The sequence below is a fragment of the Pongo abelii genome, chromosome 14 (assembly GCF_028885655.2).
Source record: "Pongo abelii isolate AG06213 chromosome 14, NHGRI_mPonAbe1-v2.0_pri, whole genome shotgun sequence".
NCBI lineage: Eukaryota > Metazoa > Chordata > Mammalia > Primates > Hominidae > Pongo > Pongo abelii.
The window spans coordinates 62,818,268-62,962,446 of NC_071999.2; the positions used below are offsets into that span (position 1 = coordinate 62,818,268).

The 144,179-nt window shown below is 33.9% G+C and overlaps 1 protein-coding gene across 5 annotated transcripts; it reads left to right on the forward strand.

The window, feature by feature from the left end:
- Positions 1-12,184: 12,184 nt before the first annotated feature.
- Positions 12,185-111,846, forward strand: PCDH17 (protocadherin 17). Of its 5 annotated transcripts, none has more exons than XR_008512702.1 (5): positions 12,185-17,556; positions 48,571-48,629; positions 48,764-48,936; positions 106,920-107,928; positions 111,422-111,846. XR_008512702.1 is itself a non-coding variant. In XM_054529079.1 (5 exons), exons 2-5 carry the CDS (start codon positions 14,992-14,994, stop codon positions 107,600-107,602), a joined length of 3,480 nt encoding a protein of 1,159 aa, XP_054385054.1. In that variant the 5' UTR covers positions 12,185-13,089; positions 13,196-14,991; the 3' UTR covers positions 107,603-110,859. The 5 variants fall into 5 exon arrangements, 4 of the variants coding, with proteins under 4 accessions (XP_054385054.1, XP_054385055.1, XP_054385056.1 ...); XM_054529079.1 differs by lacking the exon at positions 111,422-111,846 and having other exon boundaries at positions 12,185-13,089; positions 13,196-17,556; positions 106,920-110,859; XM_054529080.1 differs by lacking the exon at positions 111,422-111,846 and having other exon boundaries at positions 48,767-48,936; positions 106,920-110,859.
- Positions 111,847-144,179: the final 32,333 nt, after the last annotated feature.

A 144,179-nucleotide genomic window follows, 5' to 3' on the forward strand; every position in this document is an offset into this window, starting at 1 on the left:
AATGCCATGTAACATTTTGAAAGCTTATCTGTGCTCTTTACAGTTGTGTTTATGCTGCCGCACATTCAGGAGCAAACAAATGAAAAAGTAAACATGAGTAAAAATATGACTGCGTTAGCTATTTACAGATAAACATACAAATCAAAAGCAAGTTAATCTCAAATATATAAAAATATAACTAATTAATCAAATAAAATATCAACCTAGAAAGCATATTTCAAAACATTTGGAATATTTGAGAACAAACAGCATATAGTATGGTCAAGAAATTCATAATTTTAAATAGATATGAAAACTATATCTCTTATGAACACAAATTTCTAATTCTCAAATGCTCATTATATTCCTTTCTGTCATAATTTAGCTACAAATGACTACTAATGCAATAATTATAGTGACAACTGTTTTTTAGAGTTAGTAAAAATTTTTTCAAATATAATCTGGTTCCCACAAATGTGGGTAGAAGGAATATCAGATACTTTATAAGCATTTTTGAGATTAAAAAATTTAGTCTCTGTGAAGTTAGCTAACTTGCTTACTGGACTAGATTAAAACCAAGGTATTCTGATAATATTTTCAACCTCATTGATGAAGAGTCCACCCTCTCCCCACATCAACAGTTATTAGAAACATTTAGGTACAATTAAGACTGCCAATAATTCCATGTGCTTTATTATGTGTTATTATTATTATGACTGCATTGCTAAATGCATTTATTAATGTTTCTATTGAAAATGTTTACCAAGTCCACACAAATCAATGAGCTTTGCTTGTTCCTGTGTCTTAGACATCTTTTGTTAATTGTTTATTTACTTATTTTTTTTAACAGAGATGAGGTCTTGCTAAGTTGCCCAGGCTGATCTAGATCTCTTGAGCTCAAGTGATCCTCCTGCTTCCGCCTCCGAAAGTGCTGAGATTACAGGCATGAGCCACTGCTCCTGTAAATACATTTGATTGAAAAGATACACAGAGTGGCTGGGCGCGGTGGCTCACGCCTGTAATCCCAGCACTTTGGGAGGCCAAGGTGAGTGGATCACGAGGTCAGGAGATCGAGACCATCCTGGCTAACACGGTGAAACCCCGTCTCTACTAAAACCTACAAAAAATTAGCTGGGCATGGTGGCGGGCGCCTGTAGTCCCAGCTACTTGGGAGGCTGAGATAGCAGAATGGCATGAACCCGGGAGGCAGAGCTTGCAGTGAGCCGAGATTGCGCCACTGCACTCCAGCCTGGGCGACAGAGCAAGACTCCATCTCAAAAAAAAAAAAAAAGATACACAGAGAATTGCGAGTTATAATAAATTAATTCATACTTTCATAAATAATAGTTTATCAATGTAGCACTAATGTAATTGATCCAATAAAGAAATTCATCAGATATTGGACCTTATATACAAGACGGTATTAAAATATAACAATTTAGTATACCCAATCTATGGAGTTAAGTAACAGAAATAAAAGCAGGAAGTAGTAACAAGTATTTTTTCCTTTGAAATGTTAAGTTACAGCATACCATATCAATAGGTTCTTATTTCATTTACCTATAAATTAATTTCTCTTTTTCATTAACTGGTCTCTCAGCAATGCATTAAAATAAAAAATGATTCTTAGTCATGCACCTACACCCAGGTTGCTGTTATTCTACATTGGGGATAAATTATTTACTACAACTGTTATAATGGAAAGCAAGACAAAGTAGTATAAGCAATCAGTTGGAACTCTCGGGTTTTGGAAAACAGATTTCTGTGAAATAAAAGATTTGCCTGGTGAAAAGAACAAAAGCAAACATGGAAATTGATATCACTTATATGAGAGGTAGTGAAGTAATAAGAGACTAAATGTATTGGTGAGGGATAATTGTACTACTTGTCTATTTATACATTTTCTTTAACATAAATTAATGTGTTCATAATACAAAATTTATAAAATATAAGGTGTTAAGAAGTCACCCACCATTCTACCACACAGACATAAATACTTACAGTATGTCTTTATAAATGCTTGATGTTTATCTCACCACTTATTTTTCTACATACAAATGTGTATATACAAGTTTTAAGAATGTTTTAATAGTATATACTCTGTTTCTATCCTGTTTTAATATAAATTTTAACTGTTTCCATTTTATTAACTTTTATGTTAACATTTCAATCGAATGCTATCATATAAATTGTAGAATTTATTTATCCAATTATTTTGTGGTTAGTCAGAATACTACATTATATGGGGAAAAAAAAGTACTTTGCAGATTTAACTAAGATTGTAGACTGATTTAGGGAGATTGTCCTGAGTTGTCTGACTGGACCCAATCTAATAACATACGCCCTTAAAAGCAGAGAATTTTCTTCTACTGGAGGCCAAAGAAATAGCACCAAAGGGGAATTCAGACAGATTTAAAGCTTGAGAAGGAACAGGCTTTGCTGGTTTGAATATGGAAGGGCAATGGTGCCTATTGTGGGATGGGGTGAGGGGGGAGGGATAGCATTAGGAGATATACCTAATGTTAAATGACGAGTAGCGGGTGCAGCACACCAACATGGCACATGTATACTTATGTAACTAACCTGCACGTTGTGCATATGTACCCTAAAACTTAAAGTATAATAATTTTTTAAAAAAGAATGCAAACTGCTGAGGAAGTCTCTTGTCTGCGAACTAGCAAGGAAATGTGGACCTCCACTCCTACAGTAACACTGAATTTATACAACCTTGGACCTTGGATGAAGCACCTTCCTTGTCTGCCTCCTTCACTATTATAATTTCATGCCCTAAAACCCTAAAATTTACATCTCATTTGCTAGGTCAATAAATAAATAAATTATATTCCTTTTTTTTTTGGAGCTTGTTCTTTGCTATCACTTGCTGAAGTTTTGTTTTTTTTCTTTTCCTTGAGGAATAATTCCACATTTCTTATTGATTTGTGGGAGCTCAAAGTTCTATACGGGTATTAAATACATAGAGGATGAGAAATTCAGAAAACAAATCTCTCTTATAGAAGAAGAAAAATACATGAAAGTGAGTTTATGAAAATTAAAAGAAATTAGGAGACCACCCAGAGCAGTTCTGGGAAGCATAAATTGGGGTTACCCCTTAACAGTGATTTTTTCATCATCTTTGAATTTCACATGCCGGGGGAATATGTCTATGTTTGTTTTTACATTTTGCTGGTATTCAATCAGGTGATCTAATTTATAAACCTAGGCCTTTTCAAACTTTTTTCCTCATATTTTTATGGTTACAGATTTTCCTCAATTTCCCCATTTTATTTTGTTTTCTTCTTTTAAAATTTCTGTCATTTATTACTATATTCTGGTAATAGCCTGTTCTTGTCATTATATTTATTTTTCTCTGATTTTATTTATCTCTTCATCCACCCCATTGCTCTGAGTTATAGAAAAATATCTGAACTTTCTCTTGTATTTCTCCAAGTTTTCTGCAATATTCTTTCTGCTATTGACTGCACTTACTGTAGTTTTTCACTTTACAGTCATGATATTTTATTTTATTTTATTTATTTTGACGTGGAGTCTAACTCTTGCTGTCCAGGCTGGAGTGCAATGGCATGATCTCAGCTCATTGCAACCTTCGCCTCCCAGGTTCAAGTGATTCTCCTGCCTCAGCTTCCCAAGTAGCTGGGATTATAGGCGCCCGCTACCATGCCCACCTAATTTTTGTATTTTTAGTAGAGACGGGGTTTCGCCATGTTGGCCAGGCTGGTCTCGAACTCCTGACCTCAGGTGATCCACCCGCCTCGGCCTCCCAAAGTGCTGGGATTACAGGCGTGAGCCACCGCACCCGGCCTCAGTCATGATATTTTAAATATTGTCACTTTTTCTTCATGATTACCTATTCAAGTTTCGTGGATTCACTGTTTCCAAAAATCTTTTTGAGACCTTGATGTACAATTTTTATGAAGACTTTCTTCTGTTTCTCCATTAATTCCACTTTGTAAGAGAATGTATACTTTGATTCCTTAATGTGGTCCTGAAACTCTAACTTACAGTACTATTTTTCATAATGATACACTTACCTTGTTCGTCTTCACAGAGAGAGATCCTTGAGGGGGTTAAGACAGATTCCCTGAGAGACCGCAGATTTTTATCAAATCCAGACAAAAGTGAGGGCTGAAACTTCTGATTCACTTCCTATAGTTACTGATAAAATAAAATTTGCATCCGCTACTTTCCACAGCCTACTATTTGTGCTTCTTCTCTTCATGGACATGATATTTACATTATTCCAGGGTCTCCTTCCTCTTACTCCCAGGGAAATGACTCTGGGGAGTTAAGACTTGAGACACGTCCTTCAATCTAGTCTCATCTCACCTGTGTCTATAAATCACTCTTAGTTATTCAAATATGTCACTGTTGCTCTTTCTATTATCATGCACAATTTTCTTTGTATTCGTTTATTTTCTAGTGATATTTTTAATGACAGTTTAGCAAGATTTGAGGCAAAGGAGTAATACGTGACAACTGCACATGTCACTAACTCAATTTAAAACTAGGACAAGGTTTTAAACTGTGTTTAATCTTAGGTAGTTTTAGGTGCTTAAATTTCTTCTTAGAAGAATCCCTGAATAGACCATAACAGGCTCTGAAATTGAGGCAATAATTAATAGCTTACCAACCAAAAAAAGTCCAGGACCAGATGGATTCACAGCCAAATTCTACCAGAGGTACAAGGAGGAGCTGGTACCATTCCTTCTGAAACTATTCCAATCAATAGAAAATGAGGGAATCCTCCCTAACTCATTTTATGAGGCCAGCATCATCCTGATACCAAAGCCTGGCAGAGACACAACAAAAAAAGAGAATTTTAGACCAATATCCCTGATGAACATCGATGTGAAAATCCTCAATAAAATACTGGCAAACTGAATACAGCAGCACATCAAAAAGCTTATCCACCATGATCAGGTGGGCTTCATCCCTGGGATGCAAGGCTGGTTCAACATATGCAAATCAATAAACGTAATCCATCACATAAACAGAACCAATGACCAAAACCACATGATTATCTCAATAGACGCAGAAAAGGCCTTTGACAAAATTCAACAGCCCTTCATGCTAAAAACTCTCAATAAATTAGGTATTGATGGGATGTATCTCAAAATAATAAGAGCTATTTATGACAAACCCACAGCCAATATCGTACTGAATGGGCAAAAACTGGAAGCATTCCCTTTGAAAACTGGCACAAGAGAGGGATGCCTTCTCTCACCACTCCTATTCAACATAATGTTAGAAGTTCTGGCCAGGGCAATCAGGCAAGAGAAAGAAATAAAGGAAAAGAGGAAGTCAAATTGTCCCTGTTTGCGGATGACATGATTGTATATTTAGAAAACCCCATCGTCTCAGCCCATTTTTATGCCCTTCTCTTACTGCTCTTGCCCATTCACATCAGTAGTGCCCTTTACCTCTAACTAGACAGATTTATACCATCCATCTTTCACCAGTCAGAGTGAGAAAGATCTCTACATCTCAATGGATTTTTTGCTGCTAATCCTGAATAGTAAAGTGAAAAGACTGCACCCTGGACAATCTTTTTATTCTCTCCTGCTTGTGAGATGCACTTGAACCACAATAGTTACAAGCTTCCAATTGTAAATGAAGTTTCTGGTCATAAGCACAGGAAGCTATTTTTATAAACAGATTTTTCAATTATTAAAATATGATCATATTGTGCAATGTATTACACAAACCCGTCTCACTTTTCTTAAAATTTTAATATCAACAGATTAAAGCTAATTCCTGAAAATTTTTGAAACTGAGCTGCTCATTGTAAACAATGAGTATGCTAGTCAACTATATACAATTCCTACAAGTGTTCAGGAAAATATTTGTGTAAATTGAATTTATAGATTACCATCAAATTTATTGAAAAGAGGTTTTGTAGCGTTCAGCATATTCTTGAATGGATCCTTGTAACAAAGGAATTTAATTAGCAGTATTCCTTATTGATATACTTTCAGAATATTGTTGATTTATATTTGTGTAAATGACTGAGCAGTACAATAAATTTTAAATTAATCAGTTTTTATGCCTTTCTTTGAGTCTTATTCCCTGAGTATATGATTCGGAGGGGAAAATGGATCACCCTGACTCATATAAGTATTATAACCAATATGTTTCTGAATTTTATCTGTATTTTTCTGAGAAAAATTGGCCAATATTTAAATAAGCGCTTGAGAATCTAAATTCCCTTTTTCTAATACTACATTTATGGTTGTCACATATCAAACATATATTGCAAAAACCATTTTCGGTAAGAAATTAAGATATCTCACTTATTTACTACCAAAGTTCTACTTACGTCTTTCAATGTTTAATTAAAATATTATATAAAGCATTCTATTTCTGTTTTAGTATTGTCCATTTGTAAATGATTATGGCCTTTTTCCTATATATTCTTCTTATCTTTTCTCTTATCACTGGGAACAAGTGACACTGACTCAGAAAGCTACAGATACTCTTTAAAAATCTGAGTATAGAGATAGATTAGATTTCAGTAGCTCCAAAAATCAATTCAGCCATGGTAATTTTCAAGAAGTTTCATTCCAGTGGTTCCTTTTATTTAATATCTAACATCATTTCAAAAACATCACTCAAGTAAGAACAGAAATTATTTTATTGGATGTGTATTTGTTTATGAATATTTTGGGGGAAAAAAATAAACAAAGGTGCTTTACCTAAAACAAGAGTGTGCTATTTTGAGGGTGACAGACAATAGCTGTTTAACAGCGCTTGGTTTTCAATTGAAATGCTCCGAATTTTAAAAGATAAGAGAAAATAATATGCTTGGCTCACTGAAAAGAGGAATTTACATAAGCAGAACGTAATTATCCAAGTAAGACCTTGTCGCTGAAACTTGGGAGGGTTAATGATTATGATGATAATTCAAATGCAGGGATTTGTAGAGTACTTATTTGCTTTCTGAAGAGCTCAGTGTACTTCTATATTCTTCTCATTGATCTCTGTGAGAGCTATACAACAGGCTGTTTAAATACCTCAGAATTATGGAAAGAAACATATGGCTTATTATATCCATAAGTTATTATAAGCTTTTGGTTTTTGCCTCACCTGAAAGGCAGGACCTCCGGTGACACAGCTTTTTGAAACATCATTTTAGGTCATTGTTGTTAAACTGACTCTGAGGAAAGAGTGCCACCTACTGAATCAAATTTCCCGGGTTCCCTCCAAGGGCTGGTCTCCAGCTTTAGAATTGTCCTAGCATGCTTAACTATAAGAAACAATGGGATTGCTGCACCATGCATGAAATCATCATCTTTGTTTCCGGCTTTAGCCAACTTAACAATCCAGCAGTCACATCTGTAAATTAACTATTTAATTCATAAGCTTTTCATTTGTTTTTAAAAAGTAGTATACAAAGATTAAACAAACTTAATTTTCCTAAGAAGTGAATTTCCCTAATGCCTGAATGTCTCTCTCTATTGTCAAAGTGACCACAAGGGGGAGTTAGCATGTAACTTCTTGTGGGGCAGGAGCATTGAGGTTGTGTAATGAATTGATCTTATTTCTGGCTGACAAATTAGGAAAGAATGGAAATATGCCACTTGAAACTCATGAAGCTCAAGACAGTTTTTCTCTGAATTACATTTTGCACAACTTAATCTAACTCCTCTTCTTAATATGTACTAGCTAATACATCAGATAGACTGTAACATGTTATTTGGTTGGACAATTATTTTTTATCCATGGTCAAGTCTATCTATATATACACAATTTATTTTGACCACACTAAATGACATTCAATTTTAAAACTTAAATATAAAAGTCTTAAAATAATTTTAAATATGTCTCAGTACTTCAGAATGTATGCCCTGAAATATGTGTCACTTTTCAAGAGTCATTGGTTACTAATTTACATTTACTTCTGACTTACAAACTTAAAATTGTACATAAAGTACAAAAATACGAGTTGTAAATTTAGCTTATTTATTGCATGAATTACAAATTAATCTCTTGAAGATGTAACTTGCCTGTCTTTGTAGGGTTAATCCTACAAAGTGACTTGGAGTGTTCATTGGCAACACACTTCTTATACTAGCAAGGAGAACACATGTTAATAGATATGTGTATGTCATCATATATTACATATTATAACATAGACATAATATTGAAGAAAATTAAAATACATTTCCTGATCTAAATATTTTTTTCTAATAGCAACATTTCACAATTGTAATAAAAACGAAAAAAGTTCTATATTAAATTTAAAATGCTGTCTGTTTATAGAAATATTTTATACTTTTTCTTATTGTGTTGTTCTGTAGGCAAGATTGAGTTTTCAAAAAATTTAAAAATAAACAATGATTATAATTTTTAAAAATTATAAACAAATTATTAAATTTTTTTCCAGAATTTTAAAAATTCTTGTTAAATTACATTGCTTTTATACAGTCCACGTTTATCATCAAGGAGAAAGAAATGTTTTAGCAATTGTCCTGTTAGTAGTGTGGATTTCTCATTTGTTAAAAGGTAAAGCTTTTATTAAAAAGTCAGAAAATGGGCCAGGCGCGGTGGCTCACGCCTATAATCCCAGCACTTTGGGAGGCCGAGGCAGGCGGATCACCTGAGGTCGGGAGTTCGAGACCAGCCTGACCAACATGGAGAAACCCCATCTCCACTAAAAATACAAAATTAGCCGGGCATGGTGGTACATGCCTGTAATCCCAGACTACTCGGGAGGCTGAGACAGAAGAATCGCTTGAACCCGGGAGGCAGAGGTTGCAGTGAGCTGAGGTTGCACCACTGCTCTCCAGCCTGGGTGACAGAGTAAGACTCCATCTCAAAAAAAAAAGTTATAAAATGGTTGATGGCTGTGTATTAGAGGTGAACCATACATATCTCTAAAAGAGAAGAGCAGCTAGGAGGACTAGCTATGAAGGAACTTCTATCATTAATTTGATAATTTAAATGTGACATGGAAATCTTTGATACATATTATATCTAAAACAGTTTAGCTATTAAATTTACTTTTGAAAATTTTCTGTTAATGAATAAAAATATATGAAACCAGGCAGTGAAATGATGGTAAAAATGATACAGAAGGATAGAATATTTGTGGAGAGAATGACTTTTTATTCATATAAACAATGACTGCATTGAAAACATCAGCATCAAAAATGTCTCTTAAGAACTGTATTTTATTGAACTCAAGAACACAGCAAGTAGGACAAGTGGCTGAAGAATGTTAAAACTGATGCTATTATGACTGCATGCATAAACTCTCAGAACTACAACTACAACTAATAAATATGTATTTTAAGGAGTCTTTCTGAGGCAAAATTAAATAAGTTATGTTACATAAAATTCCATAAATTGCATTTTAACATTATTCTTTAATAATAGTGCTATTCAATTATTGGAATACTATAGCAGCACTAATCATTTTTATCAGTCTATAAAAATAGATTTTAATTGTTGTCTTTTTGAAGCTATTCCAACATAACAATCAATTTACCTTTAAAACTCACCTAGACTAGCATATTTTATTTATTAGACATGCTATAATTATATGTCTTTCCAAATACTTTTCTCAATGAGTATGCATACATACATAGTTTGAATAACTCACAAATCTTTAGATGTTTAATGTGTGTGTATTAAAAGATATAATTTCTGTTTAAGGTTAAGAATATCATTTGTAATTATAAATAACAACTATCAATCAGTCTCTTCTTGAGAAGTGAGACTGCAAGTATCTTTAGCTATTTATACAAACATATATTCTTCTAGATTCTTCAGTTTGGGGTTCTATGTCTATAGCCTTCTATGGTATTAAAACATATTTCTGAACGATTTAGCTATATTTATACTATCTTTTTAACATTAAGTTTAATACTTTAAACACAGTGAAAAATACATTCCTCAATAACTATGTTGTAAACAAAAAAACTGTTTGGGGAAAAAATACAAGTCTTAAGAGATGGTTAAAAATTAAGAGTGATTATTGTGGTTAAAGGAAAGCCAAACCACTGGAAATGAGATATCAGTTAATTTCACTCCCTTTGAACATAAACTAGGTATGGGACGTAAGGAAGAAAATTAAGTACCTTGGGTATATGTCAGTATTCAGCAATAAAATTTAATATTACAGGTTAAATAAAATATAAATATGTGATACATTTCAGTCAGACACGCTGTGGTATTCACCTAAAGCATGGTAGTTCTTTTTATATACACTAGGGGGCGATGTGACATAATTACTCTGGAGGGGTCCTAAGCGAATTTATGAGGATGTAGTCTCGTATCACTGGGTCTCTTAGAAGCTGTATTTCTAACAACTCTCAGTTGCATGCCAGCACATCTCATTAAGTCTAATTGATAAATCATAATACCCTTTCCTTGGAATTTTTCCCATTCTCTTGTTTTTGCTTTATGGCAAACAAACCTCAAGGATATTTTATTACTTTCTTTGAATTAGCATGTAATGCAAAAAAGACATAGATTTGCTGTATTTAAAAAGTAATCATTAATAAATGAATGTGCAGTCACTATTCTTTATTTAAGTTAGCTGCTGCTTTTAAAGCCTTAAAGCCTCTGATCTTCAGCTTCCAAAATACGTGCCTTGGGACAGAGGTATCAACCCCAAAGAGACATAAAACTGGCATTTCCCAAGGCAGCATGGTTAAGTACTCACTCAGGAAAACAATCTAGATTTCTACAAAGCTCTGACTCTCCCGTTCAGCAATAGTATATGCGTGACAAACTACCTGTTTAGAAAATACAAAGACACTTTAGGATTTAAAAGTCTGGCTGTAAACAGCTTCTCTTTGAATTTTTAAACTGTTAGAGTCTCTTAAGGGAGTGGCGAATTTTGGATACAGATCAGACTGCAAATTCAGACTATAGGTTATCTCATTGAATACTCCAGGAAATAGCTCCTATACCTGAATCTTTAAGCAATTATCCCAATAAAAATCTTCAGAACTATCTTGTAATTGGTTTGGATTTGATTTTCTTTGAAGGCTGAATGATTCATGTTACACACTTGTATGTTAGTCATTCACAATTTATAAATGGCAACTTAACTTCAGTATTTATGAATTGCGATCAATACTCTAGCAATCAAACACTCACCTTTTCTATTTCAATACTTCAATTTTCTTTTTTGTTCTTAACTCTTTCTCAGAACGGCTGGATCACGAGCAAACCAGTCTCCAGTTGCAGATGTTTGTGATAATATTTAGGGAAAAAAAGTCTCTGAGATTAGTAAATGAAGTTGGAGAATAAATAGATGAATCAGAAGTCGGTGTGTGTATGTGTGCTTGTGTATGTGGTGTGTGGTGGTGGGTGTGTGTGTGTGTATATATGTGTGTATGTGTTATGGCTTACAAAACAGGAATCTTAGATCTCCTAATGATTGGCCTTCATGTTTTATACTTTTGTTTTCGTGGATCTTTGGCAAATGCGGTTATCAATGGCTATTTGATATTAAGGAGAAAAAATCAAATTGCAATGTGACACTTTAATGACAAGAATGGAGATGAACAAAACACCAAAACTATTGTGTGTGTGTGTGTGTGTGTGTGTGTGTGTGTCGGGGGTAGGGGGGTGGGTATCCACTTTACCTTGAACCTGGGCTGAGATGGTGAGGAAGGATGACCAAAAGGGGTAGAACCTTAAGTAGTATTTAGCCGGATTTGAGTTTACAAAGCTCGTATTGACAGTGAGCCTTTCTCCTTAAAGGAGAGGCTCTATTCCTCTTAAGAGACATAGCCTCTCTTTCAACGGGAGTCTGCTTTTCTTCTGAAACACTTTCATAATTAAGTGACTTTCCTTGCATGGGTGCCTGGGGACAGCTGATTTTTCTCAGAGGATGAAGAAAGTTACGTATTGATTGCTGTTGCTCGCAGCATGTTCGTACCAGCGCGGGCAGAAACGGGCTCACGAGCGCCCTCGAATTCACACACACTCACCGAAATACACATCTCAGCCCGTGGAAACGCATTCACACACACCCACATACACTCCTCTGCACCTCATTCAGATGGGTCCACGCGGAGTCAGGGCTGCGCTTCCCTTGGCATGGGCGTGTGTGCGGCGAGGGCGTGTGTGCGTGCGTGTGTGAGAGTGTGTGTAGAGAAACCCATTAGGCAGACCGCAGCTACGTTATTCTGCAAGCATACTGCGATTCCCGATCCCGTGTATGTAGGACCACAAAAAAATTAAATCGCTGATAAACTTTTTTTTGTAAATTCTCTTTTCCGAAGGAAGGCGCTGGAAGAGCTACTCCCGGTAGTTAAAGGCCCGGGAGACCAGATGGCGAATCCCGGGGCGCGTCCGCTTCGGCGGAGCGCTGGGTTCCGCTAGCCGGACTGGTTCCCCATCTGACTGATCTAATCAATGACTCCGAAGAGCCGGGGCTCCTGGCCCCGCCCCCGCCATCCTCTTCTCCGCCTCCCATTGGACGCGGGCCGAGAAGGCAGGGCCTTGCTCCTCGCTCGGATTGGCTGGCAGGGAATCAGTATCAATGTTTAAGCGGCGGCGTGAGGTGAATAGAGTCAGTCAGCAAGAGACGCTGGGGAGAGAGCAGGGATCGCGAGCCCGGCGGATGCGGCAGCGGCGGAAGGCGGCTGGGGAGACGCTACTCCAACTGTTGAATTGAATTTTCACCTTTCCTTTCATCCGCTGATTTGCTTGCGGAGATGGATTTATTTGCTTTGAAATCTGCGTATCTTTCTCAGACTGTGGGGTGATCCCGGCAGACACCAGACTGAAAGAGACCACCCGTGACAGAAAAGGAGGAATTAAAAAACAAAAAAAAACAAAAAAAACAACAAAAAAAACCTCCACAACAGACTGCACAATTAACTGTACACACCGATGTTGGACTTTGCGAATAGAAAAAATTGAGAGGAAAATCTTGAACTATGATGCGAGGCTAAGCTGGGAACAATTACTGGAAACCTGATTTTGTTTTTCCTTTTCCAAGACTCTGAAAAATTTCGGGGTACCTCTCGCCTAACCAAGAGGAAAGGTTTAAAAAAAAACAAACTAAATAAACCAATACACCTAGCAAAGCAGACGCCTTGTTTTCCAGAACCTCGGACTCGGCAGAAAGAGGTAGAGTAAAAGTGCTGCTAGATTCAGCTTCACCTTCCTCCCTCCATCCCTTTCTCTTGCATTTTCTTTTTCCCCAAAAACATGAATCTGGTTTTTCTTTCTATAGACTGAGTCAGAGAAAGCGTTAGGAAGAAGCCGCAACTAATGTCTGTGAAGGGAGGACCATCAGGCGAGAGTGAATACGATTCGTTCCGCTGCCTCTGACTCATCCGGCAGATCGGAACACCTGCATTTCTGGATGTGTCATTCCCGTATGTCGAGGCGCCTCCAGAACCCGAAATAATGTGTAGACAGACCTGTGTCTAACATCCCCTCGGAGGGAGCTCCCCGGAGTAGGCGCCCCTGGCTGGACCGCCGCGGCCGCAGCTCTGCACCCCCTGCCCTCCCTGAGTCGCCCAGAAAGACTGAAAGAGAGACTGCAGAATGCATCACGCCAAACCTTGATGTGTTGCTTTCATCCAGCCCACTCCTCCTACTATAAGAGAAAATTGAAGGAAAAAAAAAAAAAACCACGTACTTTATTTGCTTCAAATATTCTTCACTTTTATTCCTCGCCAAGGTTTTCTTTTCTAGATGAAGAGGACTGGGAGGCAGGGCTATTGGAAGGAGATGCTGAATAGAAAGAAAAGAGAGGCACTTGACAGCCCAGCCCTGTGAATGCAGAGACTGTTTCCCTTCTAGCCAGAGACAGGGAGAGTGTGTGTGCAAGGACTGGGAGGGAGGCTCCCCTTCCTTTTTATTCGGCCTCCCCACTCCCCCTTTAAATCTGCACGTCCAACCATGAGTTGCCTGTTGATTTCCCTTCGCCTGGGAAGAAAGGCAAACTGGAATTAAACTGCTTGGAGAGAAGTCCTTGCTCGCGGGGAGAGGATGGGATGGTAGCGGAGGCTACTGATTGGCGTAGAGAAATCGGAGAGTGTGTTCTACGAACAGAGGCGAAGATTTATCCCTCTATTTCCCCCCTCCCAATAGACTCACACAGCAAATGCTGATCAGGCTGTGGCTTTCTTGATTTCGGGGGAGAGCCTTTTCCGAGGAAGAGAGGGAGGAGCCTGGTGGGGAGAGGAAACTACAAATCGGGACACTAGTTCTTTACGCTGCATTTCCTCCCCTCCCTTTGGCTGCTCGGAAAGGAGAGAGAGGAAAAAAAAAATACGCTTGGCTGGGAGATGCAGTCCGCCGCCGCCGCTGCCTCAGCCAGCAACGCAAGATTAGATCTCTAAATGCAGCAAAACACTGCCTGAAAACAGACCGGCCCGCGCAGCAAGCAGACATTTCACGGTGCGCTGGGGAAGCTTCAAAATATATCTGTGACTCTGTCTTCGTTGCTCTTCATCCCCATCAATTTCATCACGGGAGGCGAGCAGCAAGTAAGAATTTCACTTTCGGATCTGCCTAGAGACACACCTCCCTGCTCCCTCCCCCACTCGATGTAAAGAGTATTCCGGAGTCTCTGGGCGGGAGTAGATTTGCAGCACCCTAGCGGGAGCGAGGAAAACCTACGGATTCTTTAGCTCATTATCATCTCTCCCAGACGAGATTTCCTTCTTATCGCCTGCCTCATCGCTCAAGTTTGAGCCTCCCGAAGTCCAGGCGGGAGAGACGAAACCCCTGGCTCACCCCCAGCTGCAGGAAGCCGCCGCCTTGCTCCAAGCCCCTGCAGCTCTGCTGCACCGCAGATTCTCACCCAGTGCGGATGCTGTAGATCAACAGGTTCAGGGAACTTGAGCAGAATAAGGAGAGACCACCGGGTGCCGCAGCTCGGGTGCAGAGGGAAAAAAGGACCCATAGACTTGTGGCTCGCGTCGCGCGCGCACGCTGCGCCAGGGCTCCAGGCTGGCGCGCACTCCCTCTCTGGCTCCTCCAGTCCGGCTGCTCCTGCCCCCACCTTACAGGTCTGGGATGTACCTTTCCATCTGTTGCTGCTTTCTTCTATGGGCCCCTGCCCTCACTCTCAAGAACCTCAACTACTCCGTGCCGGAGGAGCAAGGGGCTGGCACGGTGATCGGGAACATCGGCAGGGATGCTCGACTGCAGCCTGGGCTTCCGCCGGCAGAGCGCGGCGGCGGAGGGCGCAGCAAGTCGGGTAGCTACCGGGTGCTGGAGAACTCCGCACCGCACCTGCTGGACGTGGACGCAGACAGCGGGCTCCTCTACACCAAGCAGCGCATCGACCGCGAGTCCCTGTGCCGCCACAATGCCAAGTGCCAGCTGTCCCTCGAGGTGTTCGCCAACGACAAGGAGATCTGCATGATCAAGGTAGAGATCCAGGATATCAACGACAACGCGCCCTCCTTCTCCTCGGACCAGATCGAAATGGACATCTCGGAGAACGCTGCTCCGGGAACCCGCTTCCCCCTCACCAGCGCACATGACCCCGACGCCGGCGAGAATGGGCTCCGCACCTACCTGCTCACGCGCGACGATCACGGCCTCTTTGGACTGGACGTTAAGACCCGCGGCGACGGCACCAAGTTCCCAGAACTGGTCATCCAGAAGGCTCTGGACCGCGAGCAACAGAATCACCATACGCTCGTGCTGACTGCCCTGGACGGTGGCGAGCCTCCACGTTCCGCCACCGTACAGATCAACGTGAAGGTGATTGACTCCAACGACAACAGCCCGGTCTTCGAGGCGCCATCCTACTTGGTGGAACTGCCCGAGAACGCTCCGCTGGGTACAGTGGTCATCGATCTGAACGCCACCGACGCCGATGAGGGTCCCAATGGTGAAGTGCTCTACTCTTTCAGCAGCTACGTGCCTGACCGCGTGCGGGAGCTCTTCTCCATCGATCCCAAGACCGGCCTAATCCGTGTGAAGGGCAATCTGGACTATGAGGAAAACGGGATGCTGGAGATTGACGTGCAGGCCCGAGACCTGGGGCCTAACCCTATCCCAGCCCACTGCAAAGTCACGGTCAAGCTCATCGACCGCAACGACAATGCGCCGTCCATCGGTTTCGTCTCCGTGCGCCAGGGGGCGCTGAGCGAGGCCGCCCCTCCCGGCACCGTCATCGCCCTGGTGCGGGTCACTGACCGGGACTCTGGCAAGAACGGGCAGCTGCAGTGTCGGGTCCTGGGCGGAGGAGGGACGGGCGGCGGCGGGGGCCTGGGCGGGCCCGGGGGTTCCGTCCCCTTCAAGCTTGAGGAGAACTACGACAACTTCTACACGGTGGTAACTGACCGCCCGCTGGACCGCGAGACACAAGACGAGTACAACGTGACCATCGTGGCGCGGGACGGGGGCTCTCCTCCCCTCAACTCCACCAAGTCGTTCGCGGTCAAGATTCTAGACGAGAACGACAACCCGCCTCGGTTCACCAAAGGGCTCTACGTGCTTCAGGTGCACGAGAACAACATCCCGGGAGAGTACCTGGGCTCTGTGCTCGCCCAGGATCCCGACTTGGGCCAGAACGGCACCGTATCCTACTCTATCCTGCCCTCGCACATCGGCGACGTGTCTATCTACACCTATGTGTCTGTGAATCCCACGAACGGGGCCATCTACGCGCTGCGCTCCTTTAACTTCGAGCAGACCAAGGCTTTTGAGTTCAAGGTGCTTGCTAAGGACTCGGGGGCGCCCGCGCACTTGGAGAGCAACGCCACGGTGAGGGTGACAGTGCTAGACGTGAATGACAACGCGCCAGTGATCGTGCTCCCCACGCTGCAGAACGACACCGCGGAGCTGCAGGTGCCGCGCAACGCTGGCCTGGGCTATCTGGTGAGCACCGTGCGCGCCCTAGACAGCGACTTCGGCGAGAGCGGGCGCCTCACCTATGAGATCGTGGACGGCAACGACGACCACCTGTTTGAGATCGATCCGTCCAGCGGCGAGATCCGCACGCTGCACCCCTTCTGGGAGGACGTGACGCCCGTGGTGGAGCTGGTGGTGAAGGTGACCGACCACGGCAAGCCCACCCTGTCCGCTGTGGCCAAGCTCATCATCCGCTCGGTGAGCGGATCCCTTCCCGAGGGGGTACCACGGGTGAATGGCGAGCAGCACCACTGGGACATGTCGCTGCCGCTCATCGTGACTCTGAGCACTATCTCCATCATCCTCCTAGCGGCCATGATCACCATCGCCGTCAAGTGCAAGCGCGAGAACAAGGAGATCCGCACTTACAACTGCCGCATCGCCGAGTACAGCCACCCGCAGCTGGGCGGGGGCAAGGGCAAGAAGAAGAAGATCAACAAAAATGATATCATGCTGGTGCAGAGCGAAGTGGAGGAGAGGAACGCCATGAACGTCATGAACGTGGTGAGCAGCCCCTCCCTGGCCACCTCCCCCATGTACTTCGACTACCAGACCCGCCTGCCCCTCAGCTCGCCCCGGTCGGAGGTGATGTATCTCAAACCGGCCTCCAACAACCTGACTGTCCCTCAGGGGCACGCAGGCTGCCACACCAGCTTCACCGGACAAGGGACTAATGCAAGCGAGACCCCTACCACTCGGATGTCCATAATTCAGGTAGGAGACTTTTAGCATAACTGGGAGTTCACTTTATTGCTGGTTTTGGAGCTGTCCTGAAACCTTTGGAACAGGGCAAGCCACTCTGCCAGCAGCAGTGAGAAGGGGAAAAAAAATTAAATGAAAACGGTTTACACTTCTGACACTGTGTATACATCATATTCTACACATAATCCCTCCCATGTGAATAGTCTAAACTCTACCAAACGTAAATATCTTACTGTTTCATTTTAAAATTTATTTTTATAGGTTTAAAAATGTTAGCAGTGTTCAATAATAATAGCTTATTTTACTTACTTTTATTTGTTGGTTTACATTTCTTTTCATAAAAAGGAATTCCCAGAGCAGAAAAAAATGTTTTAGTTAATTGTCTTGAAAATACTTTAATTCTGTTTTTTTAAATGATGCCAAAAATTAAAGAAACTTATACCCAAGTATTAAGAAGTCAACTTCTTTAAGGACAGAATAACAACCAGTCAGAATTTCAGAGTTCATTCAATTTGAACTAACTTTTCACCCTTAAAAAGTCAGCTTTATATTTTAAAGGTGGTTTAAATAACATGAATCTCACTTATTCTTCATCATTCCATTATGCTAAAACTCCAGCATAATGCATTAATACAGCTTAAGCTTTTCAAATGTGAGTTATACTCTGAAGCACTTTGAAAAGTTTGAATACATGCAGGCTCTGCATAATGACTAATAACTATCTATGAAAAGTTTGTATTTGTTTTGTCCTGTGGTTATCGTGATCTGTTTCTTGGAGTCACTGAGGAATGAAAGGAATATAGCAGAGGACCAGAGGCTCATTTTGCGCTACTGAAAAAAGGAGGCAAAGTTACACTGAAGACACTTGATGTGCCAAAATGAATTCATGATGCATTTAGTTTGCAAAGTGTGTATTTTAAGTATATCTAAGTGATATTTAATATATATTAGATAGTATGACTCAAAGTTATTGATAATACCACAAAACTAAATGACCGACCCAGCTTGGACATAGATTCTAACAGCAGCAAGTGACTATACCATGTCTAGTCATTGTCTTGTTTCTTTTACCCACTATTGAGTTGTGTCACAGAAAAACTTAATTCTTGCTTATTATAATTGTATGTTGCAACAAATTACTCTGGATGAGCAGTATGTGGAATTCAAAATTGAGCTTAACTGAAAGTGACATCTCGAGATGAAGATTAGTTTGGGCCAAGTGTTCATAATTTTATGCTTTGAAAAGCAAATAACTTTTGATGACACTTGACTCAATAATGCTTTTATTGTTAAAATGGAGCAGTAATATTTCATAATCTTATTCTTTCTAACATAATAAGTATACCAAATACTAATAATTAGCAAAATATATTTTCCTATAATAGTATAATGTCCTTGTAAAATAATCTCACACTTGACACTACTAAATATTAAAATATCAATTATAGTATTAAATCTCACTTCTAATAGTGTTTACTGTACATCAGTAATCATAATTTTTTAAGGTCTATATAAAACTGAAAAAGAAATTCTCCACTTTAAAAAAATGTGGTTTCTATGAAAGTATTTCTGTGACTGTATAAAACTGGTATTTATGATAATCAATACGTATTTAGAAGGAAATATTAAAACACATATTTAAAGATTTGCTACAGTCATTTTATAAATACACATATGTTAAATGCCTTTCTTTATATTTTTATCATTGACAATTACAAAGATGTCACAGAGGGTTAATGCTTAGTCTTCCATTTAAAGTGCTGTGAGTTGAATTTTCATTTAGTTTCCAGTAAAAATGAAGGTGGTGCAGAATTTTCAACAAGCCTGATTCCTTGGTTAGACTAGTGGGGAACAATCTTGGATTGAAATATCCACAGGTTTTGAGAGATAGTGATACCTGTAGTATATTGCACCATGCTGTTCTTGAAGGTGGTCATTGCTTAAGGAGGAATAGGATAATGATTCCTCTCATTGACAGTAAAACTCAAGCTAAAGCAAATACACACGTGCACACACACACACAGAATGCAAAGGGAAAACTTTTTTAACATTCCGTTTCTTCTAGATTCTTAATTCATGCCATAAAGACACAAACTATGTTTTTGTTTTAAGTCCTTGAAATGTTTTGCACAGTGGCTAATTTTCCCATATTGTTTCTGCCCTAGAAATATCCTCAACATGCATTGTTTAAACGTTTTTTTAATTCAGTTTTTGTAATCCTCTAAAGGATGCTTTGTAAGTTCTTAATATGTTAATTCTCTTTCAAATATATCAGGTTTATCTCAATATTAATTATGGGGAGCAGAGTAAATTAACTACAGGGACAGTCTTTTTTTTTTTTTAACTAGTGTGTCGCAAACACACTGTGCTAAAGTGACATGCTTAAATTAAAGCATTTAGGTATCCCATAATCTTGTTTCAGGTGCTTTTATTAGTGTATATATGTAATACAGCATCCTAAGGAAACACACTATTAATCTCACGTGTATTTCTGAAGGTAGAATTTTAATCCACAGAGTGCACTTAGCCTAACTGCTACTAGGTCTGGTTCATCTTTATTTTATAGCATCTGTGTTCTGTTTGGAAGTACAATGTATTCTACTGATGGAATGAAAAGAATTTCATAATTGTGTTGAGATACACTGGTACAGTGTGGTGATATGAAATTTAGGAACTTTATGATTTATGAGGCTCACGTTATAGCTAAAGTTAAGATTTAAGTATCAAAGCATTTTGTGTGGGTCAAAGGGCCTAAAATGTTAAGGTTAACGCCTGTAGGTTCTCCTTGGGCATAGGAGTACTTTTACTGAGTATGGATGCTAAGCATTCATATAAGCTGATACAGAAAGAGTGGTGTTTGCGAGAAGAGATTTGATTTCAGGTGTTTTTCAAGTTCCTCAGAAAAATTAAAGTATAAAGTGTTTAAACAATAGATTAGCAACTACCCACAATAGTGTGAATCATAATAAAACACAGTTATAATTAAATATTTAAGTCTTTTTAAACATATAAAACTGATTTTGAAGAATAGGAGCACAGGTTTTGTAGTACATAAGGCAAATAGATTGTTATACAAATTTATAAGAGCACTTTTTATAGGAGCAATATTCATGTGAATTATTTTATGTGTTAATATGAAATCTAAAGTCAAGTAAAGAGGTTATTACTAGTTCTCAAGAATAACTGCTTATCGTGATTTATCAAGAATTAAGTGCTAAGTCTCAGGGTGACTTCTCAACAGGTGTTTTCAATGAAGGCCTTGTAGGAAAGAGAGGAGGAGGCTGGGGACTTCTCACTGATGGGAGACTTCCCAGTTTTGTTTGAACATCTGTGTTTTCACATTTTTTGTAGCACTACTACAAGTCATTTTAATATGCTCTCATAGAAGGAAATATATTGAGCCAGCAGAATAAGATCTACTAAAATAAATTTTGAAAAGGAATACATTCTTACTCAGTGTTTTACAAATCAATTTCAAACGATTCACATTTGAGTTGACTTTAGAGTCTTTATGCTAGGAAGATAAAATCCTTTTGATAGATGTACATGGCCTTTTCAATAACAGGGAATTAAGCATATGGTAAATACCTAGAGCCAATCCAAATATATAAAAATGATATTGAAGTGTAGAGGACTAATGTGTCATAGTGTAAACAATAAACTCAATATTGCAGAGTAAAAAGGTGAAAGGAGACTCCATCTTTAATAGCAACATTATCCGCTGTATGCCTTTATTCCCACTTTGCTCTAGTACAGGAAGATCTTCACTACGGGGACTTATTCAGATAAGTTCTCAAGATCATGATCTTCAAAATTTCATACTGTAGCCTATCAATGATTTCAGTAACAAATACAAAGTGCGTGAACAATTTATTTTGGTACTTATAATTTTGGAGATACTTTGCTATGATTTTTATTCTAAGACAGCTGTTTAATTAGTATATGCATTAGTTTCCATAAACTATATATACATCTCTACTTGTAGGCATTCTGGTATCTTGAGTAGGAAAGGAATGTCCCTTTCTTACTGTGTGCCTTCTGGATTGTTTAGTTCACTCATCCTTTTTCTTAAATATTTTGAAAAGGTAGAATGAGTAATTCCTACTTGAGAGTACACAATAATTACATATTTCTTTTTCTGTTTTATCAGGCATTAAAAGTAGTGTAAAGTAAATAAACTTAATCAAAATATAATCAGATATTCAATGTTTAGAGTTTTTTTTGGAGAAAAGTTTATAACCCCTAAAAGTCCAAAAATTGTTATCATCATTATTATATTGTTACTTTTATTTTTATATGCATCTATGAAAATTTTAGCTCCAATTTTAATGTGGCATTTTTGTATTTCCCAATAAATGAAAACACAGAAAGTATAAAGCTAGAAACCAGAGAATCTTGTTTTTAATATTAACTGATATAACTCTTTGTAATGTATTAACTTCTTGATTCCATTAGCTTTTGGTTTTTGATAAAATTTTCAAAATGCAAACTAGGTAATATTTCACCATTCTTGTATTGAGATTATAATCCTTCAGTCTTTTGAAAATGTCAGGAGTAAGATAATTTTTAATTTTACTTGAGTTGTGTGAGTTCTATAATTTCAATAAATATTACCATATGTAAGTATATGCCAAAAAATTTGGAATTTTAGTCTTGGCATCTTCATGTTATTTAAGGCTGTGTATGATCATGAAAAGATCGGCATAGAAAAGTATGCGCTAAAATTGTTATCTCAACTACTTGAATATACTATTTCAGTCATGAAAAAATTTAGATTACCACCTTTGACTATTTTGTTCAACATACTAAACACACAAAATCCCCCAATTTTCCAGAATGTTTTCTCCATAAAGCTGATGCTATAACATATATCATTCACTTTTTTCAAGTGCATAGATGCAGATTTTGTATATGAGGTTAAAATAATCCCAAATATCATCTCTCTTCAAAAAACTAAGAAATACACATATTTTAAAAGGAAAAAACCTTCAAAAATTTCAGGTAATATTTAATCCTGTTTAAAAATATAGCATTTATATTTTATCATGTTTCAGGACTATTCTTGGGTTTCAGGTTTCAAGTTTTTCACTGTTAGTGCTGCTTGCTGCTTATGTACTATAACACAATAGAAATGTATCTACAAATATAAAGGGCATACATTAAGAAAAAATATATTTAAGATTAATGAAAGTTCACATGCATTTATTGCAGTGAAATTTGGCTATGCCTATATTTATAAAAATATACAAATAATTTTTTGGTAAATTTAAGTATGTGTATAAATGTATATGTCTTTATATTTTCAATATGGTGTATGTAAGTACTTGCTCAATCACAAATACTAGTCCAATTTTATACATTTTAGTTCAAAAGTATTTCTTCTCTAAGGAACAGCTCAAGCTTTTATTTTTCTTTGAAAATATGTTGAAGCTTTATTTTACTGTTTTAAAGTTTCAAACAATTTGAAGTCCCATAAAATAGAGCTAGTGACCCTGGTGGGGGGTACTTAACACGTGGCCTTCAGTGGGCAATAGGTTGAAGCCTATGTAGACGAAGAGAAACAAAAATCTCACCCAAGTTCCTGATTCTTTTGAGAAGATGGCAGAAGAGCTAGAAGCATGTGAGAATGTATGCTGTGAGCCTGATGATGAAACAACAACAGGAGGAAGAAGAAGCCACTATAACTGGGCCCATGCCAGTTAGGAAGTAAAACTTAACTACCTAATGCTGAGAAGTCTTGCAATACACTCAATAGTGGGTAAATTCTTACAAATGCACCCGCTAATTACAATATTAGTCATTGCACTAGAATGTATTCCCCTCAGTGGTACTTCTGTTTAATAAATCCCATAGGGCATTATCTTAAGGTTGTATTTTAGTAAAGCCATTAGGGAAGGATTTTTTGTGTATTAAATTCCTTCAATCAATGACTGTATATTAGTTAGAGAATAGCATAAATTTCCTTTTGCCTATCATTTTGAAGATAATGTGACTTCTGCAACCCACCTACAAAGCACTTTTAAAGTTCATCAGACCTGCATTAACCTATTGTCAACCTACTTTAGTAAAGGAGGCTTTGACAAGAATTTTCTTCAATGACATACAGTATTTTACAGTTAGTCATAAGCTTTCACCACTAGCTTTGACAATGATATATTGCTATCTTTGGTCTTCTGGAATAAGTTATCTACAATAAAGAAGTCCTTAATGACATCAACATCCCTACTGTGACTAAGCAGAAGCATGCTTTTATTTCCTTGCTACTGCAGAAATACTAAGATCAATATATTTAAGGTAAAGCAAAAAAAACCAAACAAACAAACAAAAAAAACCACAAAAATCCCATAACAAAATATAGATGAAAAATTGTGGCTCTGTGGGTGGCATCCTTTGCTTGTATGTACCAAGTTCTTCCGGGGATAGACTATAAAATTGGTTTCAGACAGTGTCTGAGAGAAAAAAAAAAAAATATATATATATATATATATATATATGACATACTTCTATTTGTCTGTTTTGGTCCTAGTGACATTCTGATTACTGGTATTTGTAGGCCTTGCCCTGGATCTATTCCAAGCAGTTTTATTGTAGTGAAATGGTTCTTACAGTTCATTGAGCATCTAGCATAACTGTGCTGAATATGATTGGCGCGTTTGCATATATTTATTCAAAAAGATAAGGCAGTTAAACAGCATAATTACGGGAAAACGAATCATAACAATAAAAGACCATTTAAGTTAACAAGCTTTGTGATCAAAGGATAAATACAGGTTGGATAAATGACACTTTAGATGTAAGTAATCTACATAAATAGACTTTGGTCTGATTAGAGGAGTGGAATATATTAAAATAACAATGATATTAGAAATTCATTTTATTTCAGTTATCTTGAAATGTTTAATGATCTGCATTATCTTATTTTCTTTATGTTTCTATTTAATACAATAGTGATACACCATATTTAAGTTATATGAAAAATGCCAAGGTAAAGATAAATATAATTTTGTAAACTTCTGTTTGATTCTGAAATATATGCTGTCTGAACAATATTTAATACTTTTTAAACTTTTAATGTTTTTGATTGATTTTTAATTACTGGAACACATTAAAGGGACTATTTAAAGGACGATTTCTTGTTTACTCTCTCAGCTAAAAGCAGCCTTTGTAGGGCTTGAAAGCTAGAGCATGAAAATCAATTTGAAATCTCAAAGCTATACATTCATAATTGTTTTGTAGATATATACTCTTATAAAAAACATTGGTTACATGTTTGTAAATTATATTGATACATAATTTAGACAATGACTTGATATTCTGAAAGATTCTGATGCTATTTTCATAGCATCTATGCTTTACAATTACAGACTTACCTTACAACTTCTCTAAACAAGTAATTTCTTTGCAACAACTATGGTATTTTAGATATATTTCATTCAGCTGTTTTTGATAATAACTTTAAAAATATAATTTAGGCACTGAGTCATAAATTGTTACATCTCATTATCTAGGATTTCCGCCTAAATACTTAACAGTTATTGCTAAACAATGATTTGGTTTTTTGCGTGCCTAAAATTTTCATGGTCTCCAATTCAGAAAAAAACTCAAATTAAAATATATAAATGAAATAATTAGGTTATATTCGAAATTCCCATAATTTGCTTTGGTCAAATGAAAATACAACAGGTATTTATTGTAGGTAGAAATGGTTATGGGAGTCAAATAGCTTTCTTATTGTTTTAATACAATTTCAGACTATGCATGTCTTATATAAATTCTTAAATTCGAATTTGCTGTACAAACATTTGCATCAGTTTTGAACATCTAAAAGTAGTTTTCACCCTTAATCTACAACATTCTTTTAAAAATCATAGTCCCTAATACAAATGCCTTTGCTAAAAGTAGTTCATTTTATTTTTCACACAACATATTTTAACAGCATATACTGAGATTATTTTAACTGAATACTTGATACATTTTTGCTATTTTTTCTCGGCGACATAGAAATTGCATATGCATTACTGAATTTATAAAGCAATTCACCTTTGATTATCATAAAAAGAATTACCTAACCACATGTGTAAAGTGGCTGTGTGAAATTTTTACTGATGTCCTTATGTTATCTGTAGATAAAATGAAATTAAGACATTAGAATGTTTGATAAATAATATGCTTAAAATCTTAGCAAAATATAATAAGAAAAAAGTTATTTTAGTATTTTGGAAAAGGCAATTTGTTTAAAAGAAAATATCTTTCAGTTCAAACTTGAATAAGTGCTTAATGATACATTTTATATAAATTATTAGTCATAAAAACTTACTAAACAATGTTAAAAATAATTACTTCGATTTCCATAGTTCTGTCAGCCAAACAAAAACAAAACAGAATATCATCTAAATATTGGTGAATTCTATTATAATAGTGTCTTCTTGGGTCCCACCAGAATTCATGCCTTCTATTTTGCTCTTGCAGTTTTGCATCTATTTTAAAATAGTATATCCCAAGTCCTTTTATTGAATTAAGAATGTGAATAAGAGCAGTTATAAGTCATACTAAAAAGATAAATCACTAGTCCATCTTTATTGTCATTTTCATTGTGGTAATGTTAAGGATTCCATACAAACTTAACCTTCCCGTAGTTTCACGGCAAGACACTTGATTGTTTTAATTATTATTTGAAGCATTGTGTGACCTTGTGTTATATTAATGAATTTTTTTATTTTTGTGAGAGGCCAATGCCTTGCCTCATATTGCAATCTTGGTTGATTAAATCAGAAATTCCTGACTTAAAGAAGGAAGTTTATACATATGCATTGACTTATTTCGCACGGTGTGCACAGAATGCATTTATCATTTTAGAAAACAATACAAATATTTTGGTGCCGTGTCATGAACCAAAGTATACAGTAAGATACAGGATTATTAAAAGCAGATATATCAGAAAAACGTCACTATTTTAATATCAATGCATACCTTGAAAAAACATTCATAACCTTTCACTTTTTAGTGTTGGCAGATGCACGGGTAGTAATTATTAGCTAAGTTTCCAGGTTCCGACCTTCTTAGGAAAGCTGCTATTTATCCCTAGATGGTAATAAGGATGGAAATAAGAGAACCATCCTATTAAACAAATCCCACTCACAGGACATTTTAAGGATCCTTGGCAGAAGTCTATTCTATGGTGTGGCTCTGATATCAGATGTGCCAATACCAACAAATGAAGCACTATGCCTGAGTGGAGAGAAACTAGAAAAGACAAAGAATACATTTATAGAGACTTTTTTTTCCTTCTGATTTTGAGCAATAGACTTTCCATGATTTTTTATAATCAAGACAATTGCATAGTAATTTGGGTTAGAATGCGTGCCCAGTTCCCCATCTCAAAACCCAATTTGTTACCACCTGTGGCTATTTCTATTAAAAAAAAAAAAGAAACATAATTACTATGAGTCTCAGCAGTCTTAGAGTAAATTTTTGCAATTACAATACCTCCCTTGGGCAGATGTGTGAAAATGGCAGATTAATTCTTGCCAGGATCTTTCTGTTCCTCGTGCATTTTTAGGTTTGGTGTCGTCTGCTTATTAGAGTGCCTGTTTTGCTCTGGTTAAAGGTTATGTCAGTTTTTCCATAGTAAATCTCTAGAAATAAAGATCCACAAATTAGCCATTAAATTTTGCCTTAGGTGAAAAGTTGACATGTAATGTCTCAGGAAAGGAGTAGATAATATTTTCCATCACGCTCCTCGGTTGACTGGTTAAGTTTAAAGTAAAAGGAAATAAGACCATTTGGCAATGTTGAGAAAGCACGACTTAGCCTAGGAGGTAATAAGAAAAGTGTGGTAAAATAATATCTAATCCAGTAGCAGCCATGGAAGTGATCCCAAAGCTACATGTTGCCTAGGGATTTTAAAGTGCAATAAAAAATATATTAATACTGGGTGGATAACAAGAAATTTAACACCCAACTCATTTCCATTCATTTATTTTTGTAGTTGTTGTGTGTACTCTTTTCTTAATAAAGATCTAATTGATCTACACACAAAATAATGAATGATATTAAGTCTGTAAAGTGTTAAACCTCTCGATCAGTGTTTTAACTCTCTATGAGTAAGATTAAGTTATTTTTTCTCAAAGCAGTCTAGATAGTAGAATACTTGAAACTAGAAGCCGCATCCATCTTGATTGTCACTGTAGTTGAAATAATATAGCAGTTTCTGACATGTAGTATACCCTTAAAAAATATGAATTCTTTGTGAAGAAACTGAGACTTCTATAGTTAAGTCATTTTCGACAATCACCCATCAGATATATGCTGGAATTTGGATTCAAATCTAGATGTGCCTAAGGCTAAAGTCTAAGATATTAATATAAATATGCTAAAATATTGATCTGCTGGTAAATAATTTATTTGAATGTGGCATATTTTGATATTTTTTAAATTTATAGTTACTTTTGTAATTATTACTATGAAAATTTGTATACAATTTTATTAATAATGTTACAACTTCATGGAGAAAGACAGGTGATCAAGTTTCACAATTATGAGCATCAAGCACTCACAGTATTTGTTTATATTATATATAATTGTATATGGTATATACAATATATACACACACACTTATATAAATGGTACATCAAGAGGAAATTGTGTTGATTGTAGCATATCTTTCTATCTTTTGTCCCACTCCTTGGTCTGGTTTATATGGTATTAGAGTGATGCACTTCTGATGTTATGTTTGTCTGTTTTTTAAGGCTTTAAGGATTACCGAACCCCAGTAAGTTATTAAGAAACTAATATGATCATTTTGTCTATGCATTAATTAATTTTTAACCTGGTTTTATTTGTGGAAATGCTCCATAAAGTATAAATATTTATTTTCTATATGATAATTTCAATGAAATGAGATTATATCTAAACCATAAACAGTTATTTGGGATTACATTTATTTTTATTTTTTGATATATAATTTTACAATTTAATCGCTTGGGCACAGATCATCTACCATGTGATAATCAGAAAATAACATTATGGTTGGAAATTATCAAGTGTATGTAATAAGCCAACTTACAACATTTTTCTCAAAATTTCAGAATCTGTCACATATATATGGTAATGAAATTTTTATGCAAATGTTGAGGAAATGCAAGCTAAGCCTTCATATAAACAGTATGTTGTCCATTTCAGTATTGTTATTAAAAAGACATCCACAACCTTCAGAGGTGTTTAATCTATAATTATTAATTCAATGAATAAATAATGTAATAATTTTAAAAGCTATTAATTGAAATGGTATACTGATTTTTTATTTTTTTATTTGTGCAAATTTATGGGGTACATGTGAAGTTGTATTATTTAGTACTTTTAAGCTATACTGAGAGTTAGTTACATTTGTCTGAATTTTACATTTTAAAATCCATATCAAACCATAAGGAGGTTTTACAGAATAAAAGTTTTAGGCAGAACGAGTTTTCAAACATATTAAAAATTCAATTATCCCCATTAGTCAGAGTAGCTGAAATAAAAAGTGAAGGAAAAATAGAAAGAAGCATAGAAATGTAATTTAAAAATGTTTAGAATTCATTTTCAACCTTCATAGACAAGAGAATTTTTCTGAAAGATTAAGCTAACAGTATTAAATATCATATAAGATTATCTCACAAATAAGAAGTTCTCAATGCAGAATTTATATCCACATAACGTCTAGGCATTATATTAATAGTTCAAGTCCATCTGTTAATTCACCCTGAAATATTTGGCATTTTTGAAAATAAGGCACATCAGCAATCAGTGCTCCTCAATCTTGATCGAGGGGGATGTCAAAATAAGTCTTGGTTACATGTTACTACAAGAAGCCGTGTGTGCCAGGAACAGGTTTTCTCTTAGACGCCATCAACGAGAAACTGGGCCTGTAATATTCCATAATATGTTTGTATTTTACTCTTTCTGTGACTTTTTCTTAAACTATCATATATGCTTTCTTTTAAAAAATACAGCTTGGACATCTGCTGGCAATGCGACTTCCAAATAATGTTGGTAAAAATCTGAACGTTTCATAAATACACCAGTTGGCAAGCACTTTTTAGTCTTTATGTCAAACCTTATAATCTAAAAACATATGTCATTTGTTTAAAAGACTTTGAAAAGTCATTTAAATGTTTTAAAAGTATTGTCCAAAATACATGATTGTGAGTGAAAGAAAGGGAAATAAATTATTATTTATGTCTTATGCTGACCTGTTCTAATTCTTTTTATCCTTGCCTCTGGTCTCTTTTCTGTGACATCCCAGCAGACAATATGCTTTTCACAGGGTTACTTTAGTACCTTGTATATTTACATCTAGTGTACTTTTAACAAATATTCAAATAAATATGTTGATAAGGCATGGTGGTATTTATCACCAGATTAATGTTTAACCATATATATGCACATTTGGGCCTGGGCTCTGTATAGTTGACTTTACATAGTGCATATACACAGGGGTGGATTGGATTGAGTAGTATTATGTTTCTCATTTTAAAAATGCATTTAATAGACAAGAAACTTTTGTTTATTGGCTAAAATAAAAGGCTTCTTCAACTTCCTTTAATTTAGGCTTGAGTATATATTTTAAGATGTAAAATGTTGATTTTCTTTTATATAAAAGCAATAAAATAAACTTCTCCACATGATTTCCTCTTGTGGTTCTTCAGGCAAGAGTGTGCTCTAATAAGGTATAGTCGAGATAAAATTCTCCATCTGCTACTCCTGAAGAATAGAATGCTAATTTTTTTAACCTCTTAGTAAATCTTCTTTCTATACTTATGACTATGCAAGTCAGCATAAGCTAATGTATCAGTTCATCATATAAGGAAAGAAGCTTTATAGTTAATCTTAGTCAACAAATTTCTTAAAAATTACTTTTATTTGAAATTTTCCATTGAGTCTCAGTGAACTTAAACTTGACATTTATGTTAAATATCCATTATTTAACTAGAGAAATCAAATCACCAAGGAGACATCTGTTATTTAATGCTATTACAGTTTGGATTTTTTTGGTTGGAAGTGTGGGATGGTGATAGAAAGGCTCTAGGGGTTAGGGAAGGAAAGGATCTGTGGTTCAATATCCCCAGGTAATACAAATAATTGGAAAGTGGAGATACCTTTTCAGTTGGTTAATTGTAATAAACTTATTATCTTTTTAGAGCATTAAGGTAGAATCAACATGTTGGAAAACAGATAAATGGTGCATGAAAGCATTTAAAATTCAATCATTAGGTTTCATTGCACCCATCTGCTCCCAGGAAATATAATTGGAAATTTTATTCATTGACCTTTAGCTGCCGTTTTGGACAACAGTTTCAAAGTCTGTATTTTCAAGTTGGACATTTGAAGTTAATTAGATAAGAGCCATACTCAGTGCATTTTTAAAACCCGATTATTTGTTGGAACAAAATTTGAAAAAATAAAGGCTTAATGGGCAAGTGTATATTTGACAAAGAGTCAAAATAGTTATTTAATCTCGGATCTGCTTAAAAGCAACTAATGTTCCACTTCATTAACATTTCTGTTAACTAGAGGGACTGCTCAAGTTTTTATTGTTTTTTTATGTGCAAATTCCTGCCTCGCATTAATTATTTTCTGGATTCATATTACCTTAGAGTTATACTTACAACATTCAATTACACTAAAATCACATACCATGATATAAGGGAAAAAAATCAACGAAACTATTTAGTATTTCAGGTGGTTATCCTGAGTTTTAAAACATTGGGCACTCCCAATTCCTTTTGCCAGTATAAGTATAATACCACATAATCTTTCTAGAATATTTTTATGTCTTCACTCAGAAGGATGATGTATGATAAAACTGTGTGTCTAATATAGGAAGTACATTATGTAAATTGATCAAGATTTCTTGCCAACATTTGTGTATTGCTCTGCTTACTGAAGTTCATGTATCTTGGAAAAGAGTCATGATTAGACAGGTGTTTCTTCATCCTATGAGATCAAATTTCTGAAATATTTATATAGTGATGAGCCAGATGTACACAGCTTAACCTTGTAATCCCATTTCACAGCTTTCCCAAATACTTGGAAACTTGTTAAGTATGAAGCTGATTATTTTGGCAGCATATCTCCATTAATAGGATTCAGATATTCCTTATTTACAAGCCAGTGCTGTTAATATAATCTAGTATATTAAATCAACAAGGAAATGGAAAAAGGAGAATCCATCCAAGGGCAAATTGATAGGGAAGCTTTTCCTAAAGCTTTTTAATTTGTTTTTTATTGACTCCATAATATCAGAAAACACACAGCAAATGTGAATAATGTACATGTTTTGGATACCATGCTACAGCCATTTTGGTGTGAAGTAATTAGTGCTCAGATCCCTTGTACTTCTATCATAAGTTTGATGTAAGCCACATAAGACCATGCATCTCTGCTCTTTACAAATATCCCTTTCAGCATCATCTCAATAGCAAAGCTTACTGTCATTTCACATAAAATTATTTTAAATGCACTCATCTGTTTTTTAATGAACAGAAGCAATACAGAATAATGTAATAATGTGTCATGATTTTCATTATGGTTATTTATTGGTTCTGCAATAATAGAAGGAGAGCGTATTGTTATGCTTTCAGCTTGAGCTATTTATGCACTGTGCTACTGGATGCACTATTTTATATTTGTGATATTTTGTCCTCCCAAGAAAAGAGGTATCAAGATCCTTAAATCAAATTAGACTAGGGGAAGAGTTTCATACTTTGTCTTTTTTATATTAAGTATATAGCTTTTATAAATTACCTAACTCTACTTGAATAAACTTACACAACTTCAGAGAGAGGAATACCCTATTTTCCAAGCTGTATGTGACAACCTGATTTACGTGGTTTGAAAAGAAGGAAGAGGAAAGCAGGCTATCAGAAAAGAGAACAACTCTTCCTTTTTTATCTGTTGGAGAAAATTATGTACTTTGTGTTTTATATTTACACAAATTTGTCTAACACACCAATAAGAAGGTGACATAACTTTTTTAGTCATGTTACAAAACAAAACAAAACATAGAATTAAGTAACTTTTAAAAAAAAGAGTTTTTCAAGACCAGATGAGATGTAAACATTTGAGATTTCTGGACCCTTGATTGTGTGTGTGTGTGTGTGTGTGTAATAACAGATATTCCAGAGATGGAGCTACTCCACTGAGACCATGTGCCTGTAGGCCTGTGTAGTTGAGATTCAGGCACGGCTGGTCTAGTGCCTTTTGGATTTCAACTAGTCTATCATTGAACTGGAATCTGTAGTGACCCTCCATGGATGAATTGCTTACGTTTGACTGCAGGACCAGTTACTCCTCTTCTGCTTGATTTTTAGCAAGCCAATAGTTTCCCTACAAAAAGATAGTTTACTCCTGGGAAAAACAACAACTATTACAAACTCCTGATATTCAGATATCCATGTTTTTATATTAAAATAATTTCAAGTTGTTTTTGAATATGTGTCTTTGAGTTTAATTTTCACTCTTCTCAAAATTGTGACTATATTTTTTCCCAATTTTAATAAAAATTCTTATATATTGCAAATATTCTACTAAAATAAATATCTAAAACAGTGTCTAGTGTATAGTAAGAAGTCATTACATAATTGTGGACTGAAAATAGAGAAAGTTGAACTTATAGAGTTCAATTGCCTATAATTTACTACTCAGAGAGAACTATTGTTAATTTTTTGTTGAGTAAATCTGCAATTCTTCCTTTCCAATTCTAAAATTCAAAAGACTCAGGCCTGAATTGATTTAACATTACTTATAATCTTTACTTATTCTACCCAGTGTGAATATCAACATTTTTCACTGCAGAGATATCAATATGTTTAATATTGAGGTGTTCCGCTAGTCCCCACTGGAATGGATAATACATGACATATACATCAAAATATCATTCTAAAATATGAAAGAGGATGGGCTTACAAAATGAAAAAAAGGATTGTGAACCTATATCTCTTTCTACTTCTTCATGCCTGTGCACATGCACAGAAACACACAACTATATATTTTATAAAAAGTTGTATATACTAAACACAGCATAGTAAACTGCATTTTCCTTAAAATTATATAAATTTCATGAAAAATTATATACTATTTCATTTTTTCATGTCAATAATGTAGTTTCACACTATCTTAATAATGGAATTCTAGGCCAATCAATGGATATATTAAAGTTCAGTTACTCTCTGATAGATAGGTGGTTTAATTGAGAATTTTTTTTTTTTTGGGGGGGGACCGGGTCTCACTTTGTCACCCTGGCAGGAGTGCAGTGGCATGATCTCGGCTCATTGCAATCCTTTCACATCAGCCTCCCAAGTAGCTGTGACTACAGGCATATGCCACCAGGCCTCGCTAACTTTTGTATTTTTTTTAGAGCTGGGGTTCTGCCGGGTTGCCCAGGCTGGTCTCAAACTCCAGGGCTCAAGCCATCCACCCGCCTCAGCCTCTCAAAGTTCTGGGATTACAAGTGTGAACCACAATGCCTGGGATTCTATTTTGAAAATTCCTGACTTAAAAAAATATATATTAGCTATGCAGTCCAGGGGAAGTTGCTTAATCTTTTTAAATTTTGTTTCTGATTTCTTATAAGGCATAATATTTACTATCTATAGGGCCGTTGTAAGAATTAAAGATAGAATGTAATTATTTGTATAAAGAATATGATAAATACTAAATACATATTAACACATATTATTATTGTTGTTAAAAGCAAATTACATAAAACATTCTGGTGCAGTTAAACTTTAGGGTACTGATTTGCAAACATATTCTCTATAAAAACAATATTTCACTTGGCCTAAATATAAGCAGTTGCATAAGAATAGAGTTTTATTCAAGAACACTTACGACTATAAAAAGGTAATTTTACTGGAGTACTAATTAATTTTATTACAAATTTCATTTTGCACCCTCTAAACCAGGCTTGGTCACTTTTGGTTAATTTTTGTTAGATGATTTTAAAAGTGACTAAAGTATAATAATAATAATAATAAAAAAAAGTGACAAATTTTTGGTAGAAGATTTTCCAAAATCGGTTTCTAGATATTTTAAATTTCTTAAAATAACAAAGTAAACTCTAAAGTAGAAAGATGTTAAGTCTTCTGTATAAATTGTGATTTCTTTTTTATGGAGAGAGGCGTTGTAGGAAGGAAAGCTTGTACCAAGGAGAAAATGAAGAGAAGTTTCTACAAAAGAACTGTTGTAGGATAGTGAATATTAGAAATTTGGATGCGTACAATTGCTTCTGATTCCATTTATACTTCTTTTCTTACAAGAAAATTGAAATACAGAGATTTCATTCATGTATTTACAGCCAGCTAGGAATACAGAACTAATGTCATCTGGTTCAAAGTTTAGAGTTCTTGCTCTTATACCACTGGGATCTCATGATTGGCATGCATTTATCATATTGAGGTATCTATAGAGTTTGAGAAACTTATATAGTATAAATAACTGCTGCTATAAAGTACTGCAACTTGGTTCCTAGATTGCAGGTCACTTTGGAGGAGAATTCTTTAAGGCTTCTACATATTAAACATTAAAATCTATGCTGTGACCTATGTATAACACATTGCCACAGGGTCTTTCAAATAGGAACCTGGCAGTAGTTTCAAGAGGTTCTCTAGCTTTGTCCTGTGTAGTAAAAGTATTCACAAATTTTGGATACTATAGAGCAGCCCAGGATTCTCATAGATTTAATCTCAGATTTAATGTTAAATTTATTTAATTTTATTAAATTTATTTAGTTAAATCAATTCTCAGATTTAATCATAGAACTGGCTCTGATTATTATTTTATTCTAGTCAAAATAGTCCAGTAGATTTCATTGCTTTTATTTGTGTTTAATCTAATTCAGAGCTGAATAGTTAGGAAGAAAGCCATTCCAGGGGGTATGACCTCATATTAGAAACTGTGGGGAGTGTTAATTAGAATGAGAATAATAAATTTGTAAAATAGATGTGACAATGATAAATAGAGTAGAATAGAAAGCACAATACACAGAAAAGCTAGATGAATCATACAGTACTTGAAAGAGTGCAAAATTTGAGTCAAAAGAAACTTGTTCATATTACTTACTCATATTGAAACCTCCACTAGCCTTTCACAAATTTCATAGGACTTAGTTTCCCCACCCACAAAAAAGAAATAATTATAATGGACCTATAGAAGTGAGGTTAAAAGGAAAGAGATTTGAAGGTGTAATGTAGTGGTGAGATCATCCTATAAAATAGGTGAGGAAGTATGCGATACAAAGGAGTAAGTTCTGGGTATAAGGGTGAATTCTTTGAAGTAAACAAGAGCTGAAGAGCAATGTTGCTGGAAAGAACCGGTATTTACTCTTACACTAAGTACACTCTAGAGGAATTTATAATATGCTTTAGGAAGCTTCATGTGTCAAAGTGCATTTTGTTTTCAGGTGTTCCCATGGCGGTACTGTTTCCACAGTTTTAAGTAGTTTGGAATTGAATATAAACACACTGCAAATCACCTAACACTGCAGTCCACTTAAAAGAAATACGAGCAGTTTTTCAGTCAGGTGCTTTCCACATGTACATCCTGTGAGGGAGGTCTGTGTCTTACAGAGAAAGAAAATGATTTGTGTTTTTTCTAAACTATGACCTAATTAAGCATAGTGCATACATAAAAATTCATCTTTAATATTTTATCTACAGGAATGTGCAGGGTAAAAATGTTAATTATATGGTTAAGAACCTAGACCTAGATTTTCTAAGTAAGGAGTCAACAGCTTTTTCTGTTAAGGGCCAGATAGTAAACATTTCAAAGTTTGTGGTTCATGAAAATCTCTGTCACAAATACTGTACTCTGCCATTGAAGCAGGAAGGCAGCCATAGAAAACATGCAAATGAATGGGACATGGCTGAGTTCCAATAAAACTTTATTTTCAAAAACAGATAATGGGCCATGAGACAACCATTGTTGTAAAGCACGACTGTTATCGATATTTCTTAAGTTTTTTTTTTTCATTTGTGTGTGTGTGCCTGTAAAAATTGCACCATGTAGATTATAAAAAGTTTCTAACAAAATCAAAATGATTGTTATTTTAAAACTAGATATAAAAGAATGCAGACCTATTGTCTCATGAAATGATTGTCATTAAGTAAGATTGCTTGTTTCACTAGAGGAGAAAATTCTTGAAATTAAAATCTTTAAGCAAAGAAAAAATTGGAGATGCTTGAATTCGCTATGTGACAGTCTGATAAAGAGTACAGAGATTTCACTTCATCTTGTGCTAATGTTTAATTAAAAGTATATTAACACTAGTAAAGACACTTTATTTTAATTTGAGGTATAAATGTCTACCTAAAATAGACTATTTCCATTGAGTCGTACATTTTAAATGTGGTATATATTCTTATATTTCAGAGAGAAAATGATAAATATCATAGAAATCTAATACTCATTAATTTGATTAATAATTTTTTTTTCCTCAAATTTGGAAATATCTTTTCCTATGTAATGGTCATGTCAGAGGTTGTCTTTCATTACGTTTTTGGATGGAATTGGTAAATTATATTTGAAGCCTATGTAGAAGATTGGGGATTTCAAAATTTACCCAAACTATTTATTAATTATCATAAAATATGTTGGCTGATTAGCTAGTGGACTGACTTGTTGTTTATAGTCATAAAAAAGTAAAAATTCTTTATGCCTATCAAGAGTTAAAAGAAAAACAATAGGCATTGTGTCAGTCCATTTCATCTTGAACTTCGTTTTATTTTGTTTTTTCTATTAGGATTTAAAATGCACCTACAAAGGTGACAGCTTGAAAGAATAATGCAAAACAGAGAGAAAACTAAATTTGTTGATATTTTTAATTTCATTTGTCAAATGTAACATTATCTAAATAATAATTGATTTATATTCTAATTGATGATTTAATATTTTGAGATGTAAGAACGGTGAAATTTGTTTACCAAAATTATTGCATTCATAAAGTTTCTTATTTTAGTGTATTGTGAAAAAATAAATTGATGGAAATATATAACAGACTTGTAGTCTGTTATATGTTTGGATCACCTTTTAAATTAGTTATTTTGTTTGTGTGTGGGAATTTTACATAATGATGGGAAAAAAGTAACATTAAATTTCTTTTGCATTTAAAAAGGAAAGTATTCATAGGTGCCTAGTTTGACAATTTATATGAGTATAATCTTGGTAAGTAATCACATGATTAAACCTACTGCATGCATTAGAATATTTGATAATAAATGGCCATGATTGCCTTTTAATGTTATCAATCAAAGAAAAATCTAGTTATCAGAGTTATATATAAAGCTCAGCACATTAAAAGAATAACATGAAGGTATAGAAATGTAGAAGTACAGATTCTTTCAAAGAACCATCTTGGTATTAAGGGGGATAGTAGTTCTAGTTTTATTTATTATGTAACAGTAATTGTAAAAAAAATTTTCAAGGAAAGTTATATTAATTTCTCATCAACTTATTTCCAAAAATATTGGAATGGTTCATTATTTTTCTCCATCATCTCAGAGAGGCAGTACAGCAACCGACTGGTGCTGGCAGGCTCTGGCAATTGTCATTGTTCTGTAATAAATTGGGTATATGATGGACAAATCTATGAAAGTCACTTAGCTACAGTTTCTTTGTTTGAAAAAAAATGTAAACAATGCCTCCACTTTATCTCCTAGGGCAAATGAGAAGAATGAATAATAAACATCACTACAGTAATACTGTTTTGTAGATCCTAATACAAGACACTGTACTCCAAATCTCCCAGTGCAGAATTTAATTAGTGACATTATAAACATGCATTTAGACTCAATGCATTATAGTTTCCAAGCATGTCCATAGTAGCTAAATAAATTAGGCTAAAAACCGGCTTGATCATAAAAATTTAATTTGTAAAAATGTATTTTCGCTTATTAGCAGGTTTCTTAAATTTAATTATATCTAATTTTAAGAAAATGTATCTACCATAAGACTCAGAATTCTTAGCGATAATAAGTAATATCACCAATTTATCTTCCTTTCCTTATTCTCTTCCTTTGTCTTTATATATCGAGAATATTAGAAGAAGCTATTTCAGAAATGTAATGAATTTTCACTGGCCACATATAACCTTTGAATTCTTCGTCCTGGAGGCCCTATTGCAGAGAATCCAGTTTTAGATATTTCTTTCAGTGCGAAAACTTTTCAGTATTCTTAATAGAGATGGAAAAAGAGCACGGGAGGAAGAAAGCAGAGGAATGTCTCCAGAGATAAGTCTGGCTGAGAGATAGCAAAAAACAGAAAAGAAAAGAACTTCAAATTTACTCCTACACTGCCACTGGAACAAAAAGGGAAGACTAAGTTTTGAATAGGGCTGAGATGAAGAGGCTGACAACACAGAAGAGAATGGGTGATTTGAGGATGTTGGAGTTAGCAGTCTTTAAGTATGTTTTAATTTCTGTCCTCATGGCACATCCAGTACTTAGTGGCATCTCAGTTGGCCCTGGGATTCGCAATACAGCAAATATATGACGGGAATGTATGGCAGTCTCTATTTTATGTGCTTTCATAGGTAACAAATAGGGCTCGTCTTACTTTTTGATAATCTCAGTTTCCTTTGTTCTTGTCAAAGATAACTTTTTTCAAGATTCATAAATTACATAATTAAATGCTGGCACATCAGTTATTATTAAAGTTATCAATGTCATTTCAAAGAGTTAGCATTTGCAAGAGATCTTAATATATACCCAGATTACTTTAAGAAAAAAATCTAAGTCATCCTCATTGAGCAGCAGACTTAAAATTCTTACTTATAGGAAGTAGCTGTTCCTGTCCTCTCATTTTTAATTTAAAGGAATGCTGGTTTTTGCTCAATATTGTAAGAATACCCAATGTTTTTATTATGCCTTTAGTAGCAAAACACAAATGTCAACCACACTATACTTGTATAAAATGTATTATTTTGAAAACCACTGATAAATACAGTTATTGCCATACTTCATGCACTTTAAAAATTCCACAGCCATAGGTGCTGTCAGATAACTTTATAAGTGGTGGCTTAAAATGCTGTTGCCTACTTCAGCAATGCAGAATGAACCACACCATATATTCTGTGGAAGGCAAAGCTATCAGAAGCAATGTAGGTATGAAAAGGCTTAAAGTGAATTATTCACCTCTTAACAATCCCTTGTGTTCAGTCTACTGCAAACAGAATGCTTGTTATCAATATGAAAAGCAGTGGCTTTGAATTAAGGCCAAAATTTGGTTTGTTTAGTTTTCAACGCAATAGTATCAAGGTAGACCAACAAACTTCTGTCCCTAATTCAAAGGTATTTTTCAAAATTTTATGTCTCTGTACCCCTGGATTAGGAAAACACTGAAAATATAAATTTTACTAAATTTATAATTATACGATTTAACACCATATCTAGAATCATTTATTTTTAGACAAAATGTTGTTCTGGTCACTACACATCCAACCCCAAATTAGATTTTAAGAGATGAGTTGCCCTCTTAATTACTTCAAAAAGTCAAAGACATACTTACGTTTATTCTAGATTAATACACCTAGAATTAAAAATGTCTTCGCGTTTATATTTCAAACAGTGGAAGATCACTTTGTATTTGAAATAATTATCTTTATAATATTTTTAAAATGTATAAAAATAATGTTGACACAAACATATAAAGCTTATACAGATAATGCAAAAAATAAATTTAAGTATTATCTATTTAGATTATTGAGGCAAATGTTTCTAGAACTTGCTGAAAAAATGCTACATCTTTTCTTCCTTAGTCTCTAATCTGCTGCCAGTCCCATCCAGTGTGTGTATTTTTACTTTAAAATACTGCAGCTTTTATTTTTAGAATTTCGTTTGAATCTTTTTTATATCTTCTATTTCTCTCTTTCAGGATCAAAATTAACGTGAGGCAAGGGAGATAGTTAAGGCACAAGATTTAAGGAGACACTCTCCACGTCCTGCTTTTACATTCCTGAACATATTTTTAATATTTCTGATCGATTTTTAAAGGTCCTATTAGTTAATCCTATCATCGCTCATCCCTGAGTCTGTTTTTATTGATTTTTCTCCCAGGTCTAGGTTATATTTTCCTGGCTTATTGCATGCCCTGTAATTCCTGATTGAATCTCTGATATTGTGAATTTTACATTGTTGATGCTGGATTTGGTACTGCCTATGTTCTGAGCTACATGTACATCTGTGAAATGAATGCATCCATTGGGCTGAGTGGTAGACTCTGACTTAAAGGTCTCCAGTTTGGTAAAGAGATACAGAAAGCCAAGAGGACTTCAATAATGCTAACGGGTTTTTTGTTTGTTTGTTTGGTTTTGTTTTGTTTTGAGGCAGATTCTTGCTCTGTCGCCCAGGCTGGAGTGCAATGGTGCAATCTCTGCTCACCTCAACCTCCGCCTCCTGGGTGCAAGTGATTCCCCTGCCTCAGCCTCCATCTCTTCTAAAATTACAAAAGAATGCTAGCAGTTTATAATCCATTGCCTCCTGTGTCCCCACACCAATCATTCTGGAAATGGCAGAGTTCTATGGTGTGTCAGAATTGTTCCTTTCATAGGAAATTTCCTGAATATCTCATGACTCTATCTATAATGGGTAGCATAATATTGGCTAATTAGCACCAAGGTTATTTATATTGTGTTATAGATATACACACACATATATAATTATCAGAGTATGTGTAAATTAATCCGAGATTGAATTCTAGCAGCATTTACTTAAATGGTATGTTTGATGGTGAAAAACTGACTATAGAATACAGTTTCCTACTGCTCACATTATTCTTCTCTTCCTTTTGCAGGGATACATTTGAAGACTAGTATTCTGATTTTTTTCTTAGAAATTCATTAGAAATTCGACTCAAAATAATGAGGTCTTCATTTTTCTCATCCCACAGGTGTCTAATTTTATAGAAATCCAAGTGTTGCATTAAAATTTACCATATACTCATCCAGTTACCATTATTTCATATCATTACAGTGCTGCACAATTTAAAAATTAAAAACTTAAAATGAGAATTGTATTATAAACTAAGAAATTTGCATACATTATCTCGTATAAACTTAAAACCCCACATTTTGGATACTCTTATATTATCTTAATTTTGCTGCGAAAATTGTAAAATTATTTTGACAATATTTTGCATACATTTTGGTACATTTCAGAGGCTAACCATTTTGTATTACATGTTTTTTAAGTTTTTACAAAGTATGGTATTAACTTACTTCCAAAGGTAGAAACAGTTTTATAAGCCATTTTGAAAATTGAAACAATTCACCATTTCTGAAGACAGCACCCAGTCCTCCACCATCTAGCCATGTTTCTTTCCTGTGTTCAAAAGAGAAGCTACTACTTTGCAACAAGTGCAGTTTGAAATTTTTATATAAAGTATTTATTTTATGGCTGGGTAAATCAGAGATGCACACAAGAAAAAAATTCTTTGGAAGAAATAAAATTTGAAGGCTGGGTTCGGTGGCTTATGCCTGTAATCTTAGCACTTTGGGAGGCCGAGTCGGGTGGATCCTTTGAGCTCGTGAGTTTGAGTTCGAGACCAGGGCAACTTGGCAAAACCCCGTCTATACTAAAAAAAAACAAAACAAAACAAAACAAAAATAGCCGCCATGTTGGCGCACCCTTGTAGTTCCAGTTACTTGCGCGGCTGAGGCGGGATGATCATTTGAACCTGGGAGGTTCAGGCTGCAGTGAGCCACGATCACCCCACTGCACTCCAGCCTGATCACAAAGTGAGACCCTGTCTCAAAAAATAAAATTAAATAAATTTGAGCTATGGATCTGTTGCTTGGATTTGATGGTGTGATTAAATAGATATTTATATCCAGATTCATTTGTATTCTGTCCAAATAAATATTAAATATCTACATAGGTTTTAGAAATTGGCTTAGTATCATTTTAAAAGACAAGTTCAGAAACACTCTTTGTTGAGAATATTCAAAAAAATAACTTGTATTATAATTATTTTCTGAGACGGAAGAATCCTCAGCATATATGTGATGCAGATAATCATATTAGGTATATTTTGGTATTACCACTTGCTTTTAAAATTAGTTACAGTAACGTGAACCTTTTTTGAGGTGTATAGTTCTATGAATGTTCATACATGTGTAGTTTCATGAAACAAGTAAGATACTGAACAGTTCTATCACTTTAAAAGCTTCCTTACGCTATCTCTCTCTATCATACTTCTCCTCACCTTTAACCCCTAGCAACCACGGATTTGTTCTGTGTCATAATAGCTTTGCTTTTTTTTAATGACTAGTCTTATAAATTGAATGATACCGTATGCAGTTTTTAAAGATTGACTTTTTTCACTCAACATAAAGCTTTTGAGATTCGTTCGGGTTGTTACAACAGTAATCCATTTTTTCATTGCTAAACGGTATTTTACTACACATATGTATGAATATGTATGATGGTCTGTCTGTTCACCTTTTGAAAGATATATAGGCTTATTCCAGTTTGGGGCAAACATACAGAATTTTGTGTGAACATACTTTTCATTTTTTTAGGGTATATCCCTAGAAGTAGGATTGCTGGGTCATATGATAGATTTATGTTTGACATAAGAAATGGCCAGGTTGTTTTCCAGGGTAGCTGTACCATTTTGCATTTTCACCTAAATTTATGAGAATTCCAGTTGTTCCACATCCTCATCAGCATTAGTATTGTTGAGTTTTTAAATTTCATATAACCTAATAAATATATAGTGTCATTTTATTGTAATTGTGATTTTCATTTTCCTAATTGCAGATTATAGTAAATCTCTCTTCATGTGCTTTTGTACCATCGATATATTCTATATGATTTAGTGTTAAGCCTTTCAAGTGTTTGTTTTCTTAGTTTTGACAGTTCTTTATACAGTCTGCATGCAACATTACAGATGTTCTCTCAAGGGCTGTAGCTTGTTTTTAAATTCTCTTAACAGTTTGCAAAATCAACATTTCTAATTTCATAAAGTCCAACTTTTTCTTCTGTAGATCATGCTTTGATATTGTCTAGCCACTGTGTAGTGCCCTTTGACAAAGATTTTCTGCTAAGCTTTCTACTAAATATTTTTAGTTTTATGATTTACATTTAGGTCTATGTTCCATGTTTGAGGGAGAGAAAGAGAGAGAGAGAGAGAAAGAGAACGTGTATGTGTATGTGTGTGTGTCTAATGTGTAAGGTATAGACCAAGGATCATTTCTACTGAATTATATATTGAATAGTCTTTTCAACTTCGTTAAAAATCAACTGTTCATAACTGTGTGGATCTGCTTCTGGACAGTCTTCTGTTCCATTGTTGTATGTATTCATTCGTTTGGCAATACTGCAGTCTTCATTAGTGTGCCTTCAATATTAAGTCTTTTTGTTGTTGTCATTGTTGTTTTTTGAGACAGAGTCTCACTCTGTTGCTCAATCTGGAGTGCAGATTGAGTGCACTGCAACCTTCACCTCCTGGATTCAAGCGATTCTCGTGCTTCAGCCACCCAAGTAGCTGGGATTACAGGCATGTGCCTTGAAACCCAGCTAATTTTTGTATTGTTCTTTTAGTAGACAAGGGATTTTTCACCATGTTGACCAGGCTGGTCTCGAACTCCTGGCCTCAAGTGATCCACCCACCTTAGCCTCCCAAAGTACTGGGATTACAGGTATAAGCCACCATACTGGGCCCAACAGGAAGTCTTAAAAGAGAGTAGTGTAATTTCTTCAGAAATTGATTTATCTTTTAAAAAAATTGTTTTGGCTATTATAGTTCATCTCCTATCACATATCAATTTAAGAATCCTCTTGTTTAAATACACAGAAAATTTTGCTGAGAATTTGCATGAAATTATGTTACATGCATACATTATTTGGGGATCCAAATTGTCTTCCAATATATAAACATATATCTCTCCATTTATTTAGGCCCTGTAAATTTATTTCATTTTTTATAATGTTCAGCATACAGATCCTATACATTTTTAAAAATATTTGTTGAATAATTAATTGATAGACACTATTATAAGTGTATTGCTTTTACTCCTCTCAGATGAATTTAAGGACATGTAAGTGGCCATATCAAAATAACCTACTTCCACAAATAGAGAGCTTTCCTAGTCTCAGCTAGCATGACTCAGTTTCACTACCTGCTTTCTATTGACCTTTTTCAGACAAGTTTTTAAAAAATTACAATAATTTGTTTCAGAATTTGGATCAGAGAGCAAGTTGTAGAAGATTGCATATCCTTAGGAATAGTTTATTGCTGAATATTGCTGATAAAAATGTTGATTTTTAATATCATTTATAAATGCACCAGTTTGCTGAGTACTAGTAAAGAAAAAAGACAAATAATCAGAGAATTCATATTCTGCCAACTTTATCCACTCTAAGTGTTTGCTTGCTTGCTCACTTGTTTATTTTCCTGTTTATTTTCTCCACAAAAGAAAGTAAAGAATATCTAGTTTTTTATTATCTTTAACACAAAAAAAAAGAAAGTGAAAAAGATAGGAGGGTACATTCAGTATGATGTTAGTTCACATCTGTTTTGTTATGAGCAAATAATCACTTTTTTTAAAAAAGTGATTTTTTTTGTCTCATTTATTATTGATTTTTTGTAGATTTTTAAATAGATCATCATATAGTTTTTAAAATATCGACTTGCAAACATTTATGTAACTACCCACCAATTGTAGGTACATGTGATATTTTTAATGATAAACAAATCATCATGTTTATATGTTTATCATATAAAAGTCACTGTGTTCAAGTTGAGTTTGAAGAGAAAACACTAGTGATTAGTTTGCATGAAAGATAAGGTTTTCAAGCATTGTAAATATTCATGTTTAATTACTCTGCTGAGTCCTAAAATGTACAAATGTCTGACCTCAAATTCTACCCTCTTCCAAGACTTAAAATTTATGAATTATAAATGGAAAAGGTAAAACTCAATTTTTAGAATATAGTGTTGTAAAATATCTGAATACTCTTATACTTCTAATTAAATGGTGCTGTCATACATATGGCTTTTTTCTCTATTTTTCATTTTTCTATGCAAATACTGTTATTTTATATTCAGATTATTTTAAATGAATTTTCAGACACCCTTGGAGTCTAGATAATGAAAATGTAGTGAATTAGTTATATGTTTGTTAAAGGCCAAATGGCTATTACGTTATGGTAATTATACACACACACAATCTCTCATTCCTACCTACTTTAATCTATGAGTTCAGACGTTATTAGTAAACTTCTGATACTCTGCTAGTGATTGAATTGCAAACTTTTAAAATTGTACTTTGTGAAATTCTATAATTAGAAACCAACTTCTTTTTTCTACATTTCTTTGCACTCCTCTCACCCTGCTTCCTCCTCCTTCCTGTATCTTTTCATTTCTCTCTCCCACTTTCTTTCTCTGTGCTTTTCTCTTGCTATTCCTCAGATTTCTGTCTGTTTGTTTATTTATTTTTGTTTTTGAGACAGGTTGCCCAGGCTGGAGTGCAGTGATGCTGTCACAGCTCACTGTAGCCTCAACATCCTGGGCTCAAGTGATTCTCCATCTCAGCCTCCTGAGCAGCTGGGACTACAGGTGGGCGCCACCACACCTGGCTAATTTTATTATTATTTTTATTGAGATGGGGTCTCAATACATTGACAGGGCTGGTCTCGAACTCCTGAGCTCAAGTGATCCTCCTGCCTCCACCTCCCAAAGTGCTGGGATTACTGGCGTGAGACACCCCACCTGGCCTTTCTTTGGCTTTGCTTTCTATTTTCTCTTGTTCTCTCCCAAACACCCTTCTTTTCTCCTTTCCTCTTGTTTTTCTATCTTCATCAGACCAATGTTTGGCAGCAGTACCATTGCCCAGAATTCATCAAATGCTCATGCATAAATACGTGTGTTTGTACATATAATTTTAATAGCTGTTCATTCAATGGAAACATGATTTCATTTCTTAGCTTATGTTTCTTATTTAATTAGAAATGCTTAGAACTTTAATAATATGCAAATATTTCTAGATACTGTTCCTATCAGGACAAGAGAAAAAAGTTTCCCCAGACTATTTCCTTGTGTCTAAAAGAACAGGGATCCACATCCTATGAGGCTCCACTTAATTAAAACCATTAAAATCACAAGATTACTTATAATAGTGCTTACATTTTCTAACTAGAGTTTCTGATTTCACAGTACATTTTATTGTCTCTTTAATAACTTGGATTTTGTTTTCTTGAAGTGTTCTAAAACACTTACATTTAGCTTTCAACTGACAGCAATAGTGGAATAGATACATGTGTTTGATCAATTCAAAGGATGAACTAGTTTTTATTAAATTAAAATGTCAAGTGACTAAGTAATTATAGTTTAAAATTTTTTCAAAATATTTTTGGAAACATTTTTGCCACTGGTGTTGACTACTGCTATTAACTTTACTAGAAAATCAAGTTATCCTTAAAAACTGATATTCTGTCATTATGGAAACAAAAAGTAAGATGCTTCAGTGATTCTAGAAATTACTACAGTATGTAAATGGGAAGTGTCTGCTACCAACTGCTAGTAAAAGACGGTTAGGAGTGAGCAATGAATCCACCTTTTTCACCTCATCTTTGCATGTACTTTGACATGCAGATGAGTGAAGTTTTCCAATGCTTCACTTCATCTTTGTGTGTACTTTGATAAATGTCATTTGGACAAAACAAAAAAGGTTATATATTAAGAAATTTGTGGGGGGGGGGGGTTTCTGTTCCCAAACTTGACAATGACACTTACATAATACTTTAAACTATCGTTCTTTAATGATATCAAATAAACTATCATTCTTTAATGATATCAGTACTTTATATTACTTATCAGTACTTTAAACTATCATTCTTGATATGCCTTTTTCTTTTTTCAGTAATTGCTCACAAAGTCAAATTCTTTATATTTTTATATGGGAAGAAGAAAAAAGAATATCTTATTTTGAATTAGCCTTATTAATAAGGAAAGCACATATTGCACTACATTAAGTCTTACCTTGGGCCCTCTGTTTCATGAATTGCATGATCCCTGTGTCACTGATACTTGTATGCTGGATGATCTTGTAGGAACCCATAGCTGCTTCAGAGTATAATGCTGTGATATGAAGTGATGCAGAAAACAGGAGAAGCTTTGTCACTGAGTCAGCTGCAAGAAGAAGTAATGTGTATGAATGTACAGTATAGGGAAATCTATGAAAGATCCAGTCTCTTTCTCCCAAAAGACTCTGTTCCATGATACAAGGAGAATTCAGTTCTTTTTGGCAGACCTCCATGTCAGTTTGGAAGCAGTAAAAACAACCGCAAAAACAAGCCTGGTTTCTCAATGTCTTTATGCTCACGTTTTAAGTAACATTTTTTTTCTCTCTTATTTTTGTTTTGCTTTGTTTTTAATAACTAGGAAGTAAAATAGGAATCCGTTCCCACTGGATTGTTTGAACATAATTTCCATAGTTGGTTTGTAGCTGAGAATGAATTATAGCAATGGGTTCAACCATATGTGATATGCTTGTATCCATTACTGGCAAAATTGGAAGGAAAGGCCCTGCATCTCTTAATTGAGGAGTGGATGACTTTAAATAATATTACATGAAGAAACACATAGAATCCCAGCAGATGATGTAATTATGTTTAAAAATGAGTATTATTAAATAATTCACACTTTTAATATGGAGAAATTAGGTCATTTTCCCACTCCTCCCACAAATATTCAATCTTAATATCTAAGTAATGAAACAACACAGCCAGTGTTCTCCATCCTGGTACTAAAAGAGAATGCCAGTTATGACAGGCTCATTGTTTACTTTAACAGGTAATTTGTGGACCGGAATCATTTAATTGTTCTGAGTACATAATTACATGTCAGCAATTTCCAATTTAATTAAAATGTACAAATCTGAAGATTAAGGGAATTTTTGAATTATTAATCATTTTTCCACTAGGAAATCTTGTTGCTCTGCAGGAGATTTGTCCAGTGTACAACTATACGTATTTTTTTCCTTCTCTTTCACAGACAGACAATTTTCCCGCAGAGCCCAATTACATGGGCAGCAGGCAGCAGTTTGTTCAAAGGTAAGGCCTATTAAATAACTTTTCTCAGCTTCCCCATTTGCGTTCGTGTCAAAATTGCTTTGCAAGAGACTACACTTCAGATTCAAACTAGTAGAGACAACACTTTCTCTTCTTTTTCTTTATATGTATTTCAGTAGCTCCACGTTTAAGGACCCAGAAAGAGCCAGCCTGAGAGACAGTGGGCACGGGGACAGTGATCAGGCTGACAGTGACCAAGACACTAACAAAGGCTCCTGCTGTGACATGTCTGTTAGGGAGGCACTCAAGATGAAAACTACTTCAACTAAAAGCCAACCACTTGAACAAGGTGAGTGAAGTCTTCCAATGATTACAAAGTGTAAAGCTTAAGCAGTCATTATAAACCTATTAGATCTAGAGTTGCAGTTTATCACAGTGGAATGGACCGTTGATAATATACCAAAGAAACAGCAAATCTTGAGGTTGCCCCAGAAAAAAAGCAACCATTGAATAACACAGTCAAAATCGAAAAATGAAGGCCCTGGGTATCATTCATTAATCCTAAAATAAGAACTTGACCAAAGTCACTTGATTGTTCTTATTTCATAGACATTTCCCACCCTTTCCTATTTGGGGTTATACTAACAAGGAAAATACGGCATATATTAGCTAGATATGTATATTTATGAATTTACAGTATAAAAATTAGTAAATTCAACACTTTTTAGATAAAATGAAATCATTGGAATTTTATAGCTCTTAGCAGTGCTTGTTGATTTATTTTTTGTTTGGATTTTAGCTTCAAAATAGTTTTTTAAGAGTCATAGGTAAACCAGAGTTTTGGCTTTCTTTTGATTTACATCTAAGACTTCATGAATATCAAATGGGTAATAAAGCAATGTGTCTTAATAAATACATATATTTTTGTAAAATTTTATCTCTAATTTATTCGTCTCATATGACTTTTTATTAATTTTAATGTTTTTGTTGTTTCAAATACAATAAAATGTTTGCTAATGATTCATCTAAAGTAAATTAAATTACTCTTATGTATAAGACTAAAAACTGTGAATAGGTTTTTTATGTCCTATTGTAAAAAGTGAAAAGAACTGTAGTTGATATAATAATAGTCTTCAGAATATTAGTAGTATTTAAATATATTTACACTTATTATTTCAGTTGTTTTGAATGAGAAACTCCATTTAAAATATGTGAACCTAACCTCTAAGTCATTTATTGATTAATGATTTATAGAAAGTAAATTTTTGCCTGTAGGGCAGCCTGTTCTATTATATATACCTCAACAGATATAGTGTTAAGTTTTCTAGTCATGTTAAAATGTTTAATGCAAATATTAATATACCCATATATATAAGTATATACATATATGTTTATAGATATTTATATATATTTTTAAAACAAAATTAATGTATATTCAGTTTAAATATATATTAATATTTTTGGACTAAATATAATTATGCTGAATTTATTTTAAAGTTGACCTCAGAAAAAGCTGTTTTCTAAGTAGTAATTGCTAGACTGATGACTTTTTTCAAGATCTTTTACCATAGCCACTTTCTGTGTTAATAGTGCAATATTGTTTTAAAAATTACTTTTAACAAAAGCAATGTGAATCCTTATGTATTATTCCCATTTTCTGAAAATTTGTGTGTTTACTTGACGTGACTTAAATGGTCATGATGGGTTGTAGCTCTGTGATTTTATAAAATATATGAATCTTTGAGATACATTTTCAATAATGGGTTGTTGAAACTTGATATGTAAATACACTGCATGAGATAGACCCATCTATGTGCTTGACACATAAAATGATTGATAGATAATTGATTGGCTACTACTTATGAAAATGCCTAAAGTAAGTAAAGAGTTTATTGTATCTTTATGAGAAACTCTGGTAATTTTTTTAAAAATGAGCAAACCACCAAAAACAACAACAAAAAACTGCTGTTCACATTAACTGTTTAATTCCATGCCAACCACTAACTTAGAAATGTATTTGATAGGAGTGAATTTTATGTATATTCTCTTATAGAGAAAGGAAGCAGTCTTATTTATTATGTATGAAAATGCAATTTATACTAAAAAGCTCTTTTTTCAATTTTGATATTGAAAATTGAAGTCTAGGGAAGGTGGCTATTATTCTTAAAAGAATGCCAAAGATGGCATAAATTTTAAATAATATTGCACAAGAAATAATTGCTAGTCTAAGAGTAAGAATGCCACACATCCCTATTAGTAAATACAGGAAAATTATTTTGAATCTAGAAGATACACTTAAATAATTGATGAATTATGTATAAAAGACTGTCTTCCACTTTAAAGCATGATTTATATATATATATTTTTTATTATACTTTAAGTTCTAGGGTACATGTGCACAACGTGCAGGTTTGTTACCTATGTATGCATGTGCCATGTTGGTGTGCTGTACCCATTAACTCGTCATTTACATTAGGTATATCTCCTAATGCTATCCCTCCCCAATGCCCCCACCCCACAAAAGGCCCCGTGTGTGATGTTCCCCTTCCTGTGTCCAAGTGTTCTCATTTTTCAATTCCCACCTATGAGTGAGAGTATGCGGTGTTTGGTTTTTTGTCCTTGCGATAGTTTGCTGAGAATGATGGTTTCCAGCTTCATCCATGTCCCTACATTTTTTAAGTTAGTTAAAATAATATTTCACTGATTGATTTATCCATTGATTTGATTTATTCATTCATTCATTTAATAAATATCTAGTAAGTGCTTTGAATATGTAAGGAAATGTTAGATTATTCAGAAATGTCAGAAATGAATTTGAATTAGAGCCTGCCTTTAAGTAATCATATGTAACTAATTACAGATGGGTGATCTCCTCTCTCTACTTCTCTCCTTCCCCTTCTTCATGATCCCCTCCTTTGCTTTCTCTCCTCTCATCTTTCTGTGTCCTCTATCCTCCTATATTTCTCTATCTACTTCTCATCTATATATCTCTTTATCTATCTTTTTTGTCTACGTCAACTATTTTATCTATCTGTCAGTCTGTCTGTCTTTCAAGTATGTTTGTATCTGTTCATCTAGATTTAGAGGAGGAGACTACAATTTATTGAGTTCTTATCACTTACCATAAACAGTGCAAACAATTTCAACATTAGATTGTTTAACCTGCAAACCCTTAAAAAGTTTTTATTTTTATCTTACATATAAAAAATAAGCTAACTCGAAGTTTATTAACTGGCACAGCAGGTTGGAGTTTAATCCTAGGTCTGGATATGGCTCTAACTTTTCTATTTTCTACACAACCTTGTCTCCAAATTAGAGACTTTGCTCAAATAACCATTTTGACTCATTGCTATGAGAATATATTGAATAAACATCAGAGTAAGTAAAAAATTCAGTTAATGTGTGGAAACCAAGGGGGAGAAGATCAAAATATCTCATATGCATTGATTGAACTACTGTATTTTGCTCAGTACCTGAAACATATTACCCTATTTAATTTTCATGGCATTTATAGGTAGGAAAGCACTGTTACTCTCACATTCAGTAGATATTAAGTAACTATTAAGTAACTTTTTTTTAATATTCTGTAGTTATAAGTAGTGAAGGCAGTATAGAAATTTAAAAAATACATTCAAAGCCTGCCCTTTCAAACAATGTTTTATACTATTCATGTAATGAGTAGTTTACTCAGAAATAATGTTAAAATGTTAAATAAGCAAGCAGCTATTGTCTTGATCAATATATTTATTTATTCTATTTGAAAAACTTCATGAGAGACAATTCCACAATTAAGTCAAGCACACATATAAATAACAACTTTCTTTATAGATGAGAGATGATGACAGCCATATCCAAATAATTATTTCATATAGATTTCAAATATTAAACCCTAATTTTAATAGTTTCAAAATTACCCTAAAAAACAAAAGTAAATTTTATCTTATGAGAAAAAACTAGAGCTAAATGAAAGAAGATGTGTTTATCAGTCTTTTTCTCTTACTAAAAATGTGTAGCAGTGCCTTACACAGATTTCAATTAAAATTCAGTAGCATATTATATTTTATATTTTTATATTAGATTCTTTTCCAATTTAAATGATCTCATTTTAGAAAAATAATGTTTTATATTTAAATTGAAATATTTCTTTAATTTAGAAATGAAAATCAATTCAAAAATAATCTTCACATTGTCAATACTTTCTTTGTTAATAATGGTTTTCCTTTGGAAATGACTTCGGCCTTTTGAGATTTTATTTTATTAGCTCAAATATTACTTTGTTTTTCATCTTTTGTGCGTGAAATTTTTTCTATTTGTCCCGTTCCTGATATTTGTGTATTTTTGCCACCATTAGTTTAATTCCAAATACATCGCAAAGGTAATGTATTGCCCACTATTTTGGCAAAATAATTTAAAAGAATTCAGCAGCTAATTGAAGGTGTGATGTACTGTACTAGAGCTGAAGACAGATTTAAGGATGTAATGTTAATAAATCCGTTAGTAGAAAGAGGTTATTTTTTCTTTTAGTGTGATGGGAAAAAATTCAAAGAATGTATCTAGTTTCTTTCCATTTTATTGCATGTTTGTGCCCTAGTTTTCTATTAGTTAATTAGATTTTCTCCATACCCCCCCTTCTTCCTTTCTAAAATATAGCAGGTAGATAGATTAAAAAATTCCAAATATTTTGGAAGTTGTATAGTACCATAATAGCATATTACTTAATAAAAAGGTAAATATGTATTTTTACTGAATAAATGTTTATTTTAAAAATGGGAAAAGAAAACCACGGAATATTGAGAAAAATATATCTGATCCTTTTTTTTAAAAAATGATTTTATATTTTGGAAGAAGATAAACTGATTTATATCAAGACCTAATGAAAATAAATATAGTATTCGTTCTGTAAAGAAGAGCTAATATAGTTTTATAAATAATAAAACTTTTTTAAGAGTTTATGAAGCTAATGTTTTCTTAAGCCTCAGAATATTATTCATACTTTAGCTTCTTTAAGTAGGTACTGTATCTTTGAATTTCTATCCATTAGAAGCCCTGTAAATTATTTTGATTGTTAGCAATAACTTTTTCTTCATGAAAAGATTTAATAAGCATTTTCTAAAATTTAGTAGTCTCCATTGATTTCTAAATAATAAATGTACAGTCCTTATAAATGCTTACCAGCAATTTCTCTGAGCTCCTTGATGATGGCTAAGTGACAGTTCCCAATTTTCCAAGGATTATCAGTTTTCTGCTATCTTTATAATTGACTGAAACCAACTCCTTGAAATAGAATTGTACATGATAATTCTGTTGCAACCTGTGCCAGAAGTGGCGGTGGGATCATCACCAATTCTAACACCACCCTTTTGGGTGGCCACCTGTCAGTGCCTTCCCCATGACTGGATTCAAGGACTTCTCTGCTTCCCACGGATTGCCATTCTAATTCTTTCTCATTTTTTCATTTTATTTAATTGCCTTGTAATTTCTAGTTTTCTATTTAATTCTATGGCTTCCTTCTCCTGCCTCTATTGTTAGAAAATCTGTCTTCTTAAATTACATTGAGTTTAAAAATTTCATAATGAAATTCCCGATTCAAATCCAATTTTTAAAATCCATGAAAAGTTGCCAGTAATAGGAATATCAAATATCTTTGGTTTGCTTTAGTGAATTCCAGTTCTAAAACTAAATTTCTTCCTTAAGGATGGCCTTTTTTTTCCTTCCTAGAGAACATTGTAGAAAATCACAGAAAGTAAAGCTAATAAATATTTGTTTGTTTGTTTCTTTAAGTTAGTATTTGAATTTTGCTTGGGGGCACCTTAATCAAAATAGGCTTAGGCTAGTTTAAATGAGGGCAGTATTTTTATGTAATTTCACAGTTGCCTAGAGGTGAGGGTGGGGGAGGCTCTGAGTTTCACTCCCTCAACTCTCCCTTTCTGATTCCACATATAATGACTGAAAGTTCATCATATTTCTAATTATGTTTGGAAATGAAACCAATTAAGAAAATTTCCACGACCTGTATTTTACCATGAAGGAACTATTTAAGAAAGCTATATAGCAAGGAAATAGAAGTTGAGGCTCGTGCCCACCTGGGGACGAACATGTGGAACCACACATTCAGATTGTGTGAAGTTAGTGAGCTAGAGGTTTGAGGTGCTAATCACAAACCAGTTACTTTACAATCTTCCCTATAACTGACACTAAATAGAAAAGTAGTAGAACTGTTTCTTTCTGTGTTCTAGTCTGTGGAATGGTTACTGTAGTTCTGACTCTTCCAATTAAGCAGTCGAGGCCTTTTCCCAGACCTTCCCATAACAGACAGCAGCCAAACTTTTCCCAGACCAAAGAGAGGGTCGAGATGCTTATTCCTGTGGCCCAATAGCAAGATGCAGATGAACTGGGAAAGAAGAGAGTTTACTTCTGTAATCGGGTACAGGGAGAAGGCTGGAAAAGTGTCACCAGACCAAGTCTAAATTACAAAGTTTTCCAGACCTTATATAACTTCTAAGCTATATGTCTATGTGTAAGTGTGCATTTGTCTAAAGACATAAGTGATTAACTTCTTCTAATCTATAACTAATGTCTGAGTCCTGAAGACCTTCCTCTAGAGCCTCAGTAAATTTACTTAATCTAGATGGGTCCAGGTGCCCAGGGTGATTACCCTCATCTTGTCTCCTGCTAAATCATGGAGGTTTGGGAAGTTCCTTTAGATCCCCCAATAAAACTTGTTTGTGGAGGTCTGGGAAGTTTCTTCAGACCCCCAGTAAAACCTGTTTAATCCTAAACGTGTCCTGTTAAGAATTCCTTTGTTATCTTGCTATGCTTTAAGGCCCAGGAAAGGCCTACTCAAGACTCTTGATGAGCTTTTGTTACATTCCAGCCTTTGTTTAGGAGCACTGGCTCTTTCAGCTTTTAATATTTAACCTAACCACTCAATCAGTGCTGAAACAGTTGTCACAGAGGCCTGCTGTTCAACTGTTAGTGAGACCTGGCCTGCCACAAAACCACTTCCACATAACCAAGAACATGAAGGTGATGACTGTGTCCCTCCTTGTAGCGGCCATATGCCAGTCTCTGAAAACAATTTTTAAGAGAAATGCTGCTGCAAGCTTATTAGTAGTAAATTTGTCTTAGGAAGGAAATAGAAAATTACTACCACATATGGGGGACAGGAAGAAACTGTTGAATATTTAACACTAGAAAAAAAAATTACTTAGAAATGTTTAAGGACACTGTTGTTTTCACATAGGTGGCATCTAAGAAACTGCACTATTTGCCAGGACTTCCAATTATTTTCAAGCCCTGTAAGGTTTTACTAGAATGCATTTATCTAATAGCATCTTAGTGTCAATTTTCCCACCCTCCTGTGCTGTCTTTCAAGACTTCAAAATTCATCTCGGTTTATGTTTTCTGGATAAAGTGTTTCCCAAATTGTATGCAGCTTCAGTTTATTTTTGCTTACCAAAGTTTGCAACTGCCCCACAGTTTACCTAACTTTAAAAGTTTCAATATATTTTTCACATGTGAAAACATCTGCTTCTAGAATCCAGCAGCTGGTATCATGAAAATAGAGAGATTTTATGATTCTCATATTTGTTGCTCATTGTAAAGCCTCCTAACAAGTGTTGCATGATTTACTATGGACTCATGTGATTTTGAGAATCTCTTGCTTTTGCTAAAATTAGGGAATGCTGGGACTATATTTCCAAATGTCCTAAAAGCCCTCTCCTGCCTTATAATTATTGTATCTTTCAAGTAAATATCTCAACATATCAACATAAAAAAGCCCTTTTTTAGTTTTATTATAATGACAATATTTTGTTTTATTTTTTATTTCATTTTGTTTCTTTCTAGAGACAGGGTCTCGTTCTGTTGCCCATGCTGGAGTGCAATATTGCAATCACAGCTCATTGCAGCCTTGATCTCCTGGGCTCAAGTGATCCTCCTACCTCAGCCTTCAAAGTCGCTAGGACTACAGACACACACCACCATACCTGGCTAATTTTTCAAACTTATTTATAGGTATGGGGTCTTGTTTCATTGGCCAGGCTGCTCTTGAACTCCTGGCTAAAACTCCTGAATTAAAATTCAGACTAGTTATCAGCATCAGTTAGTTAAGAACTTAAGGAAATAATTTTGTTAATTTAATAGGTCTAAAACATTCCCCGGAAATTTACTCTTACTTTACTTTGAGAGCATGTTCCAATATTAGAAGTCCTCTGTTCTTTTAAAAGCCACGTTACAAAACATTGTGGTGAGAAGAAACCTTGAAACATGATGCCTCCATTTTATAAGTAAGAAAACAGACAGTTTCCATTGAGTCTTCAGGTTAGTGGCAAAGGCAATACTAGTTCCAGGTTTATGGTTTTCCACTGTAGGACTCTTTCCATCCTACCAAGCCATTCCCGTAACACACAATAGAGACTTCGGTCTCCAAATAGGCACATCATATCTGTAGCAGCACCATTTATTTCCTTACCTGAAGGAAATCTGAAGATGTAAGTGATCATTTTTGAGAGCTTGATTCTTGATCCTTTAACATATATTGAATGAAAGCTCTAAAATGTCTCAATCCAGACGTACCCACTGACACTACTGTGCTATCACCAAACACTAGGATGTATATATTTTGTCAGTCTATGCACAATATCTCTATTTCTCTTATTTGTTGCTCATTAATTCTTTCCTTAGTGTTGTAAGGAATCATGGAAACAGGAAAGCTTTTAACTCATTCATTTATTCATTCACTGTTTTAAAATAAACAGGTATACCACGGAATACAAAGATGAGCTGAGGCACAGACTGGGTTTTCAGGGAACTCACACTGTCATAAGAGAATCTGACATATAAACTATGAGGTCAGTGCAGTGAGACGTATGTCCACAAAATTCATATAGAATGAAAAGCCAGCCCAGATTTAAGGAATCAAAGAGAATTTGTGGAGTAAGAAACATTTGAGCAGACCCTTCTGCACATTTGGCAGAGTAAAGTCAGAGGAGGGAGGATGACAGGAAACACTCAGAAGCACAGATGAAGTGAACCAGTGTATGGCAAGTTGCTGTGAGGTGCAGATGAGTAGCGATGTGTGAGACTAGGAATGGCAGATATGAGACTAGGGAGGTGGCTGGAAGCCCAGTGATGCAAAGCCTGATAGAGAGCCATTAGGGGTGCTCAGGAGGTAACATTGCAAACTTGCATTTTAAAGAGATGATGTTTCTGGCAATGTGTTGGGAGAGAGGAATAAATTAGAAAGCTTGGGAAGTAGTCCAAGGCAAGAGAAAAAGAGGCCCAGAGTAGTGAAGAGGTAGGAGGAATGAACAAAGTAAACGATTAAAAACTTGTTTTGATATATGCCACTACTTTTATAATAATAATGGATTGCTTAGTATTTTATTTGAAATTAGTTTTTGGGATAAGAAATTCTAAAGGAAAAAAATGACTTAATGTCTAACTAAATGGAATATTAATTGAATTATTTAATGCCTTAAGTTTTTAATGTTATGTATGTGTTAATTATCTCTTAATGTCCGATGCTTAAATGTTTATTAGAATTGACTCAGTAATGTGGAAATTTTTTTCCAGAGATGCTAGGAAAGAAACAAAAAAACAACTTCAGTTAACCAGATCTTTGAGAAAACCTTCAGAAAACAATTAGGTAGTATAAAACTTGATGTGTTATTGTATCATAGGATTGTGACTTAAGTAGCTGCCTAAACAATAGTGCATTTACTAAGGTGGTGAAGACAGGGTGAGGTCACTGCAGGAACAACATTTGGGCTTTATAAAGAAGAGTTTAGATTTAGACATGTGAGTTAGAAATGTCTGAGGCACCCGTATGGAAGTATCAGAAGTGGCAGCTGGCAATTACAGTTTGGCAATCAGAGAGGTCAGGAGGTATAAACTTGCAAGTTATTGGCATAGAATCATACTTAAATCCAAGTAAATTAATGAGAAAGAATATTGGGAGAAAAGATAATAGGGTTCATAACAGAATCCCACAGAACACAACACTAAGAAGCTAGGAAGAGGAAGAGGTCAGTAATAGTTCAGCCTGCCAAGAAAAATACTCAGTATGTTCTGTGGGAATCCAAAATCTAGAGACCCCTAGATGAGATATTTCACTGAATCCTACAGTTTTTACATTTCATTTCCAGCCAAGTATAATTGATAGCCAAATTACGACAATATATTGGTTGAATACAGCTGTTTCTGTTTAAAATAAAATATACTGAGCTGATTGTATTTTATGATTCACAAACTAGTCCTGAGGGCAGTCCCAAATATGTGACCATGTGTGACTGGCATAAATGTACAACTTTTCAAGCTCACTATTTTGAAACAAGAAACATTTACTTGAAAAAATATGTTTTGAATTTTTAACTAACTTTTTGTCTTGTGCCCACTATGCATATGGGACTGTCTTAGTTGTTATGTTGAATGTTTGTTCAACAAATATATATTGCATTTCTGGCATGTGACAGATACTGTTTCAAGTGCTGAGGATTGAGTAGTAAGTGAAACAAACATTCCTGCTCACATAGAGCTTACATTCCAGTGAGGATTCCTAGCCAATTCCCTAGACTCTCTTGGGACTTATGAAACCTATTTTCAAAGAATTTACAGTCTAGTAATGAAAATGAAATATATATTGAAAATATAGTAAAATGTAGAAAATAATGTATTGTTGTTTAGGTATAAATGAAAACTCTAGGGCTTTTAAAGAGGAGGGTTAGAATACTAATACTTATTCAGTAAAGATTTCATGTAAGAGTTAAAATTTGAGCTAGGACTTAAGAGATGAACAGAATTTTACTTTAAGAGATAAGGAGAAACTTAAACAGCATAAACAAGCATGAAATACAGAAGATATATATACAATGTTTCAAAGAATTGGTTGATGTATTCAGAGGAGAATGGACAAAGACAGAAGAGTTATCAGTAAGAACAGGAAAGCTGTAGTCAGTAAGGAAGGAGAGGGGTAGGAAGCTACATAGTCACAGTGGCCGAAGCTACGCAAGAAGACACACTGTCGGTTCTTTAGAGAAATCTAACACAATGAAGTTCAAGAAACACCTATACAATCTGACAACTGACAGGTCACTCCTGATTTCCATGAGAGGAGTTAGATGTTAAAAGATAAGAGATTTCAAAAGGATATATCGTGGCACAGAAACTCAAATACTGCATGATCTCCCCCATGTGGAATCCAAAAATACTGATCTCATAGAAGTAGAGAGTCAAATGGTGGTTACCAGAGGCTGAAGTGGTTGAGAGGTCGGGCTAGAGGATTAGAGAGATGTTAGTCAAAGGATATGTAATTACAGTTAGAAGAAATAAGTTCAAGAGATCTTTTGTACAGCCTGGTGACTATGGCTAAAGGTGATATATTGTTTTCTTGAAGAATGCAGAGACTGTGGATGTTAAGTGTTCTCCCTACATAATAATAACTATGTGAAGTAATACAGTTTTTAATTAGCCAGATTTAACTATTTCACTCTCTCTCTCTCTCTCTCTCTCTATATATATATATATCAAAACATCATATTGTATATGATAAATAGGTTTTTTTAAAGAGGGATATGCCAAGGAATTATGGGCAGAGATTGGAGACAGAAAGTTTCCTCCTGTTTCAAGAAAACATAGCAAGTAATGGAGAGGGAGCTGGAGTAGCTAAGGAAGACAGTGTTATGGATGAAAAAAGCTTTGAATATTCAAGAAAACTGAGTATCAATATACTGAGGCAGTTGATCCAGTTAGGAGGAAATATTGAAGGATTGTACTAGAAAAAGGATATTCGTTGAAGCATAATGGGGAGGCTAGCTTTAAAGTAAAGATAAACTCTTCTGTAAAGAAAGGAATGAAGAAATAAATTTGAAAACATAAAGAGAGATGTGGAAGAAAAGGGTAAACAATTGCTGGTAGTTTATAATAGGTGGCTCTAATCTTTTCTATAAAGTGCAGTGTAAAGTCCATTAATCTCTTATTTCACATAAGCACTTATATAAATGACACTCAGATATGTAAAAATTCAGAGAAGCTAAGAAAATTACCAAGATATTCTACCACAAGGTGCGCATGTGTCAAAAACACATGTAGCCATTATTTCATATTTATAATTGGTAGAAAACAAGAAATAGGGGCATGGAATGTATCAAACCAAATATTTTAACATATTAAAATTAATTTTTTCTTTACTTTTCAGTCTCATAGTTCTCATGAATTTTTGAAAATTGATCTTATGATATTTAGGCATATAATTCTTGAAACTGTATGCTTTCCAGAATTAAGAATTTTTCTGATCTTAGAAGGGTGCTATAGTGCATATACATACATTATGTAGCATTTCCACTGGATTCTGTGGCAGTATCCATAATCAAACACATTAACATTGTGTAGTGAAATATCTGAATACTCGCACTAAATAGGGTAAACTAATAATGTAAGTAACCTATGTCAGTTCAAGTCAGTTTTATTCACCAAAAAAGTAACAAAGTTACTTCAAGATATGGATTTTTTAATTTTCAAATTATGAATAAGGAATATGCAGTCTTATATTTAATTTGCATGTTACAGCTTTTCCTTTTTAAAATTCTTGACAAGATATATTGATGATGATTTAAGCAGTCGTATAATGAAAAAAGTTATCTACTATGAAGATACATTACTTAATCCAATATTCTATGAAATTATAATAGAATTGTGCAGTTAGGAATCTTTGGACTGAACACACACAAAAAAAAAGGAGTATAAGTGGTGATGGACTATTTAGTCTAGCCAAAGTAAATATGATAAATATTTACTTTGGGAAGCTAAAAAGTAACCTAGGCACATGGTAATGTATAATCACAGCATAGGATCATTTTGAATAGCACTTTTAGGATTTGCAGACCAATAACAAATACACCCTTACCTCTGACACTGAGTTTATTTTCAAAACAAAATATATATTTCATGGAAATTGATTTGTCTGCCCTAGATTTTATTTTCTTTGAGGATTTGAAAATTCATATTGAAAGATTAAATTGTTTTGTTTTTGTTCTTAGTCATTTTCTTTCTAATTTGAATTACTGTGTTCATTACATAATATTCTTTATACATATATCTGACCTTTTACCCTTACAAGCTAAGAGTATTTGTAATGTTTAATGGGAGATGGCTAGAAAACCTGAGAAAATTTTAATGCATACAGAATAACTTCATGATGTATGCAAGCATTACTCCACTGTGTTAGAAAACAATAGACAATATATTACATCTTAAGTAAATATAAATCTGAGAATATTTTCTTTACTCATGGGATTATGTTTTGATGTTTGTTCAGGGCCAGGTCTCATTATCATTAATTCATACGTGGATAAGGTAATTCAGTAAATATTACTTCAGCACTCATGTATATGACATTGTTTGCCTTCGAAGTGTTTTGTCTTTGAGGATATCAACTCTCTATTGATCTATCTGTAATTCCATTCGGTAAATGTTATATCTACACATATATATATATATGTATGTGTGCATGTATATATAATTAATTTTGCTGGAGAAGTAAATAAGGAGTGACTTCACAAATTACATGAGCTTGTAATACGGTCTTGAAAGTGGACTCTCTATCAGATGAAAATATAAAACTTACAAAAACTGACAGTAATTTAAAAAGTGAATTGAGTGTTTAAAGGTGGGATAATAGCATCATCAAAGAAGTGGAGATGTAGCAAGCCATAGCATAATTTAGAAATGGCAAATAAATCAAAATATTTTTATTGGAGTGCAGGGTTATCATGGAGATGAATTGGACCAAAAGAATTTGTTGGAGTGAGATTATGAAGGACTTTGAAGGCCATACTAACGAGTTTAAATCTTATTTTACAGACAGCAACAAAACTTTATTTTCAGTGTGGTTACCTAGTCAGGTTGTTGCTTTAGAATGATTATTTATTGATACACCTGAGGAGGGTTGAAAATGCAAATAACTTGATGGCCAAGCTGATCATTCACCAAGTTTCAAAAGGACAGTGACATGTTTAAAACTCTCTGAACTTTGTATATTATAATATCATGTCATTTAATTGCTGTGCCCAAGACTTTTATTGAAATTATTCTGAACAATAAGCATAACTCAGAAGAAATATTGTGCAATACTGATTTCTGTTTGTTGATGATAATCAAATTGATTTTTCCCACTCATTTTTACAGCAGAGCTGACACTCCTATGTTAAATATAATTCCTAATGAAATTCTTAAAAGAGTATAAATATACAACAAACCATATGAAGTTACTCAATCAGATAACAAAGATCAGCTAGTAATAATTGGTAATGTAAGTAAAAAAATTATTAAACATCTACTATGTGTCAAGCATTGTAGCAAGCAAGTGCTTTTAAACACATCTCTCCTCAAGTTGATGATATTGCTGTTACCACCTTTAAGAGATGAAAACCTGAGCATCAGAGAACTAAGGTAACTCGCTCATTTTGATGCCTTTAGCAATGCAGCAGTTGTCTGTTTCATGCCACGTCTGTACTCGAATTTCCACTCTCATCCCTTTTACTTATTTACAATCTTGATGATTATGTGCAAAGGAGAGTTTGCAGAACAGTTATATCAATATTTCTAAGTTGGAAATAAGATATGTTACTTTTAAAAGGTGAGTTGAACCTTATTCTTTATAACTAAATTTAAAGATTTGTGGAGAGTACTTCAGCACCACCTATAGTCATATGATTAACTGTGATTATTTATTAGTATTATTCTTTTGATTTACCTTGCTTAGCATTTACTCCTGAGACTCATATCTGGTGTTTTTTGGTTTTGTTTTATTTTGTTTTGGTGCCGATATAGATGACTTGCCTTTACCCAGAACAGTCTCTAGTTTATTGCTACAGATTCTGCAGTTAACCCTAGTCAGTCTTACTGAAAACGGATAGAAGACACAAAAAGCTCTGTGTTAACACATTAACACCATTTAAAAATAATTTAATTTCTATATACCCCTAAAACCACCCTTATATGTGAGGCTTAGCTTATTAATATATAACCACTGGTGAAAACAAGATATAATGAGACAATTCTAAATATATGGTCTATCTCCCAATTCAGTGCCTCTCAGTGCCAAATGGTAATTCTGCTAATTTTGAGCAATAAATAAGATCACTTTTTATTTTTTAAATGTTGTATGTATTAAGTGCTAGTGTGAGTGTTATGTTTAGAACTATCTCAGACTCTTCCAACATATCTATATTATACACACAAATTTAATTCCCCTTTAATGAGACTCTACAATGTACAAAACACTGTAATCCATCTGTATTCATAAGACATTTCACAGTTCTCTAGGTACTTGATCAGAGTTTTTGCACAATTAAAATAGAGCAGCAACAACAACAAAAAACCCCACATACTTGGTTAAACTCCTTTTTTTTTCCTCCATCCCAAACCTGCCAGCGTTTTATCTTCACTTCTATCCCAAGCCCTCCCCAGCCATCTTCCTTTTTATACTCCTACAATTTACCTAGTCACTCCAGTTAGAAACAAAGGAATTACTATTTCCTTTCTCTTCCTCATGCTAACATCTGTCATTAAGCTGTGTTGTTACCATCCCCCAGTTCTACTTGAAATTTCTTCAGTTCGCTCACCCCCAGTGTATCTCCTTACCCAGGCTACCCTTCTTACTCAAAATACCCTCCTAGGTGGTCATATGTTTTCTTTGTTGTCCTGTTACTTAATCACCAACAATTAGCAAGAAAGTGATCTTCTTGCGGTGTAAATCAGGTCATTTCACTCTTCCGATTACAATGCACAACACTTCCAAAACAATGTAAACTTTTAACCTTGGCCAACAAATCCTCTCTGTCACCCCTGCTAGCTCACTCTACAATCAGCCATTGAGGCATTTTCTTCTTTTCTTTCTTAGGAAACAGGCATCTAGTGCTGAGACTGTTTTGTTATTGTTGTTGTTGTTGTTGGTTTTGCACCCACTTATCTCCACCAGTAGTCTGCAGGCTTTGTGTGGGGAAGAAAATATTTCTGTTAATCTCCCATGTATTCCCAATGATTAGTATAAAAGAAAAACAGATTTATCCAGTATTAAGACCACGGGTTAAGCAGAAGAATTTAGAGAACCTGAAGTCAATAGTGGGTAAATGGTAAAGGATCTTGATCTGGTAAATGACATGATATCAAACTATTAATAATTTTTAAGCCTTAGGGTAGTTCTGTTAAAGTCAGAAGCAGATACAACATTTAATGACTATTCAAAGAACAGAATTATGTACACTGATCTAACTTACCTCAGGGAACATGCAAAAATTTCAACAGTTTCATGAGACAGGCATATTTATTTTCATTTTGAATAGAGGAAATAACCATTCTAAGGTTACTAGAGCTTTTGCGTGACTAAGCCAAAATTTTAGCTTAGGATGTCTAATTCTAAGTTCATAGGTATTTTTATTATTTCACAGTGGCCATAGCCCATGTGAGAAATAATGAAGTTCTAACCAGCCTAGGTGATAGTTAAGAGGGAGTCACGGGGATGATTGTATTTGGAGAATAAAGGCCTTATTAACATCTTGACTGGGAGTTGGAAACCCTTAATAGAATGATCATGTTTTTCAGTATTAAGAACTTCCATCAGGTTTTAACAATACAACTGGGCTGTTAAGATAGTATTGGCCAGCAAAAACAATATGCAGAGGAAGCAAATGATTTAATAGAAAGGGTGGAAAGAGAATCGGGACATTGCAAAGAATGAGCGCAATCCATTTTGAAACATATGACTCCTTTACTTGAAATACGTGACTACAGATGCTCAGAATATAATGTAATCTTGAGAGAAAGATAGAAAAACTTAGGTTAGCTTTTGATTGCCTATAACTGATAGTGTACTATAAAGTATATACAAAAATTACGGCAAGCTGACATCTTCAGGAAAATAGTGAATCAAATCGACACTGTGAAACGCGAGACAAATCAGCAAAATAACAGCTTATCCTGTGAGTAAACACAATAAGGACTTTAGGTGAGGCTGGTAAAGATTCCTCAGGACTCAGAAACCGCCTTTCCTATTACTGTACCCAGAAGACACATTTCTAATTAAATAATTTGTTTTGAATACCCAGATAGTAGTGGGCAGTTATTTGTGAAATGCTGATTCAGTTAGCCATATATATGCACTGATTTAAAAACCATCAATTTAGGTAAGTTCATCTAAACCAATTGAGATGTGTAGAAAATAATGATAGAAATGAAAGATTTGCTAAAAGCAATAAGAAGACATCACCAAGAAGTAGAAAATAATGATAGAAATGAAAGATTTGCTAAAAGCAATAAGAAGACATCACCAAGAAAAGGAATAGCAGCAAAGTACTCACATGTTAAATAGTTTCTAAAGAGAGGGGTAATATGCCTCTGGGGCACCAGGTGAGATCCCCTTGAATTTAAACTTATAGGAGAACCCATATTTAAAATAATAAAAGTTAAAAGAACAACTCTCCAGAGGCCAGAGTTTTCCAGGTTTCTTTCTTTCATTTTTACTGAGGAAAACAACCTATGTTTCTGCTCACACTTTCCTTCTGTAATGTACTGAGATTTTTAAAAACTAGGCTACATAGAAATCCTAGAGGTTAGAACAAATCCTAGATTTGTTCTTATGAGATGCAATTTTGACTTTGTATGTTTGATTACTAAATATATGTTCTGTTTTATAACCACACATTCACATATATATAAACACACATTATTTTATTTAAACACATATATTTATGTTCAAAGTTTAATGACATAAGCTTTTTAAAATTTTAAAAATTACACCTAGCCTGCATCTACCAAAATATTATTAACTTCTCAAATGTACTGTAATTGTGCCTGGAAATTGTACCAGGTTGCTAGGAACTTGTCCTTAAAATTCCAAAATGCATAAACAATAGTTAATAATGCATTTTCACATAGACTTGTTAGCACACAAGTATTCAAGACCCATTATTTATCAACCTAATTATTTCTGTGTTCATATGACAATATTTCATTAACCATCATTTTAAAAATGTTGAATGTTGAAAAATGAAAGAAACAGCTTTTTAAAGCCATGGGGCAAGTTATTGGTTTTACATTATGAGTATTATGCTTTTATGAATAGAGGATAAGTATTTTACTTCATTGGTTTTAGAACTATGGTGTTATGAATATAAATATGTACATGCATTTCACTACATTTGTTACTTACGTATCACCAGTTCATTTGAATATGCTTGATACATGTGTTAGTGCCATCAATGTTTGAGTGATATGCTATCATTTTCTTCTAACATAACCAAATTTTTCTGATATCGGTTCAATAATGTCAAACTACTCAAATTCACTTAATAATACAGCATAGTAATTAATTTTGCCTTGGGGAATTCTATCTGCATTATGAATTACTTTAAAAAGAAGTCAGATTTTTTTATTTGCTTTGGTTCAACATCATACTGAAATTGAAGTTGAGTCAATAGTGTGTTGCCATATAAATTCTTATTAAAATCTTCAAAGATAAATAGATGTGATAGTAATTAGTATGTTATCTATAATTTTCTTCTAATTTACTTGAGGGAGACTAAAACTAACTTGGTCCCTTAGTACTATAAGTAAATTTTTATAGTTGTCTTTATGCTCTTAATATGTAATACCTGTTAAAAATATTGGACAAGGTAAAATCCCCTTATAGCAATAATAATACTGACATATAAAGCATTACTGATTCTTCAAAATGCTATACATTCTTTTCTATCTTCTCAAATATAGTTTGCATTGAGTCAACAGCTATTTGTGCCACTATTTAAGGAATGAAGGTGCAAAGTTATGTACAAACAAGCCTAAAGCCTAATTCCTGATCTCTTAAAGCTTACTTTCCCTCAGTGGATGTTTGTGTTTTTCAAAGCTTTTGGAAAAATATGTAGTTTGATATTGTGCTAGTTATGAATACCAGTCTAAAAATTGTTTTAAATCTACCATATGAATATCAAATTATGGATGGGAATTGAGTATAAAAGTTGGTTGGAATGAAAATTTATCTTACCTGTGGGTGTGTGGTTTGTGTGATGAAATTTTAATCAATTTCATATAGAATAAAAAATTGTGGAGTCAGATTGTAGATGGGATCCTAGAACACAAAAAGGACATATGGTAATAAGTAAGGAAATCACAGTAAAGTATGGAATTTAGGCCAGCAACAGTGGCTTGTGCCTGTGATCCCAGCCCTTTGGGAGGCCAAGGCAGGAGCACCTCCTGAAGGCAGGAGTTCAAGACCAACCTGGGCAACAAAGTGAGATCCCCGTCTCTATGAAAAAATGTTCTAAAATAGTCAGGCATAGTGGCATGCACCTGTAGTCCAAACTACTCAGGAGGTTGATGCAGGAGGATTGCTTGAGCCCGGGAGTTTGAAGTTGCAGTGAGTCATGATGTTGTCACTGCACTCTAGCCTGGGTGACACAGGGAGATCTCATCTCTGAAAAAAAAGTGTTGAATTGAGCTAGTAATAATGTTAGTAACAATTAATAAATATTTGTTCATCAATTGTGACAAATGTACCATACAAATATAAGATGTCAATAATAGAGCCAACTAGTTGTGAGGTAGTTGGAACTTTCTGTAGTAACTCATTTTGTCTATAAATCTAAAACAATTCAAAAATTTTAAATTTATTTTAAAAATTACTAACATTAGCAGAAAAGGACTGAGACCAAATTGTGCAGAACCCTGGATGTTAACCTGAGAATTTGAACATTTTGAACGATCAGTAGGAAACCATCAAAAATATAAGGGAGAAGCATAGCATAATTAATGCAGTAATTTAGGAAAGCTTTTGCAATGACTCCACAAACAAATTGTAGGAGAGAAATGATGATATCAAAGGGGCCAGTCTGGGTCTATTTCCCATATAAAATGATATGAACCAGAATTTATGTGGTGGTCAGTTTGAGTGGAAATATGAAGGTTTGAGATAGTTTGCAAAGAAGTAACAGCACTTGGCAATTAGATGGATATGATATCTGTAGGAGAAACAAAGTCTGTGTAATTTAGAGAAGAGATATATTATAATATAAAAAACTAGATTTGGAGATATGAAAATAATATAAAGTTTACACTTTAAAACTACAGTTGCTAATGGTGTTAAACTAGATAGTGGAAAATAACATATATTTGAATTCTCAAGGCAAAGTGAAAGTTTATTTCCTCGAAATATGGCCTATGATTAAATAATTTCAAAATGTAACTTACCTGCACGTTGCGCACATGTACCATAGAGCCTAAAGTATAATAATAATAATAATAATAATAATAAAAAGAAAAAAAAACTTCTTTAACACTCAAGAAGGGATGCTTACAATTTTTCAGCCTAAAATGCACTGTGGTCTGTTTCACAAATCTTTTTGTTATGACTATTGTGTTTTATTTGAAATTCCAGCATTTTCTCTTAAGAACATAGTGAGCCCCATCCTTTAAATACATAACTAAGTATTAGAAGTAAAATAGGAAGTTTCCCAACTGCCACATCATCACTAAATGAGTAATCTCTAATATGTATTCAGAATAGTTAAATAATGGTTATAAGTCTAAAAATGGCACATCGTGCAATTCCAAATTCAGTTGATAAAATGCAATTTAGGTACTTTATTTTATTCTCATTTACGTTTTTACTTTTCATTATTAAAAAAAAACTTTATGTTCTATATTTCACAAGTGGAAAGTAAATTACTTCTGAAACATTTAAAGAAGGGTAAATGGTTGGAATTAAGGAATTTGAAAGTGACCAGGAAAACACCAGCAATTACTTGAGAAAGAGAGAGGAGAAAGGGAACTAAAACTTATTCCCAGGTGTGTGAAACAAGCTCTTTTCTTTCAATGGAGGTTCTTAGAATGTTTTTGTAGGTGTTTTGATGTGTTCAGATTAGAAGTAGCTAGCTTTTAGATTAAACACAATCTCAATCTCAATTAGATTTACATTTGCATTGTATATATTTGACTGGCTCTTGACGTTCATTCTTTAGTAATGAAGCTAACTTATTTTTTTTAAAAATCTAAAATTGTATTATCAAAGGAGTAGCTATGAAGGAGTTCACTTGAAAAAAATTAAAAAGAAGATTTGCATTCATTATTGACCTGTACAGTGCCTTTCATTTGGATTCAGCAATTTTAAATATTATGATTAAAATATATAAAATAACTAAATATTAAACCCCCAATTTGACCATGAATACCTGAAAGTAATAATGAAAGTTTTGTCCACACAAAAGTATGAATAGCACACATTCTTCTATAATGATATGTCCTCTTGTTCCCCTCTGTCACTACTGTCCAAGGCTGAAGTTGTGGAGGGAGCTCCCCCAGTGGAGCTAAGTCCTCACACATGGCAGATTATCCTCCACCTTCATCAGGTGCAAACATTTTCAGGATAGTTGGAATCCTGTGGGACAATTTAGTCAAGATAAACTGTGTAGAGAGAGACTGTTAATTTGTATCACCTATAGGGCAATGAGCTACTAACATCTTTGGAAATATTTTATCCAGTTAAAAAGCTTAATTCAATCATTCTCCTACCCCCCACCCCTTTTTTTAAAAACCTTTAGAAGTCATGGGCTTCTCTCCTTCCGTAACTAGTTAAAACATTTCAAAAATATTTGGGGCATAGTGGTGCACACCTGTAGTCCCAGCTACTCAGGAGGCTGAGATGGGAGGACTGTTTGGGTTGAGCTCAGGAGTACTAGGCTGCAGTGATCACAAGACTGCACTCCAGCCCTCCAGCCTGGGTGACAGGGTGAGACCCTGTCTCAAAAATAAAATAAATATAAAAAACTTTGGGAAAAATTGTGTTTGTGTGTGTTAAGTGTAATAAAATTTCCCTTTTGGTACTAATTGACACATTGACTAAATGACAATTGACATAATTGACACATAGTAATGCAATTTGAAAAATTTTATCAGAAAAAAAGCAAGATTAATGGCTATTTTCATTAAAGCCAATCTTTCTCCTTAATTCAAATTTTGTGTTTTGATTTGTATGTGTGTGCACATGTTTGTTTTCAAATGTTTCCAAACATTAAAATGTCTGTTAGGATGTATGAGTATTTGCAGAAATGCTATATATTATATCAAGGTACTTGAATGTATCATCAAATGCACAGCAGAAGATTTGAAACATTCCACATCATTGTAATGAATGTAAGATCAGGAATTAAAATCAGTTGCAGTATTGATTCAGTAATAATACCAGCTGCAGATCTATTTCTCTGGCTAAGACCTTCTTTTACTTGGCTGTGTCTTAAATTCCTTACCCATAAATGAGAGGACCAACCTAGATTATCTCTAATTTGTCTTACCACCTCATAATGCAGTGTATATACAAACGTATGGAGAAGTTTTGCTATTGTATCAACCTCTACTCTAATTCCACCATTGTAGCATTGGCATCCATACTTGAATTCCACCAATCATTTTCTTAGTATAGAAGAGGCCATGATTAATTCTTCATGGATAATATCAATGACTAAAAATTTATTAGTGAAGAAATTCATTTGTGCTTTCGCAAAATTTTAGCATTCTTGCTGTTGCTGATGATAAAGATGATGATAACGTGTTAATTAAAAATATTTCTGAACAACAAGATTCATTCATTTAACAACTTTTTCTGAGTACAAATGTACAAGGTACATTGTAGAAGGGGCAGACAACAATACTAGGGGCACTATGTCATTCTAGTCAACATATGAAGGTAATGAGGAAGCACAACCAGTAGCTCCCTGGAGAAAAATTTTGAGCAGAGAAAATGATCAGTGCATTTCCTACTTGTCTGGCATATTGAATCAAAAGCACAAAGTCCAGCATGGCTGAGGGAGAAGGGGCAAGTTTGAGATTAGAGGAAGTGTTAGATAGTGAAAGGAGAATGTAGAAGAGGGATTGTATTGGACTTTATAGAAAATGGGAAGGACACAATTCTTGGTTAATTACCTTACTGATGATGTTTGTAATCTGTTTTTAAAAAGGATAATCTAAATGAGGTTCTCCTACAGTAAAGTACCAAACATTCATGGAAATTATATATTATAATCAAATTTACATAGACCTTTAAAAATACATTGCATGTTTTCTCAATAAGTATCTTTGAGTGTATTTTTCTGTATGTGCATAATGCAATTAGATTTATTCCAAATATGTAATTTGTGCATTTTTCTTAACACTTAGCATTATATTATAAGCAAATCCTTGACTCCTAAATTTCTTCAAAATCATTAGTCATGTTCAACTCCGTATTCAGAACTGTTGTTGAAGAATTCTTTATTGATGCATACCTCTATTGTGAGAAAAAATAATACTTATACACATACATTTTATAATTACTTTTATAATAGGCTATTCTAATTATACTTGCAGATAACATACTGTTAAAGATATGTCTTAAAATAAGATCTCTAATTATTTTCTTAAGAAGCGACACTAGAAGCAAAATTATTGTTTTAAAGGATGTGAATATTTTTAAATGTTCTTGATGAAAACAATAACTCCATAGGAAGTTAAAGTAAAATTAGAAGGCTATAGATTCTTCAGAATCTTCACATAACCAGGCCAGTGTCCAAAAAGACAATACTGTTAAGAAGGAAATATAATTATATTTTTATATTTCATGTTAGGTTTTTAAAATCATGTATGAAAAATAATTATTTTAATATTTAGACTAGCATCCTATCCATATTCATGCTGGATTTTTACTGTATTGTTGGCATTATTTGGGCACAAGTGTTTTTACAAATTAGTGAAAACAGATGCTTTTCATATCCTTTTATTGGAACACATCTCTAAAAGTGGCAACACAAAAAAGAAGCAGTATCAGATGAACTGATAGAATCTAGAATAACTTTTAAGAATTACTATAGTATCATCTTACTGTAATAAAGAGTGTAGGAGATTATATTCAAAGGTTCTTTATCTAATTAGAATGTAAAGAGATCATTTAATGATGTGTAAGGGAGTTCAAGTTTTAGATAGAACAGTTTAGAAAACCTAAAATTATTGCCATAATATTCACGAGTCACTATACCTTGTTTTATCAAATTATGCAACTGAAACTAAATAAGAGAGGTGAAAACAAGGAAAATCATGAATTTCATTAGGTGAAATGGTATATTTAATGTATACTTATGATGAAAGAATACAACTTCTCAATAAAACTGAACATTTTCATGGGTAGAAAAATTTGATACAATACATAATCCATAAATATAAGTCCTTTGTAGTATCATTTATGTGTGATATAAATCATGAAATCTTTATCTTGTGCTGAGTATAGTTTTCATGATAATCTAAGCACAGCATGTTCACTAATTGCATTACTCTAACTAGCTATATTGTATGCCCTTCATCTGACAGTATAACTGTATAACCTTTGAAAATGGTATCCCTTGTGGTTTTTAAATGCAGTATCAACATTTTGGCAGAATCATTTTACAGACATTTAAATTACATGCATTTGAGTTAAAAATTACAGCCTCAGAATAGTGTCTGCAATATGTATATTTTTTCTTTTACTCTTGCTCATTGGAAGTATAATAAATTAATAACTCTTTGGTGACTACCAATTCATTAGTCAAAAGTGTTTACCAAAATTAAATATGAAGTAATTATGAAGAAATATTTAATTATTCCAGCTAAAATTCTGTTATTAAGTGAAAGAAATAGAAAAAAATGAAGCAAACTTTTTGTTCATTTAAAATGAACTTAATTCACTCAATACATGACCATTTTTATAGCACATAGTGAAAATATTTAGTAGGATGATCATATAATTTATTATTCAAAATGACTAATTTTTGAGGGTGAAAGGGACACTTTTAAGTCTTTCACTGGGACAAATATTTCAGGACAAATCTGAACTTATGGCCAGCCTAATAATAGATAATTTTTTTAAAATGATGGGATAAAAACTAATCATGGAGAAAAACAAAAAACATAAGGACCAACGAGAGATGAAAAGTGGGGAGTAAACCAAGTATTATTCTATTTGCCTCTTTTGTGATTATTTTTTAATGTTAAAGCTTTTAACATTTACATTTTAATTTTTAAAAAGAATGTAAGCTATTTTTGGTACTCATAGATGTAGTATGTGTACACATCAACTACAAGTTTAAAAGCTTTACAAATAGCTTCACACATCTCCCCTGTGTATTTAGAAGTAGAAATGGGTAAGTTGAAAGGGAATCCATGAGAAAGAAAATTATTTAAATTTTAATTCATGGAGAAAGTGGCCTATCTAGGATAATTTTAGTTGCTGTCAGTATGAATGTATATTTTGCCTTTGCCTAATTAATAAACACATTATTGTTATGCTGACTAATAAAGGTACTTTCTTTTTGAATTGAAGGCAAACCTATATTTGAATGCATATCAGACTGTCTTTCTATTTTGAAATTATACTAGAGCTTATTAAATTTTAATACAAGTAAACCAATTTAAGGTGACTTATAGTTTAATAAATGCCAGTGAGAACAGGAAGTTAAAATGCTTATAAAATCAGGAAGATAATTTCAACTCGATAATGTTTCATGGGGCAGGCTGATAACATTTTCTCTTACTATTTCTTTTTATCCTCTATTTTCTGGTATCCAGACACTGATATTTAGCATTTCATGCCTTGAATAACAGTTCTACGCTTATTATTAAATTGTCTGCAATTTTATGGATAAGTAAATGAGAGAGTCTCAATTTCTTATCCATGCCCAGGAAACATACTGGCAGTTTTTATTTCCGTACATCAATTGAATGTTACGTTAACTAACTGCTCTCTTGGTTTATCAACAGTTAATTATATCTTTATTAATTTACTTTAAAGTTTTACTTTTTAAATATTGTAATTGGTTTGAAGTTAACTAGGCTGAACATTTAGAGGTTGTATTCACAATGAAATAAGACTTTTAAAGCTTTTGTACTCGAATTAAGATGTGCCATAAACTAATTCAGCTACATTTCTAGTAATTTAAATGTTTTATTCAATATATAAGAGCATCTGGGAATGTGAAAATGCTATATGTATTTCATATCCTTTTATTGGAACACATCTCTAAAAGTGGCCATGTGAAAAGAAGATGGAAAGAACACAAATTAACTTGTATTTTAATATTCACTTATTTTAGATTGAGTAATATTTTTCTTTCATTCTTATTCTTTTCTTTTTTTAGTCACGCTTTCAAGCCTTCCCTTTCAAAGGGGAGAAGAAAAGCTTGGTTAGCTTTCCCAGCTCAGCTTATAAACATAAATCTCATCTTAAATACTACCATTTCAATTAAAAAACAAATTATACATTTTATATATTATGTATTTTCAGCAGTAAGGTGAAGCATATCATAAAACCTTTGAATTTTTATTTATTTGAACTTGTTTTAGAATTAAGTTATTGTATGCCCATTTCTCTCACAAATACATAGATATAAGTAGTATAAAGATTTTTTTTTCAATTGAAGAAATAGAGACAGTGGAATTTCTCAGCTTTTCCATAGCCAAAAAGAAATCCATGACTCAGCCTGGATAGGAGGTTATAGTTTTTGTACTTATCTCCAGGGATGTGCCTGTTGTCAAGATTTCCACTTTCATTTATTTCCACAGTTTTCAAATACCAAGAAAGTTAGTGCTCATTGAAATAGTAAAGGTGAACACTTGAATGCAGACCAACATCTTTTTTTTTCATTTCAGTATGATAACTAATTGTGAACTGAAATAGTATTCGAAGTAAAAAATTTTTTTAAGAAACGGTATATTTGTTCACTTACATTCATATATACATATATATCAAGGAGTTAGGATACAAACTATCTTCTCTAAAAGAATGCTTAGATCTTGAGATTCTGATTCATTTAAAAATTTTACACTGCTCTTTCATACTTTGTTTTTTAAGGTTTAACTTAGAGGAATTGCAGATAGGTTAGAGTGGATGTGAGTCCTATATATATTATTTGGAAATGATGCATAAAATCAAATTTCATATATGCAATTTCTTAAGTTCTTTAAATTTGGTTTCACTAAAAAATGATTGCATGATTTTATAACTTTCAGCTACACAGATATCTTTTATAAAATATTAAATTATTACACAGCATTTCAGTCCAAATTATTTTTCTAATTATATAGGTCTTTTAAAGTTATTTTTCTCACATTTTATAATCTCTTCTTTTCTTTAGAAAAAAAGTTTTACAAATTCTCGATTTTCTTTTTAAATTTTTCAAACTATTACATTTTTAGATTTCATCTTTCTATATAAGTTATGTCTTCAGAAACCAGTTAAAGTCAAAAGAGGTTGCAGGAATACTTCCAACTTACACATTGTAGGTACATAAATCCAGCATTCAATCAAGTGTTTTTTTTTTCTTTTTTGAGGTAAATGACTTAAAGAACAGCATACAAGGCAAGTCTAGGCAGCACATCTTGAATATTTCATAGCCAAGTTTTATATTTCCATCTAGACCAAGTTAGATGCAAAATGAAATCAATCCTACCTTGATTTGGCAAAGTTGAGTATTGACTCAGTTGTCAAGATGTGAAAGCTAGAAGTTGATAAATCAGTCCAAGTGTATGGGTTTATGCTATGTTTTCTCAGCTAAAGACGTTTGTTGTTAAAAAATGCCCAATGGACGGGAGTTCTGTTTGCAACAGTTTTGGAGCACAATAAAATTGCTACATTATAATAGCTACCTTCTTATTTGTAAAATTCTGTCAGCAATACCTTGCATACTTACCATAAAGAGCAATTGTTAGAATCCAATGAGCAATGAAGATGAAAAGATTTTAATGAGAATGAAGGACTTTCTTTCCTTTTGTCCCTTTGTAGCCCTGTGCATTCGTATATATACAGGGGTTCCTCCTATTAAAAAAATGCATGTCCAGAAAGTGTTAGGGAACGTTCTTTACTTCAGAAGATAAAAGACAATTTGAACCTTCAAAAGATATTCTAAGCAAATTCGATTATTGAATAAACACACTTAACACTAGTTTCGGTTTGTAAAATAAACTATAAAATGGTAAATATTATGTGTTTTCATTTTTTTATACTTTCCTGAAGTGAAGTCCTTTTTCTTGAGGTCAGCATTTTATTATTAAAAAATTTTTAAACTTTTTAAAAATTTCTCTGAAAACCAAAAAAACAGTTACAGTATATGATAGTATGATTGTTCCATTTTAATAGTCTATTTTTTCTCCAGTCCTCAGAGAGATCGTATGTAGGCCATTGCCAGGTGTATCATTCTAGAGTATATTAATCAAGGATCTGAATCAGGATGGCAACTCCTGTGTGTCCAAAGAGCTGGGTCAGGATGTTTCTGTAATTCCCTGATGAGGAATAGAAAGATATCGGCCTTTTGTGCTATATAGAGTTTAGGGTTTTGTATTTTATTAACCACTTGATTGCTGCCCAGGATACTTGCTAAGTAGGACACATTTTTATAAGTGCAAGTTGCAATTATCCAGTTGAATTGAATTTTTAGAAAAGTCTCCTACTGCCTGAAAAAAAATGAAATCAATTATGTTTTTCCTTTCTAAATAAATTAAAATCAAATGTATAAAGAAAATGGGAAGATTGAGTTGCCATCTATTTATTGTAGTGTATCTGTTATAAAACAAAAGCTTCAAGTATATTGATAATTTACATTTTAAAATATTAAGTAACTGAAAAAGGAAGGAGATGATCATATTTAGTTTGTAAATTTTCTACTTTCATTTAGCAATTTTAGCATAAACCCTTGGTTTTGAGATGCTGCCAAATTGGAGTTTTTCATATGAAGGCACACAAGGTAAATTTGAGGTTACAGATAAAGTGAGAGAGAAAGAAAGAAAGAAAGAAAGAAAAAGAAAAGGGAAGAAGAAAGGAAAGACAGAATGGTGGGGGGCATGGAGGAAAGGATGGAAAAGATCGGTTTCTAAAGGTAAATTTTGTCTTCAGGGGAAAGAAATGTATTTATTCTAGCTATTTTAATGAAAATCAACCAATTTTTAACATATAGTCTGACATTTATAATTCCCTCCTCAAAACTACATTTTTCTGAAGAAACATCAATTTAGGGATGGAAAATTGGGGCCAAATTGAAATGTTATGGACCAATGTGGTAGATTACAAAATTGCCACTACCACGTCTCTACTTTATATTCAGCTCTTTACTTATATCATTTCTGTCCTCAAAGATTAAAACCATTGTAATTTATATCTTATTTCCATGTTACTAAAAAACAAATCATGGCTCAACAAGCATTCTTGTAACTTAAAGTCTCTGCTCTACCCAGGATATATTGTTGTTTCATATAAAAGTAGAAAATTAAGCAGAAAATCTGGGTCCTGGTTTAGTTTTATCAGTTGTTGGTGTAGATCAAGTCCCTTTAACTCTTTGGATTCAGGACCCTCATTTGAAATCCGGAACTGTTAGCAGTGGTCTCTCTTTCAAGATGAAGTTCAAGTGTATTGATACATGGGAATACAATGTGTGAACCCTGTAACTCTATACATGTGTTAACATAACGGTTGTTCTTAGTAAAAAATAGGAATATATGATTGATCTTTATATTTAACTTGTAATTACTACCTTGATTTTTCAAACTAGTTACTTTTGACTTTCAACAGACAACATTTGATGAAAATACTGGCTAACTAAGATACTGAGTATCTTGACTAGAATACAAAGGAAAAACTGCAGATAACATAAAATTATTTAAATCTTTATTTTTAGACAACCAAATTCTTATTTTATAAATGTTCAAAAAAAGTGGATTGTTAATTTTGTGTAAATTAATTACGTTTTATTCCCAATATTTTAAGAAAACAATCTTAAATGTGTAGAGAAATATAATAAAATAGAATATTGATGGAAATGTTAATGTTACTTAAAATAGATCATTTTAATAAAGGAAAATACAGATATATACTTTTTGCAAAAAAAAAGTGGAAAATAATTGGACTGTTTTTAAATGCCTTAGGATTAATTCTTCGCAGCCTGTCTTATATGGTATCCATTAAAATATACCATATTTTAAAATACACTTCAAAGAATTAGTAATAAAATTGAAATTTATTTTGTCATCTACATAGGATAAAGAAATTTAGGGGTTCTGTTTTTTAAGCAAAATGCCAGGTTTTACACATTTTGAGTATTAACAATGGAAATTAGAACAGATCTATAAATTGAGATTCACAATGAGGAAAAAGCCTTTTCTTCTTTCTAAATGGCATGAAATTGCTAAAGTTTTTGTCTGTGTTAGTAGAAGAAAGGAGTCAAATATAAAGGTTGGCAGTGCTTTCATCTACTTAAATTCCTCCCACATCAACAGCTGATTGACAGTCTCAACAAACTGATAATTGCCCATTTGGTTTGTTTTAAATAATTCTTAATTTTTTTTGTATTTTTAAGTAGGCTTGAAGAAATCATTAGGAAATACTTGCATCAAGTGGGATCATTTGCTTTTATTAAGGTAGGGAGTCCATCCTTTATGGAGGCAATCTTCTATCCATTGGGGCACCTGCTTCAGTTTTCAAATGCCCCTCTCTTCATTAAGCTGCATGAGCTTGTTTTCATTAAGTGAAAACCCCATGAATTCAGGCTGGTTTTTTATTCTTTCTGATCTCTCATGGCTAGACAGAGTAGTTCTTATTTATTCATAAAATAAATGGTTTTATGCAGATTAGCCATGTTGCAGAACAGTGATTTAGCAAATTTTTGCATGTGTTCTGTGCTAGAAATCTAAGATGGTTTTCTTTTTTCCTCAAGAGATACTGGATTTCTAAGTTATCCTTTTAGATTTGTGTTAATAGGTTTAACATCTAGTGTATACAACTCACATAGAAAAAAATTCATTGATCTTGCCAAATAAGCAAAATAGGCTAAATGATGTTAAGAAGCCAACTATTTATTATATCCAGCATGAATTGCTATGTTACCATTGTTATCTGATATTTAGGCTTGTAATAACATGTTACTACCAAAAGTTAAACTGTGAGCCTCCTGTTAACAATTCATACTGGCCTGATAAGAATGACTGTCATTGTATACGCTTTCTGTGGAGTCAAAAGTTAAATAATCAAAAATGGTATTTAGAAGAAAAAAGACTATAGATTACAAATAATGAAATAAAACACCGACTATGTATCTTTAACATACTCATCCTAGAGCTCAAAACAAAAGTAATTTTCTTTTTAGGGTACAAATGAAAGTTGGAAAGGGAGTCAGTAACAAAACACAGAACCAAAACTCCTAGTTGGGGGACACTTCACATTAAATAAACTTAAATTATATTTATTATGTGAAATTAAATAGATCATAATTCTACTTTGGGTTTCTATCAGTCTTTCAAATATATTAAAATATTTGTTAGTAGTCCTGATATTCTTCAGTTGTTTCCACAGATAACCACATCACAGCAGTGGGGCATCTGAATTCAATGATAGTGAAAATTCATGGCCTTGAAAAAGCCAGTATACATTTGGTGTAACATTGTACAAAAACATTTACTCAAGTAACATTTTACCTGGACCTAATGTATTTTGTGATGCCTAGAATTATAACATGTTCTGAATTGATTGAATTGATTCATTTATATATATAAATATGAAGATAATATAGAGAGAAATATATATAAAGATATATACATATATTCATACACACACACATAGAGTTTGTCTTGTTTAGTTATTTTTAAAAAATAACTAAAGATTTTTTATTCATATGCTTAAGTACCATTCCTAGAATATATTTATGGAAACAAACTTTACCTGTTGGCCTTATAGGAAAATTGAAGCTAGAAAGTTTATCACATAAATGTTCTGTTTGAGATTAAAATTAGGGCTTAAATGTTGGTTTTCAGGGGTTGAGAAAAATCATGCTGCTTTCTCGATCCTTCCTGGAAAACAGAGGCCGATTTTACAGTATGGGCACTATTCCTGCTCATGTTACTGAAAGACACCAAATAGCATATTGTGCTTTTCACAATTTGAATTGCTAATTCTGAGGACTATATAGTGAAATAAGTTTAGCTATTCTGCAGAAATCATTGAATAATGTGATCCACTCAAAAATATTCCAACATATTTTCTCTCACTCTGAAGCTGATTCATTCAGGTCATAGAGATATAATGATCCGAAATGATGCCTAATAAAATGGCCTTCAACACTGTTAATGCCCGCCTTTCAAAGTGAAAGAATTCAAATGAGCAGTCACCTTCACATTAGGTAGCATATCTTTATGAGAAATTAGAAAATGGATAGTGATCTATAGTACCTTGTAGAAAATCAGAATAAAATATTAGCTATTTTATGTCAAAAATCGAAAGGAAAAGGGGAAAAAAAACAGTAGCTAGAAACGGCTTGACATCTTTTTTCACCCACTCTGATTCAGTTACATGTAAACAGAGCTCCATTTTGACAACTGTTTAGCTCAAGGCACAGATTTGAAGTATTAGAGATAATGGCAGATTTATTAGATTAACTTTTGCCAGGATCTTTTAGTGTCCTAGATAATTACCAGCCATGGTACATCTCGATGGTTTCAGCTTGTAGTATTTTAATGGGTATGCATTCCCTTGTAGACATTGTTGTTTTGTCAAAAGAGATATTAGAAAGTTCATACCTACTTTTGTTTCATTGATTTGTGTTTTTAAAGTGTGTATGTGTGCATGTGTGTGAAATAATTCGTATCTTTGTTTTTATATCCCCAAATTAAAAAAAGGTGAAAGTTTCTTTTAATTTCCTGAATTCCTAAGAAACTATTCTCCCAGCTATCTTTATAATTTTAATTATTGATCTGTCATTCTTTGATTACTCAAGTGAGCGGCACCAGAATTCTTTCATCAAATTTGCACATTACATTTCTCTCTCTTGTTTTGTATGATTAATTTGCACAGTCTCTTTGCATACTTGCATTTTCATTCTGGATCCTCATGCCTTTTTATCCTTCTTTTGTTTTTACCTCTTGTTCTTTACTAGCTCCTTTATATGTAAGATTCTTTTTTTTACAAGGCATGTTTTTATTGCTTCTTTTATAACTCTTAATTCAGTTTAAAGTTTTTTGATTAGCTTAATATTTTATATGGATATTCTTAACATTTCCCTGTTTCTGTTCTTTGTGGTATCTATTGTGTCTCTCAAAAATGATAAAGATTTTCAACCACATTTTTCCACGTACATCGAAGGAATCTTCAGTCAATAAATATACAACTGTTTTAAAATTTTAAAATATTAAAAATTTATATTCTTTTCCAGGAAAAAATTGTTAAAATTATTCAACCCAATGAAATTTTTATTTGTTTTACTTTTTAAAATGACCTTTTCAGTACAAAACAAAGGATACTAAACTTGATCTTTCTTTGCCTCATGAGTAGGGATATCTTTTGTCATGGTTTACTCAGAAAAATCTCTGTTTATACATATTCTTCTGTCATAATTATTAATAGCAGCTCCTATCACTTTCAAAATTGCCGTGGTTTGGTCAACACATTATGTGGTCAACCTGTTATGAGTAACTACCACAAAGAAATATAAAAAGCAAAATATAGAGATACATGAAGTGTGGGAAGAGACTAGAGTTGGCATCAGGTGAATAATTCTTGTTTTGCCCCTAACTATCCTGGACTTCAATTTTCTTACCTGAAATATAAACATATTTTATTTTATGATACCTAACATTCCTCACCTCCCTAAAATATAAACTATCACACATAATTACATCTCTCTCTCTCTCTCTCTTTTTTTTTTTGAGACCAAGTCTTGCTCTATCGCCAGGCTGGATTGCAGTGGCGTGATCTTGGCTCACTGCTACCTCTGCCTCCGGGCTACAAGTGATTCTCCTGCCTCAACCTTCTGACTAGCTGGGACTACAGGCGTGTGTCACCATGCCCAGCTAATTTTTGTATTTTTAGTAGAGACGGGGTTTCACCATGTTGGCCAGGATGGCCTCGATCTCTTGACCAACTACACAAAGATTATGTATGCTAATGAGCAGTAGCTGCAAGGGAAGAAGCTTAGATGGATATATTTGTTTTGAGGGATTAAAGAAGCCTAATTGTGGGAGTAAATGTACTCTTTCTTTTGTTTGAAATTACGTTGATATTGTCCAAAGGCATTTGTCTTTCGAAAAATAGAAAGTAAGTATATTAATGTGACTGTCATTCTGTAGGTGAGCAGTCAGTCATGTACATTAAAATCTGAACTAGACTAGACTAGAAAAATTCAGAACAAACACTTCTGAAATAGGCTTATTTTCACAGTGTTCAATTAAGAGGTAAATAAGATGTGTTTTAAGCCAGGCCTGGTGGTTTGTGCTTGTAATCCCAACTACTTGGGAGGTTGAGGCAGGAGGAACAATGAGCCCAGGAATTCGAGACCAGCCTGGGCAACACAGTAAAACCCCATCTCAGTAATAATAATGATATAATAATAACAGCAACAATAATGTCCTTCTTTTGAGTCACCATTTTTTGAGTATCAATAAGCAATGTGTAAATAATAACTAGATGTTTAGACTAAAAATAAACCTTCCTTATTATTTTCTTCTAGTATTAAGACTCATAAAAAAGAATTTTTTAAAATGAGGTTTAGTTTACCAAAAAAATCAAAGACAGACAAAAGCTAGCATTATCTTTCACAGTTTATCAAACTACATTGTCACAGTGCTACTTTGTGTCTCCCCCGTTTGTTTGTTTGTCTGTTTGTTTTTTAACATAACCTGTAGAAGTGAAGCAAAAAGTGATGGGAAAATAACGTGTATGGTAGATATGAGATACTGTTCTAAAATTTGTTCTGCTTCTAATTTGTGTGGGGCCCTGGTCAAATCCCTTTGATACTTCGCAGAATTTTCTCCTAAACGATTTCTGAAGGTAGAAAAGAGTAAATACATACTTGTGGGCCTTCCAACAACTGCTAGAAGTATTTGATTCTGATATTTTAAATTTAAGACACCCATGATTTTGCTTTATGTCTTATAATTTCAATATTTTTTAATAGAGAAGTAATGCTTAAAATTATTTTTCATCTAGTAATTTTATTCTTCAGAAAAATGTGCCATGTTTGTTTTCGGTTTTATGTATCCTGAACATAGTCTCCTATTAGAGAAGTATGGTGATAGGTGACCAGTGGCTCTAAAATTCTGATTCTATTTATTACAGAAATGACATAGAAGTAAGGAATAATATATTTATAATATTTTTGCTTCAAATGTAAATGAATTCCACCCTCAAAAGTTTTGTGTATTTGTTTTATTACATATTTAAATTTTGAGTGAGAAGTTTTATTTTAAGTGTATTAAAGTTTTTAAGTGTTTTAAAAACAACAGCAACAACAATAACTGTATGGGGTTTTTTTTTGTTGCTTTTTTTTTTGTTGTTTTTTTTTTTTTTGGATGGAGTCTTGGTCTGTCGCCCAGGCTGGAGTGTAGTGGCGTGATCTCGGCTCACTGCAACCTCTGTCTCCCAGGTTCAAGCGATTCTTCTGCCTCAGTCTCCCGAGTAGCTAGGATTACAGGGACATGCCACCAGGCCCAGCTAATTTTTGTATTTTTAGTAGAGATGGGGTTTCGCCATGTTGGCCAGTATGGTCTCGAGCTCCTGACCTCTGGTGATCCACCGCCTTGGCCTCCCCAAGTGCTGAGAATACAGGCGTGAGCCACCATGCCCAGCCTGTTTTTCTTTTTGATGCCAAAACGTAGCTTCAAAATAAATGGCTTTCACTTGCAAAAGGCTCCATGTCTAAACAGAGTTTGTGCCTGAATTATATTGCACTTTTCTTGATTTGCCCACCCAGCCCTACTTGGCATTATAACCTAATAGTAGCATTCACTGAGTGCTTTTCATACATGTATTCACTTAGCCCCCACAGAAGCCCTGTGAGGATATCCCCATTTTACAGAAGAGGGAGTGAAAGAATATAGAACATAAGTGATTTGATCTAGAACACCTATAGTAAAACTTTAAATCCAGCTGTGCAGGGTTGCCAAATTCAACCCCTTCCCTTCCCCAATGTTCTAACTGCCAGACATCATTTATATTTGCAGTAATCCACATATTCAAGTTGAAATTCTCAACTCCTCAAACAAAGCAGGCAGCTAGAGTCAAAGAAGAGTAGAAATACTCTCCCTTTGCCTTCACTGTGCTCTCCAAGTACTGAAAGAGCTCAGCAGTATCATACGCAGCTGCATGTGGCAAGACAGCCAGTCTCTGACTATAAACGACCCACATAGACCTATAGGAGAACACTGTCCTGCTCTTATTGTCTTTGTCACATTCTGAACTGCTGCTGCTGATGAGTTCAAAAAGTGGTTAGAAAAAATGGCTATTAGAAGGAGTCACAGTTAAAGATGCTGGCAGGCTCCAACTCACTCTGACCTTTCTGCCTATCTCTCTGCAAAAGTATGTAAATGTTTGTAACTGTGTTGTGCGTGTGTTGTTTGCATGTGCATATGTGCCCATGTGTGTTCTATCTTGTTTTCATTTTTATATCACCAGTTTACTTTTATTAAAATTTCAAAAGTGATGGAGTTAACTGGCTTCTTTAAATGTTCTCCACTTTTTAATGACACATTGATTTTTGCCAAGATAAGAATTTAGAAGTCCATAAAAGACATCTTCTTTTTCTCTAACATTTGAGGTTATGGGTTTTTTAAGCCACATGACTTTGAATATAATTTAATCAGCTTGCTTTTAGGCCTAACATACACCAGATATGAACTGCTTGGCATTCAAAAAAATGTTTTTGATAGAGGAAAAACTTATAGATAATTTGGGGTGCATAAAGAACTTCTAGGGGTAGTAAATGAGTAAAGGTGATATTTCCCAATTAGGTTAACAAAGAAAGTCTAATAAATTTAGGGATGCAAGAAAGTGTATAGTGGAGGAAAGATAAGGAGGAGCGAGCAAAAGGAGATTGGAATAAAACAAACTCTTCTTTCATGCATCTTCATAAAATCATGTCTATGTCCCAGAAGGAGGAAACTAGCTCTTTTTCTCCTGCACTTTCTATTATGTTCTATTGTTCTGTTCAAAGACTTCAGATTAATTGCTATAACTTCAAATTAATTAGCCTGAGTTAGTATTCTCTTTTTTTAGAACAATTACACAGCATGTAGAAAATAGCTAATAATTGGGTACTATGCAGTTAAATATTACTAACTGAATAAACTTCTAATTTCTGAGCTAGTATTCTTAGCATTGTATTTAGTACTGTAGTTCAGCCACCCTATGAGTTTAGCATGTTAGAAATAGATTCCTAAACTAGGAATCTATTTAATTATGACCTTTTTAATGTAGTAAAATTTTTCTTTGAATTCCAAAAGTCAAAGTAAAGAATAAACTTTCAGAAAATAATTTATTTTCAGTTGTAGAATACACATAGGCTCAGTATTTTTGATTGTATAGTCTACCAGTGATGTTTGTTTTCTGTCATAATCAGAATGTTGACTTATTCTTTTATTTTTACTGCTGTTGCTACTATTGTTGAGCTAGAGAAAGTCACAGAAAAAAAATTTAAGAAAAGATTTATTCTTGACTTGGTTGGATATTTTTATACTCTTAGATACCTGTTCTCTGATTTCAAGACTAAAATGAATAAGAATTCAGCTACATAGGTTTGTAGTCTCTGAAATTTAATCACAACCCAGCTGTACCTGTCAGTGTGCCATTCTGTTTTGACATCAAAGTGAAATGGTTTAAATGATTTCTCTCTTCTTTGTAGCCATTGTCAAGGATAATGATGATTACATGGCTTATTATGTCTTCATGACTTTTTGGTAGGCATTACAGAAAACAAAATCTGCTCTCTAAAACAGTCTAGTAGGCAGCAGAAATTTTGTAGAAAAGCAAAAGTCTATCGAGCGTTTTTCCCTTTGATTATATTTCTGATAATATAAACCATTTTTTAAATCTAATTTTGCATTATATTTCTGAGTCATCATAATGATTGATAGATAAATATTAGGAATAATTTTAATTTAATAGCTATTCCCTATTGTAAAGCCCCGCTTGCTGACTCAAATCTCCATCCAAAAAAAAAAAAACACTACTGAAACCTAAGATGTGGGCACAGTAGTTGGAAGCCGTTATTTGAAACAAAGTGACAAGGGGTAATTTGCTGTGCTACAATAAAACATGTATTGATTTTTCATTTAAAGAAATTGAAATAACATGGCGAAAACATTCTACTTTGAACAATATCACAAAACAATAAGAGATATTTTATTGCATTTGTGTGTAAGATACTCTTGTCAGTTTTCACATACCATTAGGTTTAATCACTTTGAGGTATATTATGTAACTTGGATAGATTGATTTGTAAGATCTGCACTTGCTAAGGACATGTGAATACTATAAGTACATATACATTATATAATGTGTATATGTATATGTATATATGTATATTATATATGTGTATATATATGTAATGTAGAATTTCTTTAGCATCCCACAACCAATCATTTGTAAAGATTGACTCAATTTCTTTTTAAAGCTACTTGACATTTACTCTTCTCCTCCTCCACAACATTTATTTCATGAAGTAGAATGCCTTAGAGAGAAAATATGACTTAATATTAATATAGATCTAAAACCCAAAAGAAACAAAATATGTGCATTTTTACTAAATTGAGAAATGCCTTTGCTAATAACCCATATTGCTAATATATAGTATATTTTAGTGAAATTTAGTATAATATTTCTTAAGGAAAATATATTTCTGCCTTTTTAATCTAAATGAAAATATATAAATGCCTTTTAATAAATATATAAATATGAAATATTTTTAATGTTTAAGTTTTCATTTTCTAGAAAAGTAAGAAAATTATTTATATATTGTCTGAAACAATACAGAGTATCATATGTTGGCATCAGCCATTCATACTATCCATATTAAGTATCTGACTAAGAACATGCATGTATATAAAGCTATATTTACAAATATAAAGACATGTGTTCTTACAGAAGACCATCTCTTTTGATCATTAATCCAAATACCCATACTCATATGTGCACATTTTGTGCACATGTATTGTAACACATTTCATTTAATAACTCACTAGTATATATGGAAATTTTAAGTAAATTTACCCCTGGAGATGATACCAAACATCTGATATACTATACATAGAAATCAAACACAGTATGCACACTGAAAAGAGAAGCCTCAGCAGTTTTAAAAAATAAACAAAAACAGGCTGGGCACATTGGCTCACGCCTGTAATCCCAGGACTTTGGGAGGCCGAGGAGGGCAGATCACCTGAGGTCTGGAGTTCAAGACCAGCCTGACCCACATGGAGAAACCCTGTCTCTACTAAAAATACAAAATTAGCTGGGTGTGGTGGCGCATGCCTGTAATCCCAGCTACTCAGGAGGCTGAGGCAGGAGAAGCACTTGAGCCCGGGAGGCAGAGGTTGCAGTGAGCTGAGATTGAGCCATTGAACTCCAGCCTGGGCAACAGGAGCAAAACTCCATCTTAAAAAAAAAAAAAAAATACCCTCACCTTTCAATAGGTGTCAGAGAAAAAGCATCAGATTACTTCTACATGATGAAAATCCAGGAAATGTAAATATTAAAACATAAAACTGAAAAAAAAGCAAAAATAGTGATTAATTTGTAGACATTTTAAGAAAATATTTGTTTCAAAGTATTTGGTATGATTTGAAACAATTACATATGTGTTTCTTGGGTGCTGTCAATTGAATCTTACAGTCAGCAGCATCAGTTTTACTGGCATATGTACTTATGTCTTTTGCCAAATTGTTTATTTGTGAACCATAATATGGAAGACAAAAATTTAATTTTGTCATTTCAATCTTGTTTTATCTTTCCACAGTCTACTTTTTAATTTACTCCATTGTCATTATCAGCAGAAGTGTTTTTATTGCTATGTAGGTATTTTATATTTTGAAGTTTCTTTTTCAACAGCCTGGATTAGTTTCCTAGGGCTGCTATAACAAAGTACCACTAACTGGGTGGCTTAAAACAAGAGAAATTTATTTTCTCATGGTTCTGGAGACTAGAAGTACAAAATCAAGATTTAGCAGAGCCATGCTCTCCATGATGGTTTGTTCTTCATTTCATCCCATCTCTGTCCTTTTCAGTCCAAGTTGGCAATGTTTCTGCTAGTATAAAATTCTCAAAAACTTTGTTCATCTTCTGTGTTGACAGGATCAGCAATAGACAAGATAGTTCTCTACAGATCCTTCCTCAGTAACTGCATCTCTAATCCTAACCACTGTTGAAATGGTGGATTGGATCCATAAGTCACTTGCTTAATCTTTTTAGCAAATGATTTTTGAGCCACACCCTTGGCTCTGTTTCCAAAGCATGCTATCTGATTGGCAGTTGAGAATTTTCCAAATCAAGTACTGCTTCCATTTTCCTTAAGAGTTCATTCCTCAATTATTCTCTTTTCCTTTAATTAATTTTCTCAGTTTTCTTTTTCTTAATTATGTAATTTTCTCAATTACAAAAGTAATTGCGGTTTTTGCCATTAAATTGCCAAAAACACAAGTACTTTTGCACCTAGCTAATATAAGCATCAAGAAGTAACCACAACACACACATCACACTTAGCTTGGAGATCTGAGCTAAGAATCCAAGTTCATCACTTATAAATTCTACCTTCTACTTAGTAGTACATCACAATTTGTCAAAGTTTTCTGCCACTTTATAACAAGGATTGTCTTACTTTCAGTGTCCAAAAACACTTCCATTTGAGACCATTTGCATTTATGACTATATATATGTAGGTCATAAAAAAGCTTTCTCTGTAGCTTTGTTTGTGATATATGACCATGTGTGTGTGTGTGTGTGTGTGTGTGTGTGTGTGTGTGTGTGTATATGGTCATAATAAAAACTTTATCTGTAGCTTTTCCTTTGCTTCTTTCTGAGCCCCCAGCAGAATCAACTTTAATGTCATTATTTCCTTCAATAGTATATTCGAAACAATGTAGGCGTTTTCTATCAAGCACCTCAAAGCTCTTTTAGCTTCTACCCATGGCAGAATTCTAAAGCCACTTCTACATTTTTAGATATTTTTTACAGCAGCACCTCACTTCACAGTAGCAAAATTAGTAATGGTTTTCTAGGGCTGCTAAATGAAGTACTGCAAACTGTGTGGCTAAAAATAAGAGAAATTTATTATCTCATACGTCTGGTGGCTAGAAGTCCAACATCAAGGTATAAGGAGGACCATGCTATGTCTTATGGTTCTAGAAGAGGCCCTTCCTTGACTCTGGTAATTGCCAGCAATCTTAGACACACACTTCAATCTCTGTGTCTATGGTCCCAAGATGTTCTCCCTATGTGACTGTCTCTGTGTCTCTGTTTTCTCTTCTTACAAGGACACAAATCTTTGGATTAAGGCCAACTCTAATCCAGTATGACCTCATCTTAAGTAATTACATCTGCAGAGACCCTATTTCCAAATAAGATCATATTCTGATGTTCTGGGTTGACATATATTTTGGGGTGGGGGGCAGTATCCAATCAAGTACACAGCCTATAGCTGTTTTTTCTTCAACTTGGATGAGATCAATTTTTCTGATTAAAGGAGTTGTGTACTTTCTGTGTCTCTGCTTATATTATTTTAAAAATATATGACATATTTTGAATATATCTAAAATACATTACTTATTGACTATTGAGTTTGGATTATTATCAGGTAAATGTAAAGTGCCTTCTACATAGTAAAATGGTTAATGGATATTAAAAAGTCTTATTGTTGGTACGATTAAAAATCTAAGAAGGTCATGTTATATGACGAAAAGACAGATGAGTTTGGTAACAAAGTAAGAATATATGACGGTCCTAGACTTTGAACTTTTTTAATATGTATTTGGCAAGAACTAGTGCTTTTTCAGAATTTCAAGACGAACATAATAACAAGGTAATTTATAGATTATTCTTTTTCCCTAAACAAACATTCAGTATATTCTGTATTCTCTTTACTCTGTTAAATATTACAATAGTCGTCATTTAAACATGTGCGTGAGGCAGACTTATTTTCAGGTGTTTCCATCTGTTGTGAGGGTATACTTTAAAAATAGGACAGAAACACACACAAATTAAACACAAAGCCAGGGGAAAAAGAAAAGAATGAAAGAAAATCCCCAGGGCAACAGTTAGAAAAAAACCATTTGAGCTGCCTGTTATTAATTGTTCAACCTGTTTTACCTTGGAATCCTACATAATTATTTTCCAGGGGAGGGGCAAACAACAGATGTTGAATAAAGGTTGAATCTCAGAAAATGAGACTATTTTAAGAATAAAGTTACTCTTGCTCACCAACAGGCATTTTTTTTTTTGGCAAGACTTTTAGGCAGCAATTGATTTCTAATATTCACTGTGCATTTCAATAATGCAAAACAAAATATTCTTTTTTTATTTGTTTTAGTCTAAGAAGTAGATCAAATATACATGTACATAATATATCTAAGTTAGAGGCTTATAAAAAGCAAAACAAAAACAAAAGCAAGAATATACCACAGCATTTTCTTAATTTTGTATTACATACAATTTTCATGTTAGGTAAAAAAAAATAGAAGATGTTACAGAAATATATATATATGTATAAGATATATATATATTTCTCATTGCTAAAGTCAGTACATTCTTAAATTAGGTGACTGAGTAAAGGGCTAAATTACAAATAGTGTCTTGTTTCAAGTTCCAGACAGCATATATTGTATAACTAACATTAAGATGCAGTACACATTTTTATTAAAACCTTGGTAACTAGGGATATTATAGAAGAGTTTGTGATTTTGATTTTTGGGGCCTGCTTGTTCACATCTTCTATCCACTATTGCAGAAAATTATTTTATTTAAGATTAATGAATGCATCATCATCATGAGTGTATTTCTTTCATGGACCTAGGAATACATCTGGTTACTTTGCACTGTTTTCATCTCATCTAAACTTAAATACCCCCAGAAAAGTAATTTTCTTCCACTAAGACTAAGTCTTATGTAGCTGGGGAAATACCAATGACCGTATCTTTTAGATATTGATCATTCTAAAGAATTTTAATATAAAAGTTAAAATCAATAGAGAAGGATTCATAATTCAGTTGGCCCTTTTTCCTACTTGTTTTTTTCTATTTGTTAACTAAAAATATTTTATTTTTCAAGCATTCCCGACTTTGCTTTCCTTTGCTATCCTCACCCTACACACCATCACAAGTAGACTTCAGTCTGTTGATCTGCTTCCTCCAGGTGAGCAATTTCTTCATCTGCTAGCTTTCTTCTCTGTGATCCAAATTTTACTTGTTAGATGATAGCACTCATAAAACTATACATTTGCAAGGCAGAACATGTGGACTTTATTTCTTTAAAGGAAAATAGCATAGTAAGTGAGTAATTTTCTTTATTGTTTCTGCATTAATGCTCTTAGTATTTCAGGAAAAGCTGTATAGTGTTAACGGTTGAAACAAGAATCTAGTCTTACACCAGGTTTTTAATATTTGTTATTCTTAAGTGAGTTTAAGTGGGCCAAATCTTAATTATTTCATAATTTGAAAATTCTACCACTTATATTAATTTCGCTTAGGAAATAGTGTAGAATAAACTGATGGAATGGAAAGTGGGCTATACAGGAAAGAAAGACTTGATTATTTTCTTTTGGTGTAAGTTGTTGGTGTAGATGTAATCTGCTTCACTGTTGCCCCCTGAAGAACTGTGTTTCACCCGAGAAACTGACTCCCCAAATTCCTCTTTCCTTTTGGACTCAATTACACATCATATTAGCTAAGTGTTACTTTGTGAAGATACATTAAAGGCTTCTTTACACAATACTTTTAAAAACCTTTACATAGCAGCCCCATATAGTTTCCTAAAGGCAAGGCAGAACCAAAAGTATATAAATTATAATGGCTAATGAAGCTAAATATTTAAATCCCTGGAACTCCATAAATTATGCAATATATTTCAGTCTCTAAGTATGCTCTAGATGTGATTCAGATAATCTTGGAAAACACATTAACATTTGAAACAACTGGAAAAATTAAATAAAAAAAAACAGGAAAAACTATTCCTATCTCAGGTGAAATTTTAGCTCAACATATTATACTATTCTACATCTGGATATCATCCAAGTCTCTGAATCATTTGAATGCTTTTGAGAGATTTGATTGGTTTCTGCATAGTTTAATCACTACATAAGAAAAACACTTGCTACTGGAGAAAATGATTATATCAGGTTGTTGCTGTGCTTGAAAAACATACATGTATATTATAGTAATCTAAGAATAGCAATTTTTCTTGCTTTATTCATGCCAGAGAAAGAGACAAGGTTGCTTTATTTCTTGTACGGAAATGAATGGAAACTGGAGGAAAAATAGAACAGCTTTAAACAGACAAGGTTATAGTTGGGAAAGTTATACCTGTCCCTCATTTGGGGATAATATGGTGAGAAGTTTGAAACACAAGCGTGTGCGTGTGCATGTGCGTGCACACACACACACATATAAGGTCTATATAAAGTCTTCCTTGTTACCCTTGAATAGCTGTGATTTCACATTGATTAAATTTTAACTAGTTGGGAAAAGAGTTATATTTTTTTCATTCAGCAAAAATTAAATTCAAGGGTATCATTTACACCAATAAATCATTTTGGATTTTAGAGTGTAAATTTGTATACATTATTTCATGTGTTCCTAAATATATTTCTGTCTTGATCTCACATCCATTTCCTGCTCAAATGTATGTGAATGCTCACTGGTGCATACATGCACCGGCACATGTACACCTGTGCAGAGCCATGGCCATTTACCAACAAGAAACACAGAGCTAGTGTTGTGATTGAGCACCAGGAAAACTGGAAACTGTTGTTAGGTAAATTAAGCCTCATTTTGTGTCCACTAAGTGGTTCTCAGAGATTGTTGTCTTTAGGCAAGGCTCCTTCTATTCATTTCCATCTGGTATATGAATGTAATTTTTTAATCATGTGTATGAAGGATGCATGCATAACTATATGCACATTTGCTTTTTAGCTGTATTCCTTGGGTGATAATTATGTGACAAATTTGAAGTTATCATTTTAAATTTACATTTTCTCAAAGTATCAAGATAATCAAGATAGCAAATCTTGCAAATATTTTCTATTAATATATACTATAAAACTCTTCAATTTAGAATACGATTTTTGAGGCTACTGAATGTAATTTAGCATATATATTTTTGGTTATTATAAAATTACTATAATATAATCATTTTGTCTTTATGTTATAAAATAATCAGAAAAATAATATTTTTATTTTGTTTAAATTATCTCCCAAATAGTTCATATAGATATAATCTTTGTGTTTTATATGTAGTAAATACATCAATGAGTTATGTATCTTAGGATGTGTACTTTTTAATAAATTCTTAATCTAACAATGCATTATTTATACTTGGGATTTTATGCAAAATTATGTGCAGATATATTTACTTTTAGTAATAAAACAACTATACTCAATAAGGAAAAAAGCCTAGATAGAAAGTTTCTTTTTACTAAGTACTGCTAACCTAATGATTTCTCCATTTTGTAATAATAGCAGGTAGGTTTCCTTTGTGACCATAAATACTTTTATCATTTAAAGAATGAGCTTTAAAATGAATATATTACTGGAAATTTGTCAAATCAAATAGTTTAATTGTAGTTCACTTATGGGTAGACCTTGGATTTTAATACTGGGTAACTTTAGCTCAAGTCAAAAACTCATCTGGAGCTTAAAAATGTACACATTCACGGTTAGAGTGAAACTTACTTAAATTCAAGCATTTTTCTCCTTTGAACAGAGACTTTGTGATCCCAATTATGTGTCCAATAGAAGTGTCCACATTCTCTGATTGACTTATGAATTATATTTCTAAAGGAATTTTAGGGTCCAGTTAGAAGATTACTGCTTTTTTCCTAGGCATTATAAAGAAATTTGCTGTGAAAGCAAATGTAAAAATCTGACTTGCTAGAATTTAAATTTTTTTTTTTAATAATAGAGTTGCCTAAAAAATTTATTTTGGCCAGATTATGGAGGTCTTAGCACACCAAACTGAATAATTCATCATACATCCATTTTTGATAATGAATATGAAAATTGTTAAATGGCTCCTTGAAAATACCTTTGGTAGCAACAAAAAAAATCACTTATTTCTAAGATTGAATGAAAAGATTATTAATAAGAAAAACTCAAATATAGCATGTTTGAATTAAGAAAGACTGTCTTAATTAGTTCTTCTGTTATATTAATATGAATTCCTTTTTAGATTGGATTCAGATTAAAAGTCTGAAAATAAAATAATTGCTTATATATTTGTATTTATTTTCTTGTTAATATTACCCTTTGGGAATGCACTTCACTCTTACTGTCTGTTCTTTGCTCTGGGTATGGCTGATTATCAATGGAATCGCAGAAAATACTCTCCAAGATAAGAAAGTATTTAAAACATCACTGTTAGACACCTTTTTATCTCCATACTGCATGATGCATGGTAACATTTTCTTTAAAAACACATTTTTATCTTTACGGTGATTTAGAAATAGCCCTCTCCAGTAGCTTTTTTGCCCCTCAGTTTGATTACATAGCAGGATAATCTAAAGAGCCACATCTCCTCTCTGTTAATATGTAAATTTCCTGACCTCTTTTACCAATTTCTCCAATGCTTCAGTGTGTTTTAATGATTACAAAACATTAAAGCTGTTACTAGAAAAATGGCTTGTCATTGCCAGTAAAACCTATTACAAGAAACATTTCTGTATATTTACTTTAGAACATGGATATTGAGTGCATTGATTTTACTTAAAGTTTTATTCTTGGGATGAACCAATTGTAGAGGATAAAACACATCAGCTTCCAATAAATTTATAGCACAGTTACAGGTAATAAGAACAGAATGGCTTTAGAGAGATAATTCCAAGAACAGCCTTTATTTGAAATGGCAGTTATCATTCCTTTCCTACCCTTTATAGGTATTTTTGACTATTTAAAATAATAGTAGCCATAAGATTCATGGTTTCAGCAGCTTAGTGGTAGGGGTATTGCTTGAGTAAGATCAAGGCCAAATTGTTTAGGTCCAAATGCCTGTATTTTATTCTAAAGTTACCTTTGGAAAATATCATTTTAATTGTCCTCTTAGAAAGATTCCACTTCATAGGAGACATTTGTATGTATTTATTAAAGTACATATTTATTATTATTTTTCTGTGTGTGTGCATGCGTGCACATATACGCATATGCATGAACATATTGAGGGCATTTAGCTTTAGTTTTTACATTTTTGTTATATAAGTACTTTTTGCAGAATCATTTATGGAGTAGTATAGTTTCATACATATTTCTCACTCATTTGAATCTTTAAAAAAACCTTTTGTATTACTTCTTTCTTCAAAAATATAGTACTTTTTGAAAATACTTGTCTGAGCAAGACACTGATCTGTTCATCTACACATGCCCATCTAATTTAGGTTAACAAAGGAAACTTTAGACCTATCCCAAGTAGAAATCTGTGAGTTTAATAAATAGCTTCTGGAAACTAGAATGTCATTAAAAATATTAAAATATTAAAAACATTCTTTAAAAATCTATCTTCTGGGACTCCCATATCCTATTGGCGGAGGTTAATTGCTAAATAATAAGCCAGAGAAGATGAACTGCATCTGAATTAACTGTTTTCTGAGAGTGCTAAAACTGACACCTGATTCTGTTTGCTTGTTTCTAGCAATTGAAAACAAGAGCTGCTAGAAACAAGATGAACAACAGGATTTAAACTGGTAAATAGATATACATCCCAATAGCAATCAGATAGCAGGCAGAGAGAAAACACTAATAAGACTCTCTTGCTTGCTTCTTACAACGAGTTTGGCTTAATAGGCATGTTTTCATTGACCTTCCTTACAGGATTACCACTTTGCTAGGAGGATGACTTGAATCTTAGATGTATTCATCCATGTCATCAAAAATGGTGTCATTATCAGAGATGGGGTTAGCTTACAGAGGCAATAAAAGCATAAGGAAAACATCCTCTCTAAAGATGAAGAATAGTAGAATACTTAAACAGTCTTGGGTCTGAAATTCACACTATTATTTAAGTTGCTAAAATTTTACATTTGTCCTTGTAAACCAAACAGCTTCTGCTAACTACTGCATGCCAGAGCATAGGTTTCTCACTGCATATAAATCAGGTTCTTTCGGAAATTGCATTAACTCTTTCAAGACTCTAAAATTACAAAGTCTTATTAATTAATTCACATGTTGATGATAGCTGTTGGCTAAAGTGTAAGATACAGAGACAGCTCACTTAAAAGAGAAAAGTGTCTCATTCGACACAGCAATGCAGTAGAAGAAAAAAACAAAAGAGAAACATAGCAGAGAAGAAAGAAACCTATAGGTGCTGAGGTGTAGTTTTCAGGATACTGTTTTCCATAATTTAAAATTATAAAGAGGTGATTATTTAAATATAGGCTTTGATTTCAATAACAGTGTCACTGGTTTCAAAAATTTCCTAAGGGGAAATTATTCTGACCTCCAAGTTCGAGTAGAATATATGTCAGGCAGGATTTATTTATCTCATAATTTAAAATGGTATTTTCAATAATAAATAGATAACTTTATTTTTTTATTTTTTTTTGTTATATATGTAAACGAGTTTTATTGGATATCTAGGAGTATAATTTTGAAGTCATATGATAATAAATAGATAACTTTATATTTTCTATATAAACATTGTTTGTAACAGACATCTGATATTACTGTAAACAATGCGTATCTCACAGCAATAGACAGCTATTATGTACAACTTCATTTGGTCCTGGGATCATTCTGAAAACTGACATTATAGTCTCACAAATGAATGGTACTGAAATGAGTAATTCATAAAGTATGTAGTTGTTCCCATTACAGGTTACCCATAGTATTTGATAACTTTAATTTAATGATCCTTTCCATCATTTAAAGCATTCTGTTCAAATTCAGAAGTGTACATTGAGTGTGTCATATATTCAAGGAATGGAATGCTGAAGAATATACTGTAGTATCTTGATTTCAAAGGACTTTAGGGTCTCCAGGTAGACAGATAAAAAATAATAAGGAATGCAGAGTAATGCTGTAATATATAATTCAATGGGAAAATTGTTACATTATCTTCAAACAAAATATAAATGCTTATTTAGGAAAAAATTGGAATTTTTTGAAATTTATTGTTCTTTAGTGTATCAAAAACCTTTTCAATGGTGTATCACATATGAAAAGTGTTCTGAGATTCAACATCCATCTTACTCTTTGTTGTTGTCTTTGCTTTGTTGATATATTTTTTACCTCTCTTTTGAATACCTAGCAAATCTCTTTTGTTCCAGACTCTCCATTTTCTGATCTTCTAAAATAATCCTTTAATATTTCAAATATTTTATCATATGAAATGTTATGTTTGGTTAATGATAATAGAAAATTAGAGGAAGAGAGAAGAAAGATAAAGTAGATGTAGGAAAAAGAAATATTTTTCTAATGAAGAATTTAAAAATGCAAGATTTATGCTGGTAACATAAAATACCAGTTTAAATGCACATTAAGACTTTCTTTAGAAGAAGCAGGATGATATGAAAGCTGAAAGCTGAGTCTGGGGGCTGGAATGCCTATTCCAGTGAATCATTCAGGTCTTGTTGTGTCTATTGGAGATACTCTGGCTTGAGCCAAAAACTCTAGATATCCCTTTTTAGAAATAATGCTGATTTGGATTCTATTTACCTTATAGCTCATCCCAATTCTATAGTTTCATAAATGGTGTCTGATGACTTTCCAATCAACCACCGAAATAATTCAAGAATCTTTGAGACATATGATACACTGCTCAAATACTTATACTAGTGCTTCACTGCCTGCTGTATTAAATGTGCTCTTTTACTTAGAACTTTTCCATTCTTTTTTCAGATCCTAGCAAATTTTCTCTACATTGCTATGTCAAGCCTTGCCATTGCAGCTTAAGTCCTTTGACCTATAAAGCTGGTCTCTTACTGCCCTGTGACGTGCACATTCCCATGTGAGGTGTGTTTCTTTTCTTAATCCTTTACCTGGAGCGCCCTCTCTCTGCTCTCCACTCTCTGTTGAAACCCTGATCAGCCTTTGAATCACAGATCATGCACCAACTCTTGCATAAAGCCTTTCACAATATTACAACCTACGCTTTTCTCTGTATTTCTGCTACTTGACGATCATATGACATAGTTCAAAATGTAATTGATCATGAATTATTTCCCATATGCTAGTTTCACTCTACTTTTTAGTTTCCAATCAAAGTTTAAACTCATCAGTAAAGAGATATAGTCTTACAAACTTCAGAACTTTAAAAGTAGATAGACCTAGGTTTATTTACCACAGACCTGTATGCAACAAAACACTTATTCTACAACATTCTATCCAAGATACCCCTCCTTGAAAACTTTCAATTCCTAGGCAAGGTGTGGGGAGGTGTGTAATGCATTTTTACCTTATAAATTATTGTGTGTAACTTCTTTAAAGTAATTGCTGAACTACACTCATCTAATGTGCCCACAAAATGTGAGCTGTCTTTATGCTGCTGGGACGTTTGAATTGTATTGTTTTCCCTTGAAAGTCTCCGTAAGCATACTTTTCTCAAAGTGAATATAAATCTTGTTCTAGTGGTATAGTATTGAGCTTCAGCCAGTTCTCTTCAGGGTACCTGTTAGGAAAAAGATGGTTCCATTTAGCTGTGCCTTTACTTCCAAGCATCTGCTGCTGCCCCAGGTGATGGCTGTACCTACAGAAGGGAATTCAGGGAAGGGGCAGATTAAATTTTCGATGTTAATCTCAGTGGCATGCCATGGGACACAAGTGATATTTGTGCCATAAATTCCCAATGCATGGTTTAGATTCTCGTTGTTTTGTAGTCCTAGCACTTCCGTATCAAATACTGTTTTGCATTTATTCCTTATCATAAATTTCATTTCAATTTGTCTTAAGTTCTGTTCACCTTAGAGCACTATCTATGTGTGGTCAATATATACGCCAGAAAATTCCACTCCGGTAAACATTTTACTATGTCCAAAGGGTCACAAACACTTAAAACATTTCCTGAAGGTGTGCAGATGCATTGAACAGTAAGTGCAAATGCTCCAAACAGCTCCAAATACCCAGCTGTGATTGGATTCACTTGCTTATGATATAGGACAGTGATTTCTGGTGTCTGAATGCAGCCGTGGCAATACATTCAAAAGCATTGTGCGATGCAGGTGCACGCTAGAGGATTGGTACTTCAAACCTGCCGTGGTTTGACTATTTGATAGTATTATAACAACTTCCTCTTCAAAATGTGCTCTCTGCTATCAAAAGCAGATAGAATGGCACTTCACAAAGTAAAATCTGGAAGCCAGATTAGCAGTATATACTCCTCAAAATGTATACATTTTTTTCTCATAGTATTTTTATTACTTGAGCGTATTTTAAATTTATAATTCTTTATGGGGCTGATTTTTTAAAAAATAATTTTATTTCCTCGGGTCTTATGTCTATTTTTTCCTCATTATATCACTGCCAACATGTTAATAGGCAGCCTCATGAAATAAGCATATTATAACAAGATATATTTTCCTCATTATATTAAAAAATAAAAGCAGCAAAAGACATTCCATATCTGTGTATCTGTATATTAGTTACTTGATTAAGAAACAACATGTATCCCTGTGCACAAGTGAGACACATGGGAAATACAATGCTATAGAAGAAGAATAGCTTAGCTAAGCAAGGGATGGATTCTCCGATTAACATTTTTTCTTACACAACCCTGTTCTTCCCTGCATAAAGGATAAAACAAGCTTATTAAAAATGGTGTTAAAATAAAACTTGGAAGTAGGAAAAAATTCCAGGAAATTTGTAATATTAGAATACCCATTTAAAAATCTGACACAGGAGAAAATAATTTTGAGACAACTTACTTATCCAGAACTGTCTCTAGAAATAATATTGAAAGCAAAATTTTTACTCCTTTTAGTCAGATAGTGAGAACAGAATATTCATTTGTAACAATACACAAGTAAATGGGACATAGAAGTCATAAGTGGAAATAATAATGTGTATGAATATAGATTGTTAAGGTACCATTTATATGGAATGACTCACTCTATCATTATAACAAGTGTAAAGGTTTTATAGGATCAGAAAAGAAAGTAAGTGAATAATAATCAACATAGCCAAAAAAAGAAAGAACTGTGTATGTTAGAAAAGTGTCAGTTCACAGGATGTTGTAAATTATGTCAACTCACTGAAAGAAAAATCAATTTTATTAGAGGCATGTTGGACCATTTTCTGATGAGATTTCTATTTTAGCATTGATGTTTTTTCTATGTTAGAATATATTGGGATAAATTGCAATTTGTTGTGGTCATAGAAAAATGTGTGCACATGCATGTGTGTGTAATTGTGTGTATGTGCTGAAGAAAGAAAAAGGCCATAAAATCAAGCTGTTGTTATACCATTAAAGCCTCTTAACAGAAAACTATTACTGAGCATGAACTGCCAGCCAAAGGTCTTGGCTTGGCTTGGTTTGCAGACAGATAAAGAATTTGTGATGGGTACTTAGCTTAGATTCTGTAGAATTAATCTACAGAACACTTGTGCAGAACATAAATAGAGACGAGTGCTTGCTGTCTGATTTTGAAGACAGCTAATTAGATACTATGAAAGCTTACATTGGTGAAAGAAGGTAAATTAGAAACAAAAAAAGAATAATGGGAACAAATAAAAACTGGACTTCCATTTATAGAGTTGTCTACTTGGAAACAACTCTAATATTAAGATGTTGTTAGAAATGATACCAACTACCACAGTAATAGAAGAACACGATTTCTATTTACATCTGTTTACAAAACAGAAATAAGACCATTTGGTTGACAATCATAAAGCACAGATAACTTTCTGAAATATCCTTTTCTCCTGGCCACAACAATTTAGACTGTCTTTATTGATGCCATGATTTGTGGATTTTGGTTTTTAAGTGTCTACAACACAGACATTTAACTCATCATTATAGAAAAGAAAATCAGAGGCAAATACTGGATGCACATTGGAAACTCCTGTGCTGCAAACTATATGCACGTTTTCAGGTGTACAAATATGTAAGTTCCCAAAGCACCCAGTACGTCTGAAACTCAGGGGAGGAAATCCTTTTATGCTCTCTAAAATTTCCCTAAGTGGTCACAAATTACTTTTGTAGTGCTTTGAAGACAGGGAAAATAAGTTTAAAATTCTGACTTGTGACAAATTTCTGCCTGAGAGCAAAACAGAATAGAATAAAGAGGTAGATTCTCTCCAAAGTAAGACTTTTTTGGCTGGTTCCTAGGCATATTTCTTGTGCTTGGACAATACAGAATCAGAACCCACAAGTGTTTTTCCCTGAACTTTCCACAATAACTATGTTCAGCTGAGGCACTTAGTCTTTGTTAATCTTTGTTGATTTTAATAACATTTTGGTTTCAACTTTCTATCTTATAAATGATAATTTTGGGCATCATCGAAATGGCTATGCACTCCTGTGATATAGTGACATTATACAATTAAAACACATTGTAAAATTAAATTATGTGACATTTGTGGGAGACTATTAAAACCCAACAATTTAAAAGCAGATAAGTGATGTTTTTATCTAAGTATTTTTTCCTCACATAGATATAATTTAGAATAATTTCACAATGGTTTAATTCCTCTGAAGTTATATTTTGTCACAAAATGATTGCCTGCCTGATATCCTTAAGATTAAGCTATTAAACTGCTTAGTGTAGGTTAAAAAAGAGAAAGAGAGAGAGCTTTCAGATATTATCAGTCAATATGAATATGCAGATTTCCGGTATCTTTATGTCCAAATCCATTTTAATTACATGAAATTCTAAAATCAGAGACAGTTAAAGTGTTGATCTAATCATAGGTTTTACACCCAGGCTTGTGGCAAAGGGGAAGATTAAAACGTTGCTTATTGGTGCTTTTAGTCTGAAAGATTTATATATATATGTACATTAATTTATATAAGCTTTGTTAATATATAAACAAATACATAAAATATTGTTATTTTATTTACAATAATAAAATATTGTCTTGTTTATGTACCCCTGATATTATGAATATAGAACTTCCTGTGATTCACCTGTATTTCTCTTACGGTAATTGCTAGTAGTTAATGTTCAGAAATGCATAGGTTATGAATTTAAGATTTTCTATTTTATTAATGAATTTTTAGTCTGTGTCTTGGAGAAAGCTAAGTTTTATCACAAACATAAAAATAAAGGTCTGTATACAACATGAATATGTGTGCATGTGTGTGTGTGTGGTTTATGGTGCAGGTAAACTGCAAGTACCACAGTCTTTTGAGTTACTTCATCTGTTTTGCAAAAATGTCATATAAATTAAGAGGCACAATTAAACTAATTAAGGTTACTGCATTTAGATACTTCCCTTTGAGGCTTGCATAACAGTCAGATGCAGCAATAGGAGTATAGAAAGTGATTCTTAATACTAAACAAGTGTTTAAAGTTATTTGATTGTCACATAATATTTCAGGGAATCATGCTTTTAAAAGATTAGACATTATAAACTAATAGTTTATAACTGTAAACACTGTAGTTTACAGTGTCTAATTTAGGCAGAACTGCCCACAGTCCCATCTTGTGTACTTTAGAATTGTTTTCTTTCTGCAATATAAACATGCTTATCTGTGAGTATCTCTCATCTGCATACTATTTAGATTTTGCCATGTTTCTTGGCAAGGGATGCATTCAGTGAAAGGGTGATCATGTTATATTGAGGAAAGTAGGAAAATAAAATAAATAATCTCTTAGTAATCCCAGATTGCACCTGAAGAAAAAAGTGCATATTTGTTCAACTATTTTTGATTTGATTTCTTCTGTTCAGGGTTTCTGGACTTGTTTTCTGGTATATATATGGAATATATGCAAATGGTGGCTATCTAAATAATTTGCTTTTTTTTTCATTTCCATAGCTTATAATTTAACATATCTATTCCAGAATCCATTCCCCTTAAAGTACAGAGAGGAGTTTCATCATCTACCTTAGAACTGTAGGGCTTAAGTAAATACTCCTCAATGTTATTTTTTATTATACACACTTAACTTATTGAGGGCACTTAAAAATGTGCAGTAGAAGGTACACATGTCAGAAATACTATGAATTTTTTGTCTTAAACAAACCCTTTCTTTGTGGCAGCTTTCCCTCCTTCTCCCTCCACACTCCATTCTCCCTTCATCTACCCCCAGCCCTTGCCTCCCTCTCATCCTCGTTTCCCTCCTTTCCTTCACTTTGTTTTGCTTCTTTCCCTTTCTACTTTCTTCCTTTTTTCCATTTGTCTATCTTTTTTCGTCCAACCAGTCATTCATTGTATATTATCTGTGTCTCTTCTTTCTGTATTTACCTATTCATCCATTTATGTTTTTTCTTTTTTTCTTTTATTATTATTATTATTATTATTATTATTATTATTATACTTTAGGCTTTATGGTACATGTGCGCAAAGTGCAGGTAAGTTACATATGTATACATGTGCCATGCTGGTGCGCTGCACCCACCAACTTGTCATCTAGCATTAGGTATATCTCCCAATGCTATCCCTCCCCACTCCCCCCCATTCAAAAATGATTTCCCTCTCTCACAAATTCTAACTTGACCCTTGACAGTTAGAGTTCACTTTGTGCTCATGGTTTCTGCTGTTTGTACAAAAGTGTCCATTCAATTTTCTTCACTGCCTGTGAACTGCTGCCATCAAAATTATAGTCTAATCACAAGGTGAACAGCTTGTAATGTATCATAATCAATACTCAAAATTTGCTCCCCACGATGTGACATAAAGGAGTTAAGTAAAATGCTGCAGATTTTCAGTAGTGACAAGCAAACAATCATTTTATGTTGGTGGTTTCAAACTCAAGGTCGATTTACACTTTCATACCTCTGCATTATTCTTTCTTTTTCTGTCTCTTAAATTCATATTGAATTCATTCAGTGTTAGCTATCCAAATAGCTGCAATGAAAGGCCAGTCAATATGAAACATGAAACTACATTAGCATATTTCAAAGACAGTGTATGAGTTATAAACGAATTTTTTAAAAAATTCATGATGCTAGAAGATACAAAAGTATTACTGAGTGAAATAGATTGTAAAGTCTTCTACTTTTCCTTCTTTCTGAAAGATATAATTTGTTGAAAGTTATCTATTTGTTGAAATGATATTATTTTTCTAACATTTAATGACAGATATAAATAAAGGTAATATTTATGATTCCCATTTAGAGTAGGTAAAGGAAACAAATGACTGATACCTGATATTGAACCTTTCTTTTTGCTTTTCTATATATTTATTTACTTATTTATTTTGAGACAGGGTTTAACTCTGTCCCTCAGGCTGCAGTGAAATGGCATGATTATAGCCTACTGCAGCCTTGACCTCCTGGGCTCAAGCCATCTTCCTGCCTCAGCCTCCGAAGTAGCTGGGACGGGAAGCATGCACTACCTCACCTGGCTAATTTAATTTTTTTATTTTTGTAGAGGGGTGTCTTGCTATGTTGCCCAGGCTAGTCTCAAACTCCTGGGCTCAAGCAATCCTCCTTCCTCAGACTCCCAAAGTGCTAGGATTACAGGCATAAGTCACTATGCCTGGCCAATATTGAACTTCTGATACCCCCTTTTTAAAAATTTCAGTTCTAATTTAAATACATAAATAGAGGCTTCTGAAAAAAAATTAATGCCTAGTTCCTGCTGTTCTTCATGTCTGTCTAAGAGTCTTTCAATTTGTAGATAGTATTTGCATCTGTGGATGCACTGTGAGACTGCTTTTCAGCATTCTTTCCTGCATAATAAATTTAACAGTGAATATTTAATTTACTCATAAGAAAACAGTTCTTTTAAAAAATGACAAAATTAAAATAGAAGAAAGATACCTAATTTTTTTTGATGTTTCACAGGTGTGAATAAATAACCTAGTATCTTTGTTCTGTCAAGACACCATTTTGATTTCTTCCTAAAAAATTTCAATCTCTTAAGAAATTGTTTTATCTTAAAACCTTTTGAGATAAAACAGATTGTGGGCTTTTTAATGTAAATAATATTTACATGCTTTAAGTATAAATTTAGGTTTCATATATAACTTTGAGAAGTGATATACAAATTTATCAATGCTATTACATTTGCTGCTATTTTAAGTATATCTTTCATGTGGACATGCTTTTCTTGCACAGGACACTCTAAATATGTAGGGATCATCTAGCATCAATTAAATGGCAAATCCCAAGGGCACCTAAAAGTGTAGGGACTTCTATTCCCATTACATAAAGGTATATTGTAAATATCCTCTCCTAAAAGTAAAAGTCTCTGATTTAGAAATAGTCATTAACCACAATGGGCACAGTCATTTATAGAAGAAAGAGACAACCGGGAAGATGTAGCTCAAAGTTATGGTTTAAAATATTGGGGTCAATGGAAGTATGCAGCTGTTCTATAATTAAGGATTTTTTTTCATATTCCACGTTCAGCATCTGTGAAATAGAGATCATTAAAAGAATGCTTTATTTAGAGTCTCTATTGGCAAAGGAAAAAAGTAAAAATTCCCACAGAAAGCATTATTATTTAAAATGGGAAATCATGATTTGTCATTCATTCTGAACTGTATCTGTTGAGTAAATGCATTTTCACCTACTTACACCCAAAACAAAAAGCTGAACAGAAAACTGATTACATGATCCATACACCTATCTAATAAAATAGGGATGTGCACTTTTTGACAAGCTTATTCATAATACGTTCTGATAAAAATTCCATTTGCCACTCTCAGTAGGAAAAATAAGCATTTAAAGGGAACCTTTTATTTCATGACTGTCATCCAAATAACAATTACAAGCAAAATAGTGATAAAACATTTTTTAAAGAGCAGCTTAGAACTTGTTATGGAAGTTTGCAATCCAGTTTTTGCCCTGTTATTTGATTTGAAAAAAATAATGCTGATAATCTTTTTTGAAGTTCACTGTTTCTAGGATGAGTTATACAGAACAAAGACTAACTGATATTCCCACGAGTTTAGTTTATGGTGATGCTCTATTCTACTGAGAATGATTCTCCAATGGCCACCTCTTACTTCTTCCCAGGCTATGGGAATTTGTTAATATCTAGAGAATAGACTTAAATTAAACCATTGTCTCAACCAGCAGGTTTATGCAACCATCCTGAAATGTTTTAATTATTGTTTTCTTTTCCTTTTTAATTAAGAGACCAGAGGTCAAGCAAGCCCATTGAGAGTTGATCACAGCCTCTGTAGAAATTTAAAGAAAACTCTAATGATTGGATTTGCTGTTTTCTCTTTTGTTTTGCAGAACCAGAAGAGTGTGTTAATTGCACAGATGAATGCCGAGTGCTTGGTCATTCTGACAGGTGCTGGATGCCACAGTTCCCTGCAGCCAATCAAGCTGAAAATGCAGATTACCGCACAAATCTCTTTGTACCTACAGTTGAAGCTAATGTTGAGACTGAGACTTACGAAACTGTGAATCCCACTGGGAAAAAGACTTTTTGTACATTTGGAAAAGACAAGCGAGAGCACACTATTCTCATTGCCAACGTTAAACCTTATTTAAAAGCCAAACGTGCCCTGAGCCCTCTCCTCCAAGAGGTTCCCTCAGCATCAAGCAGCCCAACCAAGGCATGCATCGAGCCTTGCACCTCAACAAAAGGCTCCCTAGATGGCTGTGAAGCAAAACCAGGAGCCCTGGCTGAAGCAAGCAGTCAGTACTTGCCCACTGACAGTCAATATCTGTCACCTAGTAAGCAACCAAGAGACCCTGCCTTCATGGCTTCCGATCAGATGGCAAGGGTCTTTGCGGATGTGCATTCCAGAGCCAGCCGGGATTCCAGTGAGATGGGTGCTGTTCTTGAGCAGCTTGACCACCCCAACAGGGATCTGGGCAGAGAGTCCGTGGATGCAGAGGAAGTTGTGAGAGAAATTGATAAGCTTTTGCAAGACTGCCGGGGAAACGACCCTGTGGCTGTGAGAAAGTGAAAAAAGAAAAAAAAAAGGCATTGGCATTTTCTTGTCTCTTCTGTTGATTTAAAAATGATCCCTCCTGGTGATAACCCATTTTACAGGGATGAAGAAAGACCAATGCTGCTTTAAGGCTTTTAGTGAACATCTGAAGTGCCCACAAGTATGTTCTTTCCACTGCTGATTTCTTTTTCAGAGATAACAATGGTTTCGTTTTGACCAAACTTGTATTAGGACAGAATTAATGATGCTTAAAGAGAAAAGAAAAAAAAAGAGAGAAGAAAAAGGAGAGACAAAAAAGGAGGATGAGGAGAAGAATTACCTTTTGACAATCTGTTAGGAAGGTATGCAGTGTGAGAATTGAAGTATTTCTGATCACTCTCAGACTGTCCTCCGTGATTTATGCTGACTTAACTGTTTACCTATAAACCCCATACAAAGCAGGGTCATAACTTGTGATCTGTGGTGGATTTCTAGCAGTCATCACAGGCTTCTACTGAAAGTCCTGAAAAGACCTTGCAGTAGTCCGAGCTACACCAAACATTAACACATATTTGTGGTAAACATTTCTGTAAAAAGTTACCTGACACACATATAAACACAAGGAACATTCCATATCATTAGTCAAAAACAAAAACGAAAACAAAAAAAAAACCTTTGGTCATTTGTAAGACATCTCATGTCGTATAAAAGTTAAATGTAAAAAGATATAGTCCATTTTGTCCTGCACACACGTAGACTAATTCACGTCATTAAAGAAGAAGAAAATTTAAAGATTTAAAATGCCTATTTAGCATTTTAGTGTCCAACAAAGATTTAAACAATGATGAGTATGGTTTAAATTTGACATAGAAAAGTTCTAAAAAATAGTTACCATTGAGTGGTAAGATTCAGAGAAAATTAACTTGATTAATATGTTTTATTCGTTTGTGGACACTAAAATAGCTCAGGAAAGTGAAAATGTCTTAGACATACACAAGTCACATGACCATTTAAATGTGCAAATGTAAGAAGATTCAATGTGTTTACATCAAATGACATATTTTTATTGATTTATTGCAGATTCAGTGCATATGAGCCAAATTGTTGAGTGTATAAGAGCTATATTGTGTATTTTATTAAATTAATATATAGTTGTGTTGCAAAAATATTTGGGCTTATATTGTAAATGGCAAGTGTTGCCTCGGTAGCTGTCGAACTCTATGAGTTTTGTTTTTTCCTGCTTCCTTTTCCCCATGGAATGTGGGAAGCAGTGCCTCAGAGCAAAGTCTCTTGTTTAATGTATAGTCTACCAAGTACTACAGTACATAATCTGTTCAAAATGTGTTTGAGGGAGCTGATGGAGCTAACTGAAAGGTCAAAAAATACATCCATCAGTCATGGTTATGTGCAAGTCCTTGTAGAAGCTTTTATTAAAGTCATGCTAAATCACAAGAATTAACATTTGTACCAATATCTGAAACTTCTTCATGTTTTTTCAATAACATACAGCTTCTGCCTATGTAGATATTATACCATCAGTTGGTTCTCAAAAGTATTTTAAGTGCTTCAGATGTGTGTTCCCATTATATTTCAAAAACATGAAAAATGCTTTAATGCATGTATGTACCAGCAGTGGTTACTTGCATTGTGTAGTGTTTTTCAAGAGGTCTGGGTCTTAACAAAATGTTTTCCTTTATCTCAGTGCTCTTCTGCCCCTTTTTGTTGGTGTCCTTTGAGAACAATACACCTTCTATTCCTTCATTTGGTTACACCTTTTCTTGTGACATTTAGTGAGTTTCAAACTTACTTCCATATGAGGCTAAGAAACCTCAAATTTCAGGAATTGGGAAAAATAAAATTAGCACTTGCAGAAGTAGCAGCAGATGGGAAAATGCCTTGATTGACATTTTCTTTCAGCATTTAAAATTTTTGGCACTTTACAGCTTCATGACAAACAGTTTTGTGCCCATACCTTAGAAAATGTGGTGCTGAGTTAAATAAAGGCTGTTTGAGCACTGGAGCAGAAAAATGCATTATTTGCAAACTGGTGGAGAATTTTGTGCCTTCTCTTCTGGCGACCAAGCCAGTGTAGAAACAGCAAAAATGTCATAAAAATTCTTATATTTAAAACAAAAACAAAAGCAAAAACAAACATTGAATTAAATTAAGTTTTGTAATTTTAAACTTTAAAAACTTCTACTGAAAATATTTCCGTCAAATGCCATCAATATTTTAGACTGTACCTCGCTTGCAAAACTGCTTTGAGAGAGAAGAGTGGACAACTCCCATCAGCCTTATTCTCTTGAGAACTATATTTTGGTTCCTAGTAACAGCCTTTCCAAAGCTCTACTCTTGGTTTTTATTACTCATAAATGTTTAAATTAGAAAAGAAGGGACCTTGTACATGTGAAACCTAATTGACTCTCTATATTTTGGACAATTTATGTATCTGAAATGTGTTGTCTCTGTTATATGATGTTATTTTTGCCAGGAGACTACAGGTTGATTTAGCTTGATAGCTGAAATTTGATGGAGAACTGATTTCCATTTAGTCTTACCAAGTGTTGCCTCTCTCTTACTAGACAGATAACCACTTAGTAAAATCTAAAGCAGTATGTAAATGAAATCAGAAAAGAGAGTAGGGTTTATTTTATAAACATTCTTAATGCTAAGTAACCAGTTGTTCAATTTATTACATGTGTCTGAGGACATTAAAACACCATAAGATTGTAATAATTGGTTGTGCCAATGTGTGAGGGATTTACCTTTAGGCTCTCTGTCGCCAGTGATTTACTAGTGTTAGCCGTTTAACACATTATCTGTATTTAGTAGTGATTATTTATTTACAAGTTGGTGGTAATTCAGCAGTCAGGACTCTAAGCTTTTATAGTTGAATTGAGAAAATCTCGCTTTTATTCATTTAGCTGGCAACTGCCTTTATTGCAGACCTCTGGTGCTTGGCTTTCAAGGAAGCCTATGAGATGCCAAAATCACACCTTTAGGGAGCAACTTGCTCTAATAGGTGATGCATGAGCAAACAGTGAGATTTGAAGGAGTTTTAGCATAATTTAGAATGTGAAAAAAATATCAATTCACGTCTTTCAAGTACTAACCCCTCAAAAAAAATCCCACACATACAAAATATGTGATGTGATACCACTTTGTCTTTTAGGTCTTTAAGTAACTGAAGTTAAGCACAGAAAAAAAAAATCATTTCAGTAAGAAACCCAAACTTCTAAAAATTGCTTACAGATGAACTAAAAAAAAAAAAAAAAAAAAAAGCAACAAAATAACCTTCTCATCTGAGTTAAAAGTAGTGAGAATCTGTTAGTTATACCTATACCAAAGTAAACATTAAAGAGACATATCATGCAATTTCAAAGAATTCTTTCATGCTATTTCTTAACCTGACATTTCTAACTTTATTGCAGGCAATATACAAAGATTTGCTCACTACTCCATAGGTTAATTGAATTCCTGGTTGAGAAACTAACTTGTTTTGTTTTCCAAAATTAGCTGAAATCTTGTAAAACATGACTTCCCTTTAAAGGATCTAGACATTGCTCAATTTAAAATATGGCACCATAAAAAAAGTCATGTAGTAATAGAGCATATGCTTTTTTAGAACCAGGTTAAAAGCTGTTTGTTATCTAATAGAGTAGAAGTTACTGAGGTCAACAGATAGACAGGTCTGGCGTAATATATGCCCAATCATAATAGTCTAATTATATTCTTTTGACAACAGACAGCATTTATCAGAGCATTAATTCAAATGAGAGTTTTGGCTATCAAGATGTGTTGATTCGAAATATGATTGAATGAGACCTGATTAAAGTCTGACTTTCCTGGCCCCAGTGTTTTGCAGGTTGGCTATTTCCATTATCAGCCCATCACTCCATAAGGTTCTTAGCTGCACCAAGTGATTGGTGAACAAGGACAACAACAAAAGCAGCATACGTTGTATGGATTTATCTTAACGCTATTGTTTAATGGCTGTGTTTAATGTGATCTATCTGGAAAATGAGGACTCCGAATAAAAAGCTATTACTAATAGTGGTGTTGCCTTCCCTTGAATTCATTAACACAGAAGGGATGTGTTACACACTGCATATCACAGGGACCCTGATCATAATTATTTTGGAAAAGCAAACTGTGGCATCACAACTCATTTTACTAGTTATCTGCTTGCCATTAAAATAAGACTTTTAAAAAAAAAATACTTGATAATATCACTAGTTTCTCAATAGAAGTGGATTAACAATCTTTCACATAGCTTAGATAAATTGGCTAGTTAAATAATTACCAAAGGGTCATAGCCTAATAATATTTGTGGTTTTTAATATTTACAATTAGTATAAAGATAATTTGGCATAAGATCTCAGAGGATTTCAGAAATGTACCTTTATAAGCTCTGTCATAATCTTACATGACTAATTAAAGCAAATAGAATAGTCCTCCCTCATCCGCAGGGGAAACGTTCTGAGACCCCTAGTAAATGCCTGAAACTCCAGATAGTACAGAATCCAATATATACAATATGGGTAAATGGTATTTTAAAGTAAACACATATTTATCTTGGCATTTTAAAATAATAAACCTCCTTTTCTCCTCATTTAACAAGCATCTATTGCATTCCTACTATGTGTTTGCCTTGGGCTATGATGCCTCAGGAGTAAACACTAAAAAGGAACGGTGTCAGAGTTACTATCTTGTTGGACAAGTAATTAGGTACATTCTAATACACATTATTCTTTATAAATTAGATTTGGTTGTTTGCGTTTTTTCTCAGTTAATCCCACATATCTGCCATTTCACTAACTGAGTGACATCTTCTAAATTTCAAACCAGTGTAATATTCTTTTTGTTTGGATTTTTTTTTAATTTTACTTTTCTTCTAGCAGCATAACATATATCATGAAGAGTGCATTGCTTTTCCATATCTAAGAAGATCTTTATGGGTTAGATTTATTGTTATAGATTAAATAACTTGCATATCTATTCTTTTGTTCATTTATTTGCTTGCTTTTTTTTATTGAAGACCACTTATGCACTAGGTGCTATACAAGGATCCTAAGGTACAAAGAAGTGCTAAGCCAATTACATTTTGCCCTTAGAATATGTATACTTTTTGCTTGGTGATATTTACTAACATAGAAATTGACCTTATGCTACCTTGACACTACTACTTAATACAAGTAATTTCATTACATAAAGAAAATAACTTTAAGAACAGCAAAATCCATATGCTTACCATGCCGTTCCTTCACTGCTCTCAAGTAGACCAAGCTGTTACCTGAACAATCTGACCAGGGTTGAGGGAGTACTGTGTCTTTCAAATGAAGTTCCCTGTCTGGCTATGCTGCAATTAGGAGGAAACTGTGGAAGGGACATATATCACAGGCTTACTCCATGTCAATGAAATGTTAAAGTCCTCCAGATAATATTTACTTAAGTAGGTATACTCACTAGATACAATTATTTGGAGATAGCATCAGTCTTCATAGAATATGAAGAAAATTAATTTGTAAAGACCAGTATAGTATCAATAAGGCACATACAAATAGATCAGCCAGCTAATGGACCATTTTAAAGCTCTTTATTACCTGCTTTTGGAGGTGGATGCATATGGCTCACCAATGGCATGTATCATTTTCTGTTCATTTTAGACACTAATGATATTTTGAGAAATCTATTCTACATTAGGGATCAAATTCTCAGTATGCCTAAAGCAGGGTGCGGCTTCTTTTAACGTTCTTCATTTTAAATATTTCAGAAAGAGTTATCAAAAAATAACTTAGGTTTTGGTCAAACTATGGCAATAAGTATTTTACATGCAAGGAATAAGTAAGGGAGGGAAGATATTGGCGAGCTTTTACCAACTGTATATCACACAGATCAACTTACCGTTCATTAGCTCTAAATAGATGCTCTACTTTTTCTCTTACAAAATGAAACATCTCACTTTGAGAGGAATGATTTGCTATTTGTTCCACGCTCCGTTTCTTATATACATTAAATTATTTAAAATAATCAAATAAACTACATTTTAATTATGATTCATATTTTAAAATATAGCTTTCTGAAGTTATGTAATTCAAATTACTTCATAACATTTTCCAAAGACTGTAAAGAAAAAGAACCAAATTTTGAACCTTTTTTTATTAACTTCAAATAGATTATCATTAGATTTTGTTTAAAAAATTGGCATTCAGGGCTGCTTATATGAAGACTATGCTTACTTTCCTAAGGATAATTCAGAACCTAAATTAATAATAATAAACTCTGCTTATAGAGCATATTTCAATTCACAGAACACTTTCACAAATTTATAAGATATTACAGAAGTAAGGATTCTGAAGCTCAAAGAGGTCAATTGACTTATTCAAGGGCGACTATTTAAGAAGCCTTATACCCAGACTTGAACTAAAAGTTCAATTCCTCCCCTTATCATAGACTGTGAATTCTGTAATCCTGCCATATTTAATATCTTACCCCTCTAGTGTCTTCAATGTATCATTTGAAACAATTTTTAAAATTATGCCACTAATATGATTGTCTTTTAAAATTCACCATTACATCATATACTTTAGATCATCTCTATGTTAATGGTTCTTAATGGTTCAGATTTGTTTCTCCAATATTGCCTTCAATTTTTCATTGCCATTTTTAAAGATATTTCACAACATTGGTGGTATGGCTCTAAAAAATATTATGGCACATTAGAGATTTTAAGTGAGCTTGGTATATTTTCACCTGGAAGCAATTATGTAGACTGTATTGAGTTCCTTTATATCAGAAAGTTTTGCATATATAAATTAACAGGATTATCAATTGGCTTCTTAGAAATGATTATGTAAGTTCTAGTAATATAAAAAGATATTTAAACATTACATCCATACATGTGGGTTAAAATACACATACAATAACAGGACAGCCTAATAATTTCAGAAGCCAGTATCATAAAACAAAGGGGAAGGAGAAGTTAAGTAACAGCAGTATGGCTAATAAATAAATAATACATTTTAAAATGTCTGCCTTGCTTCATTTATATTAAATAAATGCAATTTTATTGCCTTCTTCAAAGATCAGATGAAAAGGTAATGTTGCAATTGCTAGTAGTCACTTTCAGGGTGGTTAATCAAGTGAGGCTGGCCTGACTCTGAATTTAATTTACTAAAAAAATTGTTGAATTTGTCTCCTTATAACTTACAGAGCTCCATCTTATTCTCAAAAGATGCAGTAATACATTTCTAATGTTCTTTAAACACTACTTATTTTATATTTTAGAAATCTAAATTAAAATAAGTGGGATGGGATATTCACTCGTTTCACTGATCTGCTAAATACCAGTAGTATACTACCTCTTTAACAATATTAAGTCATATTTTGGTAGTATTTTCCCTTACCACTGCAGTTTAAATGCTGTCTTAAATTTAATGATCTGCTTTGAGATAAGATTTTTGAACTTTTATTTTATCCTTTCCCTTTAAGAATCAAATTTATGTCCATATCTTTTTGTCCACAGTATTACTAAACATTCATAATGGTTGTCTACTATCTCCCATGTGATTATTATCTTATTTTCATCTTCATTTCATAATTTTATCTCAATGACAACTAAATATTATGTTGTCTTTCTCATCTATTTATTTCTCCATTAAAATAACCCCCATATGTCCACATGTTGTAAATCAGTGATGGAAGTAGGAATGACCTACTCAATAATTACATTGGGTGGAAAATGTCCAAACTACTTATGTAAACCTGAAGGAAAACTAACAGTAGTATTTAGGTATAACCTACATGGAGTGTTAAAATGGACAAAATGCATTATAAAGTATAACAGGAAATATACAAAATGATAAACAGTTTAGAATGACAAATCTCAGATAAAATCTTTACGCGACAGTGCTTAGCTATTTCATTTAAAGGTTGAAAAAGTGATAGAAAGTGAATTATCTTACTATATTATCACCAATTCCTATGTATTAAGAAATCCTCATTTTAAGATTCACCATGTGAAGTGTTTGACTTTGATTTGAGGGTAAGAGAAGATAACCTCTGAGATTGTGTGCTTATGATTTCTTAACCTGAATTTCTTCCTAAAAGATTTCTAAAATTCAATGTTATATGTACTTCATTTCTTTCATTTTGCACAACTACGAAAATCTAGAGGAGGAAAGGGAATAAATGAATGGGTCAAATATGACTTCTCTGTTACCTTTCCTTCCAGAGATTGTACATCCCAGTTCAATTCAACAGAAATTTATGGAGCATATATTGTATATTTTGACACCATGGGGCATACAAATATTAACTAGATATAGTCTTTGTCTCTCTAGAATTTATAATACACTGAGAAATGAAGACATTTACAAAATACAGATTGTAGTTGGTACTATGAGAAAAGTACAAGTCACAGTGAGAAAAATTTTTTTTCAAAAAACAAAAAGCAAGTACTTTCAATGGAGGAAATGAGAGGTCAAAAAGGGAATCAGTAACAGCTTCTTGGACACAGCAGCATTTGAATTGAGCATTTAAGGTAGGACAGGATTTTGGCAGCAGAGACTTACAGGAAATACATTCTGGAAGAAGAGAGAGGCGGCCTGTATAAAGACATTTAAATAAAGTCAGGATATTTTCTGATTAGAAAGTTAAACAGGATTGGAAAGGTGAGTTCGAATAAGGTGGGGATTGTTCCAAATGTGTCGCTTAGGAGATGTCACCATGATGTCTATCCTAAGGAAGATCCTTAGCCAAGAGACTTAAGGACACCTGAATTAGGCTCACTAGCTTGGAGAGTTCTGCAGAAGACTTGCCAAGCTGAATGTGAATTCAGGAAAATAACAGTAGGACAGCTTGCTGCTGCCTGGTGATCCATTCTTTATAAGATGCTGCCTAACAGCACCTTGTTCTTGGGCCAGGTCCAACTATCTAGAGGCAATGCCAACTTTGCTGAATCTTGCAATTCTCAGCTTCAAGCCATTATCAGAGTATTTATGTGTATGTTTCCAACTTCCCAGAAATAATTCTTCGTTTGAAATCTGAAATCACCTTTGAAGCTCTAGCAGGCAGAGACAGAAGAGAGATGTGAAGATCAAGGGCAGAAATGATAGGAAAGATGTCCACACCTTGAAAAGTGGCTTTTAAATATCCCAGATCCTCCAAGCAGCTCCTGAAATCTGCTGTGTGAATTCTGTTAGGTAGAATAATTTCATTCCTAAGAATTGTTCATGTATGTCCACTGTCCCAGGAACTCCCAAAGTTGATAGAGCTGTCCTGTCTTATTCCTTCTATAATATTCTATGTTTACTGGAGCTTGTACTAACTGGTATTTTGGCACCAAAATAGAGAATAAGTGGTTCCCAACTTGGGACAATTTTCCCCCTACAGATATTTGGCAGTGTCTAGAGACAATTTTGATTGTTAAGACATGGGAGTAGAGAAGTTGTTGATGCTTGCATCCAGTGGGTAGAGCCAGGGGTGCTACTAAGCACCCTACAATGCACAGGGCAACCACCCACAACAAAGGTTTATCTAGTCAAAAATGTCAGTAATGCCCAGCTTGAGAATTGGTGCCATAGAGAGAAAGGACACAGATAAGAAAAGAGGAGTGAACAACACTGGGCTTTGGATGTTGAATATTAAATAGATTAACATGTTTTTGTTTTGTTTTGTTTTGTTTTCTAGAGTTTAGAGAGAATTTCTGGAGATTCTTTCATTAGCATTCAGTACTTCTTCCCAACTTCCTGGGGATATATTCTTCTCTGTAGATTGGCATGGCCAGTGTCTCCCTACAGCTGAGAGGATTAGCTCAGGCCATAGTCAGTACGAAAGCACACATGTTGGTAAAATCACCATGGAATGTCAGGGAAGGGCATTGCTTGAGATAACTGTTTCTCTACTCCTTTTTTCTTTTCTTTTCTTTCTTTTTTTTTTTTTTTTTTTTTTTATGATACGGGATCTCACTTTGTTGCCTAAGCTGGAGTGCAGTGGCATGATCTCGGCTCACTGCAACCTCTGCCTCCGGGTTCAAGCAATTCCCGTGCCTCAACCTGCCAAGTAGCTGAGATTGCAGGAGTGCACGACCATGCCCGGCCAATTTTTGTACTTTCAGTAGAGATGGGGTTTCACCATGTTGGCCATGCTAGTCTCAAACTCCTGACCTCAAGCAATTCGCTCACCTCGACCTCCCAAACTGTTGGGATTACAGGCGTGAGCCATGGCACCTGGCCTTCTCTACTCTTGAAAGAATTTAAAATGGATTCCTTATGGAAGGCAGGTGAAACAAAATTCCCAGCTAGGAAAGGAGAGAAAATAATCTGCCTTTGGGGCTCTCTCAAAGATCTAGCCTTCTGTTGCATTTTAGACAGATTGGCATGACCAACTTATTCTCCATCTGAAGTCACCTTAGTGTGTGTGTGAAATCTGTCTCTACCATGACTTTGGGAGTCTGTAGAGGCCAAATACTAAAAAGATAATGATGGTAGAGTGGTAGCAGATCAAGAAATGGTAATCTTCAAGCAGAAGTTAGCTGACCATATGTATCCCTGAATGCTGTAGAATGAGTAGAGATCTTTATTGATCTCTTAGGTATCTTCCAAGCATAAACACTGATTTTAATTCTTTCAAAGTAACACATGGAATGCCAAAAAAAGAGTCAGATTGACTTTCTAAATGAGGTGAGGGGAAGGTGAGTGCAAACGTTTCTTAAAAGTTTTTTTTGTCTTGACACATATTCTGTTTTACCCATCTGTAAGGCAGGGTAGGCGGTTCCAATGCACATTTTATGAATTTGAACTTGAAATGACTCTAGTTTTAAAATAATAATGGTAATGTGTTAAAAGGGTGACAAGAACTCCAGTGGCAAAGTTGAAAGTCTGCACACTGACAGGCTAATTAATATAAATAGTAATTACCATAGCCAATCCACATTAGAGACTGGATTTTATTTGGCTAAGTATGCACTAAGTGTGTTAAAAATAAAGTTATTATACACTGCAGTGAATACTAGTATTACCGACAGACTAGGAACCCTGAAAATCAGATACTTTCACAAAGGGAGGCAGAAGGAAAGACTACAGCCTCAGCCTTGGGAATGATCCTTCCAGTGGAGACTCAGTAACCTCCCCAGCACATATACAAATGTGTGTATATCTTCCTATTTTAAAAAGCAATATAATTGTGATCTACCACCACTGTTCAAGCTAATTTACTTCCTAATGGTTTATTTGCATAGCGAAATTTGCATTTTATTTTACAGCAAATGTTATTATTACTCCACCTGCCCTCTCTTAGATGGAACACCAAAACTAACAGCAAAAATAGAAACAATTTAAGAAGAGAAGAGAACAAATATTGGAAACATCTCAGTTAGGCATCCTGTCTTGACAATACTGAATTTGGCAGCCAGGATAGGGCATGCCAAACCTTGATGCTTTCTACATTTTGTGTATGAGTGTACCAGCTTTCCATTTCAATCATCTCTCTCTCTGTTTCTCTGTCTCTCCGCCTCTCTCTCTCTCTCTCTCTCTCAGTGTGTGTGTGTGTGTGTGTGCACGTGCACGTCCAAGTACTTGTGTCTACTGTTGCAGTTCAATAAAGGTAATTTCCACAAGTGATGCTAAGCCATACTAAGTTCATTGCGAGGGTGTATTCATACTGAGAAATGTTAAAGACAAGTAAGAAGTTACATGCAGACGTAGAATGACTTACCAACCTTTAACATCACTCCTGCCTGCCTGACTTTTATTGGCCTCAGGCAGACAGGAGTCCAAACTGCAGATCACAGCCTAATATAAAAAGCATTGCTGGCCGGGCCCGGTGGCTCACGCCTGTAATCCCAGCACTTTGGGAGGCCCAGATGGGCAGATCACGAGGTCAGGAGTTCGAGACCAGCCTGGCCAATATGGTGAAACCCCGTCTTTACTAAAAATACAAAAATTAGCTGGGCATGGTAGCAGGTGCTTGTAGTCCCAGCTATTTGGGAGGCTGAGGCAGAAGAATCGCTTGAACCTGGGAGGCGGAGGTTGCAGTGAGCCGAGATCATGCCATTGCACTCCAGCCTGGGTGACAGAGTGAGACTTCATCTCAAAAACAAAAAACAAAACAACAACACAACAAAAATTGCTTTCTAACTTCCTTATGTTATCAAGAACACAAAATCTGGGGATATATTTTCCCTTTTTGTTGAAGCACATTTATCATTATATATAAATAAACCTATGTATAAAAACCCATATATACATGTATACATATGGTTTTTTTCCTGCTTCAAAGTTCATATTCTAGGGTGACAGCTGTCATTTTAAAGGTGACTCACTATAGTCATTTAGAGGATCCTGTAAGAGATAGATAGGACTTTGTTTCCTGGGGAGCACTGACAGGTAATGATTCCCGACAGCTTTTTAATCATTTCAACAAACTTATACACATGTGTCAATTACCTTATTTGGGAAAGTTAACACAGCAATCAGAGAATGAATTAAAAGAATTCGTTGGATTCTTTTAATCCAGTGCTGGAATTAAAAGAAAAAATATTCCATAAAATTTTTACATACAGAAAAGAAAATGCAGGTAAAAACATATTTGAAAGTGTATTTTTTAATCCATAGGCAAAAACTCTGAATTTCCAATAATAAGTTTCATATTTATGTTATTATTGATGATAATTCTTAGATGCTTCATAAATAAAAGTATTAGGGATAAAACTATAAAAATGTAACGAATTAAATAAAAAATTGAAGGCACATAATTAAGCAAAGTCATTTTTCTCTTTGAAAACTTTAATCATTGTACAATTAAAGGCTCCCAAATGAATGGAATAGGAAGTATTTTCAGTTACAAAGTCACAGAAAGGAAGTACAGGATGGTGAAGTCACGGACTCTGTGGCTTAACTACCTCAATTGGAATCATAACCCTCACCTACCACACCCAACTGTGTGCCCTTGTATCAGTTATAGGCAAAATACAACCTTTGGGCCAAAGCCATCCCCTCGTCTCTGTGTAAATTGACTAGAAGCCAGCTATGCCCACTTATTTGCTTATTGTCTTTGGTGGTTTTCCAGCTAAAGAGTTCACTCGTTAGGACAAAACTGTATGTCCCCAAAAGCTAAAAAGATAACTATCTGGCCCTTTATGGAGGAAGTTTGTTGGCTCTTAAATTATGTAACTGCTATGTACTTTAATTTCTTAATATGCAAAATGTGAACGACAGCAGTAACTCCTAAGGTAATTGTAAGGAACAAATGAAGTAATATATGAAAAGCTTGGAACTATTTGGACACATAATAATCTTTCAAGAAATGTTATCCATTATTCCAAATGGAATATTCTCAGTAATATCAATCTATCCACACCTAATCACAGTATATCACTTCAAAATCTTGTTGAAGGTCTTTGTCAGACAAATTGTTCTAAAACAAAACACAACAAAACAATAACTATAACAAAACAATTCAAATATTGACTGAGTTTGTTGTAGTTTCCCATCCATTATGAGCCACTATATTCCTTGCACATTAATAGCCAATAAGTCACTTAAGCATTTACCATCATTATTTCACCAGAACCCTGAAGGCCTTTACCTTGTTTGCCACTAGCTTGTAGGAGTATGTAGTCCATGGTCAAATGCTTCTCAGTAAAGTTAAACAAGTGGCAGCTGGCACCATACAGCTCTGTTATAATGAAAACATGAGGTGGCTGCCATTACACAGTCCTGCACTAATGAGAACAGTAGGAGGCTAGCATTACAATGGTCTAATGGAAACAGGAAATGGCTGGCATTAAATTGGTATAATAAAAACAGGAGGTGGCTAGCATTACCCTGGTAGAATAAATAAATTAAGAGATGTCAGGCCTACCCAATCTCATCTCCATTATATATGACCACGGTACTCACAATTTGGACCAATTCCACTCAAAGTCAACCCAGTGTTGGATGAAAGCATGATTTTTTTTTCACACTATGCTTCAAAAGTTTCTTCTGTTTCAATTTGTGTTTTCCTTCAGCAAATGCAAGCATGTTATAAAATAACGATATAATTTACACTGAATTCTTTCCCTCCCCCTTTGCTCCAAAAAAAGCAACATTATTTCCGACTCAGAAGAAGATTGGCTGGAATAAAAGCCAACAATTCAAAAGGAGTTTCTAATTTTGTCCTTGCCTTTTCCTCACCATTCTCTTTTAAGTATCCAATGGTGACTAAATACTCAGAGTTGCATAAAACATCCTGAAAAGGAACACAGAAAGAAAAAAAAATGCTGTAGAGAAAAAAATAAGCATAAAATCAATCATTTAACTCATTTAACTAATGGACTTTTTTTCTCTGAACAAAAGGTCAGGTTTTTCTCATACATGGGTTGATTTTTAAAAAATGTATTTGTATAGCTAGAAGACTCTTGTGTATAGCTCTCAGACAATAGATTTGCAAGAATCCTGTGCTCTGTTGTAACTCACAGAGCCAGCTGTATCTGAATCACACTGTTTTTTTTGTTGTTGTTTTTTTGGAGGGGGTTGGGGGGCTAAAAACTGAGCAAGTTGGCACAGTTCAAGGTCAGTACATTAAGACAGCACATCAATCCTCTGTCATTCAGTGGCTCCAGTTTCCATTTTAAAACTACATATCAGCTGCTTTGTTTTTTAATTTAAAAGTGCATACATATGTACATATTTGCCAGTGACTTCCAAACAAGAACAATGCCAAAAGCATTAAATACTTCTAAGGAAAGTGTCATGTTTCTGTAGGCTCAGATACTGCTGAAAGCTTTAGGATCCCGATGCCGAAAGCAGAAGCAAGCATTCTGATAAGATACTCAGGTGAGAAAACAGCAGTGTGATTCAAATAAGATCAAAATATTAATAATCAAATAAAACTTTTTAGTCCAGTTGTATACACTGATAACATTTTAATTTTCTCTGCTCCGTAATTTTTACTGGCTTTCTCAAATACTTCTGAATATATCCAATTTCAGGAATACATTTCTAATATACTAAAGAAGCAAGAAGGTGACAAGAAAGAATAATTTTCTTACATTGTCCCCACTTGCCTTCTACATTTAGGTAAGGGTAATTCTTTTTTGCTGAATATGCCTTTATTAGAAATCATCAAAATTGATATAAAAATTTAGAAAGATAATGGACAATAAAAGGCAATTAACATTCCTTATTGTTTTCAAAGAGATGGAAGTTGTAATACAAAAAAAGTGATTTTGTCCCATGTTTAAAGCCAGAATAAAATCAATGATGCCCTGAACACTAATACATATGTTGCTTAAAATCTGTTGCTGGGCTTGCATGGGACTCACAGACATGGCTTAATCGAGACACAAAGTGATGCATGCCATGCATTCAAAATTAGCATCTGGCTTGGGGCCACTAAATTTGGCATCCCAAGAACTGATTCTGTGCTCTGCCAAGTTTCTGCAGGGACTAGACTCACTGAATTCTGAATCACAGCCTCTAATTTCCTCTTCAACAGAATCTCTTTGAATTGTGAGACCAGAGAAACCTGCAAGTGAACATAAAAATTGAATGTGAAATACAGAACTCTTCAAAGAACATTCTAGATAAAAGTTGGATACAGAACATGAAATATTTCCAGTTAATCAATTGTAATATGGACTGCTTACTAGCCAGCTTGCCCCATTCAATTTGTTGATTCCTTACGTAAAGAGGGGACATGATAGGCTGCCTGTGCTGCCAAACTCCAAAGAAATACTTGAAAGCTTATACATTTTGCATATCATAAATTTACTTGACAGGTTTCATCACATTGTAAGCAATATTTTTTATTAACCACATTTGTGGAAGAAATGGTATTTTGCCCTATTTTCAAACTAACCAATTCTGTCATGGTTGGCATCTTTATTACATTATTAAATACATCAGTCAATACCACCTGATGCGATTGAGTCCGGTTATGTAACAAAGTTGTTAAAACTATAGATTTATTTTTCCCTAAGTCAAATCAACAGGTAGAAAAGAAAATTGTTTTTAATGGAATTTTTAAGAAAGTATCGCCATTGAAACTATTTCTGATTTAAAATAATAAATTGACCTTTCTTCAGGTTATGCTCAAAATCACTTATAATTGTGTTTCACTGAAAGTGCTGCATCAAGCATTTGATTATATATGATTTCAGCTTTTGCAATCCATGAAACCAAGCACCTGGAAATTACAAAGGGATCACAAATGAATGAGGTGGTAAAATGTAAGAAAGACTTGAAAAGGCTTGCTTAGAATTCAAAAGAGGGGAAGAGAAGAAAGAGTTAGAAAATAGAACATTTAATAGGGGAAACAAATCATTCTTTATTTGAAATTATTTTTTAAAAACTCTACAGAAAAAGGTTAGTAAGTTTTCTTGAAGGTCAATAAAATTGTTTTAAACAAAAAAGATGCTAAGAGAGGGAAAATTCAGGAAAAAAATTCCAACCGTTTAGTTTCCTTGTCTACTGAAACTCATTAAAACAGCTTTAAATGCCAATATAAAATAAGAACACAGAATTAAGTTAAATTTTCATAGGCAGTGTCAGCATTATTTAAAACATTTAGTATCTTGTCTGGAAAAAGCAACTTAATTTCTGATTTACCCTCAAATCAGAAAACCTAACAACCATTCAATTGTGTTTTTCAAAGAAAAACAAAATATTTAATCTTATCTACTAAGAACAAAATTTCCATATAAAGTTATTGTGTTTTTAGCATATGTGAACTCAGAATTCCACAAGAACTCTTGGTAATATTTCACATTGGAGCAATTTATATGTGACTCACCTAATTAAAAATGAAAACTTAAAGACTTTATTTTATGTGTCAATTTTTTATGATAAAGCTCTCTCTCTAGATAGAAACACAGATATACATGCAGATCTATTTCCTACTGGTTCTAGTTCTCTGGAAAACCCTGACTAATATTATTACTAATACTACTACAAGGGTATACCATAATATTTTCAGTGCTTGGAGCTAGTTTGTTTAATGGTAGTTTTGGTTTTAGGACTGTCAAGGACAATGTTGGAAAATGCAACCTCAATTAATTTTTTTACCCAAAGCACATATAAGTTCATTATCCCAAACATCTTTTCAAAAGAATTGACACAGAAAGTAACCACCTAGCTGTTTTAAAGAATAAGTAGAAGTTTGTGTAGTGAAAGGAGGGATGACGAAATCCCTGCAAATAATTCTAGGAAATTGAAGCAGTACATGCAAAACCTGGATGCCTGAAAGATCATGACTTATTTAGAAAATTATATTAATAGGAAGCTTTCTACTAGAATGATCAATTGCTGTCAAGCACATTGAATGATTTCCTGGCAAGTATGTTATGGAGGAGGATTTCTCCACATCTCTTTGAAACACTCAGCTTCCTTAAAAAATATATCTAAAAGTCTTATTAATAACATATTACTTATATTAGTTAATTATGTACAATAAATACAAAACAATGTGACTTAATACATTGATAGCTCATAACCAAACAAAGCAAAAATATTTACAAATTATACATAAACAGGAATACAAAACTAACAAAACTCAAATTAGCCTAGAATCCAGCACTTTGGGGGGCCAAGGCAGGAGTATCGCTTAAGCCCAGGAGTTTGAGACCAGCCCGGGCAACATAGTGGCACCTTGTCTCTACAAAATAAAAATAAGAAAATCAGCTGAGGATTGTGGCACATACCCGTAGTCCTAGCTACTCAGGAGGCTGAGGCGGGAGGATCACTTGAGCCCAGCTCACGTGAGATTTCAGTGAGCTATGATCTTGCTACTGCACTTGTCTGGGTGACAGAATGAGACTCTGCCTCTAAAAATAAAATTTAAAAAAAGAATACTTAAATTAACCACAATTAACTTAAGATAATGAATAATTGTGTTTTGCTGAAACTGAATTGCCACTTGAAATGTTAACATGAATATAGCACAGTGCTCTGTTTAGGGACTGACTGCAGGTGGTTTTGAGTTTGGCACTGTGCATCTTACAATGACGTAAATCTCCTACCGCTCATCTGTTTTTGACCCACTGTAAAACACTCATTAGTACACACACCCTGGTGTCTTTTGAATGAATGCATCATTTACATATTAATTATGTCTCTATTCTTTTCTCTTTAGCCTCCGAACATGGTGTTAGGCTCAAACTTAATAACTAATTTTTTAAAAATCATTTTAACAATGAAAACCTATACTTTAAAAGTTCTGGGAGAAAGTTTTCTATACCCAAGGATATATCTGCATATCCCAGAGAACACATGGACCCCAATTGAAAGAAATTATTATAGAAAAAATTTGTATTATGTTAATTTGTTATCCTGCAGTATTTGAACCCAATTTTTTTCTGTTCTCCTTATCGTGGAAATAATCTACAGTTATACCACCCTGAACGCATCTTATCATGGAAATAATTATCTTGTTCCTCATCTTGTTCCTCAGAAATTTTTCTACAGAATATAAGACTGAAATTGTGAGATACAATAGAATGTGCCATAGAAACATAATAAAATCATGATACGGCTTTAGTGATTGTATTTTATTTCATGAATAAAAGTGGAATTCATGCCATTATCCACAATTTGGTTGGAAAAAGCAAATCAGTGTCATCCAGGGAACTTCCATACCATGAGAATAAGTTTAGGTAGAGTGATAATCTTCTATAACTTTCCAAATGAAGTAAGGCCGGAGAGATACAGCACTCCTTAACCAATCTTTAATTTGCCCCAGCTTGGCAAGGTTCCTGACAAGGAAGCAAGAAGTGGCATTGAAGTATCTCATTCTTACTTTGATAAGCCCTTAAAATGCAATTTACTGTTACTTTCAATTACTATATATCCCACAAGTGTTGATTATTTTTGGCTTACGGCAGCCTCATAGTCAAATAATGATGAATGAATATAATGATCTGTTCTGTTTTAACAGAAATCTAGTGTTAAAGCAAAATAAGATATTTAGACTAATCTCTGTGACTCCCACCTGAAGTTTTAATAAACTGCCAAAACAATGTGTTAAAACTAGAGTGAAACAGTTATTCCAAAAAGAAAGAATTTTTTCCAGGAAAATAAGCAATTTCCTTCCTATGAAAGTGATAATTTGGCATGTTTTCCAAATGTGTTATTTATATTAATTATCTCAGTTCTAGAAGGTCCTACTTTATATTACTAAACAACTTAGTAGGTAGCAATGAATTCAAATGTCCCGAAGTATGGCAAGCATTCTCCAATTACACTTTAATTGAAAGTATCTTTTCTGAAGTTATGTCATATGGGTCATATGTATCTCATAATATATACGTGTGTGTATATATTGGCTGTTTAAGATTCACACGGTGGCCAAAAGCAAAACAACAAAACAAAGAAAAAACTTACTGAAAAACATTGGCAGGGAAGACGATACATATGGATGTGGGTGGCAGTGTTTGAACAACAGATCTTGTCGTCCCTAAGGGAACATTTCAGGAAAAAAAAAAAAAATATATATATATATATATATATAAATATATGTGTATATATATGCTTTTATATATATAAGTATGTATATATAATATATAAATATATATTAAGTATATATAATATATATTAAGTATATATAATATATATAAGTATATATGCACATACTTATATATATATAAAAGTATATATATGTACATATATACACACACCAAACTAGTTCGTTGTGTTACATTGAGTGAGAGTTTCTATCAAATATTTGTATGCTATCAAAATTACAAACTTTGCCATGGTTAGCTTGGTGCCCTTGGATCTTATTATCTTATTTGTGACATAGGATTTAAGATACTGCCTTACTCTCACATTATCCTACACATTTTAAGATGTTCCACTTGTATAAAATTAGTTTTAAAATATTGAATTAGCATTATTTATGTACATTGAATAACATGGATATCTATATTTATTTATTGCAGCAGCCCATCATGTGGCTTGGAAGCAATCAAGCAGAATATTCTAGATACATTATACAACAAGTCCTAAATGCTCATTCCTTTTTTTTTTTTTAACTCTCATTGAAAACTTGCTCTCCTTCAAATATAAGAGATATAATTAGAGATCATTTACTAAGAACACCGACTTGGAAATCAGAAGGATGTTAAGTGCAAATCTATCTCAAACTTTTGCAAACTGAGACATTTATTGAAATTATCTGGGTCATGAGTTTTATATGTATGATTATGCCTACTTCATTAGGTTATTGTGAAGGTAAAAGTGAAACTATGATCTGATGTACAAACAAAATAATGTCTGGATCATATTAATTTCTTTTTAAATGGTGGTGCTGATTATCAACAAATCCCTTTATTATTCAAGTTACTTCAACACAGAAAACATTTATTGAGCTTTAAGGATATATGCTAGATACTGTATAAAATAAAAATATAATTAATTTTAGGTGTATAATAAGTGAATATAGGTGTACTTAGGAAGGTGGAAAGAGATGTATATTTTGTTGCAGTTATTTTAACATACTTCAATCCCTTTGATTTCAAAAATACTTTAGATTATATCTTATCTTCACTGTCTCTTTTTTTTATGGATGAAAATATTGAAGCCTAAACAAGTTAAGAAACTTGTTTAAGGTCACACAAGATTTTAACCAAAGTTCAGTTTTGAGATATGTGTTTTCTCAACAATATCCAATCTGACAGCCAACCTGTGGGCACTTTTTTCAAGTATTCATACACCATTTACTTCTCATGGCCTCCACTAAACTAACCCAATCCAAGACACCATTGTTTCTAGCCTGGGTTACTTTGTAATTTTCTAGCATAACTTTCCGCTTCTAGCTTTTTTCCTAGCATGGCTTTCCACTTCTAGCTTTTTTTCCTTAAAGTATCTATTCTCAACTCTGATGGTTAATTTTATTTGTCACCTTGACTGGGCTAATGGATGCCAAGATAGCTGGTAAAACATTATTTCTGCGTGTGACTGTGAGGATGTTTTCAGAGGAGATTAGCATTTGAATCAGCAGATTGAATAGAGATGCCTCTTTCCAAAATGGGTGGACATCATCCAATCCATTGAAGCCCTGAATAAAACAAAAAGGTAAAGAGAGGGCAAATTTACTCTTGGTTTGAGCTGGTACATCCACCTTCTTTTGTCCTTGGACATTGGTGCTCCTGGTTCTACAGCCTTCAGTCTCAGAACAGGACTTACTCTATTAGCATCCTCTTGTTCTCAGGCCTTCAGACCTGAACTAAATGGCATCACCAGCCTTTGTTGTTCTCCATCTTGCACTTGGCAAATCATGGTACTCCTTGACCTGCATATTCATGTAGTAAAGAGAAATCCTCCCAGTGGGCAGAAGCTCAGGTTGTGTACTTTTCTTACAAGGAGAAATAGACAGACTCGCAATTATATATTAATTCATGAGATGTAGACAGTTGCCTAGCTGGATAGTAAGAGATTGGGAAATAGGTGACAAATTTGGGGAAGAATGTGGCAAGATCTTCCTGAAAGGGCACAAAATGTTAAGATAATTGTGTTCCATGTGAATGCTCACCAAAAGGTGACCTCAGCAGGGGAAGATTTTAAATATCTAGTGAATAGAATAATCTGTTTTATGGACACCTTTCTACCCAGTCACTCCTGTCATTGACCAGTGGGCTCATAAACAAAGTGCTCATGATGGCACTGACGGAGGTTATGCAGGGGCTAAGCAATGTGGGTTTCCACTCACCAAGCTGACCTGGGTATGGCCACTGCTGAGTGCTCAATCTGCCAGGAGCAGAGACCAAAACTGAACCCCAGATATGGCACCATTCTCCAGGGTGATCAGCCAACGACCTGTTTGCAGATTGATTACATTATAATGCTCCTACTGAGGGAAGAGCAACGTTTTGTCTTTACTGGAGTAGACATTTACTCTGGATGTGGATTTGCTTTCCCTGAACGTAATTTTTTCTGCCAATACTACTTTCCAAAAACTTACAGAGTGCCTCATTTACCATCATAGCATTCCATACATATGGTGCTCTGACCACAGAACTCACTTCACAGCAAAAGAAGTGGGACAATTGGCCCGTATTCATAGAAATGACTTATTTCACCATCTTCTCCACCATTTTGAAGCAGTTGGTTTAATAGAATGGCTATTAAATGGCTATTTTGAAGTCCCAGTTACAGTACCAGCTAGGTGGCAATACCTTGCAGGGATTGGGCAAGACTCTTCCGAAAGGCTGTATATGTTCTGAATCAGTGTCTAATATGTGGTGCCATTTTTCTGATAGTCAGGATTCATAGATCCAGGTTAAAGGGGTGGAAATAGGAGTGGCATCACTCACTACTGCCCCCAGTGACCCACTAGCAAAATTTTTCTTTCTTTTTCTACAACAGAAACAGAAAGGCTTAGAAGTCTTAGTTCTAAACAGAGAAATACTTCCATCAGGAGATACAACAATGATTCCACTGAACTGAAGACTGCCACCTGGACACTTTGGGCTCCTCATGCCTCTGAGTCAACAGACAAAGAAAGGAGTTATTGTGCAAAGAAAGGAGTTACAGTGCAAAGAAAGGAGTTGCAGTGTTAGCTTGAGTGATTCATCTGGGGTAGTAAGGGGAAATTGGATTACTACTGGAAATTGGACTACTAATTGGAAATTGGACTACTAATTGGAAATTGGACCACAAAAGAGGTAAAGAAGACTATGGCTAAAATACAGAAGATCCTTTAGGGCATCTATTAATATTACTGTGTTCTGTCATTAAGATCAATGGAAAACTACAATAACCCAAGCCTTGCAGAATGACAAGTGGCTCAGACCCTTTAGAAATGAATGATTGGGTTACATTGTCAGGGAAAGAACTATGACCAGCTGAGGTGTTTGTGAAGGCAGAGAATTCAGAATGAGTAGTAGTAGATGGTAGTCATACATACCAGCTATAATCACATGACCAGTTACAGAATTGAGGACTGTAATTGTCATGAACATTTCTTTCTTATTTTATTATGAACACTTTCATATGTGTATATACACATATTAGCAACTATCTTTGTTGTCTTTCCTTTCTTCTTCTCTTTTTGTGGAACATAAGATATATTAACTTTAAATCAGTGTTTTAAGTACTCTTAATTTTTTATCTTAATATTCAGGCTATATGCTGTTAGAAGAGTAAATGTCACTTAAGGACTTTACTTTTCTGGGGAAGGGATTATTGCTTTTTAGTTGTATGCAAGGTAGTATCATGTTTTGAGAAATTATGACTTCATTATTGTCTTCATTAGGAGATTAGATATAGTTTAAAGAGATGTGGGTATCAAGTTAACAAGGGGTTGGCCTTTTAATTTTATGTGTCAACTTGACTGGGCTAGGAGATACCCAGACAGTAGGCAAAACATTATTTATGGGTGTGTCAGGATGGTGTTTTCAGAAGAGTTTAGCATTTTCATGAGTAGATTGAGTAAAGAAGATTGCCCTTATCAATGGAAGCAGACATCCTGTAATCCACCGAGGGCCCAAATAGAAAAAAAAAAAAGTGGAGGAAGAACAAATTAACTCTCGCTTTGAATCAGGACATCCATCTTCTCCTGCTCTCCCACATCAACCTTTGGTTCTCATGCCTCTGGACCAGGACAAGGACTTAAACCATCTGTTTTCCTCTATCTCTGGCCTGGGGACATGGACTGAATTACCCTACTGGCTTTCCTCGTTTTTCAGCTTGCAGACAGCAGACTGGGACTTTTAGCCCTCCACAATCATGTGATCAACTGAGCCAATTTCCATAATAAATCAGTCTATCTATCTATCTATCTATCTATCTATCTATCTATCTATCTGTCTGTCTATCTAGTGTTATTGGTTCTGTTTCTCAGGAGAACCCAGGCCTATACATCAACCCAATTTCCAGAGTCATACTTTGTAATCATAACCTGCAAATAATTCCTCATGTTACTCAGAGAAAAAGCCAAAGTCTTTACACAGGCTTACAAGATGGGTCTTATCTTTACTGCTATCATTTTACATAGTGCTGTCCTGTTCTCTCACTCTATTTTCAGGTCCACTGGACTCTTTTTTCTAGACATGAACTTGGCCAGGCCCTTCATTTATTTCAACTCTTGACTTAATTCTCACATTGTTACTGAGGCCCATCCTGCCACTCTAAAACAGCCATCCTGATCACTCTAAATCCTGCTCACCCTGCTCTATTCCCTGACATTCCACATCCTGTGTACAATGGTCTGCTTTCTTTCATAACACTTATCATTTTCTAAAATAGTAAATTATTTACTTATTATACTTAAATACTTAAATATTTATCACCTAATCTCACTGCTAGAATCAAAGCTTTTTAAATGCAGGGGATCTATGTTTCTGTTTTGTTTATTTGTTTTCTTCATTCTTGTTTCTCAAGCACCTAGAACAGTGTTCCTAGAACATAATGGGTCCTCAATAAATATGTGCTAAATAAACTTGAACCTCAAAACAACTTAATAGACATTCAATAACTAGGAAGTTTATGAACAAGACTTCAGCAAATTAACAGTGTAGGAGAAGAAGCTTATTATGGAGGTGACACAGAATCTATAGAGTTTGAGGTTATTTTTTATTTTAGACAGTATAAAGTCATCAGTATGGATGAAATAAATAAAAATATATCATTAGAAAAAGTTGGCTGGCCACAGTAGCTCACACCTATAATTCCAGCACTTTGGGAGGCCGAGGCTGGTGGATTGCTTGGGCCCAGGAGTCTGAGACCAGCCTGGACAGCATGGCAAAACCCTGTCTCTATGAAAAGTATAAAAAGTAGCCAGGTGTGGTGGCACATGCCTGTAGTTCCAGCTATTCGGGAGACTGAAGCAGGAGGATCACTTGCGCCTGGGGAAGCAGAGACTACAGGGAGCTGTGATCATGCCATTGCACTCCAGCCTGGGCAGTAGAGTGAGGCTCTGTCTCACACAAAGAGGAAAGCAAATCACCAAGTGAATTCTGATTAGAAGTTTGTCATGGTTGTTTCCATGGTCACTAAAACTCAGTACTGGATAATAGGATGCATAATAGATAGGCAAGACTAACAAATATTCACTACTTGAGAATTGTGATACTATGAGGATTCACACCATTCTGAACTCTGACCCATGGTAGGCTAAAAATTAAAAATAAACAACAAATATTGTTTTCTTAACCCTTTATAAGTAAAAAAATTCTTAAAAAGATTTATGCTGTATTTTTTTATAGGTAGTCTCAGTGTTTGCTTGCCCAGTATTAAAATATTATTTAGGCAGAAATTCACAGGAGTTACTGTGCTCTAGTTTTCTTCTTTGCAGGCTCCCACTTTGGTGGTTGCCACTTCAACTTTTCAACATCTGTCCAATTGTGTATACTACTTTATCCATTTGTTCAGCCACTGTTTATATTGGGCCTACTCAATGCCAAATAGTGTTCACAATCCTGAGGATAAAATTGTGAACAACATGGAAAGGCCCTCCCCTCATTGAGCTTACATTTTATGTTCAGATAATAGTCACGTGAATAGTTATTTTGAGATGGTGATATATGCCATGAAGATAGTAAAATAGGTAATATAATGGAGATTTACTTGAAGGACGGAGTTGCCTTATTAGACTGTTAGTGAAGGAAATGTTCTCAGGGAATGCAATATTTGAGCTATAATTAGAAAAAAGAGAAAAAATAAACTGAAAGATTATCCAGGACAAGAACATTTCTTTCAAAATGAGAACAAAATTGGCAACGTCACACACACATACTCTCTCTATCTCACACACACACATTTAGCAGGCTGGAGTTAGTATGCAAGGGGGCAACCAATAAAAAAAAATTGGCCGAAGAAGCAAGAACTAACAAGGGGCCAATTACGCAAAGTCGTGTAAGATATAATAAATGACCAGGATTTTGTTTTGAAATGCAAAGCAAATCCACTAAAAGGTTTTAAGTAAAACGGAGGTTTAATTTTATTACAATTATAAAAAAATTATTCTGGCTATTAGGTGAATGATTTGAATGGCATTGAGAGTATGAAGAGTGACATTACTTAATAGGTTATTTTAGTAGTCCTGGCTCAGATCAGGGAATGTTGGTGGACACTGAAAGATTTGGACAAATTTGAAATCCATATGAACATAAAACTAATTGATGGATTGAATGAAGGGGAGAGAAAAGCTAGAAGCAAAGAGGATAAAATTTTCAAAGATGATTTTCAGGTGTTTAATTGGAAACTGGGTAGATTGTGGTGTTATTTGCCACAGTGAGGAAAAAAAGGAGAGAGAATGGATTTGGTCAAGGGTTGTAAGAGTTTTTGTCATGTTATATTTGAACCTCACATGGAGTCATCAAGCTTAGCCCAGTTGAGGCAGCTTTAGCAGACCAATTTCTATTAAAGAAGCAGAGAATGTTATTGTATCATTGCCCCTACCAAGCAGCAGATTCAGATGACACCAAAACTTCAAACATCTCATTGCTCTCTAAATTGTACAAAACTTCAAACTTCCCAATGTTATTTACACTTTTCTGAAGCACTAAAAAAATCAAATTTAAATTAATACCTATACTTTTCCCCCAAAGAAGGTTATTGATAATCTTCCTCATAAATAACAATAAAAAGATATTCCAAATAAAATACTAAAATCAGCATAATAAAAATTAATGCTAAAGTCATTTTTTATTCAAGAAATGCAAGGATGGATCAATATTAGGAAATTCATTGAGGTAATTTACTATAATAATAGGCACACAAGAAAAGCTGTATTATCTATTTAGATACTGAAAATGCATTCAAAATATAATGTATGTAATACCCATTCCTCCATTTTAGAATTTTCATAGAAATTGAATCAATGAATATTCCTTAGTATCATTATGTGTTGAACTATTTAACCTTTCCTATTAAAGCCAAGAACAAAATAGAATTTCAGTATTTCCATTCTTATTTAAAATTATATTGGAAGTATGATCAGATGCAATTAGGAAAATAATCGGCCATATAAAAATTGAAAGGGAAAATGTAAACTATTTGTATTTAAAGCAGTCATAATACCTTACATTGAAAAGCTAAAAGAAACAAATAAATAAATAATTGAAACCAAAAACAAAATGAATATACAAAATAAAATAATTTAGTAAGTTTGCAAGATACAAAATAAACACACTAAATTCTATTTTTTAATATATATACAAGAATTAGGAAGTGTAATGGAAAACTCATCTATAATAGAAAAAAAGAAAATGAGAGAAAATGAAAAAGAAAGATAAACCCTTAGAAATAAACCCAACAAGAAATGTGAGCAAACTCTATGAGGAAAAATTAAAATACTTCTGAAAGATATAAAAGTATGCTTGAGCAAATAGAAAAGACATATTATGTTATTTGTTTGGATAAGTCTGCTTAATAAAAATGTAAGTTCTACCCAAGTTAATATCTACATTTTGTTCAATACCAATGATTTTTTTTAACACTTAAGCAGTTGACTCTATAATTCATACAAGAAAAATATATTTCTTAGCTCTGTTTATTAAAATAATATACAAGCAATGATACTCTGGATGCACCAAAACCTAGATCTTGCCTTCAAACAGCACTCCTAACTAAAGAAACAAGTCTTCTTGAAAAAATAATTATTTTTAGTCTAGGCCAAGGAAAACAAAAGATGAAGTAGTAACATTTTATTGTGCCCAAAAGACCCCCAAACAAATGAGATTGTGTCAAAAGGAAGTAGACTCACTTGAATTGGCTCCCATCACCTAAATTTAGGACAATTTGAGCTTCTATAAAGAAAATGTCTTTCTGTAGTTAGCGTAACATGTTGAACAAACAAAATCCCTGAGAACATAGTGATACTCAAGAAAGTAAAGAATAAAGAGCAAGTAAAAAATAGTCACCATTGAAGGTAACTCTTATACCAACTTTAAAAATTAGTAACCAAATTAAAATAACTAAGCACTTATCCTGTCTTTAAAAAATTATTAAGAGTAGTTTATCCCCAGAATATCAAGAAAGCATTTATATAAAAAAGAATATTAGCAAACAAATTGAGAAGAAATTATAAATTGGAAAACAGTTTTAATCTGCATTGAAATGATTTATAAAAGCAAAGATCAATACTGTGTATTACCACAGTGAAAAATTTCATCCCACAGATTGTTATTTGCAAAGGATCAGCCTGGCATAGTAGCTCATGCCGTAGTCCCAGCTACTCGGGAGGCTAACGTGGGAAGATTGCTTGAGGCCAGGAATTCAAGGCTGTAGTGAGCTACGATCTCGCCACCTCACTCTAGCCTGGGCGTCAGAGTGAGACCTCGTCTTTAGCATCGCCGATAGTGAGAAAATGTTACAGTATGTCCCTCCTGAATACAATACAAAGGAACCAGAATTATGTGTGTGTGTGTGTATACACACACACATATATATACAAACTATATATATGTACATATATATACAAACTATATATATGTACATATATATACAAACTATATATATGTACATATATATACAAACTATATATATGTACATATATATACAAACTATATATATGTACATATATATACAAACTATATATATGTGCATATACACACACACACACACACACACACATACACACACATACAGAGAGTCTCGCTCTGTCACCCAGGCTGGGGTGCAGTGGTACATCATCATCACCAGATGATGATCTCAGCTCACTGCAACCTCTGCCTCCGGGGTTCAAGAGATTCTCCTGCCTCAGCCTCCCAAGGAGCTGGGATTACAGGAGGCCGACACTATGCCAGGCTAATTTTTTGTATTTTTAGTAGAGTCGGAGTTTCACCATGTTGGCCAGGCTAGTCTCAAATTCCTGATGTCAGGTGATCCACCCACCTCAGCCTCCCAAATTTCTGGGATTACAGGTGTGATCCACTGCGCCCAGCCATGATATGTTCTTAATAAAAGTTTTACTTGAATTCAAATCAAAATCTCAGAACTAATATTCGTTTTATAGAAAATGCCAGAAATAGATAAATTATTTCAATGAAGCCATAAGGAAACAACAGTTAAATCTAGCATGTAGAATATTTAAAGATAACTGGCCCATTCTCTTTAAATTTCAATATCCTTCTTTGAAAAAAAAAAATGTAATGAGGCTGTTCTGCCAAAGAGAGACAAAAGTTTTTTGTCAAAGAGAGAAAAATATTTTTCAAGAGACAAAATAACCAAATGCATTGCAATTCTTTTTTGGATTTGATGTGTGTTTAGGGTAAAATATTAAGATGTCTGCAACTTATTTTAAGTTGCCCAGGATAAATAAATAAATAGGTAGATATTAAGAAAATGTGATAAAATGTGAATAACTGAATCTAGGGATATGGGTATTTAATACACTATTATTTGAAATTTTCTCTGTTTCAAAAAATTGTAAATTGAAAGTGGGAGGAGAAAGAGTAGAGAGTAAGAAAGCTGGAGATGATGTGTGAATATTTTCTCCCATTGTGTAGATTGTCTCTTTACTCTGCTGATTTGTTTTCTTTGCTGTGCAGAAGCTTTTCAGTTTGACATACTGCCATTCATCTATTGTTTCTTCTGCTGCCTGTGTTTTTGGGTCATGTCTATAAAATCATTGTTCAGACTAATTTCATGGAGCTTTTTCTCTATGTTTTCTTCTAGGAGTTTCTTAGTTTCAGGTCTTTAATCCAGTTTGAGTTGATTTTTGTATATGTTGAAAGGTAAGAGACTGATATCATTCTCTTGCATGTAGATATCCAGTTGTACCAACAATATTTATTACAGAGACTGTCCTTTGCCTTTTGTGTGTTCTTGGCAACTTTGTCAAAAATAAGTTGGCTGTAAATGTGTGGGTTTATTTCTGGGCTCTCTATCCTGTTCCATTGTTCTGTGTGTCTTTTTTTCTGACAGTATGGTACTGTACATGATAAATATGTACCATTTTCAATGTCAATTTTAAAAATAAATATATTTGAAAATAAAAAAGATAAAGCTGAGAAATAATTGTGGTCAAATAATATAAGCAAGCCATGACTTGGAGTTACTAACTTAGTACCTGAATTTTTATGTATGAAAGCTCCTATAACATTTATTTCATGAAAAAAAACTCCTTTTTTATAGAACCCAGCAACCTTGGGAAATATTATACTACAAAGACAAAAAAGCCTGTAATTTTTGCTTTATAAATGCACTTCACAGAAAAAATGAATTGAGCAAGAAAGTAATTTTGTAAATAAAAACAGTTTATTATTTAACAAAATACCCATATTACTCACTTTCCCTAAAAATAAATCCTTGAAGGTATTTGGAGAAATATAAAGGAGGTTATATTTATGCCACTAAAGCTGTGATTTAAAATTGAACGCTAGGTGTTAATGCTTTCCAGAGTATTGAGAATAATTGGTATTTTTTTTTAAAAAAACTTTCATAGCATTTAAAGTTTATAAAATGGTTTTTACACACATATTTGTTAGTATAGAAAGAGCAAGCATAATTTATATACTTAAAGCCTAGTAATCTTATAATATGAAATGTTTGTCTTCAGAAACCATCCAGCTGTCTATACATCTCTGCCCTGGAATTCTATTTCCCTAGTATTATTATGTAAAAGAGAAAATGGTAAGCAAAGGCTTACTATGTTCTAGGCACTATTATAAGTGTTTTATCACAATTTCCCTATTTATGCCTCACAATATTTCTATCTAATTATGTAGTATTGTTACTTTAATTATATAGATAAGGAAACTGAAGTTCAGAGGTTCAATAACTTGGTCAAGGATATACAAATAGAAAGGATGGAGCCACAATTCAAATCTACTCGGTAAAACTATGGAAGTCATGCTCTTAACCACTCTATATTTACTACTTCTGTGGAAGGAAAGGCAATATGAGATTTGTTTCATGATAACTGTTTTAGAGTTACAGGCAAATAAAAATGGAAATAACATAATATGGAAATGTTTGGAATTGGAACAGATCTCCATCAGATTCCCTGCTTGAAGGGACCAAAGTGGAGAATAGGGATAAAGCTGGAGAATTATATAAAAGTACTGAAGGACAGCACAGTGGGGAACTGCTGAACTCAAAGTGGAAAGCTGCAAGCAATGTCCAGTACCATTTTGCAAATGATCTCGTGCCATGTACATTAAACAGTCTGTCATGGTCACTCCACATCGAAAGGTAACTTTGTCTGTCCTTGGAGACCTGAGGAACTTGAAGGCAGTCTTTAAGCTAATTGGAAGAGTCAGTAGTCATTTTGGTTAAAGCAGCATTAGGAGTAAAAAGGGTGCACAGTTCACAGGAAACTTCGACAAATATTTATTTTTCATAACCTGATTATTTTACATATGAAATTGAGATTTATAGTTGTGTTACTTTAAGATTAGCAATAAAGAAATGTCAGAAATACTCTTCATTTTATCCTTCCTTGTTTCATTGAGATAAATATAATATGTATAATATTCACCAAGGGTCAATTAACATTCTCTGTCTTTTGCTATTATGGCTTTAAAATAGTACAAGGGTGCATTATCTAAGACAACTGAATGTAGAAAACCAATCTGAATAGTTCAGGCTTATCAGTCTGCCTTCCTTCAATAAAAGAATGTGTGTCTGCTGTTTATAATTTTGCAATGATCACTTCATCTCCACTTTGTGTGTGTAGACACAGCCAGCATTAACTTTTATGGAGTGTGAAATCAAGCAAACTGGAACTAATTTAAGTATTAGTCAACACTGTACTCAAGTTGAATAAAACAAGATTAATAGGGCTCAGGTAATAATTGAGAGAGTCATCTGATTCCAGATAATCTCATCTCTGAGATAATTAATGTACTCTATAACATAAGCTATGAAGCCAATGTGTCTGTCTGTCTACCTGTTTATCTATCATCTGTCACGCTGCAGATATACATGTATATATGTGTAAATATATTATCTAGGAATCTTACTACATCATAAGCTTTTAACACTACAGAGAGGCAGTATAGCCTAATATTGAATATGGCTTTTGAACCAGACAGAATTTTGTTGAAATCTTACCTGTATGACTTTTGGCAATTCATTGTCTGCAAAATAACCACAGTAGTACCTATTTCAGAGCTAAATAATTACTATAAAGTACTTAATACAACACCCAGACCAGATTGTGAGCTCAATAAATGGTGCCACATTAAAGAAGTAAAGCAATGACTCAGTAAAATAAAGCATATAATCCTGCATCTACAAAAATATCTAAAGTTATTCCACCTATCATATCTCATTTCCTCATTTCCTTGTCAGGCTCTAGTCAGGCTAATTTGGGGGTTCTCAACAGGGGTTGAACTTACCTCTCAGGGACATTTAGCGATGTAATTTTGGCTTGTCATGACTTCAGGAATGGGATTTCCTGCTGGCACCTAGTGGGTGGAAGCCAAAGATGCTGCTAAACATCTTCTAATGCACAGGACAGTGGCATACAATGTATGATTATCCAGTCCAAAATGTCAGTTCTACAGAATTTGAGGAACCCTGTGCTAATCCTATCACATCTGGAATTTACAATGATCATACTGTAGTGTCAATCCACAACTAGCCTATTGTATGACAGGCTGAATACTGAGGATACAGTGTATAGTACAAGGCACAACCCTTACCTTCGTGTTGATTACAGCCTATTCTTTCTGCTATTCTTTTTTCTGTTCCTCTCCTTCCTCAAATTACGTTTCTATACAAGTTACAGCTGTCTTTTCAGAACTTCCGGCAAGCCCTTTGTGGCCTCTCCAATTTTCACTAATCTTCTCTTTTCCAAAGGTCCACAGTGCTGTTGCCTGTATCATGTACTTCAGTATGTACTTGTATTCCATGCTGATGGTTCACTAGTTGTAACACGTACACTAATTTCATCTTCACAGCGAAAGTTTAATTGGGAATCGTAACTATATTCCAAGATGCTTATTTCATGATTAACTTATAAAGCAAGTATAAATTCTCTATGCACTTGGATGTGTAAAAACATAATTTTATTTTTTTCTTTAACTGAAGAAAATTAATATAATGAGCCATTTTATCTGATAATGAAAAACTTAATGTCATTAGTTCAGGATAAACTCAGCTGCTTGAGGGTTTCTTTTGCTGTTCCAGAATAAATTTGATTAATGGTGGCTTTATGTTTTCTCAACTTCTCCCTAGCAAGCCATCCTAGGCTCTAGAATATTTATGTGTCCTGTGGGGCAGATGTCTGGACACCTCATGCTTTCCTTGCCTTAGCTGAAAGGATATTTAGGTCTGCTTGTTCAGGCCACATTCATGCGCAAAAAGGAAGGGCTCTCCTGTTCCCCATCAAAGGGCAGACTACATGAGGCTGCCTTATACTTGCCTCTACTCCACTCTTTTGTGCTATGGTTGCCTCTCATCCATGAATGGGTGAGCACCTGATCTCTTCTCAGGGGCATTTACCAGCACCTGTCTACATTATTTTGCTTTCCACTTTAATTCTGTCCCTATTTGAAATGATCTTCATACCATCTCTGTATGTCTTAGGTGTGTGTGGTGGGAGGGAGTTTGAAGCAGGTAGAGAAAAGGGGATTGACAGCAAATATTTGTTCTGCCTGATTATTTGCAAATCTTTTCCTACAGCTGAAATGCCACTTTTGAAATCAAAGTCTTTTTTCTATACCTGAAATGCCACTTTTAAAATCTAAAGTCCTAAAATGTATATATTTACTTTCTGGGTCTGCTTTGACAGCCTTCCTCTAAGCAATAGAGCCCAGAGTAATCAGAAATACAGAAAAAGTCATATCTTCAAATACTCCACAACAGCCCTTTGTAGCACCTGGAGCACTGTAGAACAGCTTTATTATAGCTACTCCCACCTCCATCCTTCTGCCTCGATTATTCACCCAATTATTTTCTATGTTTTACCTTTGGAGTTTTCTGTATGCAAGTAATTTTCAGTTTGTCTTCCTTTCTGTAGACATTCTCTTCTTTCAAAACTTGCCATAATGCACGCTCTTTTATGCAGAAAATTACACATAAATTATTCCATATCTAATGAAAGCAATGGATAATTTTGCATCTAAAGCAAAAGACTTAGTTTCTTTGTTTTCTCAAATTATATATTTCTAAAATCAGAGCTCTTAATCTAACTGTACAGTAGCAGTTAGTACACTGTGGGAATACAATAATCAATTGCATTTATGGTTATATATGCAATATATACAAGCATTTGTATTTCTAATATAATCTGTTATGTGGAACAAGAAAACACTTGAATTAATTTAATACACAAATTTAATACAGCTTGGGCGATATTGTAGTTTCTGTGTAAATATCAAGTACAAAAATAAAGCTGAATATGTAAGAAGATGCATGATAACAACAGTTTTGTTATTTGAATATGTACTTTATGGGAATTCCATATTCTGCACTCTCACTACACCCATGTAATGGTGTCATAAATATTTCAGTACTAATCTGAATCTGTTCATCTCTTTGTACAAGCCATTTCATTTTCCTTTGCTTCCTAGGATAGCACCAATTGCCCATCTTTGCACCTCCAAACAAAAGCAATCCAATCTCCCACAATTTTTCACCTGATGCTAGTAATAAGCAGCCAGAAAAATGGAATTTTCCTGTTAATGTCATCATTTGCATAGCTATTAGTATTCTAGTATATCATTGTATCAGAGAATGGGAGAAAAAGTAACAATGTATTTTATTCAATCAAAAAACAGTCAGTATCAAAAGCCTGATGTCCAAGTCTAACCTTTTAATTATAGTTTCCTTCCATATGGGTTTGTACTGTGAGGTAAAAAGGATAATCCCTTAATAAAAACAAGGAAAGCTTACACTATTCAGGAGAAATCCACAACAAAATCGTGGTTGAATACCCAAATAGAAATTATGTGTGTGTTTCTCCAGGGAAGCTTTGGTCCTGCACATTTCTGAAATCAAATATTTCTATGGGTGTTGACTGAGGATGTGATTGTTTTGCTGTTAGTTTACGCCAATGCTGCCATTGCAATCTGGTATCACTTTACCAGCAAGGCAATTTCACACAATTAATTTCTTTCTTTAAAGGAAGCAATAAAGGATAGGCAACTGGAACCCTCACAACGTATAACTAATATTCTTTAGTAACTAGTGTGCATATCTGTAAACAAAAATATCCCACTTTGCATACACTTAAACACACAAGTATATTCAATTGTAAAATGACAATTGGATTTTCACAGATCCATTTTGAACTTGCTGCCAAACAAAACAAAACAAAACAAAACAAAACAGTATTGTTAAAAGCAGAGACTAGAGACTGACTCCCAGTTCCCAGATCTGAAATACCTCTACGGGCACTTCTGTTCACTTTGGGTATTAAAGATTGCAGTTGTAATGCAAAAATAAACACACAAAAGGAGTAGAATACCAGAAAGTAACACAGTATGAAGACAAAATCTCATGACTAATTCCAAAAGCTTGGAAAACATTGATTTCATAATTATTTTCCATTTTTAAAGTTAAAAGGCCATGTAGAGTGCTGTAAAGTATAACATAAGCTCTCTTTTTCCTTATGTGGACGTGCTTTGCTTTCTGGACATCGTTTCACTGTCAATACTTACATCTGTTGTTTAAAAAGCTATTCGTGGTGCAATTGCTTTTTAAATGCAAACCCATATGTGTGATCTCTAGAGGAACTGGTAAATTTCACCAAATGGGCATTCCTAAATTACATGCCATCTGTAGCTAGTGAAGAGAGGACTGAACCTGCTCAGCTGTGATTTTGCACCAATGTTTCCATCATTTTGATTGGCTCTAGGGAAATCATCCACTTTTGGCATGAACTTTCTAACCCCAACAGGTTATTATAGTCTGCTTCAGTTGCAATGGCTCAACAAATATTATATATTGTTGGCAAATGTTAGAAACCATTTAGCTTTTTAAATTGGTTTCTATACCACATTCTACCATGATGGCTTAAATCCTTTTTTAAGTTTTCCAACTAGTGTGGAGATGGTAAAAGTAATTCTATTGACTAGAGTTTTTTAAGTTGTTGAAATAAAAATAAATAATACCCCAGATTGCACATTCTAACAGTTGAATTACTTTTGTAATATCACATTATACAAGTGAGGCTAAAATATCATGTTCTAAAATAATATAAGGCACAGGGTAAATCTTAGGTATACCATTTTACCATGCTCTAATGCAGAATTTAAAAAAAAAAAAAAAGAGTACTCATTTTTTTTCAGTTTACAAATGCAATTTCCCACACTTAATTTATTTTCTAGCCAAAGGCTGTTCTAGCTCATATAGAAACTGTGGATAAACTTCCAAATCATCAATGTGTAGTAAAACACTCAACACACATTCAAGTTATTCCTTTGACTACTCTTTTAAACCTACAAAATAATTTAAAGTTGAAATAAGGATGCTTTCAAATAGGATTGAACCCAATAATCTAACTTCTCTCTTGCTTTTAGTCAAGCCTAATATTTTTGTAAAAATGTTGAAATATGAGCAAAGGCAAAACATTAACAAGACAAATATTATAACTGTGTATCACAACCATAAGCAGGATGTGACAATAATTTCCCACTACTTTCTGTAGTCATTTCCAATGAATTCTTTTTGGCTCATCTTAAATCAGAACAGATGACTAGTGGATGTATGTAGGGTAGAAAGAAATCTTGCTGTAGAAGATG

What these genes read in the sequence shown, in the direction of transcription:
- PCDH17 (XM_054529079.1), top strand. Translation starts at nt 14,992, where the DNA reads ATGTACCTTTCCATCTGTTGCTGCTTTCTTCTATGGGCCCCTGCCCTC. An exon ending in CTCGGATGTCCATAATTCAG is followed by an intron (nt 17,557 to 48,570) that starts GTAGGAGACTTT and finishes TCTCTTTCACAG; the next exon opens with ACAGACAATTTTCCCGCAGA. An exon ending in AGGCAGCAGTTTGTTCAAAG is followed by an intron (nt 48,630 to 48,763) that starts GTAAGGCCTATT and finishes TATGTATTTCAG; the next exon opens with TAGCTCCACGTTTAAGGACC.